Genomic DNA, 139405 nt, shown 5'->3' with positions numbered 1-139405 from the left:
CGGTGTCTGGCACCTAATGATTAGAGAACATTGTCAGAACAGGACAAGGATATTTTTGTTCAGTAAATCCTTTCAGCACCCAGCAGTCCACAGTATAAGGACACCCTATACACCTACCTCTTTTTAATGGAATTGTTCTTGATGGCCTTTTCGCTGTCAGGTTTTTTCTGATTTCTTTTGCAATTAGATTTTTTTCTGATTACTTTTTGAATACATTTATACTTTTTGAGCTGGGAGATTGCATTCAGGATCAAATTGTCAGCTGCAGTTGGTGGCATGTTGGCATTATTCTATTAAATTAGAATCCATCCCTTAGAAAATTCAGCATTAATGTAACAACTGCTTCAGCTTCATAAACTTTTTAACTGACACATCTTTCAATGTAAGCATTTTTTTCTTAATAAAAAAGTAATTGTGTGCTGAAATCTGGCATTTTGTTAGAGTTTTCCACTATGATTCAACAGATTTTTGGAAAAATAAATGTTCATCTTGAAAATAACTTTGAAGATTTCTAATTCTGAATAAAAAAAAATAACCAAATGGTGAATGTTGTAGATCTATATATTGCAAACGTGACTGATATAGAAGAAAATGTTTCAAAATAGCAGTAGTACTCTATATGTTTTATGTGCTTTGAAACTACATATATGGAGTTCTTAATTCGGTATAACTCTGAAAAAATATATACTAGTATTACCAAAAATCCAAAAGATGCTAACAAACTAATACAATCTGCTCTAAGCATATGTGATAAAGTTTTCTTTGTGACATTTTCACAAAGCTGAAAGTGAAGCAAAACTTCACTGTGCCTGTGATTAGGCACAAAATAAAACCCAATGCAGGTAATGCTGTTGTAGCTGATGGTTTTCTGTCTTCATCCCAGACACATGAAGTTCCATGCTGAGCCACCTCATACAACAAAGACATTGATAACCTGGAACAAGCTCAGCAGAGGACCACTGACGTGGTCAGGGATGGAACATTTGCCCAGTGAGAACTGGGCTTGTTCAGCCTGGGGAAAAGGTGGTTTTGGGAGGAGATAAGGGCAGCTCCTCAGTACCTACAGGGACATTGCTGAGAAAATGGGATCTTCACAGAAGTGCATGGCAGCAGGGTGAGGAACAATGGTTATGAACTGAAGCAAGAAGTTCAGAATGTGTAACAGAAAAAAACACTTTCGCAGTAGGGGCAGCTGAATACTGGAAGTCACCACCCAGAGAGGTTGTGCTGTCAACATCCTGGGAGGTTCTCAAGACCCAGCTGGATACAGCCTTAAGCCATCACCTGATCTGCTCTTATAGCTGACCTTGCTGTGAGTGGAGGTCCTGCTGGGGCTTGCCTGTGGCCCCTTTTAGCATCAGCTTTACCATGATTCTGTGATTCTACATCTATCTGTGGTACCAGTGGGATTTTACACAACATAGGTGCTCCACCAGCATGCTCTACTAAGCACAGACTGCCTCCTGCACATACCTGGCAGCATCATGGAGGGCAGTGGACTGAGCTGTGAGGGGAAATTCCCTCGTTGTGTTTTCCATACCTTCAGCAGAAGTCCCCAGAAAAGTGGGAAAACTGACTGCATCCACATGTCCAAGGTCTCCTGGACCTTTTGGGGTGTAACAGTTGCATCAGGCCCACCTGTGCAGGCAGGAGGTGACTTGCCCACCAGCACCTTCTCCACCCTCCATCCTTCCCCTGAAGAAGCTGGCTTGCATGCACCAGAGCCAAGCTGGAGGGCTCTGTGATAGGGTTAGAGAGAACAAAGGGACACAGCTGGGGCTCAGCTATGGGGCTCAGCACCATGACATGACAGTGCAGGCATAGCTTGGCCCGCTGAGGGGGACAGACTGAAAAAGGGGGACCTGAAACACTCCAGCACATGAGCAGCTCTGCCTTTTCCTCCCAGGCTTTTCACAAGCTCTGGAGCTTCAAATCTTGAACCTGCAAGAGGCACCTTATTTGCTCAATTCCTGCAGTTGCAGGGACAGCTATGGTCATCAGGGTGGTCCTGGATAGCCCTAAGAGCTTGCCTGTTTCAAAGGCTTTGCAAGATCACAACTTTTAGCAGTAGTCTCCTCTGTCACCTTCATTTTAATCATCCCCATTCCTCCAAGCATGCCAGTGACATCAAAATGCACCTCTGCAGTCTCCTCCTTGGTTTGCTGCGCAACTCTGAGCTACTTGCCAGAACCTGATCAAATGCCGGGATTTCCACTTTGCTTTGCCTTAAATACTTATTCAAACAAACAGAAACAAACCTTAAGTAACAAGTGAAGTAAGTCCTCAGGCTCTGGGTGACTACAGTGGATTGATTGTACATATGGGAAATGTTGTCATAACAAAACAGGTGTTATATGGTAATTGTGCTAAGTATCCTAACAAACAAGGTTCATCTGGCACAATTCACCCAAAGCCTTCAGGGAACTTATAAAATTTATTTATAAGTGAGAGAGACAAAATATTCTCCTTAAGCTAAGGCAGTGTGGAAAAATGGAAGCCAGCCATAAGCATCCTTCTTGTGATGGCAAGCGGGATGTTTAAACAGAGGGTGATCCTCCTGGGCACTTCTACGGAAAGGAACGGCTTCCATTCCCTACCAACTCTCCTGCCCACACAGCCTGGCTGGAAACTGGTTCTCTTAACCTTAAATAACAGGTGAGGAGAGAAAAAACTAGAGGAAAAATTCTAAATCTAACTTCATCCTGGCGAGTTTGGGCAGATTTTGTTTCGTGTAGATTTGGGGTAACTCAGTAATGGGGTGTATGAAAGAGGTGATCAAGGGAAATGTTATGGAGGAAGCAACTTTGCAAGTAGGTATGGAATAAGATATTTGCAAGCAAAATATGAAAAGGACAAAAGGAGGAGTAAAGAAATTTGCCAGCTCAAGGGCAAAGGTCAGTGATGTAGATAGATGCATTCAAGTTTGTAAGTTTTCTTACAATTAAAACCCAAAATGTACTCACAGCATATCATCATAAATCCTGACCAGATCAGACTGGCATTTTTCATTGTTCAGTCACCCTTCCACCATAAAGAGTGCTGACAGCTTTTGTAACAGGTGGCACTTGCTCTATTATGTGCTACTAAAAAGTGAAATGGTACAGGCTGTCATCCTATTCCCAAGTATCATGCCTCAAATGTGAAAGGGCTTTCAGCATCTGACTCAACTTAAACTGGCAGTGTGATCTTCCACTCTGAAATCAATGATAAAATTCATACCAACTGTAATAAGGCCAAGTTTTACTGAACTTTTGTGAAGCCAGGCATTTTTAAATGTCAGAAATAATACATTCAGGAAACATTAGTGCCTTTGCTCAGCTGCATGTGGGAACCCCACTCACAAAAGATTTGGCTGTTCTTCCAGTGTTACTGGTTTCTGGATATGCTTTGCTGCCTCTGACACATGACACAGCAGCGTTGAATCTGGCAGAGAACAGGATCTTTCTCTCCCTTCGAAAGCTTCACACCATTCCTCCTGGTGAGCCCAGGGTAACAGCTGGGATCTCAAAAAACACATCACCGATGGTAGTAGATTCAATCAGCAGTGCTCAGGTTGTTGGATGATCTGAAGTAGGTTACCAGAGCATGGCTAGACTAGCGTTGGATCTGTTCCTAGGTGTAAGTGTTGATTTGCTCTCCCAGGGTAATGAACCCTTACCCTGTCACGAAAGAAATGCTGACGTTGCCAACAGTGTCTGTGGGTAAAATACCATCTGAATTAGAATCGTTAAACCCAGACATATCTCTTTAGGGTCAAGGAGGCAGGGAACTGCAATTCACACTTACGGGTGAGTGAGCACATAAATTATAGCTATTTAACTAATTCCTTACCTTACAAAGATGAATTGGACAAGGCTTTTGCAGAAATCAGAGACATTTTGGACATGTTTGTCTATGGGAACATTTTCCCAATCCTCATTCAAATGCTACCACAAGGTCATTTCTCATTACCTAAACTTTCTGAACTATTTCAACCTGTTTAATGGACACAGTATATCCAATGTCTCTTTCTATAGTAAGGATAGTACAATTCCCTGCAGTTCCCTCAGAGATGCAGCAGGCTCTCAGCAGCACAGGCAACAGCCTTGTGGACTGCCATAGGAACACTTAAGGAGCACATGAATGAACTCTGGTCTGACCTCCAGCAAGTGGAACTGGGTGTTCTTCATCCAGTCCAGCCCTGAGGACAAACCGTGAGATACTAAGCCAGCTCTCTGTGACTGTATTTCCCCCAAACATTTGTATTTTTCCAAACCTAGTGAATTTATGTAAAAATTGGACCTGCCCCAGATGGCAGGAGTCAGGAGCTTGTATTATATTTTCAGAGGAAGAGAGCATGAGAAGTTATTTACTCTAGAAGGTGATCTGCAGTAACGGGTATGAACCAGCACTGCTTAGCCCCAGGAAGAAAGTATGAAGTCATAAGTTCTGCATTTAAAAGAAAAAGAAAAGCTACAGGAATCAAAGACTTTATTTGTTAACAGAGGACGCCTGCCAGAACCAGAAATAGTTCTGTTGCCTGATGCTTTCTTTCCTCAGGCTCACAAACCCCAGAGGTGTCTTGGGGAGTGGGTGGAGCTGCAAATGTTTTAATAAAGTTATCTGGAATTTTATTAATGTAAAGGTTGCAAATGCCTGCAATTCTGGTCATGTGTGCATCTGCATTCAGCTGTCCTGGATTTTAATGAGGTGGTGAACATTAGAACATTAATTCATGTGGCTGTTCTTTTGGCCTATAACAGGGTTTAGCAAGGTTAACATTATGTTCACCTTCAGATTTTAGTGTTTGGCTTCCTGGAATGAAAAAATAAGCAAAAAAAAAAAAAAAAAAAAAATCCTATGCATTGAAGGGGATCAGAAGGACACCTGGAAATGAAAGGAGTGGTTTGCAAATGTAGAGCTTATGGAGTGCAGAGAGGAAGGTTAGCCAGGAGAGACAAGGGACAGGGTGTTAGAGTTTCATGCTCAGCAACTTCATTGCAAGTCTCAGACTCACAGAAAGCATTGACTCCTATTTCATGCCCAGTTAGGAAGAGTTGAAAGCTGAAGTAAGTTTTTGCAACCTTTTTGCTTTCAAGAGAAATCAGGTTGATCATAGTTCTTAGAAAGAACAAATGTTCACTGTCTGGGAGCATCCTTATTAGAGCAGATGAGTTTGCTTTTGATCCCAGTCCAGCTGTGACTGGAGCTCAGTCCCTGCAGAAGGGCTGCCTGTGCATTGGTGCATCCCTCAGAGGAGCCCTGTGTCAGCCCAGGAGCAGAGCACTGCTACGGAGGGTCTGCTCGCAGCCCACAGACAGCAGCTCCCTCCCAGGAAGCAGGTTTACTTCCACTGTTCAGATTTCTGGCCATAAATACCAGGCAGCTTTCTGAGCATGGGCTGATAGATTGTCTCCTATCCTGAACTTATATTGAGCACTCCTTCAGCACGCTTCAAAGCAGGAAGAGAGCAATTCTATGTGTAAACCCCACTCCGAACATCAGCTTGTTTTATGGCTACAGTCAAGTTACATGGCCTTTCCACACCAGTTTTCCTCCTCCCCCAAAAGCCACCCCCATCACTGAATCTGCGGTAGTGCTCCTTTCCTGCTCCCAGAGGAGGACTTGGCATTCAAAAGGAAGCACACTGTGAAATCAATCAGCACACAAGCACTCATCCACTGTGTACAGCCCTTTCTCTGGTCAGTCAACTGTTCTCAGTGTGTTGGGGTGGAGAATGGTTCTAGCCCCAGTTCTGCCTCTGCTTGCTGAATGGTCATCACCTCCCTGGGCTTATCTTTCCTCTCCTGAAGGCAGTCTGAACAGTTCAGTCGCAATATGTGACACATGGCAGACATGCCAGGGACTCCCTCTATTTGGCAAGACCATTAGAAGGGTCTGGTCAGACTTTCAAGGTCGGGCTGGGCTGTTTGTTGAATGCTCCTCAGAAACTGTCTTTCCAGCTCCTCAGGAACTGGGGTGTCACAGCCGGGGGCAGAGACTAAGCACAGCAGATGAGGGCTGTCACACAGCCCCTCTCCCGTAAGTGCAAAGGCCAGCTTGCCTGTGAAGATATTTGAACAACATTTTTCCCCTGTACCAGATTGCGAGCTGTATGTCATGCTGTCAAGGCTAGCAATCAGGCTGATGGTTGCCGACTTGACAAACATGCTTATTTTTAGAACTGCTAGATATTACACATTGCACTAGATCTCTCTTTCATGTTAAAGACTTTAATCTTCTGCTGGAGTTTCTTATTGGACATCTGCCCAGAATATAAAGACTGATCTTTCTTTTTTTTCCCCCCTCTTTGATAAAGTGTCAGAGCCTCACTGAAAGGTGTAGATGGCAGTCAAAGGATCTCAGCTGAAGTCATGCCTCTCCCACCTCTCATCCAAATTATATGTAGGGGTTATTGGCAGTATGTTGAAATAACTTTACCTTGGGATAATAGCCTTTTGCTTATCTCCCATCTGTCTGTCACACTGTCTAACTTCTGTATTAACAGACTCTACCTTTGGGCAGCTCACATAGTACAGTAGCTGTCATTCTGTCCTCACTCCTGGGTATTTAATGTAAACTGAACTAAAGTATGTTAAAGATGTACCAAGAAAGACAGTCATTTTTCCATCTCTCTCCCCAGCAGAGTGAGAGGTAGCCAAAAGAGTGGCCCTGCAGCGCTCCAGATGTGAAGTAGCACAGTACATATCATTACAGAAGAAACATTTTCTGCCTCAGGGCTCTATTAGTAATTTTGACAGCAGAGGCACTCTAATCCCACGCAGAAGAGAACAAGGCTAAAATAAGCTGGGACCTAGTGAGTTCCCAAAATTAAGCCCCAAGTGAGATACCCTGGCCCTGCCATCAGACCAGAGATTGCTGCAGACTATATTCCAGGGCGTAGGACTCAGTATTGCCTGACTGTGATGGCTGGGAATAAAGTGAGAATTGAAAAGATGGGAAAGTTCACTCAAAAAGCTCATTTCTTTCATCCCAAATTTAAGGCTAGGTGACAAATGGCCCACAATGACAATGTACTCTGAGAAGCAGAGGCCACAGGAGGCCTGTGAGCACCTCCTTGACCAGCACACTTCCCCCTCGCCGCAAGAGGTGCTACCCAAACACAACAAGAGGATGCAGAAAGGAGCGGACACAAGTGGAGGCAGAAAGGAGCCGACACAACAACAAAACCTGACCAGAGCACCAAGGTTAGCCATTTCTGAGAAGCAGATGTCCCAGCAGCTCAGAGTCCTCCTCCTCAGGCTTACCTCTCCTTTGCACTGTGCCACAAGCTCAAGCTTTGTCTTCCCTGAAAGTTAAAAAAAAAAAAATATCTAAAAAGAAAAAATGTTTTGCATAATAAGCCAGGACGCTTATTGTTAGCTTCCTTAAATTACTTTTTGTCCATACTTTCCCCTATTATTTCTGCTCTCATTTTTTTCTAAGTCATTCACTTGCTGTTCTGTTTTTTGCTCTGTACCCTCATTCAATGGGCATGGGGGTGCAGACTTTTGATTCCTCTTTACTTATTTTAATTTTAAAAGTGGGTTGTGTATAAGTCTGTGGTTTGAGTGAAAAATAAAAATTGTGTTCAAGTGAGTCTGAAAATCAAGGCAAAAACTGTAAACAAACAGCATATCTTTTCCACAGGACAGAATATGTCCCGTTCTTCAAAAGGAAAATACGTGGAAATCTCCTTAAGGAGGAATCACTATACCATTACAAGGTATATGATCTTTAGAGCTGCAAAGCTAAAACCTCCTAAGCCTTTGTGCATTTAATCATATTCAGAACTCACCACAACTGTATCTGTCCCTTCCAGCCTGATGTCCAGCTGATCTAGCTGGTAACATGAGCTGCTAAGGAGTTCCAATGAGCGGCCAAGCTCCACACAAAACAAATATCAGTGCATTGCCTCATGAGCAAGTGTGAGAAAACATATGAGAGCCACAAACAACAGGGAACTGGCCTGAGGCAGTTCAGCTTGTTAGCAGAGAGTGGAACAGCCCTGAAACAGATGTAACCAACACCCGTCATCTGTAATCACTGTACAGTTCTCATGTCAGGAGAGTTTGGGCGATATGAGGATCTCAACTGCTGACTATGTCCAGTCCATGAGAAAACAGAAGATGCAGCAAACCTCCAAGCGTAGCTTGGCTTGATGGTCCAGCAAGTTAGTGTTATACTGGAGAGACACTTGCTTTCCAGCTACTGATCTTTGTTCCACTTTTTTTTAAAAAAAAAAAATGACAGGTGGGGATTAGTGTAGCTAGCCAATATGCTTAATCTCTGGAGAGCAGGAAACATTTTATGCCACTCAACAGGAGGCTTTACAGATGCTAGAGGTCAAATTCACAATGATATCTGGAAGCCTAAATCCTGTAGGGGTACTTGGCTTCCCTTCGGCCTTGATGGGAATTCAGCCACTGGAGAGTTAGACCTTAAATACCTTTGGGAAACTGAGCCTAGACAGCTGACGCTTAAACAATTTCCTGGGGAGTTACTTCTTGAGCTGTTCCCAAGTTTCAAGAATCCCTACTTCAGTTATCAAGCTGCGGGGTGAAGTGGGGGAGGCGGAGGACACGACAGATTATCAGTATTTACGTAGTGAGTCAGTAATTCTGCAAGTAGCAAGACAGCTACCTGCTGAAGAAAAAGTAAAGGCAAGCTTGTACTTCTAAGCATAACATTGGCCTTTCCCCCTTAACTGCACAGCTGGGAAGCTGTTTAGTGAGTGATATACCTGCAGTCACAGACCCTGGGAGTCTAATACCCCATTCATTCTGTTTAGCTGGAATGGTATTGGAGAAACTGAATTTCATATCAGATCTGTGAATGATTCCACAACACCGGCATTTTTCCACATTTATTAGTACAGTGCCTCTCTCATATACCACAGGAATTACTTAAAAATGTTTGCTATGTCATCTCACCTGCAGGAAAAAAATGAGCCCTGGCTTTCATTTTGAAATGAGGATGTCCAATATGTGTCAAAACCTGTTGCCTCTTTTATTAATTCCTTCCTATAAGTATTTCAACAACCATGGTTTAAATTAAAATTCAAGAGTGAAACAACTTAGAATAAGGTATCACCAAGTACCTGCAAGGACACTGTCCCTTTAAGGCCTTGCAGTCAGCCCCAATTAACATTCCAGTTTTATTGCATGTACCTGGTCTGAAGAGAGTTGGTAGCCACTGGGTGTAGCATAAATTGTTGGCCTTCAGCAAAATGAACAGCTGAAACGCACACGGTACCTGACCATGCTTGTTAGGCTATTTGCTCCTTTAATCACCCGCTGCACTCGTGAATGCCTGCCATTCAATTATCTTCAAAACCTTCATCATGTCACTAGACAATAAAACGTGACAAGACAGGTATAACTGTGTTAAGGTCATCTGATATCTAGAAGTGTCTCATTATTCCCTTCAATGATTAGCTACAACTACTGCTTTAATCCAAGTATTTTAAGGCCATAACTAGATGTTTCAAATATTCACCATGGGATACCTTATGAAGTGGACAAGGGTTTGTGGAAGAAAGACCAGCGCTTCCCAGCTGACTGTCCCCAGAGCAGCAGCAACTCCAGAGAGGGTGCTCCCAAAAATGTTTTGACCCCCAGTTTGTTCCTAAGACACAGCACTCGTTAGCCTAAGGGTAGGCAGCCTGCATCTTGCCTGCACTGATTGCAAGTGATATGAGACCTTTTAGGAAGGATCCATGTGCAAGACAGACCTTGAGTCATCTTTCTTGCCCTAAATCACTCCAGGCAGGGCTGATGGGATAGCTGGAGGCCAGAGATTAATTCAAAGAACTCAAACATCTCCCGCAGGAGGTGCTACAGAAGCCACCAGATGGTTGCACCTGTGTATGCAGGTTATGTTGGCCCCAAGGAAGTAATGTTACCCCTCTCTGGTAACACAGGCACGCCTGGCTGCAAAGTTACTGCAATTTCTGTATTTCAGTTGAAAATCTGTAACTAGATTTAAGATTGTGATCCTATGCAGTCCTATCCTAACAGATCCCCTTCAACCAGTTTAGGACCAGGACAGGCTTTTGTTGCTGATGCCTGAAAGCAAGTTGCAAGAGTTAGAACCAATAAAAGATTACCCAATCCCATGTTCCTCAGGTCTGGATAAATTAGGTAACTCCCCAAATTCAAATTCTTTGTTTCCTTCAGGCCACCCCATGTATGGTGAGCAATGGGCAATGGAGAGTTCCCTCCAAGAAGAGAGTCCTACAGCCAAGCAGAGATGAAGGAGGCAAGGCTGGTGGGGCAGTAGGAATGCTGACTGTCAAGGAGCAGGCAGGACAGACCCAGGGTTTAATGTTTCTCGGTAAATCTGAATTACATCCAGGATCAAACTAAGGCTGCCTCTCTCCCTTTCACCCTGCCCAACACAAGTCAAACTCTGGTGAAGGGGAGAATTTATCCTGGTTTTGGAGTTCAAAGGCAAGAGACATTTCACAGCAGTGCTGCAGGAGGTGGCAATAATACCTGCATAAAGTAGTAAACAAGAACAGCCAGCCAGTGGGGAAAAGGCAGTTTTACAGGCACATTGCCAATCAAAACCTCTCTCCCACTGTGGCTCAGAGTGGCCCCAGTATTCACTCTGCCTTCCACATTGCATTCGATGTGACAAACTAATAACCACAGCTGGCACTGCCGCTGGCAAAGTCAGCAGTTACCTCAAGCAGATGACTGGTAGGAACAGCAAAATAGCTTTTGTGTTACCTACCAGCAGAGCCCTGGAAAGTCGAGTAACGGGATGTGGCAGATGTCCTACCCCAGTGGTGCGTGAGTAGCAAGCCTGGCTCTCCAGGACTCACCTCCATTCCAGCCCTTCCTTTGTCCTTCCCCATCCAGCAGCAGGACGAGCCCAGTCCTCCAACCTTGGGGCTGCAAAATTAAATCCTGCCTGCACTGCTGAGAAGCTCTGAGCTGGCCCTGCAGACAATGTGGCTCATTGCAAGAGAACGAGTTGCCAATTTTGTTTCTTGTGGTAAAATGAAACTTATTTAAATAAAATCCTGATTAAGACAGGAAGCCATGGACTTGATTCACAGCAGGGAAAGCTGAAAACTGCGCTACATGCCGTTAAATTACCAATTTCTACCATTTTATTTTTAATGCAGAGTGCTGTTTCTTTGAACTGGGAGCAACACGGCATGCATATCATTTTGGATAATGTGTATGCAAGGTCACTTGCTTCATTTGATGCTATTGAGCCCGAAGAAAGAAGCATGGGGAGCTTTTTCCTCTCCAGTTGGGGAGTGTCTTTTGATATGTGGAAGTCCATGACCCTACGGCAGCGAAAGATCTGTCCCAATGTGCAAATGGTAAAGCAAGGTGGCCCACCCCACCATTAGGATCATGCAGCTTTCACCAGCCATTGTCCTATGGCAGGGAAGCATCAATGAAGTAAAACAAACTTTGTAGCTCTCTCCTCTATTCCTCCCATCATTGCTTTCTGCCTCAGTGACAGAGGACCTGTTACGCATACCAGGTACATCCGGCAAAATTTTAAATAGGCACACATTAAGATAGCCTATAACAACGCACCAAAAATTTAACTTAATGCTAACTGTGAATAATTTGGCTCATTTTGGCCATATTTCCTTCTAAATCTTATTCAGCTAATCATCAGCTTTTCCATTGCCTGGCTATGACTGTTCTCATGTTAGTCCATGCAGCTTTGTTGTAGCTGATCATTTCAGATCATTTCCTTTTCCTATTGGGATAAGCATGTGAGCAATCCTGAACCAAATACTCAAGTGTACTTCATACGGGTAGTTTTATGTAGAGACAGGAACACAAGAACTTCCTTGTGTTCTTGTCCACAAGAACAGGAACAACAAAGAAGATGCAGTTACTGGAATTCATATTTGTTCATCCTTTGAACTCCTTTCCTAGACCTTCTTGAAAAAAATGTATTATCTCCCACCAGCTAGCCTAGCTATGAGGCTGGGGCACTGTATTGGCTTACATCACCTGAGAACCTGGTCCTTTTTGCATGCAGCTATGGCAGAAAGTCACAGAAAATGTGTCCAATACCTAAAGGATTTGTATTTGCCCGCAGATCAGAGGAATGTGTCATATATATTAACCACCATAACTGTTGTGTTTGTTTTCAGTAGCCAGACAGAGAATTAATGGCATTGATTTGTAGGTATCTACATTTCAGATGAGGGTGCATTGCACAACACAGATGAGCTTGCATCATTGTGAGGATGAGCACTCAGCCATTTTAGAGCATCCCTTTGAAACTCATCCCTGGCCTCCTATAATTACAAAAGCTTATATATGTAGCTGTATCCTATAATAACAATTTTTAGTGAAACCAGCTTCCATCAGCAATGCCCTGTTTTAAGGGATCCAGCCATGTCAGTAATATTCCCTTCCTCTGCAGAGCTACGAGGGGGCAGTGATAGCCCACTGTCACTATTCTGCTGCAATTCCACTTTAGGCTGTGATGGAGAACACTCAGCCCTTGCAACCGCTGCCAGGATAAGCTTTCTTGTTTCAATCATGTTAGGTCTTCCAGCAGTTATACCCGGGGTTGCCTGAACAGCACTGATAACATGCCAGAGAAATCTAAGGCAAGTAAATTAAGAAGTACTGTGCTGAAACTCTTCCTGCTTATCAAGGGGGTTTTTAACTGGAATTTGGAAAGTATCTGTATGTTCCTTCTCTGGTGCATGGCATTGTTACCTGCACACACCACAGCCCTTATCTCTAAGCAATCTTACATAGCTGTTAGTGCAAAATGCCATTTATTCTATACCATGAATGCTCAGGTAGCATGCAGCTATGTGTCCATCACTACCTAGGAAACCTCTTTCTCACCAAAATGTTCCCCCTCTTGTGTGAGATAAGCAGAGATGGAGGGATGAGGACAAAAAGCTGATCTAGGAAAGCAGAGAGGGTGAGGTTAAGAAGACAGGTGAGCTTGCCAATTCATTGATCTGTTAGCCCTAAGGCAAATAGGGCATTGCTAAGACTCCAGGTCCTACTAGACACCTGGATGCAGGTCACTGCTTAATAAGAAAAGTTGTTTTCAGCTACATTGTGGCTTCTTCACCGCAAGCATCAGTATAGTAGCAGCAGTGGATATGAGTGGCTTATTTCAACTTCAGTTATTTAGTTTCTGTGGCCAGGTGTTTAGCTGTGATGAAGCTTGTGCTTGCTCTATGTGGACTTTCTGTATGGTCCTCTGAGTCCCCTGGACGATCTGGAGGGTACTTAGTTTCCAAAGCAGGCCACAATCAAATTCATGCAACTCAGCATAGTAAGGCTTACTGAATTCTTTGTCATAGCAGTCCTTCAGCGGGACCCTGAAGCTCTAACTGACTCCCAGCTATGGACTGTTCACATGTCACTACTGAGGCTTGTATCACAATAAGAAGGCATTGGAGAGATTATTCATTATATGTAATTAAGATGTTGGTTCATCATGACACCCAGAATGAGCATTAGAGCAAAGGCACTTTGCTAAATCTGTAGCAGTTTTCCAAGCCATCAAGATATCAGTTTGATTGACAGATCAGATAATCTCTTTAGTAATCTTCTGAATTCTAAACACAGAAACCTGTAACTCATCATCAGATAAGAATATGCTGTGGTTATACTCTACAGTAATGGAGAACAGAGTTTCAGTTGTCTGGGTTTATCCACTCACTGTTTGCATAAGGTTCTTAGAGCATCTTAGAGTACAGTACGATTTGTAACTACTAATATCAGGCATATTTATTAATGTCAATGACGCATTCTTGCAGAGGTTCTGCTTTTTTTTTTTTTTTTTTTACAAGGCACTAATGATGTAATAAAGATTAATTAGTGTAAGTTATAGTGTCTGAAGTGTATACCTTCAAGCTGTTAAATGTGTCAATGGAGATCCATTATGACAATGGGCATATTATTCTCAATAGGGATTGCTCTATTTGCCAGTATGAGATGTGTGCTTGTTATTAAGACAAAACCAGTGAGAAGAGCCCAGATTTGAATGCAGCTGAAATAAAAGCCTTGATTTACACAGCATGATAAGCCTTAATTTTGTAAACACTATTACTTTGCTTTCATTACATATTCCTGCTGGTATTATTTCATGGCATCAGCTATTTTACGGGCTTTTATTTGTCATCATACAAAATCAGGCTAACAGAACATGCTTAGAACTTCACAGCTTAAAAAACAAAATCAACTTGGTGATTTATGAAGGATAATTATTTTAATTTTAAATAGAATCTATGTATCCTTATCAGTATCTGCCCAGGTCGAGATGACCCATCAGATGAAAAAGATTAAAGTTCACTGAATTTCTGCAGCCACCACCACGCAAGGGAGTGTTGTAGCTAACAACACATCCATATGCTTGTGGTCCAGTTAAGCAGGCATCCACCCACTACTTCATGGGAGAGAGGTGGTTACCCCTGCAAAGCCCAAATCCATCTCTGTCCATGGATCCATATTGACAGTTGACATATATTCCCACCATCTCTTCATTCAACCACCTCTTTAAATTGTTAGAAGATTTAAACTGATTTTAAGGCTATTATCAACATATTTTAAAATAAACATGAAATGCACCAGTAGGATATTTGATGCTAACTTACCAGTAGCAAATGCGTTGCTTGGAACACTTTGAGTGCCTAAGCCAGTTATCAAAATTCAGTGCTTGAAATGGTTTTCAAATAGGCTGGTAGTTTCCTGGGATGGGCAAGTCCTCACCATGCTGAGATGGGTACATCTGAAGGCATTTCCAAATGCCCCACATCAGCCTGGCCCCAGAGTGGTATTCCAGCCAAATGGAACAGACAGCTCTTCTCCACTTCCCAGGTTGTCACACTAGAAGATTATCCTTTGTATTTCTCAAAGTATTCTTTGTACATCTCAGAGTTTCTCAAAGTGTATTTTCCCATGCACACTTAGAAATTGTTTCTCAACACTCCATTTTCCAAACCTGAAATTTTACTCAGGAGTCTTCTGTGCGTGGCATTCCTTGAATTTTGTGGGACTGCAGCTGGGCTAGGATATTGGCCTTCACAAAAGAACATTCAGACATCAAAATTAGATATCATTTTCTCCGGGGTATTTTTGTTTGCTTGCTTGCTTGCCTATTTTTAAGAAGGTTCATTGTCTCACTCTTCTGTGACTCAAAGTTGGAATAAAAGATTTTCTTCAAAACTTCTGCAGAAAAAAAGGTCCCTTATGAGCTGAGATCAAGCATCAAAGCTTTCAGCCCTAGAGAAGCTTGGGAAGGATTTACAAGTATTTGAAGCTGAGGAAAAAAGTAAACATGCCAAGAGTGACTTCTCTGACACCTGGGAAATGCAGTTCCTGCCATGGGCTCCAGTCAAATCCAACCAACTTTTTCAGAGCAGCATGAGTAGGACTCAAGGCTAGATCTTCCACTCACTTTTTGCTAGCTTTCTGCTAGCTGTCTCATTCAGGTTCACCTTAATACAAGAGAAGGAAAGTGAGGAGGGAGACATGGGAAAAGGAAAGATCTTTCCTTCCTCTCCTAAATGTGAGTAAATGACCATGCTGAACCTCCAGCCCAGAAATGTTCACCTCATCTACTGTGATGGACAACTTCTAGTCCAAGGGGACTTTTCAAGCAGCTTGAGGGGTTCACAACACCCCATGCACACAAGTCACTGTCTGAAGTCTGTTTCTCCTGCTGGCCCAGACCTGGACTCAGCTGGCACTGAAGCAGCAGGATGACTGCTCATAGCTTTGCTCTGATCCTAGAAATCCAAAGTAATGCCTGTTCTTAGCTTTATACATCTGGAACAGAATCACAAGTGCATGCAGTGTCAGAGCCTAAGCAAGTCAGTAACATTGGGTAGCACACCAAAAACTGTTTTCCAGTGCTGTCAGATATTTAAATATTAGTGGACTATGCCTCAAGAGAGCGGTGAAAACCCAAAACATAGTCCTTATATCACTGACTGTGATCTGCTTGTTTGATTAAGATCTTAAGATTAAATCTGGATAAGGGTGAAAACCCTTTCCGCTAAACCTTCACTTTCTCGGAAACAAAAAGATTTTTCTGCCCAGTGTGTAATGAAATCACAATTTCCTGAACTTACATAAAGTGTTAGGGCAACCAACCCCACCTGAACACAGACAGCTGCCCTGGAATAGTGCCAGCTTTCGTGGACAAGGTGAGGATCCACCTGAATCTGGGCAGCTCTGAGCCTTCAGCCACAGCTCCTGCTGATCACCCCTATACCACAGAGCAGCGTACTACCAAAGTGCCAGTGTCTGGGTTTGCTTTCTGTAAATTAAGAACAATAGCAATTACTACAGCACTGTTGATCAGCATACCATTTGTGGAAACTGTTGAAAAAAGAACTAAATGGCCTTTGTTTTATAGGTTTGAAATCAGAAATAAGACTGGGCTATCATAAGGTCTGCTACCTTCAGGTCCGAGGTCTGTAACAACACATCTAAACTACAGCTTGTGTTACATTCCATATATTGATCATTCCTAGAGTTCAAAATATGTTCATTTGCTTAATATGAATCCATTAATGTGCTGTATGAACACGTATTTACTGAAGATCACATCTGTGCTTTGGCATATTTATAATTAGATGCACAGTTTATCAGGCAGTTACAGAAGATATGTATCTGGCTGCGACCCACTTAAAGATTCCAGCCATGTAATTTCCTTTTTTTTTTTTTTTTGGTAAACTAATCGCTGCTACTATTTAGAACTATATATTAAAAATGCCTCAATTATGTGTTTACTATGAATTAACCTTTTTCTAATAACAGCATTGCGCCTGAAGTAATTAAATAGCTGTAGAGCTTATAATCACAACAGAAATTGAATACTCAGTTAACATTTTTGAAGTCTTATTGATGAAGATTGCTACTGATTATGATTCCTATTGATTGAAAGTGATCTTAATCAGTTCGGATGTTTTTTTAGAGGATTGACCGCAAAATAAATACTCTTTTCCCATGTGAGAATATTTGCATTACTAGGACCCATACAGAGATGAAGCTTAAAATTCGGTGTTAGTTTACTTTGCCTAGCTGTCTCCCCTGAAAAGAAAAAAACAATTCTTGTTCGAAGACACTCAGCACCATAATTTTAAATGCATGGGCATATCCATCTCCTGTGGATAAGACATCAGAAAATGTTTAAAATTCCATTTCTGAGACTGCCATACAGCTCGGCCAGTTCAAACATCTACTTGTCTGAATTCCTAAGCACTGAGCAAGCATGGGACTCAACTATAAAAAATGAAAGCTATTGGTTTATCAAATGTAAAACCCAAATGCTTAATTTCACTACATAACAAGTAAGCTTTCTAAGACACTGACTGTTAATTTGTTCATATTATGCACCTGGATTATTTTCCATTGTTCTTTCTTTTCTGAGATATATAAACCTTATGGCACAGTTAAACAGATGTGTGGAATAACTAATATGAGCCATACAGATTGCTTCACCTTCACAGGGGCTGTGTTCTAGGAATTCTCATACCAGTGACAGCCTCAGCCAGATGAGCTGTCTCCATCCATGATCCCACCCCGTAATGGTTATTGTTATTTTACGACAGATTTTAGTGACCTAAAGGACAATTTCACTGGGGAGAGCATGAGCTAGTGGCTCTGAAGGCATCATCGTGGCATTACACAAACCAAACAGATGCCTGGGTGGGAACTGTAAGAAAACCCAGTGTCTGGCTCCAAGGTATTAATTTCTCCCCAGGAGTGGAAGTCCTGTCACCAGCCTGCTTATTCAGGGATGCATGGCATTAACCTTAATTAGAATCATTAAAGAACCATCACTGATGTCTCCATCCAAACACAAATTCAGTTGCAAGTCAGTCAAGTCTGGCCTGTGCAGTATAAGACCATAATATGTGGTAATGTATCTGAGTCAATATTGCCCTAAACCACATCATCTTCCTAATATTTACATGATCTGTAAGAGCATAGTCAAGTAAAAAATTCCATCACAGCAGGGAGTACTCACTTTCCTTTACCCTCATGCATAGTATGAACAGGCTTACAAAAAATGAATGTAACTGGAGCCCTGAACACCTGAACTTCAATAAAGGGCAACAGTCAAAATATTGTAACTTCATCTTTGAATCTAATATCCTAAATGGTTCCTTTGCTCAGTAAAAAAATACCTTTGTTTCGGCATTATAGTGCACAAATCTTCCTAGAAGGGTCTTGGGTAAGATGAGCTGATGTTCTGTCTTTTAATCTTTTAACACCTTGAGTCTGTGTGTTGCTATTTACTGTCAACTACAGAATCCTCCAATATTGTGACTTCATCTTAGTGTCTAACATAAGGTGGGGGATGTGCTTTGCTCCCCTGGCATTGTAATGCTATAGCTGAGGACAAAAGGTATAACATCTGCAAGTGTTTTGATAAATCAGATTGCCTAAAGATATTTTTTAATTAAAAAAATAAAGTGAATTAAAACCACTTGGATAGTGTGATAGATAAATTATCAGAGAAAATGCAACGCACAGAAAAGATTCAGGACTCAGAGTCTGGTGATTTCTTTAAAATTTCACAGAAGTCAAGATGACAAACAGATGGCACAGTTAGGAAAATCTAGAAGGCAAAATATAGCCCCCATGTCACTTTAATGATGCCTCTGCTTATCACAGCCTATATTTTAGATCAACTTATAAAGTATTTTTCTAAATCATATAACTCTCTTGAGCTCTATTTTCTAAAGACAAACTGGTCTGTAAAGATGCATCAGTCAAGCGAAAGATTAATTCCTGTTGTACCAAGTTGTTGGTTTTGGCACAGAAGTCAATATTTATAAGACAGAAAGCAGCTGTAGTACACAAGTTAGCATAGTGCATAAATCTTTGCAGCCAGTTATAGCAAGATGATGATACTATCCACAGGTAACACGATGGAAGCACTACCACAACAGAGCCTTCCTAATGGTGGTCATCCATTTACCAGTGTGAGCCACGCTAATGAGGTCACGCTGATTCACTTCGTGTCATTTCCCCTTTGGAAGCAATCAGCCCAAATACAAACCAGTAATACATTAGGAGAGGTCACCCTGCTCGGCAGCTCTGTACAGAGTGAGCTGTTTGTATAGGACTGGGAGCCAGATCCAAACCTGCCTGGAGCAATAGGACATGGGGCTACTGACAACAGGGCCTGTGAAGCAGATTAACCCCCGTCCCCCCGCCACCCCTGTCCCCCGTCCCCTTGAAAGCTGCCTGTGCTAAGTGCTGCTCTTGGCTTTGCCTGTGGTTCTCTCATCAACCTGCCACACCAGCCCTGGGGGCAGAAGGGAAGGTGGGGGAGTACACTCTTAATTTTCCTTCTGCTGATTGAAGCTTTTGCCTCCTGCCCAGCGCTGCCGAACCCCACAGCAGCTTTGGGGCAGCAGAGGGATAGGGGCACAGCACTGCCAGGAGCTGTGGCAGATGTGGTCCTGCCTCCCTCACAGGGGGACAAGAGGCTTGCCCTCTGACAGACATGCTGCCCCCTTCCCCATTTCTCCCCCTCTCTCGCTCACCACACCAGCAGCTTAACTACTGGAGGCTGGAGGGAATGTTACTAACCACTCTGGTTTGGGGTTTATATTTTTTTCAGGAGGCAAGACATGATGCAAAGCCTACTGAGGCCAACAGGACCATTACCTCGCTTGCAAAGGGTTTCTCACGTGTGCCAGAGCTCCCGGGTCCAGCCAAGAAGCTTGGTGGTGACTATGCAGCACTGCACTCCCCCTCAGTGCTGAGCTCTGCCCCTGGGGCAGTAAGACACCCATCCTTCCCTTCCTCCACATCACAGACCTGGTGTTGGTCAGCAGCGGGGTTCAGGGCATGGAGGCTGGTGACTGATCAGTCAAGAGGCATAGGCAAATCCCTTCCCTCCCCAGCCTTAGCTTCCGTGTCTTCAGCCTGGCAATCATTCCCTTCCATGGCATACAATGAGCTCTGTGGAGGAGAGGTTAGAGCTGATCTGATTTTTGACGCACAGGGTTATACAGATTACTCATATCTCCATCAGCATTTATGCCTATGCTGAAATTGAGGATATCAGTTCCCTTGCCAGAATCTTATCCCTAAGACTAGATGTGAAATTCAGCCTGGAAAGGTACTCGGGTATTTCTCTCACTTCTTGAGGACCCTTGTCACACCCAGTTTTGGTCTTCTGTTCACATGAGTGCAGTTACTCACATGCAAAGCTGTGTGCAGTTTCAATCCCATGGCTTTCTCTCTAAGCACTGCTGTGCCCATTCTGACATTTCCAGCCTCACTTGACCAAATTATATGTGGTTTTAGGCGAAGATGTTCAAAATTTAATGTCAAATAGATGCAGACTGAGCCTGCATGGGAAGCAGGAAATACAATAGATACGTGCAACTCCATTATATGAATTTATCAGTGTACATTCTGCATACTTTATAAATTTCACTAGCATGATCATCTGTTTTGTTCCTAGAAGAGAAAAAGCTAGCAAATACAAATTTCTTGAAATAGGTGGCAGAAAGAGATTGACTTGAAATAAACAAAATAGTTGAAATTAAATTTTCTTGGCAAGATTTGCTTGTGTTGTTCATCAAATAAATGTACATTATGTCTTGCACTGTTACTCAGCTGCGATCCTATAATGTGTTCTCTGCATCCTGTCAGACATATGATCCTTTGTCCCGTAATAGACCCAACTATCTCACAACCAGCTGAGCTCAGGGTCATCCCAGGGTCAGGCTGGTTAAAGATGGCTGTCAGTTCACTGCCTGACTCACAGACACACTTTAAATCACCTTTATCTTACTTGGACTGATGCTTTCCAGCCATCATTGTAGCAGGGGCTGTAGCATCTATGTACAATGTAGGGAAATGTCTTGTAGCATCCCTGAAAATTTCTCCATGGATATGCAATGTGCAATGTACCTGATATAAAGGAAGTGCAGATTGATGTATAACGTGAAATGAGAACTGTTTCAAATACCTTCATGCAAGGTAGCTAAACAGTATGGTTCTCATCCATCTTGCAAATGACAACAAAAATTCAGAAGGTGAAATATCACCTTTCAGATCAGAAATATAATTATTACTTAGCCTGAAATTTCCAGCAAAAGGAGTATTTGCATAAGAAGGACAGATAATCTGGGAAATGCATCACCCGATGTTTTTATTGTGATAAATACCTCCCTTCAGCTCCTGATGCTATACAACTTCTAAATGTTTGTCACTAGTCTCTAAGGTATAGAAGAAAGACATGCCTTAATTGTAAATTTACACATGCTTTATTGCCAGTGCAATGGCATGAACACATATAACAGGATTGTCATTCCAGTTAATTATGCTGATTCTGACATGTACCTATCACGTCTAGAATTGATAGTGCCTTTCGACCAGTTAGTAGCATCACAATATGTTGTGTCTTTCTTTCTAAGGTTAAGCATGTTAGGGGCCAGGGAATGGCAGGAGAAAAGTCCCTGCATACTAAGTAAGTGCCACTAGCTCAACAGCCAAACCTCCTTTAAAGAGAACTGTAGATAGCTCAACCCCCAGCACATGTTCTGCATTTCTATGTGTGCTCCAGCCTGAGTCCACCTGCCCCAGGCAAAGACAGCAATTTTCATTATGCCTAATAGTAAACAACACCATCTCAACCCCTCTGAAGCTCTTGGCCTTGTTCACAGTGTGTATTGCCGGGTACCCAAGCAGATGGTAACACTTACTAAAGATATTAAAGCAGAAGAAAAGACAGCAGAAAAGGAGGCAACTATTAGTAAACACTTTGTGGCAAGGGAAAAAACAATTTCCATGTTTTCCCCGCAGCAGAAGTCTGAGTCTGTGAATTCCAGACTAAAGGAACTAGTGGAAGACTTGAAATCAACAGCAAACCACAAACAGCTATCAAATGAGAGTAAAACACCATCCTTACCCTCAGCAGAGTTACCGTTGCTCAGATCAAAGCCTCACTTTAAAAACCTGCACTGAAAAGGCAGATAGAGGTCTGGGGAAACCATACATCCTCCTTTCTTTCCCACACACCCCAGTATAAATCTTGTGGGGCATTTCAGAAGGGAAATGGAAGTACATATATCTTACAGTCACACCTGACTGATAAGGAAGGAAGGAAGGAAGGAAGGAAAGAAGGATGAACAGACAGATAGACACATTTGCTTTTGTAAAATATTAATTAAAAAAATCTTCAAGTCATTAGTTTTCTACCACATAACCCACATATATTTTAAAGAAAAGCAAGATTTTGTGCTCCACTCAAAAGCACAAAACCATGGGTAATGGGATCCAAGCTAGAGTAAACAGTGCAAAAACCTGGAAGAAAGAACACAGAGATATTATAAAATACATTAAGGAATAGCAACGCTGTTGGACGGTCGTGTGAAACACAACTTGGAATACCTACCTCTCCATGCGTTATAGCAGTTTCACATTGTGCCTGGGAAAGGAAGAGATATCACCACCAAAGTCTCTCTTCTATATGCTGGCCCCCTGCTCCTGCCCAGCTGCTGCCTGGGAGACAGTGGCAGCAATGGCCAGTAGAGCCCCTGCATGGTTGTCCCTCTTCTTTCCTCATAGCAGCCTTGCCATTTTGACCACCCCCATCGTAACGTGAATTAAAGCAATGGAAGGGCTGCACCAAGTGCTAAAGCACATAAGCTCATGAGGTCTGAAAAACTGGAAAGGCTTGGAGCACCAACGAACAGATGCTGAAGAGCTTGTCTCATAGGTGTGGATAAGCATCTGGGAAACATCTAAACAACATTTATTTTTTAAATTCTTTTAAATAAGACAGTATGCTGTATGTAAGGAGGATTTCCTTCCCCCCATTTTCCTAATAAGAACTTTGCAGCCCTTCACCCTTCAAGTGCATCCAGAATTCGTTTTGTTGGTCAAGAAAAAGTATTTTCAGTAGTGATATTTTGGCTAGCCACACATACTCCTACTCATAGTTAAAGGGATGTTCACATGTGATGGCTCAAGGAATGTCCCTTAGATCTAGCACACAGGATCTCTGGAGCAAAACACGGTGCCTGCATTCGGACAAGCTCAAGACAGGACTGCTGACAGACTTCATTCCTTTCTCCCTCTTCTCTTTGAGCTCAGATAGTATTCACCTATTCACCCTATGAGTAGTGGCTTTTGGAGCTACTTGACAGTCCTTTTTCTGAGAAAGTCCCTACTGAAACCTCTACAGTGTTTTATATAGCACAAATATAGCAGGAATTAACCTTTTGTGATGAAAGGGAATTTTCTATTTGATGCCTGCTGGCATTTTTTTGCTTTAAACATTTTACTACAATAAAAAAAAGTCCTACCCTCTGATATGTGAACAATAAATCTAAGATTATTTAATCTTCACTTAAATGCAGATTGCTTTTTTTCCAAAGGCTGATATCTATTCCTTGCCCTGGAGACTATTTAGAGACAAACAAAGCTGATTTTAAGGCTCAATCTGGACTCCATCACCTTTAGTGCTTCTGCTCTGAATTGATATGGAATTGCACTAAACAAAAGACCTGCTTTAAGGATTAAAAACATGAAAAAACATGCCTCATTCTCATGAATCCTAAAGGACACACCCATGCACCCACAGATCACTCCCTTCCTTCGACATGGACACTCCAGACATGCTAGCACGCAAGGCAGATCTCAAAAGTGCTTCACCAAGGAGAATGGTTGCTTGGTTTTCCTATGTGAAGTAAGAGCATCCTTCTCATTGAGTGCAGGCAGCAGGGGCACAGGGGACCCTGTACAGCTGTGTGGGGACCACCATCCCACTGAACGCACACGCTGCCCTCGAGGAAGGGGCCGGGTTCCTTTTGTCTCCCCTCAGCCAACACACACCTGAATGCAGTTAATATTGCTCAGCTCTTCCATTCATCTCCTGGCCGGTTTTTCAGTCTCTAAGAAGAAAGGAATTTTACGAAATAAAGATCTAAGGGTTGAAAATGTGTGTGCAAAAGGAGGGGGGGGAGTGTGACAAACCTTGCCGCCCCATGTGAAAGGTTGTTTTGCTTTTAGGCCAGAGGGGAGGAGGCCTGATCCTGCTCCTGTGCTAGATAAGCAGATATCCTGCAGGCAAGCAAAGCTGGCAACAGGCTGAAATCATGGTGAGAGTTGAAAAGCTTGTTTTTCTATATGCACAACAAACCAGAGACGTTGACAGAAAAGCAAAAGAACATCTGCTCATGCTGATCTATGAATGCTTTCCCTGGCTCCATTAACCTCCCTTCTTTCTCTACATCTTTTTTTCCTAAACTGAAAATTATAATTTTAAATGTTCAAGGCTTTCATTTCTCTATTAATCACATTAAATCTCCTTAGCCAAGTTAAAATACTCTGTGAGGTGCTTCAACCAAAGATCATTTGCCTTGCAATTAGAGCTCATTTTTAATACAACAGGGGGGAAATAGAGAACCACAGCTTTAGAATCAATAGAACTATAAATTACATGGGAAAGGAAACGGTAGCATCCTAGCTTGAAACAACAGATTTATTATCAAAGTGGGTAGCATTGTATCGACAGAGTACATAAGTTTTATAAAGAAAGAGAGAAGGAGACACACAGAGAGAAATCAATGTTAACATAGGCTCACTGTTGCTTTAAATGCTGCGTTTGTGGTAACTAATTTTCACTTATTATTTTAAATTGTAAAATGTCACATTGAAAAATGGTGAGTAGCTCAAAAAATCCTGTCTGCAGTATGTTCTAAGGCAAAACACCACTGATTTTAATGAAAAAGGTCTGCAGAAGAGTGTCCCGTTATGTGTTCCGTATTTAATCCTGGTTAAGACAGGTTACTAAAGGGCCTCCCTCCGCTCCTGTATTTTGAACAGGATCATAGGTGAGGTTGCAGCTAAGATTTGTATTTAAACCTCAACGATTTGCATTTATTTTGTTTCACACCTACTGAATAGAGTGAGCAAAATTGTTCTTTCAGATAGCAGCAGATATTTTCAGTGCATCATCTTCCCCTTCCACCAGTAGGATTCCCCTGTGGTTGCTCACATACACGATACAAAAACCCTCTCAACGTCTGACCGGAAGATTTCTTGTCAGGTTTCCACTGCTTTCAGTGCAGTCTGCCCTGCTGTCTTCTCAGTGAAAAGCAGAGAGGAAAATTTTGTGCATTGCTGAATACAGAGCTGGCAGCTGGGGCCCGATCCAGAGCCCAAGGTAATGGGTGTGTCTTCTGCTTCAGTTCCAGTGAAAGTGGGAGTCAGCCTGTATGGTTGACTGGTCTTGAAACACATCACCATGTTCAAAAAGGGGATTACATGGAGATTATCTGGATTTCTGGAGTCTGTCATCTGATTTGCAATCAAACAGTTTTGGTAGCGGAGCCTTGACAGAATTTTCAGTGTTTTTTGTCTGTGTTCCTTTATATGCTCTACCGTGCCATTCAAACCCTGGGGTAAAAAAGGTGTCATCTGAAGAGAAAAGTTATCTTTGCTAGTGGATTACCAGGTTCAATGAGGCTAATCTTTTGATTGGCAGACCTGTGGGTCTCAGGTGAGCTGAATCTCCCTACTAGCCACAGTAGGTCCCACTCAAAGCCAATGTATGCGTGGGTTTAGTACAAGCCTCTGCTAACATCCAAATCTTTGTTTTGTGAGCTGACTTGAAAGCAGCTCTGGTAATGCCTCTTTGAATGAATCTAAATTCTAGGGAAACATACATCTTCTTCTGGACAAAAGCATGGCATGTTTCCTGTGCAGTGTGAGCTGAGGTGTGTCACTGAGGATAGGTCTTCTCAGACTCTTTTTTGCCTCACCCTCTATTTTCATTATCATTGCCTTGCGTCCTAGCACTGTCAGAAATACAAAAAATAAAATATATGGGTTGGGGGGAATGTAATAAACTGCAAAGGCCCATGGGGTCCTGCCTGTCTGCAATACCCACATCCATGTCTAAACATATTGTTCATGCTAATACTGTTTGCTGGAAGGTGTGTTCCTCCAAGATAACATTTTTGCACAGTGAAATATGTGTGGCTCTTCGATGGCTCAGCTTGGACGGGATCACCTTTCAGTTTCTAGACAGTGGTTTGGGGTTTTTTAGGGGTTTTTTTTCCCAGCACAGCATGAGGAACACGAGGCTACCCCAAACCAATGCATTTTGTTTTATGATCCATCTGTCTTCAGAACAATGCATGGATGTTAAATCCACTGATACTACAGAGTAGTGCCGCAGTGATTTTATTTCTTGCGGAATAGACGAGTCTGGTTAAAGCCTTCACCTTTGCTGGGTGCTAGCAGGAATATTTTACAACTATGCTAAGAAAATCAGTTGAGGCTGGGATGGCATTTCCTCTGCAGCTGATGTTTTGCACAGCAGTTATTTGAGGTAGTAGACCTGTTGCAAAAGTCAAGAAAAAGCTTTGGTTTAAAAAGCTTTGTTTTATTGGTACAGAGGCATTTCAATTAAAACTGTGTAGAAATCCCCCACCCCTGTTGCTTAGCCCCTTCCATAACCTTCACCTTCTTGTGAAGGCAGCAAGAAATCTGGACAAGTGGTTATTCTCTGCACCTCCTCCGATGTGCTCCCCCTGATCTGTGCCCAGATGGAGCCTGTGATTTACATAGATGTGCTTTGCACCTGAAGTCTCACCAGTGTGCAGTGGAGGAGAGATTCCCACTCCCCCCTGCCCCCCATTTCCATCGCCAGCCTCATCCTCACCCCCATCTCTTTTCATTACTTAACAAACCTGGTCTCATGTGTTTTCTCTGCTCTTTATCCCATGTCACCGGGGCTGAGTGACTGCGGAAGATGAGAGGGGATGAGGAGTGTGAAGAGGGAAGCTTCTGCCTTTGGTCTGAGCCTGATGGGGAATGATGAAAACCACATGGGCTATGAAGAAGTCCAGTCCAACCTTCTGTTTACCGAGCTCCCTAGAAACGTCAACATCTGTCACCAAGTTACCCCTAAAAGGGGCACCCCCTCGCTGCAGCACCCCGATGGCAGGTCCCATCCCTCTTCCCCCAGCACGGGCAGGAGCAGAGGGGTGTTGACAGAGGGGGAGGGAGGTTATCCAGAATTTGGTGATGGCTGTATTAATAGACAAAGGACATCAGAGGCGATACCCCTGGCAGCGCTGCGATGCCACCTCAGGCGCGGCCGGCCGGCCCGCAGCCTCCCACCCAGCAGCCCGCAGCCGGCCGGAGGGGCGGGGGGGCCGCCGGGACACCCCCCAGCTGGGGTCGGTGCTCGCCCCCCCTGCGGCCGGGGGCCGTGGGCAGCGACCCGCTGTGCCGGGTGCGGAGGAGCGCGGCTGCCGGGGCGAGGCGCGGAGCGGCGCGGCGGCCGCAGCCCCGCTTCGTTGTTATTACAATGCACACAACGAATTTTCTCCGTATTAGTCATTTCCCGAAGATCAGACCCGACGACAGCTGCGAATGCAATCGATCCCTACAAAATGCGTTAGCGAAGCTCTCAATCAAAGCAGATATTTCCTTGGACTTATTTCTTTTTTATTTTTTAATAATCGATAGCATATTGCCTTTTTTTTTTCTTCTTCCTGGCGGCGAGTGTCCCGCCGACGTACAACCCCGCGTAGGTCAGAATTAGAACGTGTATAAATACTTGTGGGAAAAGCCAAGCGTATCGGATGCAAAGAGCAGCCGTTGCGCAGGGCCGGTAAGCCGGGCAGGCACCGGGGCGGCACCGGGGCAAGGCGGGCGGGTCGCCCGCGGCTCCCGACCGCTCGGACACTTCCTACAACTGTTGGGAGCAAAACGCTCCATGAGTCCCTGTATTTTCCTAATCCCTCCGCCTCCCGCTGGCTACTCCACATCTTAGACCGATGTGAACATAGGCAAAAGAGCGTGTGGCTGAGATTGGCTTCGTGTCCTTCTCGTTGTCCCTCGTTTGGGGTTGTATTTGGTTTTATTTGACTTTTTTGGTTTTGCTACTTTTACTTTCCTGAACGGGGAGAATTTTTGCAATAAATTGAGTTTGTATTTATAAACTGAGCATCCGGAAAAGTCACGAACTGGCTATTAGTTTCATCATACCAGAGGCTGATCATTATTCGGCCACGTTTTTATAAGAATCAATAGTCCCGATCTGACTTTACGAGAGAGACGCTTTCAAGGGAAGTAGATCGGAAAGCCGAAATAATTGTAAAAGTAAAGGCTGAAACATTCTCCCTCTGGAACAAACGCTTAAAATATGTCACTGCCCTGTAAAAAACAGGCGTGGAAGCATTTTCCGGGCCAATTTCGGCTCGTATTACTGCAATGTGTAATCCTTTTGAAGTTGCATGGCAAAGAGGACTCTTTGCGCGATCAAAATTAACAAAGTTTGCCCCAAGACTCTTAGGCACAAGGGAAGACCTCTTTTCCCCAGAGTTCCCATTGATTTCAATGGCCTTTCTGAGCTTGAAACGGGAGTAACTGCGACCTGTAATATTTTATGACACATAAACTATAGAAGAATAATGTTAACAGTGAAAGTCAGCCAAGTAGTGTGCCTGGGGAAGAAAAGGAATGTTTGCCTTGAAAACTGAGAGAGAAAAAGAGAGAAAGACCGTTTAAAAGACAGAAAGAAGGAAAGAAGGAAAGGGGAGAAAGGAAGAGGAAAAAAAAAGACATTATATCGCTATTTATTCATATTATTCATTTTATTATTTACGTATTCCCTTTTTGTGGTTGCCAATTTTCACAGAGCTAATTGCTAAGGGAAAACAAACAGGAAATCTTGCTCCTAAGCTTACGCGGAAAAACATTGTTAAACGACTCTTTCCCAAAAAAAGACTACAGACCCCCCCTCCCCACCGCCTGGAGGCCCCCGCCGTTGCCGGGCGGGGAGCAGCCTCCCCCGGGCCCCCTCCCCGGCGGGCGCTGCCACCCAGGCTCTCCCGGGGCCCGGCCGGGAGCCCATCGCCTGTCGAGCCCGGGGTCCCCCGGCAGTGCCTCGGTGGGAGAGGGGTAGCTCCTGAGAAGCAGTTTGGCGGTGAAAACCCGCTCGAGTCTATAGCCCAAACGTGAGCTGCCATTAGAGGCGTACTAATAAATCCCTTTTAAGCATGCATTTATGCAGCGATTACGTGAACTTTGGCCTTTGAAGAGTCCCTGCAATTAGCAGCGACGTCCATCGCGTTTTGCCCAGATTTCTCTCTACTCTTTTTCCCAGAAGGGATGGAGAGGGACGTACAGCCCCGCGGCTCTGCCAGCGCCTCCAGCTGCCGGGCGTGCCTCCAGTCGTCCCCCGCCACCCCCCGTCCGTGCTGGGGAGAAAGCCCCAAGCATCTCTCCCTTTGCCCCCGGAGCCCCCCTTGAAAATGCCGGCTCCCTTGCGGGAGGGTTTGCTTCCCTCACCCCCGGTACCTCTCGCCGGAGGCACCCGCCTTTACCCCGGCGTTGGCGCAGCGCGGGCTCGGGGGACACGCTGGGGTTTGGTGGCTCCGCGAAACAGCGGAAAGCCGTTAAAATTTAGTTAAAACTGCTGGGCAAAAATGAGAGGGAAGTTGAGATGACGGGGAGACACTGAGAAGGAGAGAGGGAGAGGGATGACTCTGTAATTGTTGCCTTTACCAAGGCTGTGAGATTAACCACTGGGATTTATTCTAAAGTGACCCATCACCGAATTCATTTCTGCTTGAACTTTCGGTGAACCTGAGATTAAAGAGGGGAGAGCAGCTAAGCAGTTTGTTGTTAGCTGCCTTTTCAACAGCCCTTTCAGACTGAGTAAATATTGATCGGTTTCAATCTGATTGCCCCAGAGGAAAACACCAAAGCATCTCAATAGCCTCCAAAAGTAAACTTTAAAGGTGAACAGCAGAAACGGCGTTAACTATGACAGCAAGATGCTAAACTCCGTTCGACTTTTGGACGCGGTTCGGGTTGGGATTTTTTGGTATGGTGAGTTTTTTCCCCCCCCCCCCCTCATTTTTCCCCTGGGACTACAGAAAGAAAAATTTAAAAAAAATTTAAAGGTGTAAAAATAACAGGATGTCCACGAGCTGATGGCAGATCAGTGTCTCTATCAGGCCAAAGCACGCTGTGATTTTTTTTAGCGATATTTTTGCGCTAGAAACTGTAAGGTAGAGCTCTTCATTTCTCTTCCCCACACCCGCTGATCCAAAAGGCTGATCGTATCGAAATAATAATAACGCTAAAAAGAATGAGCCAGGATCGGGAAGTTTGGGGTGTTTTTGCTTGAAATCGATCAAAACTGCGAAAAAAAAAAAAGAAGAATTACCCGGGGTTTGGGCTTGGAAGGAGATGGAATTCTTTGCCGATGAATCGCTCACCGCAGACTGACGCACTGACAAGTGTCTTGTCTCTCACATTTAGGCTGTAATTTATGGCCGCTCTTTCTAACACATTAAGTCAACACCGGGGGAGCCGGGTTGCAGATCCGGATTCCAGCAATGTTTAGATCCAAATTTCGATATTGAAATGCCCTCATTGGCATGCAAATGCCACTTTAACACATCTAGGTCTCTGGAAGAAGGCCATCTGTTTTGCTTTGTGGCTTTACACTAATAAACAAAAGGTAAAGTATATGGCAGGCGGGGAAATGAAAGTAACAGAGGCATCGGCGGGAGCCTTTGGAAACAGCCCTGCTCCCTTGCAGATAGCTCGGCTCTTGATATGGCCGCTGCGCCTTGCAAATCAGGGCTTGTCTCTTTTGACACCCAAGTGAAGAAAAATTCGTTGACTCTTTGCGGATCCCGCAAAGCTAAGCCTGCGTGGGCAGCCCGGCCCCCGGGAGAAGCCCGGCAGCACTGCCCCGCAGCTAGGCCGAGTGGAGGAGTTACGCGTGTTTGCACTGAAATTCAGGAGGCACCGGTGACTTCAGACACCCCGCACCTCGCTGAGCATGTCTCTGCTCGGTCCTGCCACCCGGCTTCTCCCCACACACGCTCCCCCGCCCCTCCCCGCCCCGCTGTTCATTTGACGCCTCTTGGAAACGATATTTACCTGGGACTGCTTGCTCTTTTTCCCGAGGGAAAAAAAAAAAAAAAAGAAAAAGAAAAAAGAAAGAAAAAAAAAAAAAGAAGGGGGTTGGGGGGTGCAAAATGGGTTGGAGTTCATGCCAGAAGCACACTGCTAGGGACCTGGGAGCCGTCTCCCACCCTGGCACCCATCAGCCACTGGGGATGGCACCCGGGGCGGCGGGAGAGGGAAGCCCAGCTTAGTCCCCGGGCTAATTAAATGTGCAGCCCTCGGCGAGAGGCCTGGGATGCAAGGAAAGACTTGCTGAAGACAGTTTCTGCTTTTGAAGGGTGCTCTGTTTATATAAGTGTCAACATCCATCCCGAGGTGAAAAGGTTAGCACTTGACCCAGGAAGTTCTCATCTTTGGCTTCAGAGATAGATCAGGATTATATGGAGGAGGGAGAGGAGGGCCTTATATTTTCTAAAAATAATATTATTTGAGCATAGGAAAGGAAGAAGCTTTGTGTTATGAGTCAGGCTGGGCAACCAGAGCTCTGACCCCGGCAAAACATGAAGGGTAACACTGGGAGACTCTTCCTCCCTTTCCCTCCTTGGAAAGGCCCCAGCCGTGGAAAATAAAGGAAACCAAACTGCTGAGCCCAGCCTGTGACTCAGCGCTGACGTCACGCAGAGGTAGGCAGATGAGAGCTACCTGAAAGTGGAATATATTTATTACAGACATTATAAGGACCCGTAAATCCTGCCCTGGCTTCCATCACTGGCGGAATCCCAGAGCCTTTCATGATTGTACAGAAAATCAGGACGACATTTCGTTCACATGTGACAACTGATAGAACTCAGTGTACTCGCAGTACAGCAAAGCACGGTGCATCATGCAATGGTCTGGACACCAACCACAGAAATTATACATTCATTTGGCCATTCGTCACATTCACAAGTATGTTGAAAAGACATCGAGTCTAACGGAGGGTTAATATGAAAATAGGAAGAGGTGAGGTCTTTTGGATGGTTATACCCTTCGGTTTGAGCATAATCCAACACAGCTTTCCAGGAGGGGAGGGAAGGGGAGGGGGCAAGCACACCGGGTCAGGTTTACAAAACCTAGTGCAATCGAAGCCTTGTTTGTCACATTTAAAGAAGTAGCGCTACTTTTTTGAGGTATCTGCTTGAGCTTAAGACTTTTACTTGATACGGTCATCAGCTTTACCAATACAAAAGTGAATCCAGTTTGGCGAATGCGCTCACCCTGCTTAACCTGATAATCGAAACATCATTTCTAGAAAAATCTGTAAAAAGATAAATCTCTCGGACAAAGTATTTACAAGCAACAAACTCATAGACACGAACAAAGAATACATTAAATTAAGGGGATGAAAGTCCTAGAAGTTGTGTAAACACTTGCAATAGTGCATCTCTTCGTGAGGTTATGTACCCTATATAACCTGTCTTTCACTCAGGGAAACTCGGAGGACCGTCCTTGCAGCAGAGGAGGGAGACCCTTACACATGTGCCAACACAGCTCCTCCAGAAGAAAGGGCTGGGGGCAGGGGGCGAAGGAACCCTGCCCTGGCACCGAGACGCCGGGATCTGGCGGCTGGGAGGCAAGCAGGCGGCGGAGCCGGCACCCCCGGGCGGGACGGCGGCGGGGAGTGGGGGGGGCGGGGGGGGGACGCCGGCGCTCCGGGACCTCTCGGGGACACCGACCGACCGACCGAGGGACCGACATGACCGCGGTGAACGGACGCGAGCTGCGCTGGCGGGGGCATCGCGACTGGCGGCCGTCGGCGCACGACGGGTCTCAGTTGGAGGCAGCGAGCGTGTCCGAGGCGGAGGAGGCGGGCGAGGCGCTGCAGGACGACGAGCAGGACTTCTCCGAGGACTCCTCCGTCTTCTCCTCGCAGCCCGTGGGGGTGGCGGGGGAGATGGGCAGCAGCCCTTCTTTCTCCCGTTTCTTTTGCTTCATCCGCCGGTTCTGGAACCAGATCTTCACCTGCGTCTCGTTGAGCTGGAGGGAGGCGGCGATTTCCACCCGCCTGGCCCTGGTCAGGTACTTGTTGAAATGGAACTCCTTCTCCAGCTCGGTCAGCTGCTTGGTGGTGAAGTTAGTTCTGACGGTGTTGGGCTGCCCCACGAAGCCGTATTCGCCAGCCTTGCCTGCGAGGGGACATGCAGCGGTAAGTAAGCGCAAATGATTTATAGGCGACGTAATCAATATGTCCACACCGGCTAAGCGATAGGGAGCAAGAACTTCTTAGGATAAGAGGGAAGCCCCGGCAGGGTGAGTGATGGAGTGCGAGGTGCTAAACCGGAGTCAGCCTCTAGTGTCAGAGGAAACTTGATAAGTGGTTTATGAATTACAAGAAATATGACCGCGGGAGAGGCGGAGAGGGGGAGTCGGGAGCACGCGGCGCTGGAAGCCAGCTCCGCGGGCAAACAGCTGCGGCTGCTCCCAGAGGTGCGGGCCGCCCTTCCTGCCCCGCACCCCGTGGGGCACCCCGCTTTCCCCGCACCTCAGGGCAAAGAGAGAGACGGGCGGCCCCCGCCCCGGCGCTCCCGGCGGCCACTGACCTGTTTTGGGTGGGTTTCTTTTCACTTTCATCCAGTCGAAGGTTTGCGCCGGCGGCGAGGTCTCGGCGGAGGGGGAGCGGGCGTTTGCCCGGTGCCCGGCGTGGAGGGGAGACAGGGCATGGTTGTAGGTGCCCAGGGGCAGGCTCTGCTGCTCCTGCCCGTAGGGGGGAGGCACGTACTGAGCGGGACCCCCCGCGTAGCCCTGGTGCGGGTGCGGGTGCTGCGCGCTGGCGGCGGCGGAGATGCTCCCCGAGTACACGGCGGGGGCGCAGGGGGGGAAGCCGCCGCCCAGCTCCGCGTCCTGCCCGAGGGGGTAGGGGCCGTACGTCGGTCCGAAGCCCTGCGCGCCGTAGGTCGGGCCACAGCTGGGGTGCGCGTAGGACACCCCCAGTCCGCCGTGGTGCTGGTAGGCGGCGGGCTGGGCCGAGGGGTGGTGGTGGTGGCGGTGGGGGCTGATGGGCACCCCGCGGCCCGCGAGGAAGCGGTCCTCCCCACTGCAGCTGCCGGCGCTGACGGCGCAGGGCTGGAAAGTTGTAATCCCGTGGTCGGGGTGGTAGGCGCGGGCGGCGCAGCCCCCCGCCTCGCCGCCGAGGACGGGGTACTCGAGGAAGGAGCTCATCCTCGCCGCGTCCCTCTGTCACGCCGCCACCGGGTCTTCAGCGTCCGGCGGGGCCGCGCCAACTTTCCCACTTCCTCCATGGGGCCGGCAGGAAAATGACACGAAGGTACAGGCAGCGGGCAGGCACGTGGGGGACGGCAGCCAATGGCTGCGGCGCCTGCGGGACTTTCTCGGCTCCTGCCGCTGATAGATCGCTGCGTCGGGGGCATTTAAACGCCGAGCGCTCCGACGGCGCGGCACGGCACGGCACCGCGGGGCAGGGCGGCGGCGGCCCCCCGGGGGGGCGGGGGGGGCCGGGCCGGGCCATCGCCCCGCCGCTGCCGCCGCCGCTGATGCTGCTGCCGCCGAGGTCCCGCCCGCCGGTTGAAGAGGGGAAGGCAGGAGAGACCCGGAGGCTGCGCCCGGCCCGCGGAGCCCAGCGGCCGTCCCCTCCAGGGTGAGTGCTGCTGCAGCGAGGGGGCCCCGGCGGGTCCCCTGCTGTCGGCGCTGTCAGGCTGGCGCTGGGCACCTCCGCGCCCCCCGCCCCCATCCCCCCCGGCCGGGGCCGCTGAATCCCCGGTACGGGGCGGGGGGGGATGGGGGGGGGGGGGGGAGGGAGGCGACGACAGCACTGGGAGAGTCAGCCCTGTGGACGGGGCTGTTGATGTGGTTGGGGACTGCTGCGGGGATGGGGATGGAGATAGGGACGGGGATGAGGATAAAGCGGAGGATGGAGATGGGGCCGAGGACACGGATGGGGATAAGGATGGGGATAGGAACAAGAGCAAGACATCTCGCTGGTCCTGCCCCGCCGCAGTCCCAGCGCGACGCCACGCCAAGAGTTAAAGGGGCTTGTCCAGCCGCATCACCAGGCGGCCGCGGACATTAGCATAGAAATGAGCCGCTTTTGGGACTGCCGGCCATTGTGCGCTCCCAGGCCCACCGGCCTCCCCCTGGCCCGCATCACTGCTCCCCCCGCACCTCCGCCGGGCCCACCCGCGCCAGTACGGAGCTGGGATAGGGGAGGAGGAGCCGGGGGCAGGGGGACGGATGACTGGGCGGGGGCCGGCGGGCCCCGCAGCCCATCTGCTGGGTCCCCGCAGTGCCGCTGCAGCACGCCCGCCCTGCGACCGGGCAGGGGGAAGACTGCCTGGAGTGCCGCGGGTCGCAGCCCGGCAACCCGGGGAGGCGGCCCGGGGCAGGGGCAGGGAGCGGCGGGAGGCGCAGGGCCCGCCGCCCCGGCCTCTTTGTCCCTGCGCTCCGCAGCCCGGGCCGGTAGTGGCGGGAGGTGGCAGATGGCCAGTGGCAGAGACGGCCCCAGGACCCTTGGGAACCGCGCTGAGCATCGACTCAAACCCACCCCTCCCCACCCCCACGGAAAAAAGAAAAAAGTGTCCGTGGATAGAGAAGGAGAGAGGACGGTGGGATGTGGGTTGCGACCTCATACTCGATTTACGTATGGGGAAAAGGCAAGGGGAAGTAAAGGCCGGGCATCCATCCATCCCGGGGCACCCAGCCGTCTGCAGGGAGAGAGGACGGCACCAACACGCTTCAAAGAGGCGTCCTGCGAAACGTGAACCCGGGGGATAGAAGGATGGAAAGTCATGTTCCCTGCCACCAGCCCCAGGAGGGGCTGCCGCCTTTATTTCTGCAGGTGCATTTCCAGCCGGCTCCTGCGTCCCTCTGTTCTCACGCTCGGTTCTTGCTTGTTTTGAAATCCAAAAGTGTCTTCTACCCCGCCACCTCTCCCAGCTCGCGAACACACAGAGAGACACAAATCCTCAAGCTCCTCCCTCCCACATGAACGACAACATCCTCCTCTAGGTGCAAAGCTCTCCTACCACTATATTAGGTCAGCCCTTATCCCATGCCACCTCCATGGCCTCTCTACTGCCAACCCAAACCCAAGGGCTGCCCTCTCCACCACGCGTCTATCCATATGCCTTCAGTACTTCTAATGGTTCTGGTTTACCAGGCAGGCACGGATGGTTAAGGGCCCTCTAGAAAGGTTCAGTTTCTTAAACTCCAGGGGGGCGGGGTGGAAGACAAGAGCAACAACACTCCAGAGGCATTTATGGCATTATACTGCACCGATTTTGGCTATGGTTACAGCTGTAAACACATTTATTTCATTCTTGTAAACCAGTTATGATAAATACTGCATAACGCAGAGAAAAAAAGGCAGGCCGCTGGGACTGTTTACTAATAAAAGGGCTGGCATCTTTTCAGTGCTTTTTCAGCCAGCTAAGAAAAAAATATATATTTTACTATAAATAGAGCCGGTTTACCCTTCAATTCTGCTGAATCACAGCACCTCTCTTACAGTCTCCAGCATCCTGAAATCCTTTTTTCTCTCCCTTTTTCGTGCCATTGTCTTCTTTGTTGCATTGTCTCTGTGGCGGGTCTTTGGGGGTTTGCTGCCTGTACTGTGCGCGGGGGCAACACCACGAGAAGGGCCGGAGCAAAGGGGACGCCCATTCCCTCTGCCCGCAGGCCGGCCCGGCCCCTCCGCGGCCCTCCGCGGCTCCGCTCCGCGTTTCCTGCCCCCGGATTGGGGCCAAGGGGGCGATCCCGGCGCTTTAGGTTTTTCTGTGGGATTGTGCCCCCGATGTGGCCCCAGGGCTCACCGGGAGAATCGGAGGCGGCTCCTGCTCTCTGTATCCCCCCATTTGTTTAAATGGAGTTTAAATCTTGAAGCCTATTTTCCTCTTCTTCTTTTTTTTTTTTTTTTTTTTTTTAAGCATTGTCAGCATCCAGAAATCTAGGCACAAAAAAGAAACCTCAACCCGTACGTCCACGTTGTGGTCCAAATTAACCCAGTGGCAGAGGAGTTAAAATGCCGGTGAGGCTGCTCGCTTTCCGCAGGGACAGGGCTGGAGCAGAGGGAAGGAGAAAATGCAGGGCCGAGGTTTCGCTGCGTCCGCAGCTCAGCCAAGCTGTTGTTTTAAAAGAGCAATAAAAATGAATTATGACTAAACGCCTTCTCACTTAATGGTTTTAGACGGGGATCTCCAGCCCCGGCAAATACGTAAGAGGATTTTTATTTGTGCATGTGTTCCTGCAATTGATCTCTTTGATGACATTCTCATTCATAGAAAGAATTTGATTTATGACTTTCGGAAGAATTGCGTTCAGTCCTTCCAGCTATAATCCACGCATCCCAGCTCCACAACATGTTGCAGGGCTGGGAGACAGCACTCCCCGCATGGACGGCCAGCGGTGCACAGACCCCGCTCCAGCCCCACTCGCCTGTGTGGTGTTACCATACACTCACACGCACTCAGAGGCACACAGGGAGCCGCCACCGCACCCGCCCGGGATCCCCTGGCCCCGAAGCAGCAGAGCCCCGCTGGCATCTGTTGCTCAATTCCAGCCAGAAGGACGGGGCTCACTCTCCGCTTTGGCGTTCGGCAACGCCGCTAGCCGGATGGCAGGCAATTTGTTGGAGATTTCTGAAAGCCCATCTTTGCTGCCGCCAGCAGAGTGGGGAGCCCCTAGGAAGTTTTAACTTAAAGTCGGTATCCCCTTTTCCTTATCAGTCCTTCTCCCCGCAAGAAGGTTGAAACAGAAAAGATATCTCCGGCTGTGCCCCCGCACCGCCCCTCAAAAAGACCAAGTGGAGGGGCTGATTCCTCCCTACATGCTTTTTTTCCCCCTGTGTTTCTGCCACCCTTTTTAATTTACAGTCACTAACTTCTCCATTTCCTCTCTTTCTAGGGCTGATTTCTTGGACCGCTCAGCACGTAAGAAGTAACCAAGCGCATTCTCTGTGAGCTCTAATATTTTTTTAAGATATGCTTCCTGAAAAAGCTTGCTGGCTGCTAAGCACTACTTTCTAGAAAAACAGGATTTTTTCCAAAAAAAAAAGCCTTTCGTGTGTGTAACAGGCTAGTTTCTGCAGGAGACACTTCTCCTACTGAGTCTCTTACGAGAAAGTGCTCGTTCATGCTTTTGTTACAGCTCACCATTTCCAAGCTTTGTATTCTCACAGGCATAAGATGCTACATTTATCCATTAAAAGGAAGAAGTCTTCATCAAAGATGCGAATGGTTTTAGTTTCTTTGGTTTGTTTTTTTTACCCTTGTGAGAACCCTTGCAATAAAGAATTTGAATGTGTTTTTCCTCTCTAATGAAAGTCCTAAATTACCAAAAGGGGAGAGCTCATAGTCAGAATGTTGGATTTTGATTATTAGTAAATTAATAGTAGAAGGGATGGGGAGAAAGACCCGTCATGTTACCAGTATTGAAAGGAGAGATAAAGAGAGAGGGAGAAAGAGAAAGAAAAAAGAGAAAGCTCCTTGTAGCAAACAAGAATTTATTCTACCAAAAATACTTATGACAACGCATCCTAATGCAATACAAAAATAAAAAGAAAGTGAAGATACAATTCCTATATGATCACTTTCTTACAGACCTCATATATTGCTTTCATAGAAGGACCTAGAATGTGGCTAGGTTAAAACTGAACACAACTAAAACTTCGTAAGAAACGGCAAAATGGCATAGCAGAGGGAGGTAACAAACAGAAAATACTGACCAGGAAAAGGGGGGAGGGGGGGAAATAAAATTAATTCACGGGAAAAAATAAAGAAGAATAAAGAGGAGAAAGCAGGACCCTTGGAGAGGACGTCTTTAATTTCTCAGTAATTCAGATGCTGCAAGTCAATTGTGGTGAGTGTGTCTGTGAAAAAGTCAAAACTGTCAGCAGAAATATCTACGGGACTGTCCAGAGATCCTGGCAAACTGGGGGAAACTGCATCTGAAAGCTGTAGGCAGGAATCTGTGGAGAAAACGTTGAAGTCCTGTAAAGAAGGGACATCTAGGGCCTCAGGACTGTCATTGTTCAGGCCAGCTGCACAGTTCTGGGCCATTGTTGAGAGGCAGTTTTGAACAGTGGGTGACTGATGTTGAAAATGTTTCAGATTTTTCTCATTGCTCGTTAAAGGCGAAACGGGGAAAGTTTGGGACTCGCCATTGTGCGCATTCTGCGCCTGCTGCTGGGAGAGGGCATTCTGCTGGAAAGCGTAGCCCTCCCGCTCCAAGAGCGCGCCGGAGACGTTGCTGAGGGCTTGCTCGAAGAGGGATTTCTCCTCCTCCTCCTCCTCCTCCGCCGCTTTCTCCGTGTCCTCTAGGCTCTTAAATTTCCCTTCGCTGTTTTGGTTCTCCTTGCACTGGGTCTGTCTCTTGTGCTTCATCCTCCTGTTCTGGAACCAGACTTTGACTTGTCTCTCAGTCAGATCCAGCAAGGCTGCAATCTCAACTCTCCTCGGTCTACAGAGATACTTGTTGAAATGAAATTCTTTCTCTAGCTCCAAAAGCTGGGTGTTGGTGTAAGCCGTCCTCAGCCGCCTAGATCCACTGCTACCGCTATCGGGGATTTCAAGGGGGTCTGTTAAAAAAGAAAAAAAAGAAAAAGAAAAACACCACCACCACACGCACACGCACCCCAAAGCACCATCGCCAGAACAGCGAAAGCAAAAACACACGCACGCACACCCAAAACAGATAAATGCACGGATTGAATTTCAGCACCCGAGCACATCGCATCCCCGGGGGTGGGGGATGGGGGGGAGTGCTCTCTCTGCACGTATGTGTCTATATTTATATGTCCATATAGCATAAAATAGCAACTGCAACAAAATGGCCGCCTTTGGATGCAGTAAACCCATTGTGTTACACTGCTGAGCGCCCGGTGCTGCGTGCCCCTCGGCCACCTCCGCAAAATTACTGCCTCCAGCTCCCCAACCTCCCCACACCAGAGCAAACTTTATATTAGCCATACCGCAATTTATAATTAATGCATCAGCTGCTTAGCTGAGCGGGAGCAATCTATCACTCTTCATTACTGTCAAATATCCTAACTCTAGAACGGCGAGACAAGAGGGGTCAGCTCCAACTCAAATAAATCATCCGGCATTAAGCAAGTTTGGGGAAAGTTTGGGTTTCCAGAGAGCCCCGCCAGCTCCGTCCTCCCCGCCCGCCCGCCCCTCCGCCTCGTCCCCCCGCGAAGCCGGGGGGATGCGGGGAGCCAAAAAAGCGGCCCGGCGGGGCCGGCGGCAAGTCTTTGGACTGACCTTTGTGGCTGAGGCAGGCAGGTCCAGCGGCTGAGGCGGAGGCCGAGGCGGGCGGCAGCGCGGATCGCTTGGACGCCTTTTTCTCTTTCATCCAGGGGTACTCCGGGGGCGGCGGGGCGCCGGCGGGGCCCGGGCTGCCGCTGCGGCCGCGGGGGCTCGCCTTGGGGCGACCGCCGCCGCTGTGGCGAGGGTGGCTGCCGGGGTTCAGGCTGGGGATGGTCTGCTCGAAAGGAGGAGGAATCAGTGTCGAGTGTGAAAGCGTCGAGTTCTTGATTGATGAACTTTGAAATGTATCACCGACAGGGGGAAAAGATGTCAGGCACTCAGCAAGCGATGGCTGGCTATTGATAAAACCGATCTCTCGCTCAAATGCGAAATTCATGGCCTTCAACTGGCAGCCCCCGCGGAGAAAAAGTTCCCTCGGATTCAGGGGGCTCGGGGGGGGGAAGGCCCAGGAAAAAGGAGAGAGAGGAGAAAAAAATATAGCATAGAAGATCGCTGGTGGGGTGTTTTTTTTCTAATTCACTGATTACAGCCGTATGGGGACCGTGCTACTATTAAACTATTGAATTCATGGAGACAAGGTTGAAATTGGACCGAATTGGCTGTCACATGATTGCCTCTGCCCAATGACAATTTGGGCTTTAATCAAAAGAAGCCACTGTCTGTTTGATTGATCCAAAAAAGTCGGGAAGGAACGCCTCATTGGGGGCCAGAAAGGCTTTATTTACACTTTTTTTAAAGAGGGAAATGATATCTCGAGTATCTATCCCCTTGGCGTCCTAATCTGAAATGATCGGGGGTGGGGGGGAGGGTGCGTGTGCGTGGATATGTTTGTGTGAGAGGCTGCGAGTGTGTGCGCGCGCGCGCGCGAGTGTGTGTGTGCGTGTGTGTGTGTGTGTGTGTGTGTGTGTGTGTGGCTGTCTGTCCTGCAGCCTGCTGCCTCCCTCGCCTCCACCCGCACACTCTTCTCTCATTGTTTGGGACTGTCAGGAAAACGCTTTGCACCTCACAAATCATTTAAGCACCTCAATCTGACGCCTTGAGTCATTAACAAAGTAATCCATTAATCTTCAAAGTTTTGACACCGCCAGGCCCCCGCATAAGAAGTTGCACCCAGGCAGGAGTCTGAAGCAGAGGGTCTTGATTTTTCCCTAGGAATACCACTTCCTCCAAAACTAGTTTCTCCTTCCCGACTCAGCCTCGATGGGCTCCTTTTTCTTTCCTGGGTTTTTTTCCCCCTTGTTTGTTCCTTTTTTCTTTCTTTTTTTTTTCCTTTTTTTTTTTAACATTTTTTATTATTATTATTTTTTTGCTGGCTATCGGGTGTACAGTACGGAGAACAATTGGCCGCCGGTGCTGAGCCATTGTTTAACAGGATCTTCCTCAGCAACCTTGCTTCTAGGGGAAGAGTCAAATAGGCAGCAGCCCTTGTGCTTCATGACTTCCCTCTCCAGTTGGCTTCCCGGGATTGGACCGTAAAACATAACCCTAGGAGTACCTCTCCGGGCGAGCCAAATCGCGAGGCTGCGAACGCGTCTGGCTATTGCCTCTTTTTTTTTTTAAAAAAAAAAAAAAAAAAAAAAAAACCAACAACAAAACAAATCCTATGCCTTAGCTTGCAAACGATACTCCCGTCTGCTGGCATAATTTGCTTAATAACCGTAGTAGGCTGGGTCTGGTGAGTATTTTCGATTACCAGGAAATATATGGGCTGGTAGCGGGTTTGTTTTCACGGGGCCAGGCAGAGCGAAAATGCTGCGGGGTTATGACTTGAGAGACGGCACTCGCCTCCGACGCTGGGCTCTCGCCGCCGCCGCCTCCAGTCGCCCCTGCTAGGTCGAGGCAAGTCCCGAATTTGGATGCTTTGGGCACAATTTTCCAACCAGACTGAGGCGAGAGGGAGAGCGATGACAATGATGGCCACAATCCCCAGCCTGATGAATCCTATGGTCACAGCCGCCCTGGGCAAGCCCGGACTGGGCTTGTCTTCCCGCGGAGCCCGGGGTGCCTGGCGGGGTGGGGTGCGCCGGGGGGCCGGGGGGTAAAGCGCTTCCGAGCCGCTCTCCGCGTCCTCAAGGAGCCAGAGATCATCGCCAGCGCGATGCGGTGCCGTCTCGCTTTATTTTCGGGGTTGCCAAAAAGGAGTCGGCAACCGTCTTCGTAATTAAAAAAAAAAAAAGAAAGAAAAAAAAAAGAAGAAGAAGAAAAAGAAGGGGAGGGGGAAGGAAACAAGACCTCAAGTACTCAGCGGATCAGTCTGTGTCCAGACTGCACGAAGTGCATTTTAAAAATCGGTTTTAAGTTAATGCACCCACAAGATGCAGCATATCTGCGAAGGCATTGGAGAGAGGGGGAGGGGAGGGGCCGGGAGGCTTTAAATGGGCTTTTTGGTGGTTGCTTGTTTAAATAAAATATAGAACGAGACTTGTCATTTAATCTCTCAAAAGGGATGCCTTACAAATATCGATGCTGTTGGAAAATGCAAGGGGTTTAATTTTCTTGCTTTTAGTCCAAACAAAGCTCTGGTGGTGTCTGCGCGCGATCAATCTTGGCCGCCAAAAGGTTTGACAGCTACTGGCCCTAAAGAACACATTTAAAGCTTCTTGCTCTTTCCAAGATCAAATGTGGCCGAGAAAAGAGGCAGAGCAAGAAACGCAAGTAAACAAGGAAAAAAGCTGCTTTTAAAATATGCTGGCAGAGGACTGGGCTGCTTGTGGGAAAAGTCCGTTTTTATTTTGCTTCTCAGTGCCTACATTGGGGTCGGGCTTTTCTTTTTCTTTGCGCTTTTTTTTTTTTTTCTTTTTTCCCTCTGGAAAATATTGGGATTAACAGCAGGATGACAAATAATAAAGAGAGAGGTTTGGACTTTAACCAGGCTTTGTGAGTAAAACCTGTGTGGGTGTCTCTATTCTGCACATTTGTTTCGTGTGGTCAGTCTAATACAAAAACCACCTGGAACACAACCTTTGGAGAGAGGATGCGAAATTCTTGGGCAAATCAATTGCTTCTGCCTCCAGCAGGATCTTTTAATCGGGCGAATCTTAAATGCAAAAACAGAAATTCTTATTTGCAACCTACAGGCTCCGAAGAAAGGGTAGAGTACGGTTTCTGGAAAGAAGGGGGCAAAATCGCCTGTATTTTTCTTTCTTCGGAGTGGGAGGGGGGTGAAACGCCAAATTCCTTCTCTTTGAACATTTTCCTAAAGTGTAATTCGTGGTGCTAAAGGAGCCACACAGTAAGAATCACCGACTGTACCGTTACCTTTTGTTGTGTATAACCTAGCTGATCCGAGGCGGGGGGGGGGCGGGGGTGGTGGTGGGAGCGGCTGGAATTTTATATGGGCGCTCATCTGAAACGGGCAGTGTCTCGCAATGTTGCAAAAATGCTTCCTTCGCCTACAAAATAATAATCAGTCGTCGGTCTGTAGTGGGTAATAATCAGGTTTCAATTAAAAATATCAGACCACGTAACCTGTCCTTTCACCGTTACATATCTATATATACAGCAAACAGCACGGCATAAATATATTTGCAATCCCTTTCTTTGACTGAGCATGCTTTACCTATTTATGCAGAAAAGCTCTATATAGATTTATGGATGCATGACAATGTTTCAGCATCAGGCAAGGATGGTTCTGGGAACAAGATAAAGCCCAAAGATTAATAATATTTCAGCATGAGACCAAAATGGCGACATTTTTTTCTGTGCTCTAAAAGATACAGATGGTGAACAGCGTGCGTTATCATCTACACAGCATAGGAATATGTCTTTATAAACGTGCAGGGGTACATTTTACCTAGTCTATTAAGGTCCATTTTGATTTATCTTTCAAGTTTCAATCTAAAAATTACGGACATTTCGCCTGAAAGGAAGAAAAATAGGATTTAAGCACACGCTTGCGGGTTTCTGCCTTCCACCTCGAGCCGAATCGGACCGGAGACCTCCGCGGGTGCCCGTTTGGGGTCCAGACAGTCACCCTTCTGCAGAACCGTGCCCCCCCGCCCTGCCAGCACGGACGGACGCGCACACACATCCACACCCCCGCGGGAAGAGAGGGAACGCGAGGCTCCCCTCCCCCACAGCTTCAGGCTGCGGTGGGCAGGGAGGGCGGCTCAGCAAAAATGAAACAACAGCAAATAAAATAAAAATAATTATAATAATTAACAACATAAGAATAATATCAATGAAAAAAATAAAATCCACTGCTTTAAGGGAAAGGGAGAAAACGGCGGCGGGAGCCACGTCCGGAGGCAGCGGCCCTCAGCATCCATCCCCCCGGCGCTGTTGCGGTTTGGCCGGGGCCCTGCCCTGCCACCCCGCTGCCAGCGCTGGCGGGGCCCCGCGGCCGGCTGCGCGCGGCCCCCCGCCTTCCCCAGCGCCGAGCCGGGGGGGCGGCCCCTCCGCGCCCACGCGGGGCCCTGCCCGGGGACAGGGGACGGTCCCCCACCGCACCCCCGGGCCGCGGGGAGGGGGCGATCCGCGCCCCCCTGCTCTCCACGCCGGGCGGGCACCGCGCAGCAGGCGCGGGGGGAGGCGGCCGCCGCCACGGGCCGTGAGACCCTGCTGGGAAAAAAAGGAAAAGAAAAAAAAAATCCCTCTCCCTGCTTATGAAATGCTGAAAAGGCGTCGCGGGGCCCTTCGGGTGGGCGAGCGGATCCTCGTGTGCGTTTGCAGACGAGTTTCCCAACTCCCCACGTCATGAAGGGCTCTCCCTTCCCTTGCGCTGCGAATAACATGTTCTTAACTCTTTATTATTCAGAATAAAAACTTTATTTTTTTTTTATGAACGTGAGCAGCAAGGAATGTATAACTTTCAAAACAAATCTAGCCTTTTCAGCTCCACACGCTTTCCACCTAGCTGGATGTTTACAAGCATAAAGTATTCAAACCGTGATCTTTTTTCCCAGATTTTATTGCATCATCATCGTTATCACCATTTTTAATAAAAGGAGTTATAGTTTCCTTTCAAATGATATTTCCAACGCGTGCCGATATGCCATCTAACATATGGCCAGGTAAATACCTCCTGAATATTCAGGGTACAGATTTTTTTATATATATATAAATATGAACAAATGGGGATAAATAAAATTTTAAACACTTAGATTATTCAATGTTTGCAAAAAAAAAAAAATAAATAAATCTGAATGTTCACCAGCATACACACATTGAAAGACTTACACGTATTAATAATTGTCCAGGGAGTCCCTGTCCAAGCGCTTTTGATGTCTTTCTTGCTATTTAAAAGAAGTGCAATAAAAAAAATTGCTTCCCCGTGGGATCAATCATGTACGAACAAATTCACATTTAAGAATTCCTTTTATAGAAAATTTGTTCATATACCCTGTTTTGATAAAAGTGTAGAAGGTAAAGTATAAAGCCTCTGCATACTCCCAAAGTGAGACACAAGGCTACAGTTCAAGAAGATAAATATCCACTAGTGAAACTATAGAGCAATTCAAGCAACAAATATTGCTACGTCACATAAACTAGAAAACGCTTTTACCAAAGGAAACAAAACAAAACAAAACGAACAAAAGAAACGAGAAGAGGAGTGGAGGGCACATGGTGGGAGGAGGAGACAGAGAAGGGAAGGGGCAAGTACTTTCCAAAAGTTGGGGGCTTGTTGTTCCACTTAGTGACTCCTGTCTCTTACAGATGGGTAAGTTTGGGCGCTTCCTGAATTCTTCCCTGAGAAGGATGGTGAGCGGTAAGGTCTGTGTATGTTGGGTGCGGATCACAAGGTCCATGGTGGTGATTGTTGGCCATTGGCCCAGCCCCACTGTAGTCCATGTTGGCAGAGGGAGGATGAGGGAGATGAGTTAGACCAAAGATGGAAGGCCCAGAACTGGTCATGGTTTCCACGTAGTTGCCCCCTACATAGACGGGGCTTCCCTGTATATGTGGATTCCCATAACCGTTGCCTTGAAGAGGATGAGTATCGTATTCAGGTGTCACAGCTGCCGTCCCCGTGTATCTCTTTTGAGGAGGTGGGCAATTATTAAGAGGAGTGGTGTACGATGCAGGGATGCCATAGGTGTTTTGATGAGGCTTGTTAAATGGTGGAGGTGACTGGGGCTCATAGGGGACACTGTTTACTAAAGAATGCATAGAGTTTAGATATCCCCCAGCAGCTGGAGGGACAGGGCTTCTGCTTGGGGACTGTCCTCCTGAAGAGGTCATCATGCCCTTGCCCTTTTGATCCTTTTTGTATTTCATTCTGCGGTTCTGAAACCAGATTTTGATCTGTCTTTCTGTGAGATTGAGCAAATTAGCCATCTCTACCCTTCGTGGCCTGCAAAGGTACCTATTGAAGTGGAACTCCTTTTCCAGTTCTACCAGCTGGGCACTTGTGTAAGCTGTACGGGCTCGCTTAGAGGAGGCTTGCCCCGGAGGGCTTTTATCACCAGCACAACTCTCACCTATGTAAATCACACAAAGAACATAATCAGCATGGCAAACCCGGACACGGCAACCAGACACAATGGCCAACAACACCAGAAGCCAGTGTCCAGCTCTCAGGCGTGAGGTGGATGTCCACACGCGCAATGAGTACTACCCCATGGCATGAGCTTTGTCGTGCTAAGCCACAAGTCTCAATAGACCTCCTTCACCTCATTAGTGTTACTATATGACTATACTTGCTTCCTTTCAGAATGGCAGCACACAAGTATCTTGAGCTTTGCATAAAGGAATAAGAAAGGTTCAGGGGAACACAGTGGGGTTTAGAAATTCTGAAGGTGAACCTATGGCTCTGTTAATACAGCAGGATCAGAGTCTTTGAGAACTAGCTGCGCTCCATTGCTGTAAAGATCTGCAGCCCTCTTTTTCTGAAAGCCCTGATATATACACAGATGCCAGAAAGTTAGGTATCTACAATGTAACGATGTAACATATAAGCATAGAATTGACAGTATAGTGTTTCTATAACATCTAGCATATAGCATAAACATATGGTAGTCCTTGGGAAGTATAATATACATTAAGAAGAACATACGGTGGCTAGGCTTGTGTATAGGAATACAGACGTATTTAAATGTTACTGCTTTTTAATAAAATAAATACATGATATGGAAGGCTGTAAACAGCAATGTTGCCAGGGCTTTAAAAAGCAGACTGGCAAAGACATTTGCTGGTTTTGAACTCTATTTCCAAGGCACATGTAAGAGAAAAAGAGGAAGAGGTTAATATAGGCCCAGCTCCTGGGCATTGGGAGTACCACTGGTGTTATCAGTTGGGGTTTTCTCGAGTAATAAAAGTGTTAATGTACACTTCCATCCTGAAGATAATATTTTATGGGCTGAAGTTTATGGCACTCCAGAATGATTTTTGTTTACCAGGCTTGTAACTTGGCCAATCAGCTTGTTAAAATAGGAAGAGGTTCTGACTGCATGCAGGGCATTGATCCTGCCTGCACATGATTATGAGCTATTTTATTCCTGTTACACTTCAGCAGAGATAGGTCACTGTCTTATTAATCTAACAGCACCATGCCAACAAAGTACTTGGGACAGGCCTCTGGCTTAAAGCCTGGGCTGCTCTGCACTGACATGATTTACTGGAGGGGGGATTACCTAGGAAATATGATAGATGCAGGAGCGCACAAGTGGTTTAGCCACCAGGAAACAAAATCACTTTGGACCCATCCTGCAGGGCTGGGAAAGTTTTGCGGGGGGTGGTTTGCTCACTGAGATCCCCTTGTGAGTGATGGCAACCCCTTTCCAAAAGCTCAAAGCAGTCAACTCAGAGAGGAATAAAGCCCCCTCCCACCCTTCCCCAAAGTGAAGGTGGACAGAGCTGCCCTCCTTGCCGCAAGATGTGTGACCAGCCCAGGGGTACCGGGGGAGAGTGGGTAGCATGTTTCATACCTGAACTGGAACTGCTGTTTTTCTGCTTTGTGTTTTGCCGAGACTCTTTCATCCACGGGAATATCTGTTTGGACATGGTGGGTGAGTTAAGAGCCGGACTCTTGGTGGGGTTGGCTGGGGCAGGGTTGCTGCTGGCATTTTGAGATGGTGAGGCAGAGGATGGAGGTGGAGGTTGTGCCTGCTGGGCTGGAGGCGGCTGCGGTGGGGCCTGTGGGTCAGTGAGGCCGGGGGGCTGAAGAGGCTGGCTGGGGAGGGTCCTCATGCAACTCTCACTGACGTCATTGGCCTTGTGGTGGGACACAGAGCTGCCGGGGGACTGGAGGGAGCACGCGGGGCGGTGGTACTCAGTTTCCACAAGTGATGAAGATGGAGGATATTGCTGCTGACTCGCATTATAAGTGAAACCATTTGCTCCTTGGTAGGGGTAGGCACCATAGATTGCAGAGCTGTCGTAGTAGGTCGCTTTTTGCATTTCGTTGTTTCCCAATTTTTATTTCGCAAACTGACAGGGTCTTGACACCCTTGGAGAATAACATTGGCACCCCTCTGTCACGTGGCGCTCTTCCTCCAATGGCCTCTCCGGGCAGACCTGGGGTGTGGGGAGAGCAGAGCAGGGTGAAGAAATGGTACAAATCCATCTTACTTTCAATAGCTAAGTGACATGAAAGCCATAAAAGAAAAAGTGGTCAGCAATATTTAGCAGCATGACTTGGCCTCAGGCGCAGAGCATTTCGATATAAAAGCTGCCTGGGTTTACTGGCAGCTACAAATATGCACTTTGCTGCACTGGGATAGGGGCTTTCTAGGGTTTTTTCTTTCTTTCTTTCTTTCTTCTTAAGAAACAGAGCAGGGCACCACACGGCAAGGCAGTCAATCGTTTATCACCGAGAGGCTGTTTTAATACCAGTCTCTGAGATAAGGGTGATCGAGGAATCAGTAATGTGGAGGGGTTGGGCTGTTCCTTCATTCCAGCTCTAGGATCAAACTCTCTCCTGTAACCGGCGTCGTTTTATTTTTAGCCTTTCTCTCCAGGTTACGGTTTTCCATACAACTCGAAAGAAAATGCGGGAGATTGTTCCTGTCTACGTGTGGCAGGGGGCAGGAGCAGGGTGGAAAGGTTTCCTAGCCAGGGATGCTTCAACATCCCGATCCCAAGTGACGGATTTTGGCTTGTCTGTGAAATGCTCGATAGGAAAATAAACAAAGCCAGCGCCTTCTCCTCTCCGTGCTCACGCAGCACCCTGAGCCGCCAGGTCACGCACCTCGGCAGCAGCGGTTTCTGCCCGGGCGAGCCCCGGCCGCCGCCCGCAGCGGCTCCCGCTCGGCCCCCGCAACGCGGCCGGGCCGCCCCGCGCAGCCCCCGCCCGCCTCCCACCCGCGAGCGGGTCCGGACCCCGCGCTGCACCCGGCGCCGCGCGAAGCCCCTTCAGCGAGGCCAGCGGGGCAAGTTGGGCTCTTTGGCGGCTGTTGGTTTGTTTTTTTCAGCAGTTTTTTCAAGACACTAACTTTTCGTGGAATCAGCCAGATCCTACCTGTTAAAACATGATGGATTGGGCAAAAAACCACACCAGGAACCTGAAAAACCAGCGTTCATCTCCATGACCACGGCTTGAACTTTCCTTCCAACTTAGCGATAATAGGTTCTGTCTTGGAAACTGCTATGTAATTTGATGTATGAGGGTCACTTGGCTAGGGAGAGGGTGGACACAAACCCAGAGAGAATGCTTCTTCTGCCGGGGCGAATCCCTTTCTTTGCCTCCCCTCCCAGTCCCCCCCCGCCCCCCCCCCCCTCACTTTGGTCCCCTGTCCTTCTTTCTGGGATCTTTTTTTTTTTTTTTTTTCAGCCCAGATTAAAGCCTACTGGTCACCTGCCTGAAAATAACCAGTTAAAGAATCCCCCACATTAATGGGAGAGAAGACCTGTGAGTAATCTCCGATCTAGGAGCTCTTTCCACAGGCACTCACATTGTTCTCAGGAATTAAAGTGTGTTCCTCACCGTCCCCTTACCCCGTTGCTGAGAAACAACCACGTCTTTTCGGATGGGGAGCTCTCGTTTCTTTTGCCACTTTCCCTGTACTTCAGCAGCTGGATATTTTCCCCCCAAACATCTAACAGGGACAAATGCTTAGGGGCGAAAAGCCTTACACAACATATGCACCAAACGAGCTCCTTCTACGCCTTTCAAGTTATACAAGTTCTTAGAAAACAGCATTCCCTTTGTTGGGTAGTGACAGAACGAAGGTAACACACCTACAGCAGGGCGGCTACCCTGTTATTGCACTAATCGAGCTCTTTGGATGTTATTAAGCTAATAAGCTGATGGAGGTCTGAGGTGCGCGCACCATTTCCAGCTCCTCGCCTCTCCTTCCTGGTGCTATCGAGGCCTGGTGTGATTTTCCTCAATTCCTTTGAAAGAGAAAATGTAGACGCCACTGCCAGAGGAGAAAGAGGAAATAATGAGCCAGCGGTGATTTTACAAAGGCACCCGCCTTTCATGATCGCGACATCAAATATTCCGCCGTCCCCTGGCCGCTCGGCAGCGCAGGCAGCGCTGCGCAGGGATGCGGAGGGCGCTGCTCCCGCAGCCGCCTGCCCGCAGACAATAGGCAACTTTACTCGGAAGGCAAAATATTATTGAAGCTTCGGCCGCCTGCCAGCAAGGAAAAAAAATAATAATAAATCAGCTCCCGCCTTTGGCTTCGCCAAGTTAATCACTTCCTACAAAGTTATAGAGAAGCGGGGGTAACCTGAGGAGCGCCCGGCCATTCCTGGCAAAAGCGGGAATAGCGGGATTAAGAGCGACAACTATCACGATAATAACGGCGCCCTAACGGGACTGGAAGGGGGGAAGGGCGGGGGGGGGAGCAGTTTGCCACCCCAGCCGGTGCCTGGGATGGGAAGAGCTCTCCTCTCCCCCTCGGAGACAAAAGGCCAAGTACCACAAACACAGATGGGCCCCCAATTTTTCCAGTACCCTTTTAATCGTCTCCATCTCCCATTTGTGCATTACACCTCTCTGCCCCTTAACCAGCTTCTCTCCCCCCCATCCAGACAGCCCGGAGACAGCAGATGAAAGCTGCTAGGGTGAGGCAAGTCCCCCTCATTTCCCCCACTCCCCACTTCAGCTCTCCCCTACCCTCTCCTTCCTTCTACCTTCCCCCCTTCCAAAGCACACCAGTTTTTGCCTTGTAACTCCCATCCGAGCCCCAAATTCTGACTCTAGGATGAAAAACCAGGCAGCCCCCTGAAAGATTTCCTGAAAGATAAAGACAAAGTTGAGAGAAGGTAGGGGGGGTGAGGGGGGAGAGAGGAGAGAGAGCTGCCTGAACACGAAGTGTAAGGGTATCAGTCACTGCCTGGAAGGAAGCCCCAGCTTGTGAACTCTTCTTGAACCGACATTTAAGTCTACGGTCATAAATCACTGGGACATAAACTCCGCCATTCACGACTGATAGCAGCGTATTTGTGGCCTGCTTACCTTAACTTCTGACGACTGAGGCGGAAGCCAGCATGCTCGCGCTCTCTCCCTGTCTCTCTCTCTTTTTTTTTTGGAGGCGACACAACCCAGGGCGCAGGGGCTGTCTGCCCCAGCCCGGTCCCTGCGGCCGCGGGGTGGGCACCGGCTCAGCTCCTCCGCACCCGGCACCCCCCGGCCGGGAGGGGCGAGCCCTGCCCCGCACGGGATGGGGACGGTTGGTCCGGACCCCCGCCTCCCCCGCTCCCCTCCCGCTTCAGGCTGCCCACCCTGCCCCGAGCCGGTCCCCGGCGTGCCGGGCTCCCCCTGCGCGGGGCACGGAGGACGGGGATGTTTCCCAGGGCTGCTCTGGGAAGGGAAGGAGAGAGAGGGAAGGAGAAAGAGGGGTGTGGAGGGGAAAAAGGGGGGGGGGGGGGAGAAAAAGGAAGGAAGAAAGAAAGGCGGCCGCCTGGGGAAGCCTGGGGCAGGGTGGGGGCAGGGGAGGGAGCGGAGGAGCGCGGCAGTGAAGGAGTGCGGCCCCCCCCGCACCCGGGCGTCACCAAAGTCCAGGAAAATTATGCTAATGAAGACAAACGGCGCTCACAAAGGGTCGCTCTCACCAGCCTCCGGGGGTGCTGCTGGGGGGGGCCTTGGGTTTGTCCCTCTTACCGGTGGGCTTGGGGGGCGGCTGCGAAATAGACCCTCTGCCGCTCCCCGCCGCCGGGAGCCCCGCAAAGCCCTAGCCGAGTCCCGGGGAAGAGGGCAAAGCTCGGAAAGCCGGGGCTGGGTCCGGAGAGCCAACCGAAGCCCACCAGGATCCCCGCTCTGGGCAATGCTTTCAGAGCCACGCTGGAAATCATTAGAGTTACTAATTATTAACTCATGCATGCGTGAGCGCGCACATACACAGATGTACACACAGACACACACACACCCCCCTCCCCCAGATATCCCCAGCACTCGGGACGGGCACAGAGGCGCTCACACACACACACACACCCCAACCCCCCCCCCCCCACACCCGCAGCCCCCTGTGGGGACGCGTGGGCGGCAGCCCCGCGTGGACGCGGGCCCGGTGCCGCACAGCCCGCCCGCCTTCGCCTCCCTCTCCTCGGCAGCGCTGGGGCAGGCGCTCGCCTCTCGCTCCAGCGGCCCGGGATTTGGGGGTGGTGATGTTCCCCCTCTTCCCTGTAACAGAAACACGGCAGCGACAGTGCAAACGTGAACTTAAATGAAGTTGCAGCCCCTGCCCCTCTGGAAGCCGGTAACTGGACTACGGGCTCCGCACGTTAAGCAGAGGCTCCGAATAATGCCTAGGTGTAAATTTGACGTTACTTCGTTAATTAAGGCGTTACAAATATAACTAGTCCGCTTAAAGCACGAGGGAGCCCGGTGTCATCTTAAAGCACAAACAAAGCGAGGGGGAAGCGAGAAATAAAAAGCACTATAAGGCTGGGGTGGCCTCTTACGCATACCAATGGTTTTTGTCATTTATGGCTATGCAAGATTTATGACTTCATGCACCAAAGCTGTAAACAGAGTACTAAAACAGAAAACACTTGCTCCTTATGGCATAAGTGAGAAGGCACCACATGAAAGGGGAAGCGGGCAGCGTAGGAGGAGAGGAGAGGCAAAAATACCGCGTATGCGTTTTGCTTCAAACAATCCCTTGAATGTCGCATCGGAAGAAAAAAGTCTTTTTAGTCAATAATCAACCCCACACTTTCTTCTGAAACTGCTGATCTGCCATTCGCCCACTTGCCCGACCAAATAGCGAGAGGCAGCGCTGCGCCCCGACGGAGCCCCCGGACCGGAGAGGAGGATTTGGCGAGGGAGAGCTGGGGACTGCAGGAACCTGCGGACGCCGGGGGAAGCCTGCCGGTTTGGGGAGCCCTTGCCGAAAGCCTGGGCGATCTTCTCCTAGGAGTGCGTTTAAACTTGGGAACGATCTCCAGCGGGATATTTTGACTACATGTCTGTATTTAAGAGCGGGGACGAGGAGGGAGGGGGAGGGGATCTTTTTAAAACTGAAGGGATTTGCAAGGGACTTTAATCGTGAGAACCGAAGTGGTTCATAAGAATACTGAAGTATTTCCTCCATTCGTCTTACTGCCTGCAAAGAGTATTTTGCGAGAGTTTGCCTATTAGTTCCGTTTCCCCACGCCCCCTCTGTCCCCAAAGAGGTCATTTTAAACATGAGAAGATGATTATTTTTTTTAATGTCTCCTGTGATGTCGGGATAAGTGTCCCAACGCACAGATCCCCGCTGCTTTTATCTGTTTTTCCCTCCCAGAGGCCGAATATTTTCTTTCTGCTCTATTCCGCGGAGAGCGATAGGGCTCAGCTCGGGGAGGGACCGGCAGCGTTTGGTGCCGATTCCCGGGTCAGAAATGAGCTGCCTTTTCTTCCCGAAGGGTCTCATTCTGCGGGACTCCCCCCGTTTTCATGGAATTACTCTTAGTTTCCGAATAAAATAATGCCTGTAAAGCTTATTGTCCTTGGATGCTCCGAGGTGGAAGCAGGCAGCCCTATAATTCGAAGCTGATTTGGGGGAATCTCTTAGGGATGAAATAGCAAGGCGAGGTGTTGCTGGAGAAGGGGACCAGTTCTGAAAGTGGTGTCTCTCCAAGTCGTTAGAGAGTTAGGAGGGCATATTAGCTGCCTTAGAGGAGGACTGGACAACCGAAGCAAGCCGCGGCTAATCTGAATTATTGTTTATATTCGCTAACGCTAAAGAATGGCAACGGATTCTTTGCTATTTGCTCAGCAGACTGAGGTTATTTACACAACTCGCCGAGGTCCCCCTCTCCTCCAAAATTCTTCTTGCTTTCTTTTGCTCTAGAGCAGGACTGTGTTATTTATGAGTGTTTTAACTGGGTCAATATGCATCCGAACTGGGTCATAAATCAGAGGAAACGCTGCCAAGTAACTGAGCTGCAATTAAAGCTTGCATTTTATTTTTGAGGCGCGTTTTGACCCATTTAAAATACGGCAAAGCCAACCTTGGCTTTTAAACACACAGCTGGGAGCGAAACAGCTCTCCTCCCCTCGCCGAAGAGAGACACCGGGTTTAAGAAAGGACAACGTGCTTCAGTATGGCGAGAAGGAGAAATAGCATTTCTTTGGGTCAGTTCTGCTCGGAGAGCGGCTTAAAGAGCAGGAAAGCGAGAAACCAGCCCCAGCATCTCTGCCCTGCAGGTCTCTGCGGAACGGTCGCCAACAGCTTCGAGTGTAAATAACCCTTTTTTGTTGTTGTTTTCAGAGGAGTTTTTATCATCGTTGGCTTTTCTTCCTCTCTCTCCCCCTCTTTGTGACTCCTTAGAAGATGAGTAATTACAAGCACCCGGTAACTGGGCACAAAATGGTGCGGCAGGAATAGGCGAGAGGCACGGAGCGAACTGGAGGAAAGCAGGTCCCAGCGCTCCGACCTTTCCCAAAGCCGGGACACACCGAGGAAATGTCGTTTTATAGAGCATTTTGCTCTCCTTGGACAGCCAAGTAATCTTTCATTTTCGTCATTTAAAGTACATTCTTTATCTATAGCTACGCACACATGTTTATCAATATATGCAAATGCTTACATATTTATACGCAGCAATATATCTATATTTATGTAAACGACGGTATAGGTATGAATTTAGGACTAGTGTATGTTCTCCCAGAAGATAATGTCCACTCCTCCCCATTTTATTCTCGCTTTACAGATCCACATTCGGACAGAGGGAAAGAGAAAAAAAAAAAAACCACCCTCTATTTCCAGGGCTGATTTATTGTTAGAAGCCATGGCTGGCTCCTGGTTCAACTCCTCCTCACCGCGAGGAAATAAAGAGGAGCCTCTCATTTGAGAAGGGGAAGCTTCACCATAGAGCTGAGCGCCCATGCAGCCCTCCGCGCACGGTAAACAAAGTACCACTAAACCATCATAAATAAAATGGCAGCACGATCGCATAGTCATCGATTTACGGAGCGGCAGCGGCCGAACAAACACCCATAAAACAACAACGGCCGCCGCCGTCGCACACTCGAGCACGACCCCGACCGAGGAGCATCCCTCCCCGCCCCCCCTCCCCTCATCGTTTTCTCGACTTCCCCAAATACATAAATAAATAAACACACAAACACACAAATAACATACTAAAATAAAATGAAATAAAGGGGAAAAATCCATCCAAACACGATAATAAAAGAGGCTTCCCCTCTCTAGCCAGTCTTAAATAATTATAAGATGGCAATTGAGGGGCTGGAGCAGAGGCAGCTGGCCATCAACAGCAGTGTGGGATCTCTATGGAGAAAAATAAATAAAGAAGCAAACTCTCCCTGCTCTGCTCGCTGCGAGGGGAGAGTTGAATATTTACCGCAGCAAATTGAAACAAAGGGGGAAGCAGCCAGGCTCCGGGTGCACACACACCCGCACGCACACACACGCACTCGCTCCAGCCTCTGCTACTGACCTTTGCCTCGAACAGCAATAACTCACCACATAAATGAACAATCAACGGAAATACCTTAAAATAAAATCCATCCTTTCTAACGAAGCATTTCGTCCTCTCGGCTCGACAATAACCTTTCCATAAGGAACCAAAGCTGTCAGCGAAATGGCCAGCTCTTGCGGGGACGGTGATGGGGGCAGGAGGAAAAAAAAAATAACAGAAAGCAGTGCTTGCTCTGAACAGAAACTGGAAAAGCGTAATCTCAGACGGAGCCAGACCGGGTCTCCACTCCAAATGCCACAATAATGCGCTGTATTATGTGCTCACGTGGTCATACGTCAACTTAAATCCTTTTATTTGAAATAGGGAATCATTGAAGGAACAGGGTTTCTTAGCGCGAGCCTTTGCTTTTTAAAGCCTTAACCCAATATGTTGAAGAAGAGTTTTAAGGGAGGGGAAAAAAATAATCCAAGAGATGCAGATGACGGGGAGAGAGGGGAGATTGGTTTGATTCTTTTTCCTCCCACACCAATATTTCTTTACACAAAGCCCATTGGAAGGTAAGAAGAATACTTCTTAAAATATGGGATTACGCTGCACTTTGATACTTAGCCTAATTAATCGACATTTGCTCCCCAGGCCCGCCACTCTGCTCCACATCGCATGTCCTCTGCAACCCCCGAAGAAAGTCCAAATCTTAATACAATTATTTCCAGCCCCCTTCTAAATGGGGCGATTACCAGACTCCCCCCACACCCTCAGCCGCCTCTACCCTGCCATTGTAGAAGGCTTGCTCAACTCCCACACGCTACATCAGGGCTCCTGTAGAAACTAAAAAGACCTATAATTACCTGACAAAGGCAAAAAAGAGTCTCTTCTAAGAGGCTAGTTGGTTTTTGTCCTTGTAACACACTATGAAGAGTACACCTTCCTTCACTGGCGTGGCTCTGAATTTTGCAAAACCTTTTGGGACCTTGCTGTTAAACCTGTGCTTACGCATTTCCTATACAGCTAGTTTGAGTGATGCACAAAATTATAGGTTTCTAACGATGAAAAAAAAAAAAAATTGGGGAGGGGGAGCTTGCTGCCTAAGGGGGAAAAATAAGAAAAAAAGAAAAGACCAAAGTTGTACGCAGCCCCCGAGCCACGCAGCTTCGCCTGTGTGTGAGCACACCACATCTTCCCTGTAAGATTGTTTAACTTGTGTTATTGACACAATAAGCTAATCAAACAAAAGAAACCCTCAACTCACATAGCTCTTCTGGAAGGAGTCAAAGAAAATCAGATAGTTCACGCTTTTAAGGTGCCCCTAGTCTGGTTCTGTGACTCCAGCATTTTACATCATGATGTATATACACTTGCCTAAATCTTTCCACCATCCCCCATGAGCTCGTAGAGAACTTTCAGCTAACTGCATATCCCTTCTTGCAGCTTCACCTGCACTCCATTAAACTGAATGGAAGGAGTGTTCTTTCTAAGGGCAATTTTTAGTGTTACGGACAAGCCTTATATACTCTCACTTGGATTGTAAAAGTGGGCCACTGGAATTTAAACCCATCAGTAGCAGTGTGTAGTAGTGGACATTGCAGCAAAGTCAGCGTGACATTACAACAGAGAAAGAATTTGCAATTTTTCATATGGAAGTGACTAAGCTAGTAGCAGGGTATATGGATATTATCCCTCACTAAAAACAGGAATAAAAACTATCCACCTTTGGAAAAGAGACTGTATTAGCCACACACGACATGCCCAAGTCTGTAGCTATCAGCACGACTGGTAACTCCTCAGCTCTCGCACTTAACGTAAACCAAGGCTGATATTTATTCGAGATGGATTCACGGCTCTTTTAAACACGATGTGTTTAGATCCCATAAAGAAACACAGAGAGAAGTTCTTCTGCAACAATGAAACTGAAATTAATGGGGAATGGAGCAGATGTTGAAAAAACCAGAGCAAGTCTTTCTTGGGGCTGTTCTAAAAAGTTATCGACTGCTTTGCGTCAAAAGCAGAAAGATGGCTTTAGAAGTTACAGTCCTGAGCAAATAGAAAGTACAAAAGCAATAAATCACAATCATAAGTCAGCTTAAATGCCTTAACGCTAGCTATGGCTATTGGCTTCAAAACCCTGTTTCTATGAACATCTTTATTAGTATTAATGGTCAAGTTAATCCTAAAACTACTGCTTAACAATTAACTTCGTGTATGTAGTGGGGAAACTAATTAATTCTCAAAGAAAAGTAACTTCTTGACGTGTGAATACCTTCCACAGGGTGTGCTTTGGGAGGGCAGAAGGGGGAGCCTGCCTAACTTTATGCTGTCCTGGATCGCAGCTGAAAATTATTCCCTTCCGCCGATTTTGGAGAAAGCTTGCTTTGGTCTAGTATCGTGATTACGAGTTTTCAAATACAAATTCAAATGATTTTGCCTGTCGGAGACGCTGGATTTCCCCATATATTGCTTTGTCCCAGTTCCTGGACATTCAACGTTGTGTTTTATTACCTCGATGATTTGGAGACCTGAAACATGGTTCCTAGCAGAAAAATGTGGAGTTTATCAGTAGGTCTGCTACTGATTTTTTCTGTGCTTTATGCACATGGCTTCGAGCTGAGCTGAAATTCCAGGCTCAGTAACAACAAACAGATCTGAGTTCATAACGTGCTTCATTAAGAGAGACCCTTTGTGCCAGCTCTGGCATCGATAGCCACTCTTAGCATTAATGCTATTTACAGTTACCTTCAATATAATTAGATTTAGAATTTTTACTGTCTTTCAAGTTTACTTTTATGCCAGTTGTTAAGAGGTAAGCCTATCACTCCCATGTGGAGGCGAAATGGGAATCACCGTACGATATAAGCATTTATTTCCTTGCTTCCTCGAAAGATTTGAAATCTGCTAGGACGCAGAGCTGTTTACGTACATCTGTGCGTCTGATAGAGATAAAGTTGGTCTTTGATCATTTCCAAGCAGATAAAGGGAATAGAGCTATCGCCTGTGTGCCCTTATGGGAGAAGTTCTGCTTAGAGTCAGCTGAGTCTGCCAGTGTTGGGTCCGTTAAGGAATCCCAAATATCTCTGTACGCAATGCTGTGGGTACATGCCACCGGAGGAAGGTTCCTTCGTACCGTATTTTCGCTTTTAATTTCCTAACACAAGCGTGAATAGACATTTGCAGCGCCTTTTTGTAGTTAAGATTTAAGCAGCCCATTAAGCCAACACAAAGAGCCCTTGTAGTCCTGTAATTTATGGCCTCTTTTAAAAGGTAGTAAAATATACTAATTGTACATCAGCGTCCAAAAATAAGCAGGTAAATCTAGCAGGACTTTGAGCTAATTCTGTGTAATCCTCCCCTCTCGGCGGCCGGCATAAGAAAATGGTCACTATGAAAAGCATTACATTTCTCCTGCCGAAGGACCAAGCGCATCAAGGACTCCAGCAACTCTGAACCACCAGACACAGACCTCCGCCCGCTGCAAAGCAGGCCCGGCCAGACAAACACCCGAAACTTACTCGCGAGCTATTCTAGTGCATGCACGCAGACAAAAAAAATCAGGTTTTCTAACATCCCCTCATGCACTCCACGTTTGCAGGACTGGTTGCGGAACTGCTCGAAGAGGAGGCAAACAGACAAGCCGCGATAAGCCATTCAACACCGAAATGGCTCCAACCCGCTGCCCTTCGCCTTACGCCTTTGATTTGGGAAGGAGCTAAGAATGGACAAAGAAATTCTCAACCTCTTTCGCTCTTCAAATGACTTTGCATCCTTCCTGTCCCCAGTGCCTTTATATGGATGGTGATCACTCAGGTCCCGTACACTTCTTTGTCTGCCCAGACACGCGCATTCACCACCCACGGAAGATGAATAGAGCCAATCCAGAAAAAAATTCCAGCTAGGTTAAATATTTATCACAAACACAACAACAACAAAAAATCTCATTCCAGCAGGCTTCTTCTGCATGCAGGTACTAGGCAAATGGCTCCCTTACAGCTGCGATCGGCGCAAAAGCAGCGGCCGGCAGCCTGGCCGCTTCCCGGCTCTTACCTCCTCCAGCTGCGCAGAGTTGAGCTGACGCGCTCCCAGCTTCCACCGCCCCAGCCGAGCGGCTTTTTTTCGGGGCTCCCTGTAAACAAGCAACAAACAGTGCCTTACCGGGGCGTGCGGGGGGAGGTATTTTGCCTCTTCATAGGCAATACATGGTTTGCCGGGTGCGCTGGGGGAGCCCCGGAGCGGGGTGGGCAGGGATGGAGCGGGCGCGAGCTCCCGGCGCGGGGCGTGGGTTCCCACCCGGGTGAACAGCACGGGGAGCTGAGAAATAAAAGCGTGCGGTTGTTGGTTGTGTGGGGTTTTGGGTTTGGGTTTTGTTTTTTTTTCTCCTCCTTTCCCGTAGACAGCTATGCCTTCTGTCTCCAAGTGTTTGGAAATATTGTCATTCCAAACTCTTGTTACATGAATGTCTGCTTTATTTTCCTCTGGGAAACTTTTGTTTAGGATCATTTAATCAAGAACAGACATTAAACACAAGTCGTGGTGTTCATCTCTGCTGAATAAAACGCGGAAAGGGTTCCAGTTTAAATGCGGGGTGTATTGTGGTTGGGCTTTTATTCAAATGGTTAGCCGGGGCCCGATCCTGTCACCACTAGTGCAATAAGAGACTAACAACTGACCTCACTGAAGCGGGATCGGGCCCAAAGTTGTTTTTTTTTTTTTTTTAAAAAAAAAACCAAACCCACCACACTGAAAGCCATTGAAGGAGAGGGGAAAAAAAAACCTGGACGGCTTCTCTTCCCCTAAAATAAACAATATTGCACAATCCAAAAAGACAATAGATTATTGGCATGCCACTTTACATGTATCACGTTTACAGAATTTGTCAGATATAATAATGTACCCTTCGTATTCATTCTCGCTAATAAAACCCATCTAAAGCATCTTAAATTTGTCAGTAAATGTAAATGCTAATAATTAAATAACACAGTTCTTGCGGAAGGGTGTCATCTGAGCCTTGGAAATATTGTCTGTCTTGGGAGAACTTTTAGAGCAGAGGCTTTGCTTTGGTAATTTAGTAGTTCCATAATGACGCTAATAATTTTAGATTTGGTGTCGAACTTCAGTCTACATAAAATCATGCAATAATAGCCTACTAAGCTGTTTATTGCCGTCTCATAAATTTGAGAGCGCTGACTGTTAAAATCTACTGGCAAACACAAAAGAAAATGGAAAGTTCAGTCTGCAATCACAGATCCCGGGCGCTGCTGCCTGGGTTATTCTTATCTCTACCTTTCGCTCCCCTCGGCTCCAACACAGGGGGAACCCCCTGGCATTTTAGGTTCAAATTCATACCTTAGCCGATTTGATCCCTAATCTATAGTCACGTTACAAACGGCAATACTCGTCGATCAAGTGCGTCGTGACTGGGTTGCCCCACTCGTGTTAAATATGGAGCGTGTATCTGAAAATGGTGCCAGAGATTTTCAGTTATTTATTTTGGAGCTATTAAGTCACGCTACCTTATTTTACACTGCCACAGTCCTTTAAACTATGCTGCTTCTTGAAAGAGTTGTTAAGTAGCAATAAAGCACTCTAAAAACGCTATGAATTTTTTTTTTTAATTAGTTGTTATCCCAAACTCTAATATTCATTGCGGCACTTTAAGTTCGTACATAAATCGTTCAGACTAATGAGTCATAGAGAAAGTCGCCCATGACTTTTCCTTTACAATGCTCACTGCCTTTCCATTGCTTTTTTGGCCCTGCATTAGGAGCCGGTGATTTATTAACGCCAGGAAAATTGAACAAAGCAGGTCCTCCTGCACTGTGGCACCCAGCCTTCCACAGTGTGAATTAGAACATTATCGAATGTGTTTGCCTCGGTAACACTTAATCACCAAAAGCCGTAATGTGACCACAAGGCAGCTAAAACAAAGATTTAACATTTCTAAATATTAAACTTGTTAAGCAAACGCTCAGCAGACAAAGCAAGCACAAACAATTAAAGTCATCAAGCTAGAAATACACACTACCTACTTACCAACACAGACCCTACTGCTTGCTTAAGAAGTTTAGAATCTTTCAAGATAAATCAGGTGGGTTTTTTTTAAAGGGAAGGAAAAAAAAAAGAAAGAAAGAAAGAAAGAAAGAAAAACAAACTCCAGTAATAAGGAGTTGAGTTTCACTTCTGAGAGAATCACTCCTAGTGAGGACTGACGGCCACAGATCCATTCCTGACTATCTGCATTAATTATTTAATGAGTCACGTGACCCTAAAGATTAAAATTTCAATATCTCCCCCAGAACAGACGCAACACCTTTATCTGCGAGCGCAGGGATCCTTGTACTTGGGTCCCCTAATCTCTGCTGGCTGTCAAAGCTCCTCAGCTTCTAGGGATAGCGCTTGGGCATCAATAACGCGGGTTTGTCCCGCTCGGTACAGCGAGATGGGGCAGCTTTACACACACACCCGCTCCCCCAAATTAGCCAGTTGAACCCAGATCCTCATTGTCTGCAGCGGGGCGGGAGGGGGCTCTGCGCACTGCTGGCAGGGGGACAGGAGAGCATCAGGGCGGCGTCCCCCGGGCTGCCCTCCGCGGGTCAGAACTGCCTGTCCGCGGGCCCGGGCGGAGCCAGGGTGGCTGCCCAGGTCCGTGGGGAGGTGGCCGCCAAGCCTCCCCTGCCCACGCCGGAGCCCCGACCCACCGGGACCCGCGTGGGCTGGGCTTGGGCGCCCGCGCCTCGCCGCGCCCTAGAGGACGGCCCCGGGGCACCCCCGGGAGGTCCCACCCCGCCGCGGCCCGGCCAGGCCGTGAGGCACCGGACTGGGCGAGAGCCCCCGCCTCCCCGAGGCCGGCCCCGGCGGAGGTGTGGGAACGGCGGCCGGGCCCGGGGCTGCCCGGATCGGGCCCCAGCGCGGGGCAGGGGGGCACCGGGGGGTTGGAGCTCCATGGCAAGCCTGTCAAGATCTCTGCCTGTGTGAGGGCTCCCCCCACCCCTTCCTCGTTTACAAACGCTGTCCAAGAAGGCCACGGGGCGGTGAGGACCCTGAAGAAGAGGGGTGGGGGGGGGAAGAAAGAAAGAAAGAAAGAAAGAAAGAAAGAAAGAAAGAAAGAAAGAAAGAAAGAAAGAGAAGGAAGAAAGAAAGAAAGAGAAGGAAGGAAGGAAGGAAGGAAGGAAGGAAGGAAGGAAGGAAGGAAGGAAGGAAGGAAGGAAAAAAAGTCTCAGCATTGCGTAATCCTCTAATGCAGGATGGCTCTAGTTATTAAATACCACAAGGCGCTTGTCACAGCTGAGTTCCCCGTGTAATAAAACACCAGGTATAGCAAGAGCTTGCAGGAGGAACGAGGAGGGGGATCTTGGAAAAGGAGCATTTTTCTTGGTGGGTGGAGGGGAGGGGAGGTGGGTACCGGAGTTAACGGCGTGGCCGTCCCTGCGGCCAGCAAGTGACTCTGAGGTGACTTGGTCTTTCTTTGAAATATTGACAAACTTCCACTTCCAGCTTTTTGGGCCGCTCTCGCCTTTGTGGCCAGAGCAGATAAATCCGTGTGTGAGAGACACTGGGAGAGCGGGAGGGAGGGAGGGAAAGGGACATTTAGGTCCAAGTGCCGGATTAAAAAGAATACTGTCTTTAAAGGTCAAGGGTTTGAAGGGTCAGTCTGCTCCTCTAAAAAAAACAATTAATGAGATAGAAAATTTGTCCTCTCGGTGAACTCCCGGTTGCCTTAGCAAAGGGAACACAATGCGAGAATTTAAACTGGACGATGTAATTTTCGAAGTTATTGTAAAGATGGACGGGGAGCAGAGGGCTCCCAGCCCTGGAGCTGCGTCCCACTCCCAGCACAGGCACAGGGGGAAGGTTGAGGGGAAAAGGAAAATGTACCTTAAACGATGATAATCTGCCATGGGGTAATTTGCAGTCCGCCGTTCAATCTCCAGCAAGAGAGTGCACATTTTTTTAGCAGACAGGCAAGATGCTGTGTCTTTACACATGACCACTTTTTTTTTTTTTTTTTTCCCCAGGAAAATCCTTTGCGTCTTCACAGACTTTTCCAAGAGAATGCCTTTCAGAACCGCTGTTGAATTACAAAGAAGTATTTATTGTAGGAGGTGATTAATGATTCTCGCTAAAATTGCTATTTGCAGCGTGATTTCATTTCTTTTTACAATGGGAGCAAACCAGGTTTATACACATAGGCTGCACACTAAAGAAATACTGCATCACCAGTTAATACATTTCAGCTGGAATTTTGCTCAGTTGTGCTAACTTTGGCTCTAAATATATTGAGGGATTCTCAAGCAATAAACAAAACTAAGAGTTACACACTTGTGGATAGTAGTTACCTCACAGCTGTATTTTTCCTCCTTCATAAGGAGGTGGCTGGCAATTCAGGACTCAGCATACAGCAATATGTGAGTGGAAGCACGCTGTTCAGGCCTGCTTCTTGGTCAGGTTTGGAGACAGCAGTGTTTGCTGAGGGTATTTAAAGCTGCCACCTCTCTGATGCTGAATGTGTCCTGCCAGTGGCATGTTACATTTTTCTCTGTGACAATCCATGTTCCATGGCCAGACAGGGATGCTGGCAGTACCGTTGTGGCCTGGTGCCACCTCACCCAGTGGGTGATGCTGCACCCGGTCCTGGTGGCCTCACTCACGCGAAGAGAAGCACTGGTTCCAAAAAATGCCTCTCAGATGTGTCTGGGTAAGTAAATAAGTCCTGGCCTTCAGGCCTTCTCTGGAAGATTTACTAGCACTTGAGCTTCTTTCCAAGCCTTTTCCTACCCAGCTGAGTGCTACTCTCTGCTGTGGAAACCCTGAACAAGGCTCCCCCTTAGCAGCTCCACTTTGCCTGCACTCCTGGAAGCAGAGAGGTGCAGCCTGATCTGGAACCACTTGAACCCCATTTATCCACAGTTGTTTCGATAATGTTGGTCAAGTAAAACTCTTGAATTGTACCCAAATTCATGTTTCTGTTCAGGCTTTCTAAACAAATTTTGAAATAGTCTTAAAAAGAAAATAAAAGGAAACAGAAACAGAAAAGGCAGCTTAGAGAAACTTTAGGTTACCGCCCATGGATCCCCCTTCAAAAATGCTAGCCAATAGAGAAATCATAATCAGGTGAAAATGAACGAATAAATCACGACTGGCTAAAGATTTAAAGTATTATCATGGGGAACATGTATGACTTCCCCAGCAAAATCTGTAACGGGAGCTTATTGATTCCCAGTAGAAGCACAGTTTCCCTGTAACGCAGCTGAAAACACACATACGGAGAGGGATGGAGAGCTGGACTCATTCTGCCACAAGTCCCGCTACAGAGAATACCACTCACCTATACAATGCAGCAAGACCTTTCCTCGTCCTACAGCGCTCTTTTTCTCAGCCAGGCAATTAGGAGTCAGGACGTTTTTCACTATATTTAAAGCAACCATTACCTTATTGACAAGATGAATCCAAGTTAAAACAATACGATAAACCATTGTTTTTCATTCCTGGTGCCTACACCAGCCAAGCACAAGGTGGATGAAACAGCACTGAGTGGACTTGTGTTTCAAGCATTTAATTCTTTTGTACAGAATAATCTTTATTACCAGCACCTGGCACTGTTGTACATTACACCAAAAATCCACAAATTGTACATGGACCCAAACGATTTAGACGGTGCCAAATATGAAGACAGCAACAGCCTTTATAGCAATATTTTTTTAAATAAATGCAATAGGGAATGTGGAGAAAAACTAATAGATCACAGCTACTGCGAGGGCTACACTTAAAACCAGTTAAGTTACCTTTGATACATAAAACATTTCCCTTTGAACAGTGTAAGGGGACATTTTTCATAAGTCTTTAACCTTCCGTGGACATGTTCGTTGTCTCTGTCGTGTTGGTGTGTGTGCATTTTAGCGTATGCACCCTCACACACACGCACGCACACGGGAATCCACGAACACGCCACGAAGCAGCGCTATTCAAGTCAATGCCTTACACAAGTGTCTCACGAGGTTTTTGCTTTGTTTTAACCGTCTTTTATTTTTAAAGTGTTCTCTCTCTTAAAAAAAAAAAAAAAGAAAAAAAAAGAAAAAAGAGTCCGTCTTAGGTACAGAGAATTCGTCCGTGACAGCATCCAGCCCCGTTTTACACCGAGGGCAAGAGAGTGTTTCCATAAATAGAAAAAAATGATGGGCATGGAACCATTATCTATATACAATGTAGACAATCGTCCGGGTTTTGGTTTAAACATGTGCCCGTTCTTGGGCACGTCTCGTCTTCCTTTCCTGCTCCTGTTTTGTTTTACACAGTTGTTTGGTCCAAACGGCCAGCCTCCACCACGGGGCAGCTGGAAAACCCCAATAGATAGGTAAATATATATATATATATATATTTAAAAAACCCCACAACAAACCAAAACCAAAAACAAACAAACAAACCAACCCCCACGTATTTATAGCGCAGCTGCGTTGGGTGTAGCCCCATCGAGAGGATGGGGGTGGCCTTGTGTCTGTGCTTTGGACTGCTGGCTCAGTGTGGACTGGTTTGAGGAGCGCATCTTTGTGTTAGGCAGTTTATGGTCTTTCTTCCACTTCATGCGCCTGTTCTGGAACCAGATCTTGACCTGGCGCTCGGAGAGGCAGAGGGTGTGCGCGATCTCGATGCGTCGTCTCCTGGTCAAGTAGCGGTTGAAGTGGAACTCCTTCTCCAGCTCCAGGACCTGCTGTCTGGTGTAGGCAGTGCGAGACCTCTTGGGCTCCCCTCCGTTGTAATTGGGATTGACTGAAACGTGCACACACAGGCGCGCACACACACACGCACGCGGAGGGGAAAGAAAGGGAGAAGGGGGGGAAAGCGATGGAACATAATCATTATATAATAACTTGACACCAGGTTCGCATAAGATACATAAACGGCAAGAAAAATTGTTTCACAGCCTATCGACGGTGGGGACAATCGAGGAGCAATAAAAAATGGTGATGGGCATTTGGGTTAGAAGAAAAGCTTCAAAGACACATGGCCCAGAGCCACTGCAGGGCAATTAAATTTATGGGGGCTATAATTACTGCCCTAACAGTTTGGCGTCTCGTAAATCTTTTGATAAAGGACCCCGGATACAAAAGGTTTCTCACTTTCTTTCTTTTTTTTTTTTATTAGGAAACGCGGAGGGAGAAGGAGGGAGGGAAAAAAAAAATCCACACACGCAACGACCCATCCCGGCCGCGGGAGCACCCTCCCCCCTTCCCTCCTCTGCAGGCGCATCCCCACCTCCCCCTGGCAAGGGCAACTCACCCGTGCTCACGTGGATCTTCTTCATCCAGGGGTAGACCACCGGCTCCTTCCCCTTCAGCCCGGGCAGGCTCTTGTCGGGCAGCAGCGGGCAGCCGGGCCCGGTGCCGGCCCCGGCGGCGGGGGCCGCTTCGCAGCGGCGCTGCAGGGCATGGCCTGGGAGCAGGGGCTGGGGCGGGCCGGGGTGGCCCTTGGCGGGCGGCGGCGGCGGCGGCGAGGCGCCCGGGGGCGGCTGCTCGGGGCCCGGGGCGGCGCTGCCGGCGCTGCTGTAGCTGTAGGGCGCCTGGGGGTAGGAGGGTGCCTGCGCGGGGTAGAGCGCCTCGGGAGGCGGCCCCGGCGGCCCCGGCGGCGCCGCGGGAGCCTGGTAGCCCGGTTCCCGGCGCGGCCGCGGGAAGTACTCGGGCAGCGCTGGGCCCGGGTGCGCGGCGTGCAGGTGCGGCGGCGGAGGCGGCGGCGGGGCGTGCGGGTGCGGGTGGTGCGCGTGGTAGCTGGCGGAGCTGCCGGCGCTGCCGCTGTGCTGCGTGTACTCCTCGCAGGGAGGGAATTTGGGCTCGATGTAGTTGGAGTTTATCAAAAACGAACTCATGGTCATTAATTTGTGAAGTGCAAAAATACTAATTTTTCTCGCGTTGTCGTTTTTCTGGGCTCGGCGAGGCCCCTCCCCTTCCCCCCCTCCCTCCCCTCCCTCCCTCTCCCCCTCCCGCTGCTGTCAAGTGCTCGCCGCTGCCAAAGTTTGGGCCTCCAGCTTCCCCCCACCCCTTCCCCGCCGCACTCCCCTCCCTTCCTCTCTTCCCACCCCTGGAGCGCCTACAACACACACAACACACACGCACGCACACACACCCCCCCGCACCCCCCGCCACCCCATCACCACCTGACCGCCACCGCCAATTACCGCGCGGGGCCGCGGACCCCGGATCAGGAAATGGAAGGAGGGCGAGCGGCCGCGGGGCAGCTCCGCGCCCACGGACCCACGGCGGGGGCCGCTCCAGGGGGCCGCTGCCGCCGCGACCCCTCCCGGGGCGGCAAGTGCCCGCCCAGGGGGCGCCCCGCCGGGGGCTGCCGGCCGCCCGCGCCCCGCGGCCGCTTCTAACCCGCATCCCCGGCTCCTCCCGCCCGCCGGTCCGGGCCACGTCCGGCAGTCAGGCGAGAATCAACTCAACCAGCCCCGACAGTCTCTCTGCACATCCCCCCCGCCCCCAGCACTTTTTGTTTCTCCGTTCCCCCGCGGGAGAGCGTAGGAAGCGGGGCGAGGAAGCAGAGCGCAGCCCAGCTGCGCGATCCGGAGGGAGGCAGGCATTGCACAAGGCGTTGCACAATCCTTTTAAACAAGCCCATTTCCAAACGCCTGGAGTCGGGGCTGCGCGCAGGCAGAGGGCGGCAGCGGCTGCCGGGCACAGGCCACCGGCAGCCCTCCGGGGTCTGCCCCCAGCGCCCTGCCGCTGCCACCGCGGCCGGCCGGCAGCTCTCGGGCTAGCCCTTTGCACCTTTGTAGCTGTGCTAGCTGGAGGAATAGATGCAAAAGTTAGCACGAAGGTCGCGGGGAGGCCGAGGAAAGTCCTTGAGTGGCCTGCGGGGTGTGAGGGCTATAGCGAGCCTGAAAATAACGGGGAGGAGAGGGGGAAGGGAGAGAGGGGAAAGCGGACACGATGGTATCAAATACTTCCTACCGGCGACCGCAGGGCTCACTGCGAGCGTCCCTCCCCGCGAAGGAGCGGTTTCCAAACTACGAATTTAAGTCCGTCGGTTTGGTATGCCTTGTCTTGGGTTTATTTCTTAATTTTCTGTTCCATGAGAAATCGCTAGCGCCTTCGCAGGAGTGACTCGTAAACCCTGGCGTGGGAGGGAGAAGGCACTCGGGCACTTCAGCGTTGCTAAAACTGAGACTGTTAACGATATTTGCAGCTCAGAGGGAAAGGAGGCAACCGCCCTGACCTTAGGTAATTGAAATTTGATGGTTAATCTAATTAAGCTCTTATTCTAAGGGGAAAAAATACTTATTGAACGTCAGCTGGTCTGGTACGTTCGGAGTTACAAGCGAACTTTTCGGATTGTTTTTTTCCCCCCCTCCTTTTCTGGAAAGCGTATAAACACAGAGAAATATTTACCGCACCCTTCGAGAATATAATTGCTGAGTGGGTAAACTCATCTGCTGGTATGGGAAAATACTTCTAATATATCAAGCGTAAATTTGATACGGTTTAGATCTCGCCCTCCTAAAGATAGTGCATTAACAGTTAGCCTGGTTTAAATTCAGATTATTGTCTTTTGCAGTTTTATAGATAATGGATACATGCAATAAAATTATATTTGAATATATATTCTATCTAACAAGACACACATCGTATCGATTTATATTTTACACACACGCACGCACATTGCAGGCGACTTGTAATATGTTAGAACATTTCCAGCACTTGGGTATACTGGGATACTTATCTAAACAATCACTCATTTCCTCCTCCTATCGAATGTCTAATTTGTATAAAGAGTTAGAACACATTTACTTACTCATTTCCAACAGCACATCTATGGAACTCTGGTTCTATTATACCTATTATCTATGGTAATAGGTAAGTTTTTCTATTTACTCTGCGTGGAGAGGAAATGCGGTTATACACACGCACACAGAGGCAGCCGCAACTGTTCAGTAACACGCAATTGACAGGAAAGGGGAGATTGTTTTATTTATATATATATTTAAAGACAACAACAGCAACAAAATCCCTCTCAAAAACCAACAGCGACCCATGTTGTAAAATAATAAATTTCCCACCTACATGACTGTAAAAAAAAAAAAAAAAAAGATTGCCAAAGTGCATCACGAGCGGAGAGCCTTTTCCCGGCGTAAAGAGATACATGCACACGTACAGACACATACGTACAAATACCTGCCGGCCCGCACGAGATGAATTACACTGGGTTATCGTAAATATTATCCTCGGCATAAGTCCTGAGACACTACGGGCAGAGCACTACAGCGGTCTGCCGTGTTCCCAAGCCACGGTAAAACACAACGAAAAGTGGTGTCTCGGTTTGTAAGCTCGGCGCTATACTGGGAGAGCTGACCGGGCTCTGTTTCGTATTATTTACCGTGATTAGATCTCAAAGTGTACTCGTTTCACTGCGCCTCTTTCTACCGTGGGGCTCTGGCGCTCAGTTGCAGAAAGAAGGATACAATTTTATATACGACTGTAAATCTGCAAGGTGACCTGAGCTGCTCAGCCCAAGTCTGTTTTTTTCGTGTGGTTCTATTACTCTGCGAAGATGTGCTGAGGCAGGACCTCCAAAAGGCCTGTTCCATGTCTTTGTGGTTTTGTTATCATAAACAAGAACCCAGCCAAGACCACCAAGTGTTATCTTGCACACGGCCATTTCGACATTTTACTGCAAGATTTATGGCTGTAATAAACAATCTCAGAAACCCTTTTTTTCCCCCGGTACTTCCCTTTAACAAACTTGTAGCATCATCCTAAGCTCTCAGAGAAAGAAAAGGAGAGGAAAAAATAGGCCAGCTCCCTCAGTTTTCCAGAAGGACTAAAGGCTCGATTTCACTGGTGAAGGAGACTTTAATCAGTTAATAAAGGAGCAAGAGTTTCCTGGCCGACGCTGGCCGAGGAGGAGATGGGGACCCCACTGGAATTAAGTTGAGAAGGAGAGAGTCAATTTTCATGCACCAAGAAGAGGCAACCTCATACATACCCAAGGAGGGGAGAAAAGGGGGATCCCCTTTTTCTTGTGAAACAAGCAAACATTCCCGCTACCCTCCACATGCGCGGCTAAAATGTAATTACTCCTAAAGAAAAAATAATAACAGTAGCAAGAACAGTAACAGTAGTAGTAGTAATAACAACAACAACAACAATAATAACAATAATTCAAGTCAACCTTTCGCCGTGCCCGGGCATCCTCCACCGAGAGCGGTAGGAGGAGGAAGACTCGCACTAGCAGCCTGGTTTGAATCTGATTTGAACCATTTTGAATATATTTAGCCCCAGCTTTCCCCCCTTGAATGCGAGGCTGTCCCAAGTTTCAAAGTGACCGAAAAGTGACACCGTGTGCATTTTGTTTCTTATTAATCTTACACATTGACAGTCTTTGTTAAATAACAAGGCGTGCCCTTCACCAGGCGACATTTTCATATTTGTTAGACGCGGTGACCTGAAGTTCACCTCGGCCTTGGACTTAGTTTTTCTAAAAGGTCTATAACAGTGTCTTTTAGATAGCGGGGTGCTTTGCCCAGGTCACTACTTCTAAGGGAAAATTAAGAAAAAATCGCGGGAAAATGTAAACGTTATGGAATGTATCGACTGTATTCCCTCCTTTGTTCCTGGGAATGATACAGCCCCCGAGGCTGCTCCTGCCTCCGCGGGCGGGAGCGCTTCTTTCCTGTGGCCGCTGCCGGGGCAATGCTCGCAGTTTTGCCCCAAGTTTAGCATGTGGTAGAAGCGATGACTGCCCTGGTACCAGGGCTCCTCTTAACCACGGGGTGGTTGGCGGGATTTACTCGCTCTGTCCTGGCTCGGTTCATCAACACACGCAAAATTTGATTTGTTCTCGGATTTTAAATGAATGGTCTTTTGAGCAGACCTTCCACGCCAGACAGCAGTGTGCTGAATGCAAAGAATGAAAGGGCAGAAAGTGTTCGTCTCAAATTATTAACTGTTCTGCTCCAGGTTGTTGCCATTTTTTTAAAGACATAATTTAAACAAGAATTCAGAAGAGTCAATATTTACTGAAGTCTCCATTTCAAGTTCTTTTAAAATATTCTCATCGATATTTTTATTCTAAACCAGACTGAAAATACGGAATTCGAGCTACTAATAGTTTTGGTGAGAAAGCAAATGCATTTCGGTCACCTACTCTTGAGTAAGCCGGTTATAGTAACAGCTTTCATTCTGGGTATATCAAAGACGCATTGTTGTTCTTGGAAACAATCCGCCTGCTATTCTCTAACAAAATAGATATTTGGCTACGGGTTTTAGCTTGCTATCAGGCTTCACTCTTACACCAAATAAATACTCTGGATGTGAAAGGTTATATACTATCTCAGCGAGGCCAGGCTCCCCAAACGTGCAATGCAAGCGCTCGACTACAAGTAAGCAACAGCAGCAACTTGTGAACAGTGCCTATACGAGCGAACACTTGCATTATATACTTCCCAGGCTTCAGCAGGTACTTTAGGCAAAATCTCCAAGAATCACTTTGGCTAATCGGAAATCTAACCTCTCGCATATTCGTTCCCAAGAAATAGCGCTCGCCTGCCACGATCCAGCTGTGTCTCTGGCAAATAATTCACGCGTACCAGCTACGCAAAGGCCGGTGTAGCCTCCTGACTTGGGGGTGGGAAGGCAGCAATGCATGGATGGGGGTGAGGTGCGCTCTTTCTCGGACTTTCTCGTCGCCCTGTCCCCTCCTCCACACCTTTCATATCTGCTTATGAATATTTGGGAATAACCTTTCCATCTTGCATCGACCCCTCATCCTCCTCATTTCAGGCTGAATCGGGTTTGCAGTGATCTACCCCAGAATGAAATTCCCTGTGCAATATTTGCCAGTTCTCCCTACAAACAAGCCTAACCGAGGAGCTAAAGCTTTAACACCGAGGCGGCACTGGGAACAAAAAATCCCAGCAATGTGGGAATAAGTCTCTGCGCAAAGAAATTCCACTAAACTTTTTCTTGGGGGGCGGAGGGGGAGGCGGGGGGTGTATGGAGGGAAGGAAAACAACCCTCCCTGTTCCCCGTTTCGCTGGGAACTGCTGCCTCTGGTAATTCCAGAGGGCTGTGAGAACCCTCCAAATCACGGAGCGGCGCCGGGCGCCAGCTTCTCCGCAGCATTTTCCATCGGTAGCGCAACGCGGCCCCACGGCTCCGCATTTTAAACGAGCTCCTTCGGACCAGACATATAAGCCGTATTATCTCCAGCGTGTCCTGTTTAAGCACAGTTTAGCGGTCGCTACAGAAATGAGAGCAAAAACAAAGACGCGGCGAGGATCGATACACACGTTAATAGCATCGCTCCTATCTTATCTTCCTCCCATTTTGCAAAGTGAGAAGGCTTAACATTAAACCTCTTAAAGCGGGTTATTATATAATAAACAAGGGCGAAATATTTTGCTACCTGACTCGCGGAGGAGGCAGCATCAGCGGCTGCTGTGGGGGTAACACGCGTGTTTACCTGCCGCGGATGAACCCGAGATATTCAGACACAAATGTGGCCGATAATTCAAGATGAAATACAACGTGTATTACTCTTGAAAAAGAGGAATTTTCTATCCTTTCCTCGGTAATTGAGGTCATTCAGCCAGTAGGGTTCACCTGGAGTCCATACTGTGATACACACGTAACTCAAAGCTATTTTATCTTTTGTGCTGATAGTCAAGATCTCGGCTATAACATTGACATCAAACTCTGTCTGGGCGAATGACTAAGAGTGGTGCAAAACGTAAACTTTTGACCCTCAACTTTTTGACCTGCAGTTGTAACGCCCTTAACCACAAAGATATACAAAAGCTATGCAGCTTCTTTTAGGAGTAAGAGACTCGCACTGTTTGTTTCAATAGTTCTGCCGTTTCCCTCAGCTTTCTAAGGGCTTTTTTTTTTTCTTTTTCCTTCTTCTTGCTGTTGAGAAATCGGATATTTTTGCATGTTTAATTATTGCTTTTTTTTTCCTTTTCTTTAATCTCGCAGCTTTGTAAAGTGCTGTTAGATCAGTTTGCACAGCCTTTCGGCAGCGTTGGAGGGAAGCCTGTTACTCAAAGGCGCTATATGGTTACAATTGCAGGTGAAATGCTGGGTAAGTTCTGGGCGTGAGGTTGGAAGGAATGTAGCGACGAGCGTTGGGGGAAAAGCTGCAGCTCTCTGCTGCGAGGGTCTTAGTCATTTCTCCTTGATTTAAACATAAAGAAACAAGTCTAATTGTTTGCGAAGCCTTGTCTAGGCAAACGAGTTGACTGTGAACTTGGTCTAAAGCGAGCTCTGCTGGTGATTCCTAGGGTGTGCAGATTTATCTTTTCTGCATTTACTTAACCTGGCAGTGAACTGCACGGGCTGCCATTTGTTATCCAGAGACAGACTTCACCTCAAGCAAGGACTGTTCCACAAAATTGCAATAATTACCCAATAACCTTCATAGCAAATATTATTATTGAAAAGACATTTTTTTGGGGAGGGGATATAGGAAAGATTCCTTATGCGTGCTATAAGGCGAAATCCTTGCAAATTGTACACGCTTTCTATGTCAGATTTGGTATTGTTTGTGCATGTAGCTACAGGAACATGTGACTGTGATGGTCCATGGGTATTTGCCTTCCAGAGAGACATTAGTGAGGATGCTTTAATTTGAAAGGGATAATATTTTCAAAGATGACCAGGCGACTGTGGGAGCTGTGTTTTTTGAGCTCTGCCTAGTAACTAGCAACAAATCGGGGAAACGTTAAAAGCAGGAAAGAGAAAGAGCTAAGAAGGCAAAGCGGCGTCTTAACTTGGTCGGGAGACTTATTTATGTCTGCATTTAATACGTTAAATCTGTATTTGCGGGGAGGGAAAAGGCATTGCTCCAGTATCCAGGGTTTGAAATCGAAACCTCCTGATCCGCCCCTCATGATCTGTTCCATTCAATTTCCCATGGAGCAGATTGCAAACCCCTCTATTGTCACCCTTCCACAGATACACACTTATTAAATGTAAGGAAATGGCAGAATAATAATTTCCCCGTAATGTTCTGCAATTAGGGCGTTTGCAGGGTTTAGACAAGGCTGCAGAGCTGTAATTTACGGATGACTTTCCATCGGATTGTTATAGTTCTGGTTTAGAGAAAGTTATGCCTTGCAAAGTCACTAGTTAAAAACATTAGAGAGTTGCCTAATCTTTAATTGGCCTTATGCTTAGACATGACACACTACACTCAAGTATTTCTTTCAAAGGATTAGGTAAGCTGTATTTCAAATCGCAGAACGCCACTTGCCATGCCTAAAGTAAAACAAACTCGCACGTATAAATCCCCCAAACACAGCAGAAAAATAATGTGTGCAGATAAGACCTCTCTCCTGATTCCCAGTGATTATTCTCCATGACATTTTTCCTCGGAAAACAATTCGGACCTGGGAATATTTTGGTAGAGTTCGGCAGTCTAGGGTTGTTTGAATTTCAAAGCGGATTAGAAAATCTTAATGCGTTTCTGGATTTGAATGGCTTCAACTGTGCTGCTTAGGACAGGGCAGGGCCAGAAATAAGGAGAAGTTGTAATTTCTAGCTAACTTTCTTTTGTTCTTAGAGAGTTTCTTGCAGTACGGGCGGTTTTATATGCTTGTGGGTTTGGGGGTATTTTTCTTTTCCGTAGTTCTTGAATCTCTGTATACTGCTTGATGTGGAATATGCTCCAGAAGCCACATTTAAAAACGTGAGAATATGTAACAGCAAATCTTTTTGCTCTAGACAATGAAAAATTACAATCCGCGATGATATCCAGGTTCCTAAAATATTGGTCGAACGGGTGTGCGTGTGTTTGTATATTCACCAGATATTTCAAATAACGCAGTGTTGTTGAATATTGAGTAATTGGAAACCGTGTCCGTTCTCATTCCCGTTTATAAGCGAAGGATTTTCCTTGGAAAAGGACCGTATATGAATGAAGCCCAAACTTTTAAAGGTTTTTCATACCTGTGCCCCAATCTATAAAATTTTATAAGATATGATATAATATCATATCATATGCGCCTATCATATATATATTTCTGGTATTCCTATTGACAAAAATGTGACAGCTAGTGTACTATAAAATCTCCAGCTGCTTATCACGGAAATGATTTTCAAATGTGCACTTGGATATGCTCTTTTAAAGCTTTTCCCATTTTTTTAATAGAAAGTATATGCGTATGTATTTGTTTAGTGTTTGTAGGAAGAATACATTGGCACAAAGGTTTCAGACCTCATTTATCTTACACAAGGGGTTGACTTTAAATATTAAATATTTGTAGAAGTGTGAGAACTTTGAGCTGAGCCAACCTTATATACTACCGTTTCTTTAACGTTAAAGAGAAATAAATTAAAAATAGGAATCAGTCAACAATGTGCAGACCTTGCAGAGGTACACACCAACCTTACCCTCCTGTACCCCTGTGCCTTTCTCTCATTTTTACTTGCAGTAGCAGATACAGCCTGAATCGCAATATTCAAACAGGATAGCACTAGCAAAATAAAACAAAGCCCATCTCCCAGCTCACATCAAACCACCCCATTCTTTTGCAAACCCGACTTTATGACACATGAAGGAAAACAAAGTGATCTGATTAATCCCTGCTACTCCAAACCTGAGCAGAGAAAGAGATACTCACAGCTGCTTTGTGTGTGTGAGTGCGTATATATATAAATATATATATATATCTGAGGCAATTCTTAAATCTCTTACTTAACCCCCAACTAGTTGGTCTGCACCCCCAGAGATCACTGGCCTAAGGAACAGATCTGAGGGTAAGGATCAGGCCTTAATGCTACCCAGAGAAAGACAGAGTTCCTTTCACCCTTTCATTCAAGTCCTGGAAATTCAAAGACTAAAGTTAAATCCGGCCATAAAGTTTATTGCTGAGTAATCACACTCTAGTGAGAACAGTCCACTTAAATAAAAAGAATGTTGAAGTAAACACGCAGCTGGGGCCTACCCCACAATGGCAGCCAGCAATACAAGGCAGAGAGGGAAGGAGCAGAGCTAAGGAGATATTTACAATCTTCAATAAACCAAGCCCGTATTTCATAATTTGCAGCACTCTAATGACCTGTAGTCTCTTGTATTAATGCTACAAGTTACAGTCAATTGGTTCGCTTAAAAAAAAAAAAAGTCACAGGAACATATACACACGTACACACCCTTTGTATACATAGATACACCTATATTAGGCACACATACGCATGTGCACGGCTTTATACAGGCGTATACATTGATTCGTACATGCATGCACAGACACACATAATTTAAATATATTTATGCAATTACACATATGATCTGGGAAAAGTTACAGCAACATTATAAATGCACATCCCCGAAACATGTTACACGCTCGCAGATGGACATACATACATAGCTAAAGCTTTCTGCACAACCCAATGCAGAAAATAGGAATCTTAAGCGCTCCAAATACAGTCTGTGCCATTTTAATACTAGCTCTGATGTGCAACATATTTCACCAATCCAAAGATTATTACCATATCAGCACGCCTCCAACTCTATCATGCCTACATACAGCACTGCCCAGATAATATCAAGCCCTATCTATTTTGTTTCCCCTTTTTTTAATTGCCTGCAGTAACTACTCTTTGCTAAACAAAACCTCTCCAAACTTGGAGAGTCTATTGGAGCAAAGGAAGTAATTATCTTCTGCGGTAGTCAAAGTGATTAAAGCTAGGCCCCAAAATCCATCTCTGCCAAAGTCGCTTATTGTGGTTTACTTTGATTTGATCGTTAAAATAGAGAGCTAGCTGCTGCAAGTGAAGGGATGGGGGGGGATTTGCAGCGCAACCTGGATCGTTAGTGGTTGATCCTGCCCCTAGGGCTCGGTGGGACCGTCCTGAAAAGCTCCAGGCCGAGGGGAAGGGAAAGGGAAAGGGAAAGGGAAAGGGAAAGAGAAAGAAAGAGAGAGGAGAGAGAGGCAGCGAGAGCGAGCGGGAGCCTCGGCTTCCCCACTGTACAAATAAACTTTAAGGAACTTGTGCACAAAACTTACCTTTGACTTGCAAGGAGCCATTTTTCATACAGTATTGAGAACTTGTGGTTTGGATACTTCTGTCCCTAAACCTGACAATTTGAATGGCCAGGAGGCACACGTAGCCTGCAAAAGAGTCAAATGAAGTCCAGCGTCAGTGAGATTATATGTTATGTGGTATATAATGTTGGATGTCAACTCCCCAAAACCATAAAACTTACTTTAATGGCACCACGTGACTTTTTATAGCCAGTGAGCCTATCTGTCTGTGCTATGGATGATTTTACGATCTAATTCATAGACAAAACCCTATTCATTTGGCACCCAAATGTCATATAGCCGGAACTGGGGCTTATAAAGTTTACTGTTTTATAACTTTTAAGGGAAGGCATCAATGTAACCAGTCAGTAAATGTGCAAATCTTTAGTTGCTCTTAGAAGCCCAGAAGAGTTAACCATTCAAGCTCTGATGGGGTAAGTAACATTACGTTTATAGCAAACTAATCGTAGTGAAGAAAACCAAAAATCTTTAAAGGGTGAAAAGTGGGAATGTGGCTAGCGAGGGTTGCTATTAGACGCAGAGGGCTCGGACGTGGCTGTCCTGCAAATATACTTAATGAAACCACAGGAGAAATTCTAGAGCGACGCAAACACGGCTTGAGTTAGCAGCGTGTTTTAACAAAGCACATGTTTTGGGTTTTTTTTTTTTCAACCATCAGCAAACAGCTAGCAGTTGATTTACCCACAAAGGGTGTTGATTGTGGTCCTGCGATGCAGCTTTACACCTAGCGAGAAACCAGTAAGGAGGAACTTCTGATCAAACTTTCAATTAAAAATACTGGTAGCGGACAATCGCAGCATCTACTATTTGAAACGTGCAGCAGGAGCCAGGTAAAATCTTACTACAAACTCTGCACTGGTTAATATCTTTTCCAGAGGCAAATCAGGAAGCACAACTTCTTGCTTTGCACAGACCAGATCACGAAAACTTTACAATAGAAAGTTTATTTTTTTTGTTGATTTCCAGTCAGTTTTTTTAAAAACAAATACAAAAAAAAAAAAAAAAGCTGATCACATTTTGCTCAAACAGCCAGACTTTGACTATATTTGTAACTTTGTTCACAAAAAACATACATCACAGAAGCTGCGCTTAATAAGAGCCACTTCTAAGAGTTCGTGCAAAGAGTCATATACAAAGGCACAGCAAGGACATACTGCTTGGAATCACAGTTTTCGTCACAGATTCACTATTCACTACACGTAGGACAAGTTCAGTTGATTTCATCATTTCACCTCTACAACAGCATTAATTACACAGGAATTATATAGGTAGTTTGAATAAAAATATTTTTAACAGCTTGGAGCTATACAGACATTAACACTTGACCACACATGCACAGTTAAGCAGGTTGAGTGCAACACATAACATTTGTACTAAACGGGGGGAGGGTTTCTTTCTCTCTCTCCTTTTTTTTTTAGCCTTATTTTTTTGTTCTTTTTTGTTTAGTTTTGTTTTGTTTTAACAGTTACTTCAAGTAACACAGCTCGCTTCATATAAATAAGTTAAAACATCTATTATTTTTTTCAAGACAAAGCCATTCAAGACAAAGAAATGTACGATAAAAGCAGATCTACTTATACACGCGAGAGAATGGTAATAAACAGGCTCATGATTAAAAGATGAATAAGGGCGACAAGAACAGGGTTTCTTCACAGAAGTAACACAAGGAAGTTTTAGAAAGTCAACTTAGTACTGACATGAGACGCAGGGTCAGCTAATACTGCTCAGTACTTTTAATTGATCAAACGCTTAGGGACGGAATGCCCCTCCTGCAGCTGCCATGCTCATACTTTTCAGCTTATTATCCTTTTTCCATTTCATTCTCCTGTTTTGGAACCAGATCTTTATTTGTCTCTCTGAGAGGCAAAGAGCATGTGCTATTTCAATCCTTCTTCTGCGGGTCAGGTATCTATTGAAGTGAAATTCCTTTTCCAGCTCCAAGGTCTGATAGCGGGTGTAAGCAGTCCGAGCCCTTTTCCCTTCTGGTCCCCCTATGTTGTCTGGAAGAGAAAAGTACATGATTTAGATTCTCAGCAGCCACTCGGAGCCTTCGTGTCTTATTGCAGCTACCAGCGACCAGGACCGTTATTCTCAGTCCTGCCTGGTTTTGTTTCTGGCTTGGATAAACGCTCAACAAGTTTCCTCCTCCAGCCCCTTTTCGGAAAGGCTTGGGGGAGGGGGATTTGGTGGTCTCGGTAAGTTTTCACTTGGATTTGGGGTTCGATTTTTTTAAATTGAAAAAAAAAAATTTTTTTTTTTAGACTAATTCGCCCCCCCCCCGCCTCCGCCTGCCCCAGATAAGCTGGTTTGGGGGGTGCCTCTGCTGCTGGCTGGATTTCAGGGCTGGGAGAGCAAAGCTGAAGCGTGCAGCCCTTTCCCACGGCTGAGCTGGGGGAGGCTCTGGGAGGCAGCGAGCCCGCGGCTGCTCCCCCAGCAGCGAGGGCAGGGCAGGTACGCCGGGCTGAAAGTTGCTCCGCTTCCCCGCGCCCCTCGAGCCCTCTCCCCGGAGTTTGGGGCGACTCGCCCCCCCCCCCCCCTCCCCCATGGCTTCCCAGCAGTGAAAACTGCCCTCGTCGCCCTCTCTTATTCTCTTTTTGATACGGCTTGGCAAAATAAATGGGGTCAACCGCGCCGTTCCCACTGGAGGATCCCCCTTCCAGAGGAGAGCCGGGAGCAGCCTCTGCTCCCGATCCCCCTCCGGGAAGGCGCTGTCTGCTCCCCCGCCGCCCGCCGGGGCCGGCGCTGGGAGCCAGGCGGGCTGTGATTTTGGGGCCGGGCGGTTTTTTCCCTTTTGGAGAGGACTCGCCGGGAAAGGGAGCGTGCTTCCCTGCGAGCAGAGTTGTGCTGTGCGCGGCGGCTGCCCGCTCTCACGCCCTCCTCTCCCCCTCTCCCCGACCTTGCTCGGCGCAGCCACCCGGTTTACATTAAATCCTCCTTTTCCTCCAGAGAAATAAAGAAAGAACAGGGTATATGCTTTACCATGACTTATGTGCAGTTTTCGCATCCAGGGGTAGATCTGGGGCTGTGAAGGCTGGGCTGTGCTTTGGTCGGTCGGGGCACTTGCCTGCTCGCTGCTTGCTGGAGTGTCTTCCTCAGTCCCAGACGAGGTGCCAACCCCGTCTCTGCTGATGTGCGTGTTGCTGCTGGAATTGGACGAAGTGCTGGTGGAGTTGGCGAGGGAGTTTTTCACCCCGTGGTGACTCTCGCTGACAGGCGAACCGGCCACGGCGGTGCAGGGCAGAGGGTCAGGGGGAGGCGAGTGGGAAGACGTCGCGGGCTGGTTGTACCTGGGCTCTGTCGAGGCAGAGGTGGTGTTGGCCGGGTAACTGCGGGGTCTCTCATTGGCACCAAAGTGGGTGGAAGCAGAGCGCCCGACGCTGAGGTCCATGCCATTGTAGCCGTATCCGTACCTGCCGGAGTGCATGCTGGCGGAGTCCCTGTATTGCTCGCTCACCGAGCTGTGATCTCCATAATTATGTAACTGGTAGTCCGGGCCATTTGGATAGCGACCGCAAAATGAGTTTACAAAATAAGAGCTCATTTGTTTTTTGATATGTGTGCTTGATTTGTGGCTCTTGGTCGTTTTGTGCGTCTATAGCACCCTTGCACAATTTATGATGAATTATGGAAATGACTGGGACATGTACTTGGTTCCCTCCTACGTAGGCACCCAAATATGGGGTACGGCTTCACATCACGTGCTTTTGTTGTCCAGTCGTAAATCCTGCCTGATGACCTCTAGAGGTAAACTCGTGCACTGGTGGGGGAGCTGGGAGGGCGCGGGCGGCCCGGGGCGCGCCGCCGCCGCGCGCCGCCGCCGCCGCCGCCCGCCCGTCCGCCGGCCTCCAGCGCCACCCGCTGGCGGCGCGGGGGATGGCGGCGGCTCCGCGGGGTCGGCCCGGGGTGACGGCCCCCGACGGCGGCGCGGAGCGGCGCGGGGCACGCCGCCGCCTAGCCTGCCACCGCCGACGGCGGCACCGGCAGCCGGCGGCGGGGCTGCGGGGCCGGCGGAGCTTGCTGCGCGACCCCGGCCGCCGGAGAGCCTGGCATGCGGGGACCGCTCCGCTTTGTGCCTGTTCTCCCCCGCGCGAGGCTTATTTACACCGGTTCACATATCCTACGTTACCCATCCTCGGATGCTATGCTGGCAACGTTTATGTCTCTTACTTTTTTTTTTTTTTTTTTTTTAATGATTCCTCCCCCCTTCCCCCTTTTTCCCGCGCCGGAGGTTTCGAGAGGCGCCTGGGTCCTGCCGATCTGAAATGGCAGGTACCTATGAAAGATAAATATCGTGCAGCGTTTTTCTAACTAGGGGGTCAAATTCCAGGCGCCTTTACGGTCGCCGTTATTTTTCCGCCTCTCGGGAAAAAAAAAACCGTCTGAATGCGGCGGTAGCCATTTTGCATTAGTATTTTCCAGATTTGGCTTTTAAAATATTTAGAGCGGTAGCCCAAACTGCGCTGCCTTCCAAACAAAAGAGCCTTAATGCTTATACAAGTGTATTTGTACACAGCTTCACACGCACACTCACGCACACACAATATAATATATAGAGATACATCGTATATATTAATCGATATTTTCGCTGCGCTTATTTTACTTATAGAGAACTCGAAATGGAAGCATTTTATGGCAGCTACTTTTCTTTAGAGTATCTATTTATTTTTTCCAGTGCTAAGAAATGCGAATGTGAATTAAGATAACACAAAAGCAGGGAAGAAGATCCCCGAGTTAATATGACAGACACTTTCTTTTAATTAAAAAAAAAAAAAAAAAAAAAAAAAGGAAAGAAAGGAAAGAGAAGAAAGGAAGATCGACCCAAGCCCACGAAGCCCCAAGAAACGTAGTCCATAATTCAAAGCCCCTTCAGTGTAGAGCTGAGCTCACCGAAACCTCAGTGTAAGCTCAACGGGAACCACAGAAATTCGACCGCTTTGAAACCTCTTTCCTCGCTTCCCCTGAAGTTTAACGCCGAGTTTTTTACTTCAATACTAGTAGTGCAGATTAGGCAGTTCAGCGGCATTTTAAAAATCTCCCTGCAATTCATCTTCACTTTAACTGCAAGTTTATGCCCAGGGGTTTGTACAACGATTTTTTTAACAGTGTTTTCCTTCTTTTTGCCATTTAAATATCTTACACATGCGTAAAACTTTTTTTTTCTTCCCTGCAGACCATAAGCTCCCAAACAACATAACGAGATGGCCCGACATGGCGGGAGTTAGCAACAAAATAAACCCAGGGTTTTCTAAAATCTCTCGTATTTCTACAACACTAACATTTCTAATAAAAAAAAAATCACTCTCTTATGTCTTTTCACACAGGCACACCGGGGACACGCACCCACACACAGAAGCTGACCTCAAATATTTAAAAATCTGGGCCATTTCTCTAACATATTAAGCAACGCCATCTATGCTTTCGAAAGATGGTTATATACATACATGCCTGTAGCTCGAAAGCTAGGGCTTCCACATACATTAAAGAAAGTCACAGATGATTGAAAATGTACATCTTTTAACCAAGCCTTTTGGGAATTAATAGACTGTGAAAAACCTATAGGATTTTAGTAGCAGAAGGAACACAAGGTAAATAATAATAGTAATAGTAAGCACTAAGGAAAGGCCTGGTAGCGTTTATTAAACATGGTTCTACTCCCCTGACTTTTCCTCTGTTTCTTCGCTGCTGGGCGGTGTGGAATTTATGAATTTGTTTTCCTTTTTCCATTTCATCCGCCTGTTTTGAAACCATATTTTAATCTGGCGTTCAGTAAGGCAGAGAGCGTTTGCAATCTCAATACGTCGTCTTCGGGTTAAGTATCTGTTAAAATGAAATTCCTTCTCTAACTCTAGCGTTTGGTATCTGGTGTAAGTTTGCCTCCCTCGTCTCCCATGAGTTCCATATACTGTACCTGTAGAAGTAAAGACAAAACGATCGCATTGGACAGGGCCCACTGATTTCAGACCAGAAAGAGCGATTAGTATATTCTGCCTCCTTTTGCAGGCACAATCACGGGGAGGGGGGAAGCTGCTGTGGTTTCCTGGAGCCTTTTTTTTTTTTTTTTCCTCCCCCCCTCTTTTCCTTTCTCCTGCCTGACCAGCTGCAAATGCGGATGTGCAGCGTGCTTACGGTGGTGGGGCAACTGGCATACAAAGAGGCTTTAAGGTGGAACTAGGGAAAGTGAAGTAGGTCGCACCGTGTGAACCGCTGAGCAGTGTCTACCCGATGCATGTTGAGACCCTGTGCGCGCACACACACACGCGCGCGCGCGCACACACACACACACGTGTGCGCGATCCGGGGAGCTGAACGCATGCATATGTGTGTGTGTGTGCGCACGTATATGCGGGTGTGTTTACACAAACACACTCTATTGCCATGGCTGTGACTACAGAGGATCTGTAATTGAAGTATAATTATAGACATCAGCTAAAGATCATAGAAGAGCCTTTGCCATTTGCTCCGGAATTTACTGCCCTCGAATGCAAAGCAGCATCAGAATGGTCTTGCTAAAAGTTTAACTTTCCAAAAAAGAAATGCGACCCACAGTCCAGCAAACATGAACTCGGGAGGGGAGAGGATGGGAGTCATTAGCAAACACTGGAAGTAAACGTCTTAATACGGGATAATTAAAAATAAGTGCCACCCCAATACACCCCACCACCACCCCGCATCACTCCTGGACAGAATAGTTCAATTATGTGAAGTTCACTCGTAAGTCAGAGAAAATCCGCGATGCCATGGAAGTGCGCCCACGGCCCCAGAAACGTGCTCTCAATATCCAATACTTACAGGCTAATGAGCTGGGGGAGGGGGGCGAGGAGGAATGTGCCACAAATGCATTGGATCCTCAGTACAGAGGGCATATTCCCTGCATCGCTCTCTGACAATGAAGAAGCGGAACAGAGGCTTTGGGGTGGCTTTAGGAGGGTGGTAAAACTGCTGTGCTCCTTTTTTTTCCTCTTTCTCTTTTTTTTTCTCCCATACCCCCCCACCCCACACACCCCCGCTTCCTAAGGATTCCCCAGTAACTTCCAGCAGTGAATCCACAAGCTGGGCTCTCGGCCACTGTTCCCCGGGTGCCAATGTGCCAGGTCTAAAATAACCTGGGAAGGTTTCGTGTTACACGCTGCCCTGCAGGAACCGTGCCTCTCCAGCAGTCAGGACTTCATCTCAAAACCAAAAACCACCCCAAAATCTTGGGGAAAGAAACTTTTCCTTCCACACACCCCCCACCCCCCTTGATTGCATCGAAACGCCTTACCAGCGCAGGAGTTCATCCGCTGCATCCAGGGGTAAACAGGACTCGTGTACTTCCGGTCGGTGCCTTCGTCATTTACAATTTTGGCTTGGACGCCGCTGGATTTGTACTGTTGATCGGAAGAAAAGTGCAGGTAGTCCCCGGCCCCCCTCTGTTTGCCACTGCCGGAGGGAGAGGCGCTACTAATTTCCTTGTCCGAATAAAAACAAGAGCCTCCGTACTCATAGGAAGCCCGATTGCAAGTAATGACGGTGTTGGACTGTTGGTAGAAACAAGGTGAGGTGTAAGTCTTGTCCTGCAGGCTGCTTGCCCCGTACGAAGCCGGAAAATGCCTGAGAGCATCATAGCCCGCCGGGTAAAGGGGGATCTGCCCGAGGAAAGAGTCCTGGCCCCCGGGCAGGCTTCCCGGGAAAGTGGGATTCACGAAATAGGAACTCATTTGCTCTCCCCCTCTCCCGGACCGTGATTTGTTGTGTATTAGTACATCTGGCGATAACTATTAGGAGTCGTCGAAGTGGTTTGTTTCTGGATGGCCGAGCGCCAAAAGCGACAGCAGAAAATAGGAGCAGCTGACGGCGGGGCGGCCAATGGGAGCGCGCGCGGCGCCCGCTCCCCCGGGGCCGCCGCCACCGCGCCGCCAACTTACCGGCAGCCCCGGCCCCGCCGCGCCGCCCCGCGCAGCGCCGCGCAACGCAACGCCGCGCCGCTGGGACCGGCCGCGCCCCCGGGGCGGCACCGCCCCTCCGGAGGAAAAATATTCCGATAATAACAACAGTAATAATAACAGGAATAATTCCCGGCAGGAGCAGGCGGTGCGGGCAGCGTGACAGCGGCGGACGGGGACACCCCCCCACCCGGCGGCTGGAGGCGGGGGGGCGCCCTTAAAAGTTGGGGGCCCCGGGGCAGGCTTGGCGCCCCCGGGAGCGGCGCAGCCCCGCGGGCAGGGCGGGCGAGGCGCCCCCGGCCCTCCGGTGGCGGAGGATGCGGCGGGGGAAAGTTTGGAGCGGAGGGAGCACGTGAAGGGGGAGCGGAGCGCCGCGCAGCGCTGGGGGGCCGGGCGGCCTCTCTGCCTTTTCCCACCCCGAAGCCACAACCGCATCCAGGAGGGTTTAGGCGATTTTTATTTTATTATTTTCCCCGCAAACCGCCCCTCCGCTGAGACTTCCCTGCGGAGCTCGCCCGGGGAGCCCGCCTTACCACCGAACCTAGCTTTTGTGAAAGAGGCCGACGCGTCCTGCGTGGAAGAGGTCTTGTATCTTAATGAACACCCTCATAATTAACGCAAAGGTTGTGGCCGGGGGAGGAAACGGTGGCCTTCCGGGGAGGGGGATTTTTGGTTTGCACCAAATGCCCGAGAAGGCCCCGGGAAGGGCTGGGCGGGCTCCCGGCGCCCCCCGAGCAGCCCAGATAAAGTTCCACGTGTCCTTTCTCCCCGAGTTCCCCCGCCCCCCGCCAGAGTCCACCCGAGGAAATAAAACATTCAAATTAAAAAACGAGCCAGTAGGACTATTCCCAATTAATACAGCCCTGCTAATGAGTCAGCAGAAGCCAATCGGTTTCGTTGTTGCTCCGAATAATTTGATTAAATGTGGATGTGTGTCTTTAAAAGGGAAAAAAATAATACGTGAAACAAATATTTCCACCTTCATTTTTCAACATGGCAGTTACCCCATAGCGGAAATATAATTCTTGGCCCAGGGCAGGGACAGTAACAGTGCTGATGAAATACGCTGAGGCGCTTTTAATTCAGCCGTAACCCTGCAGTTCCTGGAGATAACATGAGGTTGTTCATTCCAAGCTGTATTTACTCATAATCCGTGCTCATTACAACAGATTGAATAGCCTGACTTTAAACGCGCTCTGACGGAAAGTGACATTCGTACGAGCCCTGTTTCCTAAAGTAGCTTTCAAAGGAGAGTTTTGTTGTTGTTGGGAGACTATTTGTCTCATTTCCGGGGGCAGATTACGATACCTATAAAACAGTAGTGAGTTAAAACATCGCTCCACAATAGATTGTATTGTTCACAGTCTCAGCTGGACTTTCACATTCAGATGTTGATTGCCTCCAATTTTATTTTTTTTTTGCTCCCAACTTCCTTAACCTCTTCAGCCCGGCTAATCCATAAACACACCTGGTAGAATTACAGCTCACTAGCTGCATGCTTTGGAAGGTCATTTCAGAAACATGTATTTCCTGAAAGCCAGCCTTCTCCAGAAAAAGGTTTTTACTCAGTGAGAATAGAGTTAAAAAATGAGGGAACACCAGCAAACAGATACACAGCACGCTAAATACAAAGAGGTCTTTAAAAGAGTAGATTTTCGCCAACATAGGTCAGAACGAAAACGCACCGTGAAAAATGAATACTCGGGCCGAGCGAAACCCACCAGCCTCACTTTAAACAAGTTGTGGCCAGACAGTCTTTTGTTTCAATCCATCACACAGAGACAAAAAAAAAAAAATCACTCTAAGTTTAGTTATATTTACATTTTATAGCATCAGTTACAGACTGATTTTTTTTCTCTTTCTCTCTTTTTCTTTTTATTTCTTTCCTCCTTTTCAAGATACTGTTTGCCTCCAAACCAAACTGTCGAAAGCCCGACAGCAGGCAGCGAAAATATTTCTTCGTTGATCCCATAATATTAAAAGGAATGAAATGTGCACGTTTGCCTGGCTGGGTCGTGTTAGAATAGTTACAGTGACAGCTAAACAATCTGCACTGCAATCTCCGCTTCAGTCACATTCAGGCATCCTTTCCGCTCCTCCCCCCTACCCCCAGAAAACCCCGAATTACAATAATCTGTTACCCCCCAGCTCTGTTGGGGAAATGCCCTGTCCGGACACATTTCGCAGCAGTTTCCCTTCACCATTTCCCCCCCTGGAAAGCAGAAAGCCAACCGCTGCATTTTGCCACCGCAACAAAATCACACTTTGCGATACCCGTGTATTTAATCCGCCTTTTATTTGTTTTCGGAATTCCCCGCATCCCCAGCACCTCCTCCACCACACACTTCGCCTTCCTCCTCCCGCCGAAAACCCGGACGGCAACCTCAGCCACCCTCGGATACAGGTGCGGGGGCAGTAACCCTCTTAAACTGAAAAGCCTCCTTTTCCTAGGATATAAAACCACTTACAAATCCTTATCATGCTCGGCAGCGTCACCAAAACCAACCTTTAACTAATAGCTCCTAATCCAAACAGTTTGGGCAAGGCGAACCGTTGTTTAGGCTGACGGGGTGCGGGAGCCTGGCCGGGGAGGCGCGGGCGGGTCCTCCCAGCCCGCTCCCACTGTAATATTTTACAGTTGACACGCACTGAGCTACAAGCGGAGGGAAAGGGGAGGGGGCAGAGCCGGTCCCGCAGGAATATCTTGCCCGGGGGCGAGCCGCGATGCTCCTATAGAAAAAGGTAGGCCAGATTTTTTTGTTGGGTTGTTGTTTTCTTAATTATTTTATTTGGTCTTTTATTTGGGTTTCCCCCGAGCAGCGCAGGCTCCCAGCGCTGCCCTTCCCAGGGGCTGCGGGGGCCGCTCCGCGCCCGCCTCCGCCGTTCCGCCACGCCGTGGCAGCACTGAGCACCCGCGGCCCCGCAATAAATAATCCGGCGCTCACTGCAGCTCCAGTCCGGCGGATACCGCAATGCAATGCAAATGCAATGCTTTATCAGCCCGGCAGTACAAGCAGAGCCGGGGCCAACACTTAAAGCGCCCAGAGCCGCTCACTTGCCATAAGGAGGCGGGAGCGGAGCCGGGCGGCGGCGGGGGGTCTCGGGGGCGCCGTCCCCGGGGCCCCGCTCCCCCCCCGTCGGCACACACCGCGGGGCACCGGCTCGCCAGCCGCCGCTCCCCCCGCCCCAGCGCCGCACCGTAACAGTCACAACAAGGAGGGAAAGGGGGGAAAAAAGCTCCATCTCCGGCGCTGAGATCAGTTTAGCTGCTGCAAATCCCGCTCCGCGCAGCCGAGGAGCGCAAGCTACCCACGCCGGAAAGCGCCGGCACCTCTGCTCCGATGGACCCACGGCGAGGCATGGGGGGTTTGCAGGCAGCGCTTGATCTGATAAAGAAAATCAAAGACACATTCGCGCTGTTTCCGCCGCGCAGAAATAACCTTTCTCCTGAACATGCCAGGGGAGCCAGGAGTCATTGTGCTGACTGCTGGGTTTTTTTCTGAAACAGTAAAAATTAAATTACATCTACATTTCAGCTGCCGCAAATGAACTTTAAGTTAATGCTACGAAATAAAAAAAAAAAATATGGGGGGGTTAATTTTTTTTTTCCTTGTGCTGCGGGGAAAAAAAAAATCAAACCAACCCGGATTGATACTATAAACCTACATTCTGAGAAAATAACCTGAATGTCACAGCAACCCTCTGGCAAATGCAAACAGAAATAAACTTCGTGAAAAAAAAAATCCACAGCGTCCTTGCTAAATAATAGAAAGTAGACAATTTATTTAGGCATATTTTTGCATGCACTGGTCAAAATCAACTGAGCTGCAGCCACCTCTATTTTTGGCCGGTAACATTTCAATTTGGTTTAATTGCACATGTCTAATATTTAAACGTATTAAACCATGTTTCCCTGCTTACGGTAGTGTCATATACATTTCTCACCTTTTAGGTTCTGGCTCACAGGAGCCCCTGCGACTTTGACAGCTGTCGCTTTGGCTGCACAGGAGACGAATCGCCCTCCTTTTGGTGCCAGAAGAAGCAGGAAATTAGCCAGGTTGCAAGTTGAAAATCTGCCACGCCAGTGCTTTGAATCCAATATGCCACACCTTCCAGCGGGGGAACTGGAAATTGCCATCCCGGATCTGTGTTCTAGGCGGCTGCTTATGCCGAACCTCCGCACACTTTGTTCACTATTGCCTTACAAAGAACAAATGAAATGGGGATTGAAAGCCAGAGAGATCCGAAGCAGGACAGAGCTCAGCAAAAGAATGCGGCTCTATTCTCGCAAGGGAAATTATAAAAAAGTTCATGTTCACGGTTACCATCCACATGACCGACAACGACCAATGGAAAAACCGAACAACTCATAAAGTTGTATTGCAAAGTTGTAAATTTTCATAAACAACAACGGATTTATGGCCTTTTCCTCATCACTAAGAAGAGGCAGGTCTTAGAGAGGCGCCATCTTACCACAGAGGCAGCCCTGGAGTTTTCTAAAAGACCTGGAGTTTGTACTAATTTTATTAAAATTACAATTAGTACGTTGACCAGGAATGGAGTATAGCAGGAAAAGGGAACTTCTGTGCAAATGATGCTCTGGTTCTACCTGCATTTACCCGGCCGAATAAAGGGACTTTTAGGGGGAGATTTTTTTTTTCTTCTTTTTTTAAAAAAGATTGAAAATATTAGATCTCCTAGACATTACGTGGTAGCTGGCAAAACCGATACATTTTCTAAAGCGGGGGGATTTCCCCCCTTTTTAATGCTATCCTGATGCCCCTCCGCCCCCCAAAAGCTGCACGCACAAACCACACACGTACTTGACCAGATCATTTATGCTTGGAACTTTCGCATCTCACTTTCTGTTCATTACAAATTATTATTTCACTGCATGTGATTTCGGCTTGATCGCCGGCCGGCTGGACAGAGGTTATGATTGCAAGAGGACACGGGAACACGGTGGAAGGAAGCCCTCCCATAAAGAAGGCTTTCCGCTTTATTAATCAACTGCGCTAGGGGGAAAAAAAATTCAGAAATTGACTGATTCCTATCAATTCATCACCTTGCATTTTTTTCCTTTGATTACGGAAGAAGAAGATTTATATGGTCTGATTTCTCTATTTGTCTGTGTAAATTATTTTTTTATGCTTCCTTCGAAATGTTTCCCTAATAAACAAACACAATTCATTGTCAACAAGCATATTTATTTTCTGTGTAACATAAAACACATTTATTGTGGGAGATGTTTGAACACGGTATCACTTCCAAAGAGAGTTCACAGACATTTTTTTCCCCACTTCCAATACTTACACGGCATACCCAAATGTTCACAACGAACACATCGAAACACATTGTAACATACAATTTTTGAATAAACTTTCGCCAAACCTTCAAGACGGATTTATACAGAGTTCTTAACAATACATCATGCTACAAAGTTTCCAAATTAATTACATACTTCCCAATTTATGACATGATCTTACAAATTAACTCCAAGACGAATATAAATGACAAAAAAAAAAAAAAAAGAAAAACCAACAAAAAAAACCCCAACCAGTATCTGCTATTGTAGGAAAATTCACGGTATTACATATTAACACGTTCAGATATTCAGGACAAACAGGGTTTTTTTAAAGGTGGTTACATGGTCATTTAAATTCACTTCTCAAAGAACACTTCCCGCTATATTAAGATCAACCTAGAATAAAACGGCCTTTAGCAGAGGCAGCCGAAGGTAGAAGCCAACGGGAGATATTAAACCGCTTTGTACAATATTGGCATGTTTGCTTCCTCGGAATAGTAAAGAATCGAGAACAAAGATATATTGCAGCATATGGTTTTCATTTATAATTGCTTTGGAATAAATATATTATTTTAAATTTAAATATATTCAGCCTTTTCGGTACCAAATTCTATACCAAAGCTATTGATGCGTGCTTTTCAAATGACTACACTTACATTTCTAAAAGCATTTTGCGATTCACATTAGTAATGTTATCTTCTTTCGACTACTAAAATACAGTATACTTTCGAAGATAGGTAGGCGGAGCAAGATATATAGGTAGTCTGGAAAATAGGTAGTACAAATCATTGCTGTGGATTGTAGTGGTTTGTGGAACATCTTTTTTTTTTTTTTTTTTTTTTTTCCCCTTGCCGTTTAACCTTTTGTTAGTGTAGCTGTTAGTTATGATACTTTCCTAACAATAATTAAAAAAAAGAAAAAAAGAAAAAAAAAGAGAAGTGCAGAGCTACTTATTCAAAATTAGGTAGTTTTTCTTAATGTGAGCCTAATGCACTTTTCCCCTTACACATGATTGGGACTATTGAGTCAGGTAGTTATTTCGGAAGGTCACGGTTTACCATCTGTGCAAGCAGCAGTTCTCTCACTGAAATGTCTCCTGGACAAACTCAGCCAGGTTTGGGTAAACGAAAAAACAAATGATTGTAGGATGCTCTTAGGAGATATTACCGAGAAGTTCGGCACAGGGCAGATTTGGGGAGTACAAGAGAGTGGAGAGAAGGCTGGAAAGCCACCCCAAGAAACATTTTCGTGTTTGCAAATGCTCACTTGCAAGATGATTATTAAAGGGAACTGATATTTTTGTATTTTTTTAAATAAAAACAGTGAGTGTCTCTCTTTTTTTGTTGTTGTTTTGTTTTTTCTTCTCCCCTCTTTAAAGGGAGCTTTTCCAACTGTCATGTGCATACGTTATACTGAGATCGCTTCCTCGAGTGGGACTCCTTAGTCCTCCTCCTCTTCGTCTTCTTCCACTTTCTCGACCGAGGCTGCTGCTGACGTGGGCTCGTTGGGAGCCGGGGTGCTGGAGCTCTCTTCCTTGTGCTCCTTCTTCCACTTCATCCTCCGGTTTTGGAACCAGATTTTGATCTGCCTTTCCGTCAGGCAAAGGGCATGGGCGATCTCTATCCTCCGCCGCCGAGTCAGATAACGATTGAAGTGGAATTCCTTCTCCAGCTCCAGGGTCTGGTAGCGGGTGTAGGTCTGGCGCCCTCGCTTCCTATCTGGACCTGAAAGCAGGCACACACGGCCAGGAGTTAGGCAAGAAGAGAAGTGGAAAGTTTTCTCTTTTTAGTGTTGGGTGTGTGTCTGGGTTCATTATTGTTGTTATTATGATTATTATTATTAAACAAACAAAAAGCGGCCGAGCGAGAGTGAATGATCCCCTTCCCTCACTTCCACCCGCCCCCCCACTTTGCCCTAACAAAGACATTTCAGCCACACGACCTGCCCTGCTCAGGCAGGGCAAAAATTAAGTTGCTCGAGACCTAGAAAAAGTGGAGAGAAAGCATTCAGGAGAGGAGGTGGGGGAGGAAATTGCTTTTGGGAGGAGGAACTTTGCCCCCAGGCTATGTATTTCCCTAAAACCTTCCAGACTTTCGCGTTTCGCAAGGGGAAATAAAAAGCTGGAAGGCTGGGCTGTATTTATTTTATTTTCATGTCGGGGGCTCCCTACACACACACACACACACCCCCCAACCCCGCCTGGATCGTAAACAATACATCGCATTTAGCTCCAGAAGAGAGCTCTCCTTTTTCACACACTCTCGCCCCCAGTCCCGTCCCCCCGTGTCGTCGTCGTCCCCCCCCGCCCCGTTTTCCTGTTTAGTACATTTCTATAGATCCTTATCTCCGTGGAAAGGGCAGGGGGGACGAAAGTGGCACGTCTCGGCAACGTGGGCTGGCAAAGTCTTCAGCAGCCCGTCCCCCGCTCCTGAACGCCCCTCTCCCCTCCGCCTTCCCCCGCCAGCGGGATTTCTTTGCCCAACTTCGGCAGAGGGCAGGGGAGACGTTTACCCGTGGGGGCTCTGGGAGCCCGCAGCCAACTCTCCACATTTCTATAGCAAACAGCGCAAATCAACTCAATGCTAAAATTCCATAGCAAATGGAGTTAAATAAATTTACGAGGCTAGAACCCATTAATTGGGCAATAAAAAGTTTTATGATACTCATTTACATACAATGCCACGGGCTTTCTACGCAATGGCGCCTCGGCTATAATTAAAACCATAAAGGCTGTGCTGACAGTAATTCTGGCGACACGCTTTGCCTGGCTGCCACGGCTCCGAGCCCTCTCCGCTTGCCCCTACCTGAAGACCTCATCCAGGGGTATATCCGGAAATTAGGCTCAGCCTGGTTGTGCAGGTTGCTTTCCTCCGCTTTCTCACAGCTGGGTTTGGTTAGCTCATTGCAGAGGACGGGAATGTTCTGATCAAAAGAGGAACAATGCAGGTTGTAGGCATCAGAGCCCAGGCTGTATCCGGAAGAGAACGGGCTTTGATATATGGTACTGTTCACATTGTACAAGCCGGGCATGGAGGAGGCGAAGGCACCCGCGCCTGGTCCATAGCCGCTTCTCTGGGAGTTGCTTGCAAAGGAGCAAGAAGTAGGCTCTGCATTTTGGAAAAGAGAAGCCCCCGCCGTATATTTGCTAAAAAGCGCATTCACATAATACGAAGAGCTCATAATTTTGACCTGTGATTTGTTGTCCGGCAGGCTTCAGTGTCGGTTTTACGAGGTAGCGTGATATATGATAACATTACACCCCCAGATTTACACCAAACCCCATTTTCTTTTGGACTGAGCTGCCTCGAGCACGTGACCGGTCATGTGACGCCGCCCGCCAATCCCCGCCCGCCTCACAGGTGGTGCCGGCCGCGGCCCGCCGGTGCCCGGCCATGGACGGGCCGGGGCCGCCGCCGCCGCCGCGCCCGGCAGCGCCCTCCAGCCGCCACCGCCCCCTCGCCCCCGACGGCGCCGACACGGGGTGGGGGCGCTCGGCCCGCCGACGGGGCGCGCACACCATGTGGTCCTTCAGGCGGACCGAGGGGTGTCTCGGAACACAAAATAAAATAAATAAAATAAAATAGAAACTTCGAAGGTGGCCGCTCGTCACCCACGCGTTGGTTTTTTTTCCGTGAGGAAAATAAGCGGGCGGGAGCCCCGCGGCGGGGTTTGCGGGGGGTACCCCCGCCACGCCGGGCCCCAGCCGCACCGCCGCCGGCCCTGAAGGGCTGCCCGAGCCTTGAAAATCCAAGGCGGCGCCCTGGAGTAAGCCTCGCCGGGTTCCAGCCCCCCCCGGGAAAAAACACGGGCACCCTCCCCGGAAAAAAACCAAACAAAAAACCCTAAACCACCCAAACACCAAAAATGAAGAAAAAAATAATTATGCCAGCGCTTAACTTTCTGAGCGCCTCGAAAAGAAGAAACAAAATCAACCAAAATCCCCAGATTTGAAGAAATCGCCTACAAATGGCTTCAGATCTCAGCCGCCCCTTTTTACCTTTCTGCCCTAACGTACCTTACAGCCCGACGCGTGAGGCGGCGGCGGCACGCTCAGATGACGGGGAGCGCCGCTGCTTTTCTAAACACTGGGCTCCCCAACAATGCGAATGGCTCTCCATTGAGGATGCTGCACCGTGCCCTTCCTTTAAACGGATCGTAAAATGAGTTTCCTTCCCTCAGACAGGGAGTCCTGGTAAAGACAGCTTTTACTGCCTGCCTGTATTGCACATCATAAACTGGAAGGAGCACAATGGAATTGCCCCGGAAATTCTCCTTTCAATTATAGTTTGGTGCCCCGTGTACAAAGACTTTCTCACCAGTTAAAATTGTTCTCGGTGATATTTCGCACGGACCCTAAACTTTACGTTTTGTAAACGTGGGACACCGTCTACCCCCACACACACCTCCATGACATATATACACACACACACACACACACGCGCGCGCGCGAACCCTTTGGGACTCTTTATGCCCGGTTATTGCAGCCCCATGAATACAGGTTACTGACAGAAGCAAGTAAATTCTCTAAAGCCGGATCCCTAAGATATTGGTGCTTCAGAGCATTCAAATGTGGCGGCTGTATGTAGATATTTGCCAAGTATTAAGTACGTGAATATGCAGTTATTATTTGCAGGCGTAAGGCAGAAGCTGGTGAAAGAGCCCTATTCGGTTATTTCTCCCAATTCGCCAATATTAGACAATATCCCCGCGGTCGCAATCGCGATGTGGGAACACGCCGGCAGAAGAGGCTGTTGGAAAGGAAATAAAGGCCCAAGAAGTTAAACGAATGCGATGCAAACAAGACGACGACCAAGAAGATCAAAGAGGCTGAAGTAGATGACATTAGACCAATAAATTGCTCCTCTAGTGACAACGTACCAAGATGCAAGAAGAAAGAAACAGCAAATATAACCAATGTCTAGACTTAAATATGGATAGCATAGAACCACTTAGATTAGCTGGGTGGTTGTATTTCGAGCTCTCTGATTCTGTACAATTTGCACATTTATGTATTTTTCTTTGCGTGTGTGTGTTTACTGCCGCCACCTTTTTTTTTTTTTAACATATTTTGCTTTCAGCTTTTTTTTCCAGCCAACCCCCAAGATTTCTCAAAAAGTCTTCACTGAATAAATTTAAAAGAACCCCAGACTTGGGTTCCCTCCACCTTATTTACTTTCCCCACCCTCTGCGTGTTAGGCATAGCACTGCCTCTGAAACAGCCTCTGTAATCTCCAGTTTTGTCGCTTCCAAAACTAGGCTACATCCCCGCGCCTGAAAACATACATTTAATTTAATTTCTTTTTTTCTTTTTTTTTCCTTCTCTTTTTTTCTTTTTTTTTCCTTCTCTTTTTTTCTTTTTCCCAGCCGAGGAAACGGCGAATGGGAGCAGACTGCAAGGTTTCAACCACCGCAATATTCTCACACGATTAAAAAAAAATCCTCTAGGCGGGATTCGTGGTATTTTTTTTTTTTCGTGTGAGCTCTGGACTACTTCTCTTTGCCTTCTGAGCTTTTCCGGGAAGTAAAAGGTAGTGATAAAATGGTGCTCATAAGTTATAAGCGACCTGGGAGCACTACATGATTATGGCTTGTGTATTAAGCAGTATCTTGATGTGGTTCATACTAGAGAAGATGTTGTTGTTTTGGAATCTGTTCCCGCCGTAATTTATCCACAATTATAATGGAGCGTACTGTGCCAAGTTATTACTCAATATGACGACGCATAAACACTTTTTAATTTCAATATAATTTTACTGCTCGAGGAAAAAAAATAATTAATCATAATAAGTTTAGCAATGCCATTGTAGACAAACATTTGATAGGAAGACTCTTGTTAGAAAGCAGGGAGTGGCTGTTGTTCTTTATCCCTGGAAAGAATTAAATCTCTGAAACAGTGCGGGGGAAAAATAGCTCAGTGCTTGCATTCCTTCCCGATGCTGAACTTCGATATAAAGAGATTGGCTTTGATTTAAGGAAAAGTAAATAAAACACAGAGAAAGTAGTTTTGTTACGGAGTACTGTGCAGCGATTTGTTTAGTTGTCTGGCTTAAACTTGAAAAATACAACGTTCATACTTCAGCCCACATTTTCTGCTTCCTTTCCTCCTGCCTTTATTTTCCTTCCAATTAGTTTATCCCCCTCTCTTTTGGCAACTGCAGTCTGAAAATACTCCGCAATTCCTCGCTAAGCCTCATTCTCAAGGCACGAAAGCCAACAAAAGCAAAACGGAAAAAAATACGAAAACGATTGGAGGAAATCAAAATAGAAGGCGAGAAGTTAGGAATGACTTTGAGACACGTCAAGTTTGCAGAGCATCAGCCTGCTAGCATCTGTATCATATAATTACAACGGGTCCCACAGATCTGGAATTGCTGGGGACACAGGCAGGGATTTTTATTTGTATCAAAGACAGCTGTTGAGGAATCTCACTGGCCGGTAAATAATTTTCAGACGAGAGGTTTGCGGCGCTGCCGTTTCCCCGCACGGCTGTGTCTCCAGCTACGCGGGGCGAGAGGACACTGGAGAACCCGTCGCTTCGCCCCCCGCCCCCAGGGCGAAGGTCTTCGGGCGCTCTCCTCCCGGGCTGATCGGGCTGATCCTGCCCGAGCTCCTCGATTACCCCTTTCTCCAAATATTTCAGTTCTCACCAGCCCTTCGGGAGATCGGGACACCCTGTTTGCAGGCTCAGAGGTTCGCCGGAGAAGGGCGAAGATTTGGGGCAAGGGGAAGAGGAGCTGGCAGTTCGGTGCCAGGGCTCCGTCCGTCTCTGTCAGCTACTAGGAAATGCCTTGCTGTTTTGAGAATAATAAATGCAGGGTATGTCCTTGGTGCAGAGCAAGCTTGACTTTTACCACGAGTGCAACGAGCGTGGCCAGGCGTAAAATGCCACCCTAACCACACCCGGTGGCAGCGGTGCATCCCTCACCGTACTCCCGGGATAAGGGGGGAAAAAAACCCCAACAACTCAAACCTATCGGCCTTTGCGAATACCACACCGGCGGTTCCGACCCTAGTTATGCTCCCATAAAGTCGACATTTTAGGAGCTTTCGGGGAGGCGGCCGAGCGCTTGATGGCGGGCGGCCGCGCGCTCTTTCGCGGGCTCACAGCGCCACCTGCCGCCGGCCGGCCGCCACCACCGCCGCCCCGCCGCGTCGGCCCCGCGGAGCCAGCGCCTCTGCCCGCCAGCGCACGGGAAGATAAATGTCCACCTCCCAGCCTGGATTTAAGCAGGGGAAGGCCAATAAAAGGTTGTTATTTCCGCTCGCCCGCTTTATCTAAAACAGCCAGACAAAACAAATGAAAAGGCTTTTGTAGAAAATCTTAATTGTGGCTGGACAGTTGTAAACTCATTAAGAGCCGAATTCCAGACAGTTTGCAGACCCGTCATTTATTACACACTCTTAATGCCGATTCTTTGAAGTTGCCTCTGTCTGCAACAACAGAGGGCGTCCCAGCATCCCCAAATACTGGCTCAGGGATCAATTAGGGGCTTTTTGTGTGTGTGCACACCAGAACGAGCTCCCCTTTGCTAATTAGAACTCATCAAATCTTATCCCGGATTTTTTTTTTTTAAGGTGAAGCCGAAAGCTTTTTTTTTTTCTCTCTCCCGCAGTTCTGCACATCTGTAAACTTCTTGCCGGCTCCCTAAGTTTTGTCTTTAGCCCTGCAGCGTTTTACACCCCATAAACGGTTACAGCAGTCATTTTCTTTTATTGCACTGTATGGCTCTGAATTTTCCTAACAACAGCTTCTGCCAAGACCATAAGTGTGTTCCGTCTTATTTTGCTTTAAGTACATATATATGTGTAAGTGTACCTCCGTAAAACGAGAATGCTTTTATTGTTATTCGACATATTTGCAAACAAGGGTCGGTGTGACGCAGAAGTGTGCTGCGGCTCATATTATGGAGGATATCTACTCTGAGCAGTAAGATGTCCGCCCAAAACAAGGGTAAATTTCAGCAAGCTCACAGACTTCGCTATTTTCTTTTGTTGCTGAGCTTGGTTTGGCTTGGGGCGGCGGGGGAGGGGTGGGTGCAATGGGGGTGTGTATGGAAATCTTCCACTCCAAATAAACCTTCTTTCTGCGTTGTTTTTTTTTAATAAATCCTATTTATCTTCTGTGCATTAGCCTGGTGCCAGCCCACCTCTCTCCTTCGGCTAAATCAGCGAGTGAAATTGACAGCATAAATTCTACCGTAATTTTCAGTAAATTTTTATCTGTATCTATATCTATACATACATGTATAATCTGAGGCGCTAGTAAAAGGCAACGGGTTGTTTTTATTTGCCACGAGATATTTAAAAAGAGGAAAAAAAATCCCAAACGTAAAGGGAAGGGAAGGGAAGGAAGAAAATAGATGATGTTTGAAAAAAACATATTTTGCATGGGCAATTATCTCTAGAAGGGAATTTACAATGAAGGCGCTGGTAAGGCGAGCCTTCTCACAGAGCTTGTTGAAGCACACTTAGTGCTGGACATTTTCTGGTGGAGACTAATTAACCATCTCGGCTTAAATGTCGCTGTCTGGGCTGATTTACATTATTGTCCGCACTGAAAAACGTCGGACATTTTGGTTTGGTCCTGAATCCCCCCCGCCCCGCCAGGCGGATTTATTAAAACCGCGTTACCTCGCGGCTGTGCCCCCGCCGCCGCCCGAAGGGGCTCCCCCCTCGCACTGCTGAGCGCCCGCTTACCAAGTTATACCCGGGAGGGGGGAAGCAATGCCTCCCCTCCAGCCAAGCAAGGGCATTTAGGACCTGAATCTACCCAGTTAGGACGAAAATAAGCCTAAATTTTCATCACCTGGGGTCTCGTTTACAGAACCGGGGGACTGTCTTGGCTCAGAAATAATACCGCTGCTCACCTCGCCTCCGCAGCTGCCCTAGCTGGTGAGATTCTGTGTGCCGTAGAAGAACCCCTCCTTAATAATCTTAAAACATCACAAAATATAAAAGAATCAATATCTTTTATTTGGCAAAAAGTTAAATATAATTTCAACACAACGATTTGGTCAGTAGGCCATGAGGTAACTATTTCAAAATAGACAGTGTACGTTCTCCATCAACATAACTTCCCAGATTTATTTTTTTAATTCGATACAAATTTACAATAACCAAATGTAGGTTTTTATACTGTATAATTTATTATCAATAAAATTAACCTTCATTACAATAACCATCAAATCATTCGATTAAAATTAAAACGTAAACCATAGGTAGTTACCCTTTTCACATATACGTATAGCTCCGAAATCTGATAACTGCTCACTGGTGCAAAAACAATATTTAAGCTAGTCTGTTTATTTACTTCTTTTAATATATAGATTATATATACAACCGACAAAGACAGTACTCTATATGTATCAACTGTGCATACTAAAATGACTTGATTTTGAGAACCGTAATTCTCAGACATCCCGGACGAACTCTTTTTTCTTTTTTTTTTCTTTTTTTTTTTTTTTTTTGCGTTGGGATATTTATATAATATATATTTTACAATCAAAGGTTAACTGTCTAATTATACAGAAAAGACTTAATACACTACAGAGCTATACTCTATGCAATTTTTATAATAAACAACCTGAGTTCAAATTGAATTCTAGCTTACAACATTACATCCGGTACAGCACCCAAGCACATAAATTGAGTCACAAACATAATTACCACAATAAAACACAGTGTTCAAGTATTAAAGCAGAGATCTCTCTGCCGCGCAAAGAGCGAATAAAATTAGCTACGTAGACTAAACTATACAGTCTGTAAATAGTTGTGCATTATGAAAAGGTAGTTTTTTTCCTTTTTTTTTTTCTTTTTTTTCTTTCCGTAAGTGAAGAAACAGGTAGATTTATACAAGCCAGCTAAACAGCCTCTTCGTGCTAATGCCCCCTTTTTCTTTCCTATTAGAAAATGAAAAGTCTTACTGTACCTGTCCTGGCAAACTGGCCTCTGTGACAAGGTACAATCATAATCAGAATTTGCCAAGGGAAAAAAATGAGGCCTGGACCCAGACGCATTGCATGGCAGAGCTCGAGGGGAGGGTATTTTGTTTGTTTGTTTTGTTTTTAACTTTTTTTTCTTTCTTATATTTTTAAACTTTATGCATTTTCAATTTAACCCGCGTGTCGCCATCATTCATCCTTCGCTCGATCTTTGTTGATTTTCTTCATTTTCATCCTCCTGTTCTGAAACCAGATTTTCACTTGTCTCTCAGTTAAATTGAGGAGTCTGGCCACCTCGTATCTACGGTCCCTAGTGAGATACATATTGAACAGAAACTCCTTCTCCAGTTCCAGCGTCTGATGCTTGGTGTAAGGGCATCGCTTTTTCCTGGTGGATCTTGCGTGGAGCCAGTTTGCAGCTGGATTATCTGCAACGAAAACAACAGGAGAAGTTCAGGCTCGGTGGCGGGGGGAGGGAGGGGGCTGGGAGGGAGACGCACGCAGGACCAGCCGCGGAGGTGTCCCGATACTGGGGTACTGGGGTTTAGGACGTGGCGCTCTTTTCCCCAGACACAGAGGATGGCGAGGCACAATGGACTCCAAAATACAGACACATGGAGAGGTCACACGCAACTACACGCGGCAAAGCCCCGCCGCCCCCGCCTCCACTCGCCTTTTTTATTGTTTGTAGGATGCAATTTTAAAATACTTTCTCCTCCTCTCTCTCTCTCTCTGGTAGCTCCCTCCCTCCTTCCTGGCCTCCCCCGCCCCCCCCCCCCAATCCCACCACCCCCCGCCCCCCGCTCCCAACTGCCAGCCCGGGGAGTGACCAGCCAGACCAACATGTCATCGAAATTATTTCACTTTTTAATATCGACCTTCTCCCGTGTCATCACTGGCAAGACCCAGGGAGCTGGCGAGTCGGTTTACAGCTGGCATAATTAAAACCTCGCCCGCTTAGGACCCTTATTCGCACGGCGTTAATCGCGATAGCAATCCCGAGGCGCTCTGCCATCAGTCCCGCAGCCCTGAGAGCATCCAGCCTGGGGTTTTTCACCGAGGAGACGAAGGGGGGAGGAGGGGACACCAAGTCAACGGCGAGGTTTCTGCTCTCAGCCCCGCAATAGCTGCCCCGGCCTGCGAGCCGTCTCAAAGAGATCAGATTCACATCCAATGCTTTCTGGGGCACCCCCTCTCTCCCCGGCGGTTGCCCACGCCTGGGAGCGCGGCCAGGCAGGAGGATGCGAGCACGTCCTGCGGAGTTTACCGGGGTGGCTGGGGCGGGGGTGGCGTCTTTTGCCTTTTTTTTTTTTTTCTTTCTGTTTAAGTTGCAGTTGTAGGGTGGGTTTTTCTTTTCCTTTCAGCCTGGAAAGCCCGAGCCATCCTAGATCCCGTTCGAGCCTGCGACAGGCAGCGCTGGCCGTGGCAGATCGCAGAGCCCGGCGAGCTGGAGCAGCGGCGGCAGCAGCAGCAGCCGGTGCTCGGCCGCGTAATTAGCCCCAGCGCCTCGACACCTCCCCGCGGCCGGCGCAGCGCCCTGAAGTCCATTACCCTCGCAGTTCCACTTACTTGGATCGATCTGCGGTTTCTCTCCGTTTGCCTCACTTTCTCCATTGCTTTCAGAGAATGCGCCTTCGTGGCTTTGCTTATCCCTATCAACTGGAGGAGAACCACAAGCATAATCAGAGAGAGACAAAGTGTGAGTGTCAAACGTGGTACAGTCAGCCCTTCTGGCCGCCAGCGGTTCAGGTTTAATGCCGTAATGCCTGCCGGTAGGTAACCCGGGGAAAGACAAGGAGCCCGGCACAGGCTCAAGCCACGAACGCATGTACCTGCCGTCGGGCGGTGCCACGGGCGCCTGGTGGTGCGCGTAGGGGTGGTAGACGGCGGGGACGCCGCTGGCGCCGGCGGGGTGCGCGGGGCTCCAGGGGGGGCCGAAGACGGGCGCCTTGGGCTGGAAGCTGCAGGGGGCCAGCTCGGGGTGCTCGGACAGCGCCGCCGGCCGCGGCGGCGGCGGCGGCCCCAGCGGGGCGGGGGCGTAGCGGGGCGCCGCCAGCTCGTCCCCCTCCGGCACCAGGAAGGAGTCCACGTAGTAATTGCTGAGGGTCCCGGGAGCCGACATGGCGGGCGCGGGCGGCGGACCCGCCGCGGTTCGGGGCTGCGGGTTTCACGTAACAACTTGGTGCTGGCGGAGAAGTAGAGTCAGTAATAAGTTGAGGGCAGCTCGGGCGCCCATTGGCTGCCCCGGTCACGTGGCGGGGGAGCAGAACAATAAAGTATAAATCAGTCCGCGGGCTATTAATGGGTCAGTGTTTTCCAGCCATAATTTTTATAGCGAGGCCATATGTTTTTATGCAAAGGCATATTTGAGTTATACGGCGGGGTTTGTTTTAATTGTGGCCAACTGAGATTAAAAGATCAGATTCCGTATTACAGCCCCCCTTCCCTCTTTCTCTCTCTCTCTCTCTCTCCCCTTTTCCCCCCCCCTCCACCCCGTTTAAGCGGACTATTTTATATCATAATTAATCATCCCATCAGTGGGTCGTGTTCCCCGCGAAAAAAAAACCCTACCACCACCCTTGTGATCGGAGACCTTCACATAAAATTATACAATAATTGAAGCAATAAAAAAAAAGGCAAAATAGCAGTTGCGGTATACTGTATTTAAATATATATTTATTATATTTCATAAGGAGTTATTGTTTCGGGAGCCACGGGGTTGTTATTAAGTCAGTAACTATGAGCGCGCTCATTTGCATCGCTGTGTTTCACAGCAGTAAAAATTTACGAGTGCTTGGAAAGGTTAAATTATACTATTGTGTTTAGTTTGGGAACTCACTGTAAATAATACCGCTCCGATCGGCTCAGAGCTGGCAGCGGAAAGTCAAATTCAACGTATCCCCTTTCCGAAACTGCGCCGCCGAGCCGGCCCTCCCCGCCCGGCCGGAGGAGGACCGGGGCAGGCGCTGGCTCGGTATTTTGGCTGGCCCGCATCAAACTGCACTTCACCACCCACCCCGCCGGGCAGAGCGCGGCAGTGACCGAAACACCGTCTTCGTCCTCCCCGCCGCGCCTGCCTGTCCCTGCCCTTGGACGGGGCCGCTGCGGCCGGGGACCCCCTCGCCAGGCCGGGGACAGGAGCCGGGGCCGGGTGGCGCGGAGCGGAGCAGCGCGGAGCCGCCGTCCTGGCCGGGAGGGAAGGAGCGCGGGCAGAGCCGGGCGGCGGTATTTATCACGACGATTAATTCTTTAACTATGCAAGGAAGCAGCGGGGGGAAAATGGAGAAAAAGCCCCGTCTCCCCGCTGCCGAAAGGCTCCCTGCTTCTCAGGGCGGCTATCAAAGGGGCGCTCGCAGTCGGCCGTCCCGCATTCTGGTGAATCAAATTTATGTGCAAATATAATTATTTATTTGCTGGCACCTCCTTTGACTGCAGGACACACGCTAGCGGCATCGGAAGCCGAGCGGAGGGTTACAGTCCGCCGCGGAGGAGGGGAGGGTGCGCGGGGGAAAGTAAGAGGCGGCCAGATCCAAGTCCAGTGTTAGGAATTAAAGTCGTGGCTGAGCGCTTTGCAAATATGCCTGTGACTCCCTGATTTTTCTCCGGCGGACGCTCACGCTGTTTATCCCCGTGGCTGGCGAAGGAGCGTGGTCAGTGGGATGCAGGGTCACAAAAAAATCTCTGCGAAAGGCTCAGTTTACTCGAAATATCTTTTATTGAAAATAGAGCCCAGCAAATGGTAGGGACGGCTGAGTAATAATTAAAATCACGTGTAAATATTGTGCATGCGAAAGTGTGGTTCTAATTAGTTTTACATCGCTATGGGGGCTGACTCTCTCCCTCTCTCCTTCTCTCTTTCTTTTTCTTTTCATGTCTTCCCAACAGTTTAATCCGAAATCTTACAGAGATCCTATTTTAACAACTCTCTCTCCCCCCGTTCAGGATTACAAAGGCCCATAATGAAACTATTATCCCCCATTAGAGTTCGAAAATTACGGAACAGTTGCAAGATCTCCACAAACAAGGAGCCCGTTATTTTCTAACAATTTAAAAAATGCAAATAAAGCTCTCCTCTGCTATTTTTTTTTTTTTGGCCATTGTATAGACACGCCGTAATAGAAAAAAAATAATTGTATTTCTTTCCTGGAAAGACGGAACTCGACGTCATTTGTATTTATTATTAAGAGTCAGCTGTGGTGAAATGTGATTGTAGAACTTCCTTTTTCCATTCAGAAAAAATAATCTTAGCTGCAGGAGTCCTGGATGTTTATATTCGAATTTGGGTTCTCAACTTGCAGCGGGTTTCATTTTTTTGGTTCCTCACCAAAAATAATAGCAAATGAATAACAATAACAAAAACGTTTAAAAGAACGTGCCTGCATTTTTATTTCCCTGTAAAATTCTGCATTTGTTCATTGCCGGCATCCAAGCGGCAGGAGAGGGCGTACAGAAGGCAAGAGGTAGAATATAGGCAATAATTACAGGCATTTTTCATGCAGTCACGTTACTGATAATAACACCGCAGCACCCGGCTCCCTTTTCACCCTTTTCGACCCTTTTTTTCCCCGAAGTATATTCTGCGTACAAGCCACGAAGGCTGGCGGGGGCATCGTGGGCTTCCTACAATTTGCGTTGCAAATTACTGAAGGTTTTGGTGGCTTACACCCTCGGAGGCAAAAGACCCCAAACAGGGCAGAAACAGACGTTCACATCAAATTGCGATATGAAATCGGAATTCCCAGGAGCGAAGCACCGCTGGAACCATCGTGCATGAAAAAATGCTCCCTGCCCTCCATGCAGATATAACCAAATCAGCAGAGCTCCCGTTCTGCTGCCTCTTACCCTCGGCTGCAACAGGAAGGACCCCGTCGGTTTTTAAGCGCGGGGCATCTGCAAGCCCTGCTCCATTACCCACGCACCGCAGAGGCGCGGAGTGTCCGCGGACGCGGGGCAGGAATTCGCGGGCGTTGGCGATCTCTCCTGAACGGGAAGTTCAGGATCGCCTTTCCCCAGGGTTTCCTGCCACTGCAAACCTCTCTCACGGAATCGCCAGTGCTACGAATGCACGGAGAAGTTTTGGCACAGCGGAGAGAAAAAATGATTCAGAATTTGGGGGGAAGCAGTACCAATCAGGCTAATGCGATTCAAAGGGGAAATGAAGGACAGAGGTAAAGATATGTACAAACGCCATACAGGCACGCACAGACATATACACTGTATATACACTCTCCATATGTACACAGACCCAGCAGATAGCCATCAGATGCGCAGTGTGTGCAAAGGCAGGCAAAAGCTCTTAAATTTGACTGCGATGTAGAGCTCTGCTCCTGCCCCAGCCGAGGACGCCTGCTTCTCTAAGGAACCCGCTAGGGCGGGTCTAGCTAAAACCGCTATCCAAACCTCCCCGAGGGCCTGCAGCCCAGCCTGGAGTTTCGAAAAAGTTTATAGTGGGTTGGGTTTTTTAGTTCTTTATTATTTTTTAGGCAAGAATAACCACGCTTACTAAATATATATATATATATACATATATATAAATAAACTCCCAGCGAGTGAGTTTGCTGCCCTTTCCTCTGCCCGCCTTCCCGCTACAGCCGGTGGCCAGCTCCGCTGCCGCGCCGGCGCTGGCTGCCGGCCGGAGGGCCCGGCGGGAGGCCGCCCCTGCCCGCAGTCGCGCTGCGGACACAAAAGACGGCGGCGGCGGCGGCGGGCCCGGAGAGGTCGCTGTTGCCCGTTCCGCCACCGCGGAGAGCGTCCGCGCCCGCGCCGCAATCGTGATCGTAACCGAGGCCTTGCGGGCCGCGGGGCAGCCGGCGCCCCCGGGCAGCCCCGGGGGAGTGGGCCCGACGGGCGGCGGCGCGGGGCTGGCGGAGCCCTGCCACAGGCCCCGGCGGGCACCAGTCACCCGCCACGGGAGCGACAGCCGCCGGCGGGGCCGGGCACCCCCGCCGCGAGTGGGGTCCGCCCGGCCGCGGGCACTGCGCTCCAGGGACTTGTTTGTGATGGTGCACGGAGCGAGGCCGGTAGACTTGATCTCTCCCCACCCCCTCCCCTTGGCAGGCTTTTGGGTCTCTGTTTTTTAATAAATCCAGGCAGAAAAATAAAAACAGTCCCCTCCTCCCCCCCGCCCCCCGAGCTCGACCCGCGCCGGGCAGAATGCAAAAACGCACCTGACCTTGAATGCAGCCTACGAGATATATTAAAACCCCGCAAGCAGGCAGGGACTCGCTTAGAAGCTAGCTAACCTTGAAGAACTTGTCAAGCTTCCCCCCTCGGCTGCTGTGTTTATCTGAGGAATCAAAGGAGGCTCCGTTGCAGATGGGGAACAATGGCATTGGGACTTGACGCCTACAGATCACTTCAGCGCTAAGATTTCTTCGGGCAGAAAGGACCCTCGCACCAAGCATACCTGGTGATGATATCAACTGAAGTAATTAAGGCAGTTTCGTGCTGTAGAGAGAAAGGTGGAGCCCCAACAACATGAAACTACCTAAACCACAGAGCAGTTCTCAGGCGCTAATTATTACTTTCCCCATTGCCGTGGTCCTTAACGCAAGGATCCCGCTACGAAAATAAAACCAGAAACATGACTAAAACATCCCTCTGCCCGCCCGCCCCGCCGGCGCCCCTCCGCACCCCCCGGCCAGCCTCGGGTGGGTTAATGAAAACAAGAGAAAAATATAATAACACAACACCCACCCCCCCACCCCCCCACCCCCCCGCCGCGGGCAGCTTTCGCCTCTCCATGCAGATGCAATCGGGAAGAAAAAGGCCGTGCACGACAATGTTACATCATGAAAAGCTAACGGCTCCCAAGAAACCCGGGTTCAAAGTCTGTCCCCCCCCCGCTCCCAGCATACATACACCCTGCAAGGCAGCATTAGCTGTCGCTTTTCCCCCAGCCCTCCTCTTGCCTTCCCTTTGTGCAAGGCTATGAGCTAAACATGCAGCAAGGAAGGGAGGATGCAAAAAAGCAGCCTGGGCGAAATAAGCTCTTCCACATGCAGCCAGGTAGGGAATAGCCTTGTCTGGAGGGGCCCGCCGGCAGGGAGGGGAGGCTGGAGTCCCCCCCTCCCCATGCGCTCACCTTTACGATTTCTTCTCAGCCCTGAGATAAAGCTAGAATTCTGTCACCGTCCTCTGGAGTTAAAGATCTCCGCACACTTGTAGGTGTTTGATAAAGAAAAAAATAAAAATCGTTTCCCTACCCTCAAGAAATAGTAATTTGCTTCCTCAGTCTATGCAGCTCCTCAGTCAACTGAAACCACTCGTTCAAGACAGCAACAATCCAGATATACTAGCAAGTCATAAAACTGAACAAAAGCCGACAAACCTTAGAGCACCATCGCTATATGGCCCAGACAAATTACGACCGTCTAGGTAATATTTAAATAGATTCCTAAAGTAATTGCAGGGGGGTTAGGCAACTATTCCTGTTGTAAAAGTTCTCGAAGACATAAAGTAGAACCTGAGGATAAACAGTCACAAAAAGAGGTAAAATTAAAAGGATTATTTCCACGGGTTTTTATTCTTCTATGAGAACATAAACATCGTCTTTTTCACGCACAGCAGCATTACAATATTAATTTATTCCGATTTAAGGTAAGAACTAGATATAGCTAGAACTAACATTTATAATAACGATAGAATGCATTTGCTTAAAACAGTATCGGCATTTTAATAATAATAGACATTTATACATATCTGTATTTATAGCTTTTCCCCTTCTTTTTTTTTCTCTTTTTTTTTTTTAATTTTTTCACCTATATGTTTGACCCCTTAATGTATGTAACTTCACAGTATAAAGGAAGACGAACATATTCTCCCTCGCAATCTCAGACTCTGGCTCATAAAGTCCTTCTGATGTTCAGGATATATATATTTTCAGTGAAATCAGTGAGGAAAAAGTGACTGCTTTCTTCACAAGGGGGAATTTCTGTGTGCTTGTCATGCGTTACCAACGGTAACGTTATTTATAGACAAAAAAATCACTAATTCCACATATTTAAGCAAAACTACATTAAGTAAATATCTACAACCAGAAAGAGCGAGAGAAATTCAGAGGTAAGTGTCATAATTTAGTCCATGAGCAACACGAACTCTTTTATACCTTTAAAGAGAAAAGCTTTCATTTTCCTGGCCCATTTTAAAGCTGTAATATTGACTTTTAAGGTAAAGCAAAAAAAGAATCGCTCTTAACACCCGTTCCCATGAAGCCTTTTTAAAGGATGCCTGCATTTCATTATTGTAAGTCCTGTTTTTCGAAGGAAAAAGGGGGGAGGGGGGGAAAAAGAAAAACAGAGGGGGGAAAAGCTCTCAATGTATAGAAATATGGCAAGGCTTAAATTCTTCATTGTGCAGCTACATACAAAGTTACACCGCTTAAAATTTAAAAGAATGCGCCTTTAACCAAGCTTGTTTACTTTTCAGAGAGAGATGGGGCGGGAGGGGAAGATATTTCCAGCTCACGAAATGGTATTTCTGGGTTTCAAAGCTTAAAGGAACAAATCGGCCCGGGGGAAGGCTGAAGGAAGCGGGGAGGTTCACGCACGGCATTTTGTGCATTAGCGTGGCTTCAGTCCGCCCCCCCACAGCCCCCACCCCCCAAAGTAGCTCTTAAGAGGTTAAGGACATATTGAGAACGTCTAATATCGTTAATCCATACAGGTGCGGATGACTACAGCCTAGGAAAATGATACTGGCTCTTTAAACCATAAAGATGTGTTTATAGGTTCATCAAGAGAAATTAAAGTTGGCTGTGAGCTCCCGAATCCTATTCTCTCTGTTCATTTTCTTCAGTTTCATTCTGCGGTTCTGAAACCAGATTTTAACTTGTCTGTCTGTGAGGTGGACTGTGCGGCTGATCTCTAGGCGACGCTCACGAGTCAGGTACATATTGAATAGAAACTCCTTTTCCAGCTCGAGAGTTTGATGCTTGGTATAAGGGCACCGTTTCTTTCTGCCACTTTTTGCCGTGAGCCAGTTTGCTGCATTTTCTCCTTTTGAATTGCCTAGTTTTGAGAAAGTAAAAAAGGGACATTACCAGCGGGTAGGAGGCAAAGAGCTGGAGGGGAGAGGGTTGAAGGAGCATCTGTGTGTATGTCTGTGCGTGCGCGGGGGGCTCGCTCCGCCAGCTGCGGGGAGTTGGAAAGTGGGGTGTTCTTGTGGGAACTGAGAGCTTCAAAGTGGTCTCCCAAAAGTCCTGAATCCGCCCGAGAAAATCTGCCTCTGCTCAAAAAGCTCCGGGCAGCCTCCGGCAGGGCAGCATGCCCTGCTGGGCAGTTCATCTCTAACCCCCCCCAAACAGGCTTTTTACCCGCTCCCCCTCGGCCGCTCTGAGCCCACTATTACTGGGGGCGGCTTGGTGAATGGCCTGGAGTCTTATTTGCCCCCCCCCACCTCCCCGGCCACCTGCTTCCAAAAAACCAAAACCTGCGGATCTGAACTTTGTAAGTGTGCTCTGGAGGTGGAAAACAAGGTGAGCTGCGGAGTCGGAGCCTCCCAGCCTCCAGCCCCTGCCTGCCCGGGGAGCTGCGCCCCGGCCCTCTCTTTTCCAACCATTTCGGGGGAGAAAACCCCCAAAAATTAAACATCCCCTGTTGCAGGGTGTTTACTCCTGTCGGTGGAACTGGCTGGGAAAGAAGTAACACTGATCCCTCGATGGCTCAGAGTGGCTCGTGGTTTGGGGTTGGCTCTCTAGTAGTTTTCCGCTTTCTTTTTTGTTTTGATCTTATTATTTTCCTACGGGGCGCCCGGAAGGAATAACAGGGCGTCTGAAATGCGGCCGGAGGGAATCGTCTGAAAAGTCTGCCGCCCAGGGAAGGGGAGTTTGGTTTTTTTTACCATGGGGACCCGAAAGGGAAATAAATAGGCAAATGAATAAATAACAATCCTGTTATCTAGTGTAGACGCTGAAGGATATTCGCGGTGCATTCATCAGTCTAATTTGATAGCAGTTCATAGATGGCACATTTCAACGCGGCTGTTATTCCGAAAAGCATTCAGGATCGTAAAATATAACTTACCGCGTTAATAGGTTTATTTATTGGCACTGCCTATTGCTTATTTTGGATGCTTTACAAACATCTCTGTTATCTGGTAGGCACCTTCACATCACAGGGGAAAGACTGATCTTGTTTTTCTATATGTTTAAGCAGCATGCAGGCTAAAGTTGCCCAGAGCGGAGGCTCTAAGGGTTTTAAACTATAGGATGGACATTAATTTTTACGGCAACCCCGTGCCCGAATATTGCAAAGTTCAGAAGGTCAGTCTGAGCAGCGCTTCTTGGCAGCCCCGCGGGGCAGCTGGGATCCTCCTTTCGCATCGTGATGCCACTATGATCCTTAACCGCTTTTTTCCACCACCACCACCCTCTTTTTTTTTTTTTTTTTTTCTTTTAATCACCACCACCATCATCATTCGCTTACCTACGGGCTCTTTCTCGGGAGAGGCTTTGCTGCTCTCTGACGGAGCCGGAGAGAGCTCCTCTGCCGTGGAAGATGAAGCCTGAGTCTCGTCCTCCCTCTGGGAGACACACGCCAAGGGGCTGGGGGAGCGCTCCTCGTCCTCCTTCCTCCCCGCGTCCGGGACGGGAGGCAAAGATGGAGGCGTCTGGAAGCGGCCGGGGGGCTGCGGAGGGAAGGGGGCAGCCCCGGCCGGCCCCGCGCCGTAGCTCTTGGAGGTGCCATAAGCCTGGGAGAGGCGGAAGTAGCCCGGGACGGGGACCCCGCCGCCGCTGTTGGCCGGGCTGACCTCGGCGCTCAGCCGGGGGAAGGGAGCGAGGTCTGTGGCGGCCGAGCCCTTGGGGCATTTCTCTGAGTCATAGAGGCAGTAGGAGCTCTCCTCCTTAATGCTTGGAGCGAAGGAGCACGAGGTGGCCTGCTGGCTCTCCGGCTCTTCCATGCGACAGGACCGGGGGGGGTCTAGCCACACTTCCATCCCTGACACGTAGGGGTGCGAGCTGGGGACCATGCTTTGAGAAGTACCTTCATTGCGTTTGCTCAAAACGGGGAAAAGTCCGCAGCTTTGCAGCCCGTAGGACAGATCGGACGCTTGTGGCAGGTAGATACCACTGTTGGGATAGTAGCCGCCTCCGCCTCCGCCTCCGCCTCCTGCTCCCGCCGCTTCCCCTCTGCCCGAGCTGATCAAGGAGTCTACCAAAAAAGAGTTTGCAGCCGGGCTCTCGGAGCATGACATTGTTGTGGAATAATTTGGCGAAGGGAGCAGATAGCCCTTTCTGGCTGACATTTCTTGTGCAAAACATGCTGAATATGATTAGAGATACCCCCGCACCACGGCAGACGCTTGCAGCCAATGGAAGCCCGGGCCTCCTCAGCAACCCCTCCCCGTCTGGTTTCGTATGCGCCGAGCTGCTCTCAGGTCGACCTCTGAATTTGGGAGGTAGATGTATATTAATGTGTAATATGGATTTCCATACACACAGCCGCGCACGCTTCGCCCACATGGGCGAGTGCCTGCGCCCAGGCGGGAGCCGCGCTCCCGGGAAGGGGAAGGAGCGGGCTTTGCTGGTGCTGGCTCCAAGTTTTGCTCCCCTCTTATCACACGCACCGCTATAAAACAGCCCGGCGGTCCTGATGTTTATTATACCTAGGCTGAAGCGGTGTCCAGATGAAGCTTTTACTATCACTCCTCTCTCCCCGCGGTTGGGCTTTCCGGCAGCAATGCCTGCTCACCTCCCCGCGCAGCCTGTGTGTCTCACGAAATTAATAAAGCCACGGCTCGCCCGGTGTTTTATGCTCAGGCTCTGCTCATTTTATTTGATTGTCTCGTTTTTTGAGAAATAAAAGACGTGTTATTGTTTATCACGGATCATTGGAAACCGTAAAGGGGCCTGGTGCCTCTCGCTTTAAACTACCGAGGAAGGGGGCTGCTTGCAGCCTAACATCACCACCACGACGCCAGGCTGGGCTTAAATTTCCTGGAGATAAAATGCTCGCTGCTGCGCTGAAGAATCTCTTAGGGAGTAGTGCCACTCTGGGAGGATTGATTGTGCGGTTGCCGCTCCTAATGCTTTAGTTAACGCTGGATTCTTCCTGAGGTCTGATTACCATTTAAAATATAAAGCCAGACATATGCCACAGAAAGAATCCAGACGCGAGCAGTTCAAATGGATCCTCGCAAGATGCTGCGCACCCTGTTTATTGATGTGTTTATATTTGGACGATCATTTTTATATGTGTGTCCCCCCCCTCCCCCTCCATTTAGGTCATTCACTTTTCGCCTTTTCAAAAGCACCATCTCTTTCACAAGCAGTGTACTAAATAATAGAAAGAAGAGTAAGTAGATGAATCTTGAGATGCTAGACAGCTCTGTCCAGTCAATATGTAATTGTGGCGGATGTAGCAGACAGATAGCAGACAGACAGGGACGCAAACAAGACAGACAGATAGATTTTCTAATGAATCGCTTAATGATGGCTTGCTTTCGCTTCCATCATCCCTCGCTTATGCCATTTTGAAGTCGCCTCGCTGCCTGGCCCGAGGAACTAAGGGCTCTTTAGTCCAAGGGGACCCTGAGGCTGCCCGGTACTGGTTGCCCATCCCTGCGGAGCAGTGCTCGCTCCTCTCTCCCGCACACTGCCCGGTGAAGCAGTGGCCGACCCGTCGCCGCTTCCAGCAGGGTGGGTGGGGGAGAGCGGCTGCCGGCCGGGCGTCAGCGCCGTCCCGGGCGGCGGGGCCACTGCCCGCCGGGCGGGGTGGCGGCGGGGTGGGCGCGGAGCCCCGCATCCCCCGGCGCCTACCCTTGGCGTTCAAACGGCCCCGGGGAGCGGCACGGGGCAGGGGCTGGGGCGGCCCTTTCCCCTCGCGCCACGGATCTGTCAAGCCCCACGTGGTCTCGTCCCCCAGTGCCTGCCTGCCACGGGGAAATGCTTTTTCCACAGCGTGACATTCCTCCGGAGGGGTTCCTCCTTGCGGCGGGAGGCAAGTGTCCCTTACCGCGGACCTGCCGAGCCGGCCGAGGCCCTCCCCAGCCTCCCTCCGCGCCCGAGGGAAGCGCCGGGGCAGGCGGAGGCTGCTACAACTTTGCAACACCCATAAAACCTTTATGAAAACGCGTCTGATTTTTTCCAGTGTGATGAGGCGAGCATCACGGCGCGGCTTCCTCCCGACCGGCCCGTGGGATGCGGTGACAGGGGTAGATCCCACAGCCTATAGAAACCCTTCGAGTTTTTTGGTTTTTTTCCTTCCCGCATTTTCTCCTGTAATACTGTTTGTACTTCCCCAACCCGACTAACCCCGCGATGTGTTAATGTGCGATGGACAAACCCTTATCAGATTCCTATGAGGGCCGTATCACTGCTAACAAAATTAATACCACATAAGGCACCGGTTTATTGGGTGGTATACGGGAAGGCTATTATCAATAGGCTTAGCGTTATAAATACAGATCTAAATAAAATGAAACGTGAGTCCCAACGCCGCGTTCCAAATACATTTCTCTACACAAGTCAGGTATAAAAATTACTCCGGGGAAGTCCGCTCTTGTGGTATGTTTATTTTGCATTTGCCAAATTAAATAGAAATGGATTGCAAACCTAAAAGCCATACGGAACCGAGGAGCAACACTTGAAATACTTCCAAAGCTGTTTTTAAAATAAGCAGCTCTCTTTTAAAAATTGGAGGGGGGGGGGGAGGAGAGAAGGCCTATAAAAGTACGTTGCAATCCTCTTCAGCTGGATAAAACGACTCGAAATGCGTCGGAAGAAACACGGGTTGGATTCTTCTCCTTCTCTGCAAGCTAACGCAGAGAAAGCAGACAAAAGGCACGGAGGCCAGGGAAAAACCCGGGAAGGTTTGAAGTTTTCCTTAGCCTGCCCTCCTAGATTTTGTAGCAGCGGGCTGGGGCTTGCCCCCCGTGTCATATCCTGCGGGAGCTGCCGCCGGCAAGGCCGTGCGGGGTTGTGCTGATCGCTGTGAACGGTGCCGGTTTGATGGTCAAGGCACTGCCTCCATCTAGATCATGAACTCAGCTCGGCGCTGCATTATCTCCGCTTTCTTTAATCGCTAACAAGGCCAAGGCAAATAGTAACCAGCATCATCAAACCCAGTGAAGTAAAACTAATAATGTTCACTTGATTCGTAACTATAAAAGATAATGGTCAATTCTGACTAAACCGAGCTAATTTGGCATGCTCTGGGTGTAGCTACTGCATTTCCAGCGCTTAACAATGTGTCCCTTGGAGCTTAACCCCTATTTAAAAGAAATTTTAAAGAATATTGTGGACGCCAGGGGACGAGAAATACTTTCTTTTTAATTCTACTTCTGTAAGTACAGCTATCCGAGGGTCTATAAAACCGAGCAAATAAAATTCTGATAAATAACAAAATCGGCGAGAAGGTGCTTTCGCGGAGAATCTAAATTCAGGCGTACATAGACAACGCTATCAAAATAAAACTTTATTGATCTAAGAAAAATATAATAGATGCATTAATAGTGTCGTTAAGCCGTTTTATTGGATGGACTAAAATTAAAAACAAAAAGGGAATAAATAAAACCCGACAGCTCAGCCTAAGTAAATTCTGACTGGAAATCTCAAAATGTATCATGTTAAACCGTGATTTATCTTTTTATTATTGGCCCGTATAACCCAAAAGATCAGCACTGTTAATCCAGAGACGCATTTTGCGAGCTAATTAAAATATGCTTTTATTTGCAGACACGGGCAAACTGCAATTTGTGAAAACGTAAATGGCCTTGCAGTCTGTTGCAGGAGTGCATGCGCCGCCTATCTGAGAATATAGCCGTGGATTACATTTTATACAGCTCCAAAAATTAATGCAATCAGGGTATAGTTATTTAATATTGGAACTGTCAGTTGTCAGGAACGTGCGTGTGTGCCAGATTCCTCCTTTTTTTTTTTTTTTTTTTTGTCTCCCCCCACTTTTCTGGATTTGCTCCAAAGAAGGCGGATTTCAAACAGGAGGTTTAGGAACTGCATCTGTGCCAAGTTAGGTGACAAATGACAGCCCCACTAATTTTATCTTTACTAGAAATTCTTTCACGCTGGTGGTGGTGGTGAGGTTGGCTTGTTTTGGCGGATTATTCTGTTAAAAATTAGCCTGAGATTTAATTTTATTCCAGCCATCCGGAGGCTTGTTCTCCTAACTATGTATTATAGTATGTGTGTATCGTTTTACTCATTTGGATTAGGAACATATTTTGCAAGTAATTCTGACGAGCTCCGAATTCTAGTGTGCGGCAGGACAAAATACACCCAAACCAATTCATTAGGGCTTTATCTCCTCGCCATTCCTCCAGCACCGGCGAGAACAACGGGCTTTCTATTGTCCGGAGAGCCCCAAACCCCGTGCAGAAGCAACAACGGTATCGGGTTATATATGTGTCGGGAAAATCTTAAGTCCGTCTTTTAAGTGTACCCCTTATATTGCAAGAGATGGGTCGCACAGCTGTATTAAGCATTTGAAACTGTATCCCTTCTTCCCTTTTTTGTAGCTGTCTTTCCTTTAAATAAGATCTGGACGCATATACAAATATCTTTTTTGGTTGTGGTATAGCTTGGCTCTCAGGCACACACGTTGGCCTGAAGTTTCGATTTCAGAGCATTTAATGAAAAGATTGTGACAAAAAAAAAAAAAAAAAAAAAAAGACAACAAAACACAAACCCAAAGAGCTTATGAAAAAGCCTCCCAGGGGTTTGGATGTGGTATGCGAGCTGAGGTTGAGTACACGATTAATTAAACACACTGTAGACACTGAATTGGCTTCGCCTCTTCCCTCCAAAACATGCAAACCCAAATCATGTGAAATAATAAACAGTTATTGTAAGAAACAAGCTTGTTTTTTTTAAATATTATCCTATGACCGCGGCCGTCAGTAAACAATTCGTAACCAGAGGGCGCTTTAGCTGCTGCTGGGGTCCCTTTGATTTATTCAGCCGAGTATTGAATGGGGCAGGGAAACAACAAGGGGAAAAATAAATATTTGATCAAATATGCTGAGTTTAACTTGACTGGTGTAAAATGAAATGTTGCAGAGGGACCCTCAAATCGCCCTGCTCCTTCCCAAGACGTGGCTTCTCACGTCCTGGAGTTGCCAAGGGGAGGTCAAAAGAGATCAACGTCCCCGAGCTTTTAATGGAGCATCTTTGATGAAATCGATAGGTTCCGATAATAATCTAGAAACTGCTCTCTACCGACCGACCATGTGCTTTTAACTACGCTTGCAACAGTTCCCTGGAAGCACAGTTTTAAAAGGCGCTTTCTTAAAAAATGCTGCAGGCAAGTTACATTACATACGAGAGCAAGGACAAAATCATCCTCTTCCTCCCTTCACCCCCCGGGACAGAAATTTAAAAATTGTACAGTCTCTCCTAAGAAACACGTGGATTAAAATATGTAGTCAAACCAGTATCTCCTCCATATAATACCACCTTCCCCTCCCGCCCTTCTCAAATGGAGACATAACAAAAACATGTGAAACTTTTATGGGCGAGAAAAGTAACCTGGAGTTAGGGATACTCGCAGAGAGGATAGAGTTTCAAAGCTACAACCCAGAGCAGCCCTGAGCACATGAGAATGTGTGACTATTGTTTGTTTACAGCACATGTGCTGGTTTAGGAAGGAAGGCAGGAAGGGAGGAAGGAAGGAAGGAGGGAAGGAAGGAAGGAAGGAAGGAGGGAAGGAAGAAAGGAAGGGGAAATCCAAATCTGGTCTTGCATGAGCATTGATTTAATATGCAATCACATGAAGTTTTTAGCATAAGCCTGTCAAAATTTGTTTACCAAAATCTGTGTCCAGCTGCAAGGAAGCAGACTACCCTTTAAAGTTACCAAACGACCCTAACTAAACTACAGTTCAAGTCCAATAAGATCGTCAGAATTGTCTGTCATTTGCAGTCTGTGTTGCCATAGATCTATTTGATTGAAGACACCTACTGCTCCACACATAAATGTCAAGTTTCATAATATTTCCAGTGCTACAATTTTTTTATAACTGGAAGAAAGCTACAAGTTACTTTGAAAAAATATTTCCAGATAACGTGGATTTTCCACGCGGCTGGCCAAAACTCCTCGTAGAGAAAATAAAAGGTCAACTGCAACTTAGAAAGTCCCTTCTATATTATTTCACATCGTAATCACCAACTTTTTGCATCTCTTCCCCTCCCTACGGTCCTTTCCCGCGGTGCTCAGTGGTCGGGGCAGGGGCCACCCCAGCCACTCCGATCACCGCACACTCCTCGCCTTTCTCCACGCAGGGTAGATGTATAAAACACTTACCTTCGCGCATTTCCTAACCCAAAGCCCACAGGCTTTAACTCCACCGAGAAGCCCCAAAATCTCCTCCCCTCCCTCGCCTCCCCGGCATCCCGAGCGGCTTTTTGTAACGCGGAGCCCGGTAAGTGCAATAATTACGCGTGCGGCTCCAGGGATGCAAAATGAACAAAGGCCAAGAGGGTTTTTTTTGGTTTTTTTTTTTTCCTTCTTCCAGGGCTGCTCCCCTCGCCCCGGGCGGCTTTGACATTGATCTGAAGATCGCCATCTTGTGGCAAAGCAGCCCCCAAACCGCCGCCGCCGTCCGCCCGCCCGCCCGCCCGCCGTCCTGCCGCGGGGCCCCGCGGCAGGACGGCGGGCGGGCGGGCGGGCGGACGGCGGCGGCGGGCAGCGGCCGCTCACCTCCCGGTGCACAAACCTCCGGGCGAAGCTCCGCTGCCTTTACAGCAATGCATTTCGTACAGGCGAGCGGACGAGTCACGGGCACTTTTTATGGCCACATTGCCACAGCGACACAGAGGATGCGATTTTATTGGGCTAGGAAATCAAAACCCCGACGAGAGAAACTCCATGGTTTAGCTGCCTCTGGGATTGGCCATGAATGCCAGTTAATTTTTAACCAGGAAAGGAAGCTTGCTGGCTTAACTTTCATTGCCATTCAGCTCTCCATCCGTCCCTCTGTCCCTCTCCCACAGCCCGTCCGTCTGTCCATCTCCTTTTAACCGCCGCTCCTCCTTACATACTATGCAAACAAACAAACAAACAAACAAACAAAACGTCCCCTTCCCCCGACCCCCACCCCCGACTTTTTAACATTTCTTTTGGGTAGACATTGTCTGGCTGTGTGGCGTTGTCAACAGAGGCCCAAAGTCAGTAAGTCCTTCACCTCAAGGTTATGGTTGATGTCCAAGCAATACAGAAGTTCAAAGCCAGTAAACAATGCGAAAACAGACCGTACTTTCTTCTCCTGATTAGGATAAGTGTCAACATTAAGGATTCCAACACTCTCACCAAAACACATTCTTATCTCAGCTATTGTTTGGGGTTTGGGGTTTTCTTTCCTCCCTCCTAGCTTTCTCCCTCCAGACCTCCGCCTCGCCCCCCTCCCCCACCCACCTCAGTCCACCCCCTCCCTCCTTGGAGATCAAGGACAATTTCAAACAGTCCATTTCCACCACACTGCCATGCAGATCCCCCACCTCCCCAAAGACAACAATTTTCTTAGGGCTCTCACACTTCTAGCCACATCTGTTGGCTGGCTTGTACCTTCCCTTTGGTGCCAGGCTTATAAAACCTGCCCCAAACGCTATCGAGCAGTTCTCCTGGACACATGTGATGGGGAGCAAACAGCAGTGTCACATCAAACCCTCGAGCGCAGGACCTTGCCCCACTGGCGTTGGCAGGATAAGGAAAAGGCCTAACACGTAGTGAGCTATGAAGATACTTCATTTTCCTTTTCCTGTGACCCGCTGAAACGATGCTTGGACAAGCCTGGGTTCACTTGTTAACTCCAGAGTAGAAGATTTAATGGCGAAGTTCACAAAAGAAGAATAATTCGCCCCAAATGACTGAACAAGGTCATGAGGAATTTCGGGTCCCAGAGTTACATTGGATAAAAGAACATGCAGTAACGTAACACCAGAGTAAAAATATAAAGTTTCCATTTTTTTATTTTCTTTGTGCGCTGTTCCACTGTATACATGCAACCAAATACTTTCGCATATTAAAAGAAAACTGTATATACATACAGATGATACATATTGCAAACAGTGATGTCATATAAAGATATTGCATTTTGTGAACTGTGTCAAAGAAATTACATCCATTTGGTAAATTTATTAATCAAAAAACATTCTTATCACCACTTTGTTGCACATGTAAAGAAATCCCACACCCTTTAGCCCCAAAGGAAAAAAAAAAACAACCAAAAAAAACCCCAACTGAAAAAAACCGGAGGGGGAAGGCATTCAAACAAAATAGGTCATGGGTTCTTTTTTTTATTATTTACAATCTTGTAAAACACCGTTCCTGTATGAAATATACATTCAGATATTCTCAACAGCAAATTACCTTAACGATAGAACACCATATCCTTTGTAAACTGATATAGAATTTTAAATATTTTCCTTTTTTTTCTTTTATTTTTTAAATTGCTTTTTTTTTTTTTTTCACGCTTTGGTTCCTGCAGGGAAATAGATATATTTATAGATATTCAAAATAAGTCCGAACAACTCTCCATTCTTTGCATATGTCGACTGGGCGATAAAGTAGAGCTAGAGCTCGTGACATTTAGAGTAGACAACAAGAAAATTACCATATTTACATTGTTTGGCTTCTGTTTAAACTCCTCACTAGTCACCTTTAAACGAACATGCGATCGAGTTATTTTAATGATCCAACGTTAGTGCATTGCACAACTCCAAGTTTCAATTAAGTGTTGTGTGGTATTTGCTAAACTGTCGTTCTCCACAGGTATTTCCTGAAGAAAGTTTGTGAGCCAGAAGCCAGAAGGTTAGTTTCCTTTATGGAGTTGTTTCTTTTAAAACACTGAAATTTACACTTTTTTTATTCCGTTTTATTTTTAGTATTTAAATATGATTTGTCTCCGAAAAGATGGCAACGCATAGTCAGTTGTCATAAATAAAACGAGAGCTAATTAAAATTTGCTAAATCTTTTTTTTTTTTTTCAGTGATTGTTTCTTTACGATATATGGCGAATTCATACCTGATTTTTTAAAGTAAATATTTAAGTCTTTCATTTAGTCCTCTTTGTTACCCCTACCCAATCCCTCCCCACACCCCCAAAGGAAACACTATTATAACCATGTCTACATCCATATTACAACTGTTCGCGGTTGGCCTCGTGAAGGTGTAGGCATGTCATCCCTCCCTCCCTTTAATTCTCTGTGTGTGTCCCTTAAATTCTCCTTGCAAACCCATGGGCAATGGAGCACTGCCTCTAACCTAGACATTTTCCGCTAAGGGAGGACAAAAGATTATTTCTCAAGAGTTTGTATTCTGCAGTGGTCCTGGTTGGGTGAGCTCGACCTGGCAACCTCCAGACAGCTGTTCCGCAGCAGCACAGGGGTGAGGGAGGGCCGGCGGTGGGCGAGTCCGGGGACGGAGAGGTGCCCTCCCCGCCTGTGCCTGCCGAAAGCGGTGGCAGGGCGAGCCGCAGTGCCTGGAAAGGTAAGAGGTATGGATTTTGCACTCAGAGGTGACGTGCACATTGAGAAATGGATGCCATGTGTGTCAAAATCAAATCGATTCCAGTTGATATGTAAATATATATATATATATATATATATATAAAAATCATCATTGAAGTTCCAGAGTGGATTTACATGTACGTAAAACCTTGGATTCTTCTAGTCCCGTCAGATACACACCTCTTTCCTCCACATAACCCCGTGGCTTGACCTTGTCAAGGGCGAAATCTGAATTTAATCTCGTCTTGAAAAACGCTATGAGTTTTAAAGTAGTGGATTAGCTGAGTAATATTGTAATCGGTCCCTGTTAATTTTTTTTTCTTTCATTCTTCTGTTCTGAAACCATATTTTCACTTGGCGGTCGGTCAGATTGAGCATTCGGGAGAGCTGGAGGCGTTTTTCTTTGTTTATGTAGACACTGAAAAAGAATTCCCTTTCTAACTCCCTAATCTGATATTTGGTGTATGGGCATCTCTTTTTACGGGTACGTTGTCCACCTGTGGAGTGAAAAAAGGCAGAAGCGTTTGAGACCCGGCGGGGGCCGGCTGTGGGGGCTGAGGAGGCGTCGGGGGGAGGACATTCGGGCAAAACATATTAATACGGAAAAGACGCGTTTTGCTCGCTCCGGGGCCGGCGTTGGCAGGTCCGAGGCTGGGCGCCAGCCCTCCGCCGTGGCTGGCGCGGGCAGCCGGGGACCGGGACCCGGCGGCTCCCGCAGTGCCGCGGCCCCGGGCAGCGGGGCAGGGCGAAGCCCCCGCCGAGACGCGGGGATCCAGCCTTGCTGCCTCCGCGGGGAGGGCGGCCGGAGGAAGGGGTGGTGGCGGGGGGTTCCTGCGGATCCCACGAGCGGGAAGAAAGCCGTTGTAAGCTGCTCCGCCAGGCGCCACGCACACTGCCCCAGGCAGCGCGGCATCGGGCAGGGGGACCCAGCGCCCAGCCCTCCCCGAGCCCTACCCGCTCGGATCTCGCCCTCATTCCCTGGACTAATCCGGGCTCTGCGTCCCCAGCAGAGGAAAAGCCCCTGAGCCCGAGGCTAAGGCGCCTCATTCTCCCCCAGCCGGCTATTTTCAAGCGGGCTCTCCACCGCATCGAGGTATTCTTCTCTCGATTATCCATTACGGTTTTAAAGTTCATTAAGCAGAATATAAAAGGTTTCAAGGTTCAGGAGCTCTTTACATTAAACGTAGCTGCTATCCCTTTAAAAACTTCCTTTTCTGGTACAGTTCATTGTCGAGGTATTTTTTTCCTCTAGCCGTATACTAGCTTTGCCTTTTAAAAAGCCCACATAAAAAAATCAGACTTTGACAGATTGAATAACAATTGTAAGTAACAAACTGTTGGACAGAAGGCAACACGTAATTGCCACAGTGCCTTAGTAAAATGGCTTCCTTTAGACAAAAAGGCCAGCTTTAGGTTAATTTGTTTCTTTTAATATATTGCTACAGTTCAGGCGGCTACTTTATCTGTTAAACGCTATTCTAGTGCAATCGTTAAAACGGCGAAGGCTTTGAATTCAGCTCCTAACTAGACTTCTGGTGCAACACATGGCTTTTATAAAATCACTGGATTACATTGATATCAAAGGAGTCGGGATCTCCTTTTTTTTGCCGAATTTACAGGCACCGAACGTACGTTATTATATTTTCGAGAGTTGACCACAGAGCTCTTTTTTATTATTATTAAAAAAAAAAAAAAGAGGAAGGAGAAAGAAAAAAATTTTTTAAGGCATCCATTGCCCGGTGGGTATTTCACGGCCAATTTCAGCACTAAACACGTGATCTCGCCTTTTATAACAAAGTTTTGTTGGGGGAAATCTAAAGGCCCTTCATAAACCTTATATGCTTATAAAACAGCATATAAAAATTTAACAGCGGCGGTGCGCTAGATTTCAAGCTGCCTTTCCTAAAAGCGCTCGGGCGCTGCCTTTATACGTACTGGAGCTGCCGGATTTCTCCTCATTGTTGCCGGAAGATGACTCGGGGCTGCTGCTGCTCTCCGGCCGCCGCCTCCTCTCCTTCTCCGCCGCCGCCGCCGCCGCCCTGCCGCAGCCGCCCTCCGAACTTGAAGTTGCCGCCGCCGCCGCCCCGGCGGCCGCGGGCGCCTTGTCGCCACTCTTGTCTACCGGGTAGTCCGCCGAGGCCAGGTTTTCCGCCGTGCCATAAGCCGTCTCGAAAAACTGGTCGAAAGCCTGGGGTAGGACCCCGTTCCTGCCCACCGTGCTATAGAAATTGGAGGAGACGTTGGTGCTGGGGTGGTAGACGTTAGCTGTGTTTTTGCCGAACATCTCGCCCATGCTAGCAGTGTTGGTGGCAGGCAGGCAGTCTCTGTGCATGATCTCCTCTGCGGAGTAGCAGTGGGGCAGATTGTTCCTGGGGTGCCATTTACTGGAGGGATCAATGGCATATTCCCTGAAGGTAACTTCTCTCACAGGTTGGACCTGGGGTAGGTTGGAGGAGTAGGAGTATGTCATAGGGCGAGAAGACGGGGTCTGGGGCAAAAAAGAAGGGAGGCTGGAAAAATCAGGACCCGAGACGTAGTAAGTACAACTTGGCAAATACATGTTAGAGGAACAAGGAACACGCTCATCAAAATCCATCATTAGGGCTACCTCGGCTTCTCCGCATTAGCTGAGCTTAACATGATTCTCTAACGCAGCTGCCTCTTTGAAGCAGATCCGTGAAGTAAGAGATGGGGAGACGTAAGCTGACGTGGAAAGCTCTCCCCGGCGGCGGCAGGGAGGTGCGGTCACGTGGCCCGACGTTGACATTGACGAGCGGCGGGTCCGGGCCCCGCTCCCTTTGTGGCCATCGCGGGGGGAAGCAACAGCTCGTCGCCAGCGCCTAAGGGCGAGCCGGGCGCAGGTTGGCCGGGGGGGTAGCCTTGGGGGACACAAAGCCGCGTTGCCACTGTCCCAGGCTTGGCCGCCCGGCCCATGGCACCCACTGGCTCTGGAGTAGCGAGGCTTAGCAATCCCCCCAGGGTTAGGTGAGACCTTTCTGTTTGTTTGTGTGCTTGCTGGGGCGCTCGGCGGCTCGCTGGCCCGCTCCGAGAGGAGGGCACAGGAGAGATGCAGGCACCGTTTCTTCTGCAAAGCTGCTTCCGAGAGGGAAACGCTCCTGAAGAAATCGGCCGGGTTTATTTTTCTCTCCCCCCCCTCTTTTTTTTTTTTTTTTTTAAGTTTGTTTTGGTTCGGTTTCGGCTTCCCCTCCTCCCCCCCCAAAAAATACCCCAAAAAAGGCAAAAACACCCCACAAAAAACCCAAACCAAAATCCCTCGCCCCGCAGGGTTTTTCTGGAAACGTTACTAGAAAGAATGTGCCAGGGTCAAGTCTGTACTGATTTTCATGGTGAATAGATTACATGCTTGCATTCATGTTCACTTCCGAAGCGCTTAGTGTCTTCCTTCCCTTACTTACATATTAACCTCAAATACCCCGCGCGGCTTCAGCCAAGCTTTACTGGACGTAGTTAACAATGTGGGGTTCCCAGGACGCAGGTTGTTTCTCCTCACCCTCCCCACACCGTCCCTTGCCTCACTCGCAATGCCAGAAAGCCCTTTAAATTGAGACCACGGAGCTAAAGAGTGTTTGCTGATCTCTCTGCCTCAACGCTGCCGCTAAACACTTGGAGAAACAGTGGATATTGGGCTACCCCGGCTTGACAAATACTCCGAGTTTAGTTGCCAGAAGCCTAGTTAAAATTATTTGACATACTGTTAACCCCTAGGAACAAACTCGCCGTACCGAGATACTTTCCTTTTTGCATCGTACCGTCGCTGAAGGCTGAGACCCAGGGAGACCTATTTTAAAAACGTGGTTAAACTTTTACTATTGTTGCATGAAAGGGATGATATAGAAAGCGGATTGTACCGGGCAGAGACTAAAAAGTACTTCTCTGCCAATAAAAATGCACACCCCACCGAATGAGCAGAGCCAAAGAAAACAGAGAAATACGCCAAAGAATACAGCACCTTTTGAGGCATGGACATCCCTAGGCTCTCGGAAAAAATATTTTTTTGCTATTCTGATGCTCGATTTCAGAAAAGAAATATTTGGGTTCCGGCTGGATTTCATCAAAATAGAAAAACAGAACGGCAAAAGGCTATTGTTGAAGTCGGTGCTCTTAGGAAATCAGATGTAGTTCAAGATCCATGCCCCCGTGGACTTTGGAGGCTAATGGAAGGGAAACGAAAATGTTAGGGAAAGAATATTTGGATTTCCCCCCCTCTTCCTCTGCAGTGCTGTGGAAGTATTTATATATCCGGAGAAAGTTCTCTAGTAAATTCTGGAGATCTTCGGTATTTAAATGTCAACATCGATTTGTTTATTTATTGCTTAGCTTATCGTAACTGACTCAATAACAAATCTAATCATGTTGTGCACAGAGAAAATATTCTCATTATGTATTTTCCCTACATTATAGTTAACTATTGCGTTTGAATTCAAGCTGTAAATTCAGTATTATCAAGTAATTACTTTGTAGTGGAGTAAACTAATTTATTAGCATTAATGTTTATATGCCTTTTTCTTATTTTACAAGGGTTACCGTTCACAAATCAAATGCCCTGGACGTATCCCTGTAATGAACTCTTTAGTTTTGTTTGCTGCAAGAACTTCTTACGCTTACTGCATGTCTACGAGCTGAACTTGAAATTAATGAATTAATCTTCCGGCTTGACATATTTGCTAGAAAGTGGATGGAAAGAGATTGCATGTTGTCAAAACCGCTAGCAGAAGACTGCAGTGTCGTTTAGGGATTGTAAAAGGGGTTTGGGGTTTTCCCTCTCTCTCCCCCTCTCTTTTCTTTTTTTAACTGGGGGTGGGGGTGGGGAGGTGGAAGGTGGGTGCAAGAGCTCTGGTTGGCTTTTTCCTTAATGCTATACTTTTGCTTGCATTTACTTCCCCCCTAGCTTTTGCGGGGGGTGGGGGCGGGGGGTGGGATCAGGTTTGGGGGGTCGGAAGCCTTCTTTTGGTATCCGAGCACTGTTTATTTTCCCTGTGTCCCCCCACCCTTCAAATCCGTTGATGAAAAACCTCTCCCCACACCCTACACACACGCAGACACCCCTCCTTGAAACAAAATGGAATGTATAAGGATTTCAGTGACTTTGAGATAACAAAGGCGCCACCATTGCAGAGCCTCGCCCCGCCTCTGTGTGATGGCAAACAAATTCTTGCACTTGTATTAGGGCTTTTAAGGCTATAATTGAACACGGCGCGTCTAGGAGAACCGAAAACAGTTCTAGACTGACCTGCGGTTTTATAGCACTTTGGCAGTCAACTTCAGCTTGTGTCAGAGCAGACATGACAGAGCTGCCCAACGCTTAATCGCGGGACGCCACCTCCTCGGACTCACTGCAGCCCCCCTCTTGCATTTCAATAAATTTCAAACCTTGGGGCTAGAAATGGGGAGCAGAGCTGGCACAGGTTTGTATGGGGCTCTTCCCCGGTCCTCTTTGCAGCCGGGGCTGTGGCGCCGTGCGAGGCTCCGCCGTGCCAGAGGTCGGGGCTGCCTCTGGGAAACAAAGGGAAATTAAGGCAAGAAGGGCGAGAAGGCAACTGGAAATAGGCGTGTGTGTGCGTGGGTGTGCGTGTATCTGGGCATATGTGTGCTTGCACAGCATGCACACGTGCGGCCCCGATGCCTACTTTTGAATAGCCTGAGCTGCTCCCCACCCCCTGCCGCTCCCCAAACCAAGCAGCCTATTTCTTCAAGCGGGTTTGCAGCGCAAGGGGACCCCAAAACGCCTCCCGGTTCCCCCTGCCGAACAAGCGGGAAGGGTGATGGGGAAGGCTGCGAGGGGCGCAGCTCGTCTGGGAGCGAGGAGACACCCAAGGCACAGGCTGTTCTCTGCTTTATTTGCTGTTAAGTGAAACAGAGATAATGTACGCTTAAAGCCCCGGAATGTGTGGGTAATTGCAGGGAGCCTGCTGTTAAGTTGCTGTGTTCAGCACAATTATCAATGTTGATTATTTGGTCTAATGTTGAATTGCTCTTTTAATACAGTAATTGGGACTTCCGCGTTGAGGAAGGGGGAAAATCGAGCCTTCCCCTCGCTAACCTCACTGAAAACAACAAGGCAGGCGTTTCGTTTGGAGAAGCAAAATGCATTCGTTACGCCTTCCCATGTATTTCGGCCGGATTAGAGAGGGTAAAACTGCTCTGAATTTGGGAGCTCTGCTGCAGGACGTTCTTGCAAAGGACAAGCGTGGCCAAGAGGTGGGGAGGCTGTGAGCACATTTACCCATAGCTAAGCTAAACAAAGCGTGGAAAAAAAGCTACATCTCTTCTTTGGAGGAATATAAACAGAGCTAGGACGCCTCGATAGCCTAGCTTTTATATATACAGATGGCGTGCAAAGGAAACTGTTTAACTTACTACTGCTCGTCTCCAAAAGGTCAAGTTCTACAGTATCTAAATTGTTGTCTTTTTGCACCGGGTTTTGCTTGAAAAAATTTTGAAACTGACCATTTACCTTGCCAGTAGGGTGGGTGCCTGTAATTAACAGGAGAAACTGTGCTAAAAGGAATTTGCGTCAAGAGGAGCTAATTAAAATATTACACGATCGCTGGCTTCAACCGCTGCTGCTCCTTTCGTGTAGGAAGGGTGAGGGGTGTTACAGCTCGAGCAGGAGAAAATATCTCAGGAATTAGGACACTGTTTTGTAAACTTGCGGGTTGATTACAATCTACAAAGGCTTATTAGAAAAACGTAGTATTAGGGAATTCGCAACCTTGTTGCCAACGAGAAGCGCAACCCCTTCCCACCTTTCCCAATTAAAGTAAGGCCAGAAGGCGATAATTCTTCGCAAAATTTCCCATGAATGAAGCTTTAGAAAAGCGTGCTTATTGTTTGGATTTTCAATATTTCAGGCTCAGAAGTTCTTAACTGGCGTTTCTTTTCTGTTTGCCTTTTTGTCCGTTGTGGAAAGGAGCTATACAGAGCCATCTATTTTTTTTTTCCTTTTAACTAATTGTGTTCCCTTAACACTACAATAGAAGGTAATGTTACAGTAGTTAGCTAAGATTTTTCAAATAATTTAAATAATAGGTTATTTTTTTTATATTGGCGAGATGGAAGCCCCGTGCTGTGATATGGGACAGACTATTTATTGTCCAAAACCTGAAGCGGTATGGTTGTGATTTTACTAGGAAACTACAAAATACATGTAAACAGAAAGGGCAGATGTAACCAGGATTCAAGTAAGGAATATTCAGAGGGTGTTTTTTTTGTTGTATTTAATAGCATTATATTATTTCAGAGGCTTGAACATCTCAAAAGGCTGTGCTCATCTGTGTGTAGAATATTTTAGATTGATTTTTAATATCGATTACTGAAATCCTTTCCTTTTCTCCGTCACCCTCTGTGTCTTTTCAAGTCGCCGAGATGGAAAAGCTTCAGAGGGTGGTTGGTTTTTTTCTCCTTCCAACCCTCCCCTTTAGTTTGACCATTAAAATTAAATGGCTACGGACGTACAGAGATCGACCCGTCGCTGGCGACCAACCACGATATTTTGCATCCCTTTGCGCTAATGAACATCCGAGGGCTCTGTCTGAAGACAGACCCTGACTCCGATAGCTGATAGCTGCAACAAGGCGAAATATCCAGGGCTTTTTTTCAGGAGAGGAAGCTTCTTAAGCTTCTTCCAGATAGACAACGTCTCTTTTTCGACGGCTGTTTTCTTGCCCTTTTGCAGCCAAACGATTTGTTGCGGTGACAAGCTCCCGGCGCCTTCTCAAGCACGGGGAGTTTCTCATAACGCCGTGTTTCCTCACACACACACACACCCACCCCGTTCTCTAGCCCTGCGCGCCAGGGCTCTGGGGCGCTGAACCCCGCTAAAATTTTGTTTATTTTTACTGCTCGTAGCTTGCTCTTGAAAAAGAATGGAAGTAGGTTTGGGGACAAGGGGGACACGAGGAGATATTTTCTCAGACAACCAAGTATATCAGAAATTAATTGACTGACGATGCTACCATAAATGTCTCTTTTTCTCCCCTTGAACCCTCTGTGAGAGTCCCCGATATATGAAAACGCACATCCAGTCATTCATTACCACCATTCCTTCCACCCACCCCGCCCCGTCCGCAAGAAATATGGAGTGCAAGAGACTTCTGGCAAAACTAGGCTGCTGGAGAGGACTGTCTAGACCAAGTGGCGGGGCTTTAAAACGAGTGCGAAAGCAAACTTCCCCGGTTATAACCCGCCGGTACAGAAAAGCAGACACTTTCCACCGATCCCCACCTAGACCCACAAAGAAGCGGGTCGTTAGCGCCGTTTGTAGTAGGCAAGTATCAATCCCCTTTCATGACGATGTATTTTATGTGGAATTAATCAGAGCGGTTTAGGGAACATCCCCAGAAACCCCTTGAAAGCGCGGTGCTATTAGTCGACGCGGTTATCTCTACGGACAGCCCCATCGCAGGCGATGTTCCCATGCAAAGTTCACACATATCCCGGAATGCTGCTCTACCCTACACAGAAGAAGAAGAAGAAGAAGAAGAAGAAGAAAAAAAGTCCGCCAAAACATTCCCATGTCGACTTACATTTAAAAGTATTGCTACGACTAATGCCTTGAACTTGACCTTAGATTTGTTAATCCAGGAAATATATTCAATGAGAGGAAAAAAGTCCTACTGCGTTACCTCTGACAAACGAGCATTTTTCTGCCTACCAAGTTAAGATGCAAACAACACACCAGAGTTATGAGATATATAATGTGCCCTCTAGATTAAGAGCAGAAAGCGACAGAAAGTGAAATGCCTCACCGCCGAGACAAGGTCGTCGTAGCTAGACTGTTCCTGTGATGCCAAGAACCACAATTTGCCAGAGAAATTCAAGTCAAGGTAATAGACTGGGATTCTAAGCTAAACTGAATTTTATAGGATATAAGGTTCTCTCTAATGCACATTGAATTTTAACAATGATTTATAAAGGTATTTCAATTGTGGGGTTTTTCTATTTTATTTTATTTTGCCCAACTCGCCAAGAAACACATCAGATTTTACTGTACCACACTGCTAACTTTATAGGAGAGCCTTATTCACATATTGTGAAACCCACCTAAGTAAAGACATTTCTTCATCAAGGATTGTTTTAGGGGGCGGGTACAGGAAGTATCACTATACTGGGGCTGTCAAATCAACGACTTCAAAGCCCCAACTTCATATTTTGATGGACCCTCAGAATTGCATTATAGTGAAGGTACCTGTATTCGTGTAACCTTTATAGGAAACTATTTCTCGAACACGAGCTTAAAATACGTGCTGCAGTTGAGGATGCAATCGTGTGCCCACGCACGGCTCAGCCGGCTCTATAAGGACTGCTTCTTGTCTGTTCTCCCCTATGTCATGCAAAGATACCCATAAAAATAGCTCTCCCCTCAGCCTAATATGGCTGCTCTTGCCTATGCCGGGGTGGAAACCTGCTCACGGTCCCGCTTATTGCCCTTTCCCGACTTCTCAACAAACGCCGATACTAACACCCGTTCTTACAGAAATCGGGGCGCATCAGCACGACAGGTCCACGCCGCAGAGGCCGGGGGAATTTGGGTGAATTCCCCCGACCGAATCAAGCTAGGCGGAGTGCGGGGGTTATTCGTCCTTTCTCTTTCGGTTTTATTTTCCCATCAAGTGTCCATACAGCACTGTATTTTCATTTTACAAACCCTCACATATTTAAACACAAACCAATCACTAGCTGGAGACGAAGCCCATCCAAGATTGTTTTGTATTGAAATCCATCTTTTTTATGCCTACCCGAGGGCATCTCGAAGGCTAAACCCAGACTTAAATACCCTGCTTTTCCATTACTCCTCGCCCAAGCCGACTAGAGGCCGATATATACGGTCAGGAATAAATGAAAGCCCTTTGCTCGGTGCGTTCAGATCAAGGCAATTACGACGAAGTTCAGATTAATTTAAACTGGCAGGTTACAACGCCCGGCTGGCATTTTTCTCTCTAGATACACACAGGCAACAGCGAAAAGCAGACAGGTTAAGCATCCTTCACCTGCTTTCTTCCACACACAGTCCACCGTCCTCCCTGGCTCTTGAATGATTAAAACAATTTCAGAGGCAAACACACCGGAATAAAACAACCGGGAATAAAACCCAGGAGTCGCTTTTCCATGCAGCCAGACCCAACTCTGCAAGACAACCTGGTGCAGCACAAAGCTAAGCAACCAGCAGCACTATCTGCAAGTCTGCCCGCGTCTTAGGCTCTGACCCCAGCCTCTCCTGGCCCTCTTTCCTGCCAAGGGCCTTCTTTGCTTTCCACCTATGCTAGAATAGGAAGCAGCATCTCTGGGAAAGGTGGAGCCAGCACCCAAGCTAGAGAAGCAGTCTTACTTTTCTCAACGGGCTCTTCGACTCTATTAGCATCAGCCCAGGCAGCCTTCTTCACCCAGGTCCCCGCAGCAGAAGCGGCACTTTGGCCTCATACACCGTGGGAGAAAGGGAGCGGGGTGGGTGGGTGGGCTGGGGGGAGAGCAGGGGCCTGGGAAACCCTCCACAAAGGCCTTCCAAATGACTTCGCTCCAGTCATGCGGGGGGCTTTGCGGGGGACTGGGTGGGTGTTTGTTGTTGGCTTGTTTGCTTAATTCACCACCGAGCCAGGGGGAGAGGAGAAACATTCAGCAGCTTCCAGGAAGAGCATGAAAATCTTACCCAAGCATCCAGAAGTCTCTCGCCTGCGCAAAAATATATCCCCACGGAGACTGACAGCTAGGATCCCGCGCTGGGCTGTAGACCTCCAGATCAGTGAGGATGGATTGCATATTTTTTGGTTTCCTCCCTTACAGATTAAATATACTTGGTCCACAAAACATTCCTTCTCGATTTCTCAGTGGCTTGGGTTGCTGTTGACTTGGGGGTTTAAATTTTTTTGTTCTAGTTGTTGTTGGTCTGCCTTTAGACGGAGAGAAATCTAGCCACTGGGGCACATCCTCCTTCCTGCCAGCTTCAGGCAAAATGCAGCAATATCACAGGCTAATGACGATTATTGCTATTATTATTACTACTATGATTGCCATTTATTTTTTCCTCTCTCTCTCTGTCTCTCCCGGTCCCCTAGCATTTCCGATGGCGATTTGCACACAAGGTGATTGCAGGAGGTTAAAATGCTGTCTAATTCCCCGGATTCCCGTCGCACGAGATGGAGGAAAAAAAAAAAAAAAGTCCCAGTGTTTTTGATCACGGGACACCCGGCCGTTCCTCCCCGGTACACCCTGGGTCACAGTACAGTAATGACCGTGGGTTGTGCGTTGTAGGACTTGACCTTTCCTACGTAGAAGAGGGCGCTTTCCTCTACGCTACGGGGAGGGAAGGGAGGGGGGAGCGGCGGGAGGAAGAGAGATGCTCTCTTTGGGGATGTTTAATCACGGTTCAGATCTAGGAACGGGCAAAGCTTCTGCCTTTCAGCACGCCATGTTGAAGCTATTCACCAGAGAATTTTTTTTTTTTTTTGGAGGGGGGTGCGGAGGCGGGAGGGAGGCCGGAGGGAGGAGGGAGGGAGGAAAGACTTAATGAGCATTTGCATTTCGTACCCTAGTTCATGAATCAACTGTATTCAAAGAGGAGGGGGCCCGGGGGGCAGGGAAGGGCTCACGGCGTGGTTAAAACACTCGCGGCCGGACCCCTGCGTCCGGGGCGCATCAGCCCCACGTCCCCGCCGGCCCACGCGGAAAAACCACCCCCTGGTCCCCCCCCTCTTCTTTTTGGACTCTGTTACCGGCCGAGAGCGCGCGAGGCCATCTCTTCAAATCATCATTAAAGTGCATTAAAACGCATCTAAAAGTTATGAATGGTAACAAACGGCCTTTTAGCGCCTGCCAATATTTTTTTTGTATTAAATGCTGTCTTGATTTTATTGCTAACGCTGCCCACGGAGAATGCTGAAATGCACCAGGAATGGGGTTTTATTTAAGCCATAGCCATTTTCTTTTTAAATAACTTTAATTTATAGGCTGAAGGCCGAGATGCTTACCCGTTCGATCAGACGCATACAAAATAAAGTCGCTGCTCTGGAAGCATTGGGCGATTTTCTTTTCTGAGCATTTCGATGTTGCGCACCATGTTTTTTCCGTTTACTTCAGAGGCCATCTCAGCTAGCAAGGGTTTTTTAAGCGGGAGTCTTTCTGAGCTAAAGGTGGCTGAAAAGATACAGCTTTGCAGTTCTAGTTACTTTTTTTTTTTTTTTTTTCTTTTCGGAAATATGCTCCTGTCAAGGTTTATTTCCCATAGCAAACCACCTTTGCTACTGCCAAGAGCTCAAGGCGGGGATAGATTAAATACCGGATTATTCTCTCGGTGGGTAAAAATACAAAACATTTGCTGTACCCGTCCGTCCGCATCAAAGATGTAAGGCCGCTTTCTGTTCATGGGAATTTAAAATCCGAGGGACCAAGGACGCCTAGAATTAGGTGATTGTAAGTCAACATCTCCAGACACTGGGAATTAAAGTGTATGTTGTGGAATCCCGCAAGAATTACTTGAAGAGAAAGTAAACTGATCTTTTTTTGTCTCTAATTATGTTTTGCGTTTTACAGTGGGAATGAAATACTGCTCTGACATTAATGTTTCAATAAATACGATAAATATACGGTATTAACTTGCTTCCTCTGTCCCTTGCTTTCCTCTGCACATCAGCTAAAATGTTATACCTAACATTTTAATTTCTAGGGGAGCTGAGAAAGTAGAGTTACTACTTTACTTACGTACATTTTGGTCTTTTTAATTTTCTGTTTGTTTTTATTTTCAAATTCTTCTTCCGGCACTTTTTTTTTTAACGTCTGCAAATAAAACTCTTCGCACATATAGCTCTGCATAGCAAGCCGGGCACAATAAGTTCCCCACCACCATTTTAAAACATTCTTGGTAACGCAGGGAATATAAATAATCATTCTCACCAAACCGCGTGTAGGGACGGACGTCGTGAAGTAATGTATCACGTTGCTTAATTATTTTCGTTGGTGATATATTTACTTGTAAAACGTATTAGGGATGTACTTTAGGACGCTGGCGGCAGATTGGTGAGAGGGGAATATGTAATGCAACAGCAATTTGTACTCGAAAATGTATGTGCCAACAGCTTTTGGACGGTAAATGAAGGTAATAAATAACACGAACACACACACCTACACAGCCGCTCTCCCCCACGCTCCGAGGCCACATCTACCCGGCGGAGGGACGGAGGGACGGGGCCGCGGAGGGCCGCGTGGGTGCAGCCGTGGGTAGGCAGGGACGCGGGAGGACCGAGGCGGGGGCCGGCACGCACTCAGAACCCGCAGACAGGGAATCTTTCGCGACTCGGAAAACCGCAGACATCCTTGTCTCGGTGCCCTGAGTCGCCGCACGGCCGCGGCGCGGAGGGCTGCGCCGGGCACCGCCGCGCCCCGCAGCCGCCTCCTCAGGGGTGCCCCGATGAGCCCAGCACGGAACTCCCGGCCTCTACTCACCTGACTAAGCCACTCGCCCCTGTGGGACGTCTCCCGAGCAGAGCCTCGAGCCGGGCCCGAGGAGGAGGCAGCGGGTCCGAGAGGTGCCGCTGGCCCCCGGCACCGGGCACGGAGCCGCCGGCGCGGCCGCCGCACGCCCGGGTGTTGGGGGCAGACACCCCGGCAGGGTGGAGGAGCTCCGCCGCCGGCCCGCCGTGGGCCTGATCCTCCTTCCCCGCCGGGGACTCTCCGCCGCAAGGCCGGGAAACATGACCTGCTCCTCCCGCTGGAGCCTGCGAGAGCCTCGACGCTGACTTACATGGTAGCGCGGGTCCGATCCAAAATGTTACTTTACTCCTGCCAGCGATTGCGAGTCAAACGCTCCCCTTTTTGCCCTGTGAAATATATATGCCGCAAAGCTATTTGAACAGTAGTGGGAATTTAAATTCCTAATCCACGGTCAGTCTAGAAATGCTTAGCAGATTTGAACGGTAGGGTAGTTCAGTGTGAAAACATAATCTTCAAATGCTAGCTCCAATTTGAAGTTACCTTAGAAAAAAAAGAAAAAGAAAAAGAAAAAGAAAAAAAAGCTGTTATTTTACTAATGTCGGCCATATTCTCGTTGCGAGTTCCTTTCAAGGCGCCCCCGAAATATATCGCTCTGGGGCATGGTGTGAAAACAGAAGATCCTACCCAAGATACAGAGGACTAGAATCCTGTCGATCATCCTCATCTCCGACCTGCAATACAAGTAATTTGCGGTGTGTCTCATGCAATAATTATGCAGATTGCGAAATACAACGGAATAAATGGAATTATTTACTAGGAGCGAGAACAAGTGTAATTCACAAGTAGCTTTCTCCAGGCGATTCAGCTCCTTCAGGAGAAAGCGTTGCAATGAGGCGGAGGAAAGGCGGCTGGCCGGTGCCTGAAGCCGGGGCAGACCTGTGGGTATCTGCCAGCGGACGGCAGGTACGGCCGGTGGGACACCGGTCCCGGTAGCCAGCCCGCAGCCCCCGGCCTTCGCGCAGGATGCGACCGGGACAAGCGGCTGCCCGCGGCTGCGGCAGCCCCAGCGCGGGGGGTTCGCTGCCTGCTCCAGCTCCGCTGAGCGTCCCGGGCTGCGGGGCTGCTGCGGGGGTCGTGGAGACTGCTGGGTGCCCAGCGGCGGGGGAGGCAGACCAAGGCCGTGCCCGCCGGGGACGGGTTATCGCCCCTTCGGGCGGTGTTGCGCCCGTTGTCCTACACCCGGCGCCGCAGGCCATGGGCAGGCCGTGTCCTTGTCATAGGAGCTGTCCCCCCTCCCCTCACAGGGGCACGCTGTCACCCCAAAGCACAGCCCAACTGCACGGCCTGGAAGCCAGCTGCCACTTAGGTACCTCTCCCCGGCTATTTGCCCAGCGGGACGGGGGAGATCTCACTCAGAAAGCCCCTGACCGGCCTCTGAAGGGATGCAGCCGATATTCCCACGCTCCACGGCAGCGGGTTTCCCCCCGCCTGAGAAACCGCAGCCCTCCGCGGTCCCTGCGCGCCCCGAGAGCGGCGAGCGGTGGGCGGATAACGCGCCCGCACACTGCGGGAAGGCTGAAATCCCGCACGGAGTGCAAAGCTCCCGACACGACAGCCTCCTGTAAAACAGATCCCGCTGCTGCAGGTACTTTTCATGTAAGTTATTGCACGAATGCGTTACAGTCAGATCTGAGGGTCGGAAACCGCTCTGCGCTGATCCCTGCAGAGGTGGGTCCTTCTGAATTTCAGAAATGTAAGGCTAGAAGCGCACAGCTAGCGCGGTATCTGATACCCTCTAAATGTACCGTAAAGGTCCCCCAATAGCTCTAATTAGAGCTGCAGACCACCGCAGGAGACAGGCGGCGAAAGGAAACCTCTCTTTGTGCCCGGCCAAACTCGCCCGCCACTCAGAACACCGGCCGGCCGGCGGCTCCTCACATCGCACCGGCATCCCCCAGCCAGGCACCGCTAAGCACCGATTCTCACCCCCGGCTCAGCCTCGCCGGTGTCCTGCCACCACCAGAGCGAGCGAGCGAGCAAGCGGAGCACAACCTGCTCCGTGCTCTACCTTGTAAGTTCAGACATATATTTTATATATATATATATGTGGATATGCGGCGGTCCCCGCTCGGAGAGGCACGCCCGCTTGTGGCGGCGCGGGTCCCACGCGTGTGCGCGCCCGCCCGCGGGGAGGATGCTGCGCGGGTGAGTGCGCGGGCGCGGCCATGTGCAGGCGCGGCGACGGCCACGAGGTGGCGCTGTCGGCCCGCGGATGCCGCCGGCGCGGGGAGCTGTCAAAAGTCAAGGTCACAAATCGGCTTTTTTCCCCTCAAGGTCAAGGTTTCAGGCCTTCCCCATCCTGTCATCGCCACGCAGCACCCCCACCTTCCCGCCGAGGCACCGCCAGGCTGGGCAACATCTCCCCGTTCCCGGGGCCGGCCGCCGGACTCCATTTCCCGGCGAGGGCTGTAGCGCAGCGCTGGTATCATCCCGCTCTTCCTCCCCCGGGCCCCCAGCCCCGCTGCAACCCACTGTTTAACATTACCAAAACATCTATAGTTTAGGAATGCTTGTTATCAGGCGTGCCTGCCCCCAGATAAACACCGTCCAGAAAAGAACCACCATATAGACATAAGCTACATAATGGAAGACAACAGTATTACAAGACATATACATTATATTTTTCTTATGAAATGCATGTAGGTATGGAAAAATAAGGAGCATTTCTTTCAGGTTTTATTACAGTGACTATTTTATTAACAGCATTAATACTACTATACCTGTCTACACGTCTTGGGTTTTCATTTTTCAGTAGAAATATTAAAAAAAAATGAGGGTGCACAAGTACATTTTCACAGTGCGCTGATTTTTTTTATTATTATTTACAAGATAGCTTCTTATAGTGAATAAAAACAAAATAATGTGCTGGTTGAAATAACTGATTGGATTAAAAGGTGCTGTAAAAAGAATCCCTAAACGTTCTACTGAGGCCTCATAACAGACAATAAACAAGGAGAAACGACTAATTACTTATAGATCAAAATATAGATTATATAAATCAAAATACTTCTGGGGAAAAATGTATTTCAGTTCAAAGCTCTTGGATATTTTTTCCAGGAAGCTGGGTTTTCCCCCCCCTACTGTAAAGAAATGCCAATGTTCCCGGTTTTTGTATCCACCCAGAGTCAAATATTTAAAATTTTCCGGGGATTCAGAATATTAATTCTTGAAGATTATTTGAGGTTTAAAATAGGCAGAGTCCTTCAAAAAGTATCTATTGTACGGTCTGCAGGAGAAAAAATAAACAAACCCACCCTTCCCCCACCCTCCCCCAATTCAGATGACAAGAAATCATCTGCTGAAATTAAAAAATAAAACAGAAAGACATCTCCAAGCAAATATTTTCCCTTCTATCCCCACTAGTTTGCAATGTTTAAAATTTGCTATTAAGATAGATCCTCCACAGAGCTTCCTTCATTACTGATGTCTCTGAAATCCTTATTCAGTACCTTCGAGGTTTATTATTACTTTTTTGACATTAAATGCATTGCTTGAAAACATACAGTAATTGTATTTTTTTTTTTCACTATGGTTTACCTGAGCAGTCATTCAACATACAGTTTGGATTGCAATGGAAGAAAACCAGATTATGTGTTCACATCGACCTCCTCATGTTAAACCAGCTCTTGCACCGTGGCTACGAAGAGTCTTCTCAAATAGTAAGGTCGTAGAAGTACTCACAAGTTTCTCAGAAAATCGTGTCTTTATTGGAAGTGTATCTCTCGGGGCTGGGAGTGTGGGCTTTACAGTCTGTCAGTGATACTGGCTGGCTGCTGGGGATTTCAGGAGAACTGTCAGTTTTAAGCACTTTGCTACAGCAATATTAAAAAACAAACAAACAAAAAACCAAAAAGCTGTAATTCCAAGGATACAGATCTCTTTTTCTGAAAGAAGAGGTTAATTGTCTTTTCTCTTTTTAATTATTATTAATAATTAGTTTAATCTGAACACGAAAAGAAAAAGTTCTGAAACTTTGAGCTGCTGCTTCTCCATTTTTAATCCATTAACTGGTAGTCTTCAATTTGTTGATCACTTTTTTCTCTTTGACCCTTCTGTTTTGGAACCAGATTGTGACCTGTCTCTCTGACAGATTTGTAGTCGCCGATATCCTCCTCCGTTTGTCTTTGGTTATGAATTTATTTGTAGCATATTCCCTTTCGAGTTCTTTTAACTGGACCTTTGTGTAAGGCACTCGTTTCTTTCTCCCACGTCTGTACGAGTTTGCATCTGAGGGATGCGTAACGACGTCTGGAACAGAAAAACCACGGAGGCAAGCGTTAGAAAATCGCTCGAACCGCTTAGGACATCTTCAAGTGGTACAGGGGTTAGAGCTACAGCGCACTCCTCCGCCTGCCCCGCTCCAGCTGAGCTACTAAAGCCCGGCTCAGC

General features: G+C 47.8%; 11 protein-coding genes and 2 long non-coding RNA genes across 15 annotated transcripts in view; 2 read left to right on the top strand and 11 right to left on the bottom strand.

Moving 5' to 3' along the window:
• Positions 1–32593: 32593 nt before the first annotated feature.
• HOXA1 (homeobox A1) lies at positions 32594–34261 on the bottom strand. The gene is made up of 2 exons (XM_037386538.1): positions 33440–34261; positions 32594–33025 (listed from the first exon to the last, which is right to left on the bottom strand). Exons 1-2 carry the CDS (start codon positions 34056–34058, stop codon positions 32670–32672), a joined length of 975 nt encoding a protein of 324 aa, XP_037242435.1. The 5' UTR covers positions 34059–34261; the 3' UTR covers positions 32594–32669.
• A 21-nt stretch (positions 34262–34282) lies between these two features.
• On the top strand, positions 34283–38153 carry LOC119147476. Its single transcript, XR_005104049.1, has 2 exons — positions 34283–34494; positions 36779–38153. It is a non-coding gene; the product is annotated as an uncharacterized LOC119147476 (long non-coding RNA).
• A 501-nt stretch (positions 38154–38654) lies between these two features.
• On the bottom strand, positions 38655–40873 carry HOXA2 (homeobox A2). The gene is made up of 2 exons (XM_037386537.1): positions 40112–40873; positions 38655–39426 (listed from the first exon to the last, which is right to left on the bottom strand). Exons 1-2 carry the CDS (start codon positions 40491–40493, stop codon positions 38678–38680), a joined length of 1131 nt encoding a protein of 376 aa, XP_037242434.1. The 5' UTR covers positions 40494–40873; the 3' UTR covers positions 38655–38677.
• A 3838-nt stretch (positions 40874–44711) lies between these two features.
• On the bottom strand, positions 44712–64465 carry HOXA3 (homeobox A3). 3 transcript variants are annotated; one of them, XM_037386408.1, is made up of 4 exons: positions 63734–64465; positions 59906–59984; positions 47983–48571; positions 44712–46536 (listed from the first exon to the last, which is right to left on the bottom strand). In XM_037386408.1, the coding sequence occupies exons 3-4, from the start codon at positions 48452–48454 to the stop codon at positions 45767–45769; spliced, it is 1242 nt and encodes a 413-aa protein (XP_037242305.1). In that variant the 5' UTR covers positions 48455–48571; positions 59906–59984; positions 63734–64465; the 3' UTR covers positions 44712–45766. The 3 variants fall into 3 exon arrangements, with proteins under 3 accessions (XP_037242305.1, XP_037242306.1, XP_037242307.1); XM_037386409.1 differs by lacking the exon at positions 63734–64465 and having other exon boundaries at positions 59906–60111; XM_037386410.1 differs by lacking the exons at positions 59906–59984; positions 63734–64465 and adding an exon at positions 55943–56158.
• Positions 64466–65395: 930 nt separating this feature from the next.
• Positions 65396–67775, bottom strand: HOXA4 (homeobox A4). Its single transcript, XM_037386411.1, has 2 exons — positions 67133–67775; positions 65396–66622 (listed from the first exon to the last, which is right to left on the bottom strand). Exons 1-2 carry the CDS (start codon positions 67719–67721, stop codon positions 66294–66296), a joined length of 918 nt encoding a protein of 305 aa, XP_037242308.1. The 5' UTR covers positions 67722–67775; the 3' UTR covers positions 65396–66293.
• Positions 67776–68188: 413 nt separating this feature from the next.
• Positions 68189–91366, top strand: LOC119147156. The gene is made up of 2 exons (XR_005103957.1): positions 68189–73927; positions 89763–91366. It is a non-coding gene; the product is annotated as an uncharacterized LOC119147156 (long non-coding RNA).
• HOXA5 (homeobox A5) lies at positions 79345–81631 on the bottom strand. Its single transcript, XM_037385780.1, has 2 exons — positions 80868–81631; positions 79345–79888 (listed from the first exon to the last, which is right to left on the bottom strand). The coding sequence occupies exons 1-2, from the start codon at positions 81427–81429 to the stop codon at positions 79638–79640; spliced, it is 813 nt and encodes a 270-aa protein (XP_037241677.1). The 5' UTR covers positions 81430–81631; the 3' UTR covers positions 79345–79637.
• HOXA6 (homeobox A6) lies at positions 83395–85747 on the bottom strand. Its single transcript, XM_037385781.1, has 2 exons — positions 85150–85747; positions 83395–83796 (listed from the first exon to the last, which is right to left on the bottom strand). Exons 1-2 carry the CDS (start codon positions 85583–85585, stop codon positions 83537–83539), a joined length of 696 nt encoding a protein of 231 aa, XP_037241678.1. The 5' UTR covers positions 85586–85747; the 3' UTR covers positions 83395–83536.
• HOXA7 (homeobox A7) lies at positions 90997–94441 on the bottom strand. Its single transcript, XM_037385782.1, has 2 exons — positions 93920–94441; positions 90997–92839 (listed from the first exon to the last, which is right to left on the bottom strand). Exons 1-2 carry the CDS (start codon positions 94293–94295, stop codon positions 92556–92558), a joined length of 660 nt encoding a protein of 219 aa, XP_037241679.1. The 5' UTR covers positions 94296–94441; the 3' UTR covers positions 90997–92555.
• Positions 94442–100596: 6155 nt separating this feature from the next.
• On the bottom strand, positions 100597–103211 carry HOXA9 (homeobox A9). The gene is made up of 2 exons (XM_037385316.1): positions 102626–103211; positions 100597–101484 (listed from the first exon to the last, which is right to left on the bottom strand). Exons 1-2 carry the CDS (start codon positions 103176–103178, stop codon positions 101246–101248), a joined length of 792 nt encoding a protein of 263 aa, XP_037241213.1. The 5' UTR covers positions 103179–103211; the 3' UTR covers positions 100597–101245.
• Positions 103212–109789: 6578 nt separating this feature from the next.
• HOXA10 (homeobox A10) lies at positions 109790–112300 on the bottom strand. Its single transcript, XM_037385457.1, has 2 exons — positions 111481–112300; positions 109790–110064 (listed from the first exon to the last, which is right to left on the bottom strand). The coding sequence occupies exons 1-2, from the start codon at positions 112298–112300 to the stop codon at positions 109790–109792; spliced, it is 1095 nt and encodes a 364-aa protein (XP_037241354.1).
• Positions 112301–121777: 9477 nt separating this feature from the next.
• On the bottom strand, positions 121778–124112 carry HOXA11 (homeobox A11). The gene is made up of 2 exons (XM_037385867.1): positions 123449–124112; positions 121778–122010 (listed from the first exon to the last, which is right to left on the bottom strand). Exons 1-2 carry the CDS (start codon positions 124110–124112, stop codon positions 121778–121780), a joined length of 897 nt encoding a protein of 298 aa, XP_037241764.1.
• Positions 124113–138973: 14861 nt separating this feature from the next.
• The window catches only part of HOXA13 (homeobox A13), a 1591-nt gene continuing 1159 nt past the window's right edge, over positions 138974–139405 (bottom strand). The window contains exon 2 of the mRNA XM_037386957.1: positions 138974–139264. Coding sequence (XP_037242854.1) covers positions 139020–139264 — 245 coding nt within the window. The 3' untranslated portion in view covers positions 138974–139019. The remainder of the gene's footprint in view (positions 139265–139405) is intronic.

This window comes from Falco rusticolus, chromosome 4, assembly GCF_015220075.1.
Source record: "Falco rusticolus isolate bFalRus1 chromosome 4, bFalRus1.pri, whole genome shotgun sequence".
Lineage (NCBI taxonomy): Eukaryota > Metazoa > Chordata > Aves > Falconiformes > Falconidae > Falco > Falco rusticolus.
The sequence above is the reverse complement of the archived record's forward strand: the minus strand, read 5'-3'. Positions and strand labels throughout refer to the sequence as shown.

Coding starts and splice junctions, on each gene's coding strand:
- HOXA5 (XM_037385780.1), bottom strand. CDS start 81,429: ATGAGCTCTTATTTTGTAAACTCATTTTGCGGTCGCTATCCAAATGGC. Junction 79,889..80,867: donor AAAACTGCACATAAGTCATG/GTAAAGCATATA, acceptor TTTCTCTTCCAG/ACAACATAGGGGGACCAGAA.
- HOXA4 (XM_037386411.1), bottom strand. CDS start 67,721: ATGACCATGAGTTCGTTTTTGATAAACTCCAACTACATCGAGCCCAAA. Junction 66,623..67,132: donor GAAGATCCACGTGAGCACGG/GTGAGTTGCCCT, acceptor TGCACGTTTCAG/TCAATCCCAATTACAACGGA.
- HOXA3 (XM_037386408.1), bottom strand. CDS start 48,454: ATGCAAAAAGCGACCTACTACGACAGCTCTGCAATCTATGGTGCCTAC. Junction 46,537..47,982: donor AAACAGCAGTTCCAGTTCAG/GTATGAAACATG, acceptor TGATTTACATAG/GTGAGAGTTGTGCTGGTGAT.
- HOXA6 (XM_037385781.1), bottom strand. CDS start 85,585: ATGAGTTCCTATTTCGTGAATCCCACTTTCCCGGGAAGCCTGCCCGGG. Junction 83,797..85,149: donor GCGGATGAACTCCTGCGCTG/GTAAGGCGTTTC, acceptor TTACTTCTACAG/GTACAGTATATGGAACTCAT.
- HOXA2 (XM_037386537.1), bottom strand. CDS start 40,493: ATGAATTTCGCATTTGAGCGAGAGATCGGTTTTATCAATAGCCAGCCA. Junction 39,427..40,111: donor TGCCTGCCTCAGCCACAAAG/GTCAGTCCAAAG, acceptor CTTTTTTAACAG/ACCCCCTTGAAATCCCCGAT.
- HOXA11 (XM_037385867.1), bottom strand. CDS start 124,112: ATGATGGATTTTGATGAGCGTGTTCCTTGTTCCTCTAACATGTATTTG. Junction 122,011..123,448: donor GGAGAAATCCGGCAGCTCCA/GTACGTATAAAG, acceptor TTCACTCCACAG/GTGGACAACGTACCCGTAAA.
- HOXA10 (XM_037385457.1), bottom strand. CDS start 112,300: ATGTCAGCCAGAAAGGGCTATCTGCTCCCTTCGCCAAATTATTCCACA. Junction 110,065..111,480: donor TCCCGAGAAAGAGCCCGTAG/GTAAGCGAATGA, acceptor TCTCAAAACTAG/GCAATTCAAAAGGAGAAAAT.
- HOXA1 (XM_037386538.1), bottom strand. CDS start 34,058: ATGAGCTCCTTCCTCGAGTACCCCGTCCTCGGCGGCGAGGCGGGGGGC. Junction 33,026..33,439: donor AAGAAACCCACCCAAAACAG/GTCAGTGGCCGC, acceptor GTCCCCTCGCAG/GCAAGGCTGGCGAATACGGC.
- HOXA7 (XM_037385782.1), bottom strand. CDS start 94,295: ATGAGCTCTTCGTATTATGTGAATGCGCTTTTTAGCAAATATACGGCG. Junction 92,840..93,919: donor CCCCTGGATGAGGTCTTCAG/GTAGGGGCAAGC, acceptor GCCTGCTTTCAG/GTCCAGATAGGAAGCGAGGG.
- HOXA9 (XM_037385316.1), bottom strand. CDS start 103,178: ATGTCGGCTCCCGGGACCCTCAGCAATTACTACGTGGACTCCTTCCTG. Junction 101,485..102,625: donor GAAACCGCAGATCGATCCAA/GTAAGTGGAACT, acceptor TTTTCGTTGCAG/ATAATCCAGCTGCAAACTGG.